At 38.3% G+C, this 144,179-nt stretch overlaps 1 protein-coding gene across 1 annotated transcript; it reads right to left on the bottom strand.

Moving 5' to 3' along the window:
* Positions 1 to 27,596: 27,596 nt before the first annotated feature.
* hs3st4 (heparan sulfate (glucosamine) 3-O-sulfotransferase 4) lies at positions 27,597 to 142,178 on the bottom strand. Its single transcript, XM_046835510.1, has 2 exons — positions 140,873 to 142,178; positions 27,597 to 31,823 (listed from the first exon to the last, which is right to left on the bottom strand). Exons 1-2 carry the CDS (start codon positions 141,466 to 141,468, stop codon positions 31,169 to 31,171), a joined length of 1,251 nt encoding a protein of 416 aa, XP_046691466.1. The 5' UTR covers positions 141,469 to 142,178; the 3' UTR covers positions 27,597 to 31,168.
* Between the last annotated feature and the right edge of the window lie 2,001 nt (positions 142,179 to 144,179).

The raw sequence follows: 144,179 nt of genomic DNA, 5'->3' as shown, positions 1-144,179 counted from the left end.
ACTGTGACACTGCTGTGTTTTTCTTCCCGTGTAATTACTGCCGGAAACTTCTAAGGCATGAAAATTAAAATCCACAAAGCTTTCTGAAGCGTTGCAAAATCTCTCTGTTGTATGGGGGCCTTTGCATATCATTGGAACATCAAAGATTGTTTGTGCACCAAACACAGATTTTTTATTTATTTTTATTCCAGTCTTTGCGTATTAGTGTATTAGTGCTGTGTCCTCATAATAAATCTGATCAATAGCTTAATCCCTGCGAGCCATGCATCTGAATTATAATTGGGAGTAGCACACCTTCACTGCACATTCCTGAGCTATACTGAAGATTAACGAAGCCATGGGGTAATGGTATAGAAACACACAGATACATATGGAGAAACATGCTGCTATATAGTCATAAAACATTTAAATGCTTTCTTAACCAATAGCTGTTTTGACAAACCTGCATGTTTTCACAAGAACTGGACATTCTTATAGATTAAATGAACGGATTTCTCCAGTGAATTCCACTCCACTGACTGTTTTTACCTTCGTTTTTATGCAATTAAATGATAAGCGCAACTCCAGCCATCTAAACATTGTTGCATTGCAATTCTACAAGTTTATGAATAGAATAGGGTCAAACTCTCAGGCGTGCAGAATTGTTTTCCAGACCTCATATTTGTTCAGCCAATTTATCTCATATTCCTTTTGAATGAGATATGTTTGCTCACAACAAACATTCTTTGTGGAACATGTTCATCCCCAGTGGTCTTGCCCAAGGTCTGATTCATCCTAGAGAGTTATTGCTATTGAGAGATGCAGTGGATAACTTTAAGGGACCACAGATCTGAAGCCTCTATACAGTATGTCCTCCATATTCTATATTATGTTCAGCTGTATCCTCATTCCAGTACTTAATATGTACAGTATATTATTTTATTATTTGAATTATTTTTTAAAATATTTTTCTAGTATATAGCAAGTGGCACCGAATGTTGAAAAATTACATTATCCCCCAATCCTTTGTTGTTGTGTGTGAGAAATTTACACTTATAACCATAATGTTTTTGCCTTGTGCCCACTGTTCATATTCATGATTCTTCATTTCAGGTTTTTGTTTGCTTTGTTTGTATTTGATGCAGTAAATGATCTGCACTTGCATGCATACGCCTCCACTTCCACTTCCTGACACATTAATGTACATTATTAGGCTAATGGCAGCTCATTGGGCTAGAAATTATAGCAACAATATAGAGATTTGGATTCAGAATGGGGAGTTTTTACAGACTTTTCATTTTATTTGTCATGTAATGAGGAAGATGGTGCAAGTGCTAATAATTGTAATTAGTGAGCAGATATACAAAGCAAAGAAACAAAACACTACCATGAACAACATGGAACAACAGCAATCATGGAGGGACAAATAAAATACTAAGAGTGCAGAGAATGGGGAGGTATACAAAGAAATGCTCATTATCTGAATATGTGAATCAGGTGCAGAAACAAATGTGACAGTGGCTGATGAAAAGTGTAATTTCCTGGTATAATCCTTACAACAACGAAATTTCCAAATTAAATGACTATTTGTAATGAACAACTGGACAAAATACAGTGTTTTAATAAACAAACAAATTATAATATAAGATCAAAAATAAACAGTAGTATAAAGCAACTTAAAAATTAAGACATATCCAGTTCAGATTGTCATATTAAAACTATACACTGATCATTAATATTAAAGGTAAATTAATTGACAATACAGTGTATTGTATTATACATTGTACATAAGCATCAAGTATAATAGTTAAATAGACGTTTGGTGCATTTTTACTTTACGTGAATATTATGAAAAAGAAATTACTTGAAAATAATTCAAAATAAAAATAAAAATAGTAAACAAAAGATGAAATATTTTTAACCCTAAAAGCAATACTTGAAAAACATTTAATAACCAGAAACATGACCAACCTTACCCTGAGCATGCGCTTGAGCAAAAACATGAAGCCACAAATTTGAGACCATGGGTTTTGCGAAGAGTGTGTGTGTGTGTGTGTGTGTGTGTGTGTGTGTGTGTGTGTGTGTGTGTGTATATTGTGTATTATACACAAGAAAGTGTAGTGGTTGTTGAGTAATGTGGTCCCTAGGAATAATCCTGACACACTAGCTTTACCATATAGCTTAATTCATGCCAATGAAATTGTTCTGCTAGTTGTGTTTAAGCCTTGTGTACTACAGATTACTCATAACCATTTCAGGTTATATTGCTGATTGCGCAGTACCAGCTCAAGGTAGCGTCCAGTATTCCATGCCAACATTTCTTGCAGCATCATATTACACTGGAATCTGAACAGATGTGTCAACACTCTCACGATACAAAGCAGTCTGTTTTTTCCTTGGGAAAATGAAAGCATAACAAGAGCATATTTTCCATGACAAGCATGAATGACTGGGAGCTGTGAGGATCGTGACAGGCGTTGTATATTGTGGTGCCTTGTAAGACATCTCGTGGTTACTGCAGGTACTTTTCTCCAACAGCGGTGTTTAGCACAAAGGCAGGGTTGTTAGAAACCACTGGCTTTTGGGACAAGGTCAGTTTTCTGCTGCGCGAAACCAAAAGCTTCCAGTTGCTAGGCAGTAGCCTGAATCATAAAGGTATCTAACAAAAGGGGATGAATAACAGAATGAAAAAATGCTTCAAATTAACCATTCAAAAACATTGCATATGGTTGCATGCAGTTACCTATGGATACTGCAGACCTTCTTTTAATTATCCTTTTTTTATTTTTATATTAATGGCTTTAGCTACGAGTTGACATGGAATCATGACTAAAGAACAAAACAATGCAAATGCATCCTCATATTTCTCACATTTCCTCTACAGCTTTACTGCTTGTAACTCTCAATGTTTTCCTTTTCTACCTTTTATCCATCATAGCAATTTGTTCTAGCACAAATCCTGATAAAACCTACAATCTTGCTTGTCGCATTACCATATTGTTCGAATAGTGTTACGTCTAGGCGTAGCAGACTTAAACATAATCCTACAGAGGCTCGATTGAATAACACAAGCAGCTTCTAACAGCTTTTTTAAGTTTAGTTTGGATATTCGGGTCAGGATTCGGCAAATTGCAGCACACCAGTGTTTCTGTATTGTACAAGCAGAATTAGCGGGCTTCATTAACCCTTTAACATCCCGCCTTATTATTCAGTTATTCACCTAAAGCAGATTATTCAGTAACTGCTATGAATTATTTATGAACTAAAGTCAGACTAATGGAAAAGTGAAGTTATGAGAGTGGGGAATGTGCTGTAAGACCTGACCCTCTGAAGTGGTCCTGGGAGTTTAATGGGTCAACAGGCTCTTTGTTGCACTATGCTTTAGTAGAACATTGTGTTTTATTAACATGAGCTGGCTTTCTTAATATATGCTCAGACTGTTGGAATTATGCATCTTATCCTGTTTTAAGTGCAAGCATCTTGTATACAACAACTTAAAAAAAAAAGGTCTGGCATAGAAGGTCTGGATGTGAAAGCACAAATTGCCTCATGGTTGTTAAAAATGACATTTTAATAAAGTATTTGCATGAGCTTACTCTTTCTGTCTCTAACACACAAATCGCTTTTTTATTTCTCTAAAAAAGAAAAATACCCACTATGGAGTGTTCTTAGGCATCAAAAGTAAAAATAAATTGTTATCTATGAGAACTATATTTGAATAATTGAAGCAATTTAATGCTCCATTCTCCTGAAAATCATAGCTTTTTAAGAGAAGAGGTTTTTATAGTTAAAGACACACAGTGAGGAAGGGTGCGTTTATCCGAAATGTAGTTGGGTAAAAAAGTGCAATGTTATGCATTTAAATACAGTAAGGTAAAAGTTTCCCAAAATGAAAATACTCAGATAATACAGATAATTAAAAATGTACTTTATGAGTACTTTTGGAGAAAGTAACACTTTCCAGTCTTAGTTATTTGTCCTGGAAGGAGATTAATAGTATCAGATGGACTAGATGTAACAAAAAAGAAATAAAGAAGTCTTCCATTTATCTCCTTCTTTGCTTTGTTTTTATGGATTACATTCTTTATCTTATCTAAGTGACTTATCTATATATATCTAAATATCTAAATAACATTTTCTACTAAATATAGTGCATGTTTTGCTACAGAATAAAACAGATTCATGTTTATTTAATAGCGTACTTATGGAAGTTTTTCTCGTTTTCACTTTTTTCACAGTTTTAAAATTTCACTTCACCAAACAACACTGTTTTTAGAAACCAAAACAGTGTTCCAGCATGACAATGCCCCTGTGCACAAAGTGAGCTCAATGAAGACATATTATGTTAAAGTTGGAATGGAGGAACTCCTGAAGAGTGCCCTGACCACAACCCCCTGAACATTTTTAGGATGAAGTGGAATACCTATTGCAATCCAGTGCTCCTTATCCAACATCAGTGTCTTATCTGCACAGACACATTCCAAAATCTAATGGAAAGCCTTTCCAGAAGAGGCAAGCTAATTACAACAGCAAAGGGATGAGATGTTCTGTTCAATAAGGCACATGGAGTTATGGTCATGTTTCAACATGATTTTGCCATATAGTCTACATTTGATTTGTAAAATACACAGTTCCTTCAAGAATCCTCTAACCACTGTATGTATATATATATATATATATATATATATATATATATATATATATATATATATATATATATATATATATATATATATATATATATATATATATATATATATTTACTGTCCTCTGAAAATAACTCAACATACAGCCAATTGTGTCAAAATAACTGGCAACAAAAGTGAGTACACTTTAAGTTCCTACAACCACTGGATGTTCAACATGGCACCTCATGGCAAAGACTCTCTGAGGATTTGAGAATTAGAATTGTTGCTCTCCACAAAGATGCTGAGGGTATAAGAAGATCGGTAACATCCTGAAACTGAGTAACAGTACAGTGGCCAGGGTCATACAGAGGTTTTCAGACAGTTTCCACTCTGAACAGGCCTCACAAGGGTCCATCAAGAAACTGAGTCCACTGCTGCAGCATTGCTTTAGAGGTTGCAGAAGCGGAAGGGCTGCTTGTCAGTGCTCAGACCATACGCTGACACAGCAGCAAGTCGGTTTGCATTGCCGTCGTCCCAGAAGGAAGCCTCTTCTGAAGCTGGCTCACAAGAAAACCCACAACAGATTGCTAAAGCCGACCTGTCCAAGAGCATGAATTACTGGAACCATGTTCTGTAATCTGATGGAACTTAGATAAACTTGTTTGGCTCAGATGGTGTCCAGCATGTGTGACCATGCCCTGACGAGGACTACCAAGAAAATTGTGTCTTGCCTCCAGTCACGAACGGCAGTTTTACAACATAATAACGACTCCAAAAACACAGCCATGATGAAGCTGAGGAAGCTGAAGCTGATAGAGTGGCCAAGTATGTCTCCAGACATGAACCCTATTAAGCACCTGTGTGGTATCCTCAAGCGGAAGGTGGAGAATCGCCATGTGTCTAACATCCAGCAGCTCCGTGATTTAATTAGGGAGGAGTAGAAAAGGATCCCAGCAATAACCTGCATATACACACACACACACACACACACACACACACACACACAGTTGATGTGCAATTCCATTTGAACACTAACCGAGTCTTCTTCTTCTTCTTCATTATTATTATTATTATTATTATTATTATTATTATTATTATTATTATTATCATTATTATTATTATTATTATTATTATTATTATTTCCTTTACTGATGAATGCATTTTTCTCTTCCTTTTATTTCTCCCTAAGTCTGTTGTCCTCTTTAAATCCCTGGTCTGTCTGTTGCACAAGCATTTCATTTCTAACAAAGTTTGCTTGGAGAAAAACAAATAACTGACAAGTTATTTAGCCGGATTCTTCTCTGTTCTTTCAGCTAATAAACTCGCTCACTTGTCACTCAGTTCAGTCTCTCGTTTCATAATAAACTATCGAGTATTCTACCTGTGACCACAAGTACACGCAGGAATCAAATGTTTGCCACGTGTATGCTGTGCATCATTTATAGTCTATCACGATCGGCATGACAGGGATGCACAGCACGTTGCAGGACAGCTCGGCCATGGCTCCAGAAGCTGCTGCAGCTGTGGGCTTCCTGCCTATTTAATCAGGGTGAGATCGGTGCCTGGCACCAGAGGTGGAATACATTTGCATAAAGAAACTTTCAGCGTAACAGGTCGCTGTTGCAAATGGGCAGATTGTTGAAACCAAAATTAGCCGAACTTTTTATTTCAATTCTGGTCACTATTGACAAAATGTTATTGAGCAATTTAAAAACCCACCAACTGTATACTAGGTGCAGACTTCCATTCTGTTTGTTGTTACACTATATTTTTAGTATTTAGCGCTAATAATAATAGCACTAAAGATCACACTAGCAATGGTTATACATCATTAGGGTGTAAATCACATGCATACATGTAAAGTACAGATAGTTTCATCATCACCGTTATCATCATCCTTAAACCCACATGGAAACAGGAACCCGAGACACGAACAATTTCATTTGCTGGCAATAAAGACAGATCACACCTACAACATTCTGCTGTACGTTCCACAAATACACACACACCCACGAGAATAAACACTTTTCTCAGGCTGCGAACAAAATGTAACACTTTGAGTGCACTGTAGATCCATTCTCACTTTTTTTTGACAAGTAACTGTATCTTTCTCTCTTGAAACAGCAGGTGTCGAAATGCACATAATCAGGTGAATGCATTGATCGTGGACTACATCGCATAACGATATGGTCATGTGGAGAAGGTTTTAATAATGATGCAGAAATCATGTATCATGAACTGAAGCTTTTACAAAGACCAGGCCAGCCTGAATTAATTTGGACTGAGAGAGAGAGAGAGAGAGAGAGAGAGAGAGAGAGAAAAGACAAACTTTGTTCACAAACTTTTTGTTTATTTGGGCCTCAGTCTTAAAGATGAAGAATGTGTCTGAAACACAACAAATGTTGCTTACTGTTGTGCAGCATTCAGAAAGAAGGAAGGCTTCCAGCATGTGTGAATTGAATGTTGGCACAGAGTACTGTCCTCGAAGATCCATCCAAGTGGTAGATTTTTAATGGCAGTACATTCTTCCTTATCATTTCTACTTCAAATAGTATAAGGATGCCTTACTGTTGCGTTTGGCTATACATGAATGACAAACATGTACATACTTAGTATCACAGGTACACTATATGTAAAAAGTATGTGGACAGCTAAGATTTATGCCTTCCACATTTAGTACCTATTTGCTGTTATAAAAACTTCCACTCTTCTGTGAAGATGTTTGTGTTGTCATTGTAAATAGTATTCATTCAGCCACAAGGGTGTTGGTGAAGTTAGGTACTGGTGGGATGAAGATGCCCTGGGGTACAGTCAGTCTTCCAATTTATTCCAAAGGTGCTCAGTAGTGTTGAGGTTAGATCTCTATAGAGGGTCACTCAAGATCTTTAACCAAGATCTTTTACTGAGCTCGCTTTGTGCACAGTAACATTGTCATGCTAGAACAGACTTGGGTTTTAGATCAATAGACAGGAACGAGACGCTGAGTCAACAACGATTTGGGAACGCTTCTACATTGTCCACACTCTGAATCACATGTGTAATCTGTCCAATGGAAAGCGCAGCATCACCGGCGGGGTGACGTTATGACCAGGAAGCTATAAAAAGCACATTGAGTGAAGCAGGCACTTGCTTCTGTAAGAGAGAAGGTGCTGCAGGGATGCCAAAAGAGTGGCATATAAATGCAGCGTCTTCCCAGAGAACCAGGGTTACATACGTAACCTGGAGACGTTCCCTTTCTGGAACTTGAGCTGCGTCAACAATGCTTTGGGAACGAGAGTCCAATCCCACCAGACTGACCAATTCCTGCCTAGGCTGTGTGGGCACAGCTAGGACGAAGAACAGATGGGCCAAGAGTGGCACTGAGGTCAAGGTTATAGAACCTGACAAAGGTGGACCAGCCCGCAGTGTTGCAGATGTCATGGAGTGAGACTCCAGAGGAAAAAGCCTTAGAGCAGGGGTGGCCAACCAGTCAGAGACCGAGAGCGACATTTTTGACTGTGTTACCGCAAAGAGCCACATCATACACATGGGCACACATGAACATCACCCATCCCTTCCTCTTACACACACACACACACACACCTCTGCTCAGCCAGATTTATTGTAAATGTCACACACCAACATAATGACAGAAATTGACTCCTATAGTTCTAAGACCACAGGCCAGTCATTTTCAACAATGAACACTGCACTGTCTCACACACACACACTCTCAGTTTAAACAAGTCCACAAAAAAAATATAATAATTTACAATAGCGTTTTTCTTTTACTATTCTTGTTACTTAGTGGGACTTTTGGCATTCCTTGCCTTGAACAATCCCCTTCAAATCTGCCTCGTATTCCGTTGTTGCCACTCGAAGCAATTCTTTCACGTGTGTCAGTCAGAACAGATCGATGCTTTGATTTCACGTGTTTCAGGGTAGAAAACACAGACTTTGTTTGTGTTTTTTTATGTGCGTGTTCACTTCGCTTGAGTTCAATACGGTATTTTCGTCAAATGCGCATGTGCGTGAGATGAATATACCGCAGGGGGGGGCTAATTAATTTTTACAAGGGGCCACATGAGAAACCTGAATTGTGTCAGAGGGCCACACCAACGATAATAGTGATAAATTCAGGTGATAAATTAAACCTGACTTGGAGAAACTCTTTGCAGATACACCCCCTTGAAATTTCAGTATTGCATGTTTTGTAAATCGCTCTCCGCACACCGCAGACATGTTGCTCTTATCCAGATAACCGTGTGCTGCTGCACTTTTTTATTGCGTCATTACAATTGTGTTTCTGCCGTGTTGTTTAGGGTGATTTAGGTATTTCCGAAAACTCTCGGTGCATCCCTGTAATTTATGATTGGCCTCATGCCAAGGTCTGATATAAAAGTTTCCCAGTAGGGGCAAGCTCATTTAAGTCTTAAAAATACCGTATTGAACTTAAGCAAAGCGAACACGCACATTAAAAATCAAACACACACAAACTTCAAAAGGAACGTAAGAACCGCATGAAACCAGCCAAAGAGCCGCATGCTTCTCGCAAACCGCGGGTTGGCCACCCCTGTCTTAGAGGCTGCCACAGTCGAGTGTGCTCTGGGGCGACCAGAGGACTTGTAAGAGGATGCAATTGCATTAATAATCCACCTGCAAAGAATCTGCTTGTTAGCAAAAAGGCATCTCCTCATAGGGCCATAGCAGATGAACAACTGATTTGACTTCCTTCGTGGACTTGTCCTGTGGATGTTGGTGTCCAGCGCTCACACCAGACACAGCCGGTTGAGCTTTCCCTAGTCTGGGGTCTGTAAAGAAGGAGAATAGAATGCCTGGAGCCTGTTAGGAGAGTGTCTACTTCTTGTTTTATGACCAGAGCCTGCTCAGGTCCCACCAGGTCCAGCTTTAGAAACTAGGAAGGAGGCTGCGAGTTCTCCAAGTCTGCTACGATTCTGGGCAAAAACCTAAGAGTGTGCTCGCTGGTCCTGGCCATGCCCTGAAGCACTGAGTGTGGCACGGTTAACAGACCAGGTCCATGGGGTGCCGGGGCGGGGCGGGCACCGTGTAATCAGGTGCAACATGCCCTTTCCCAGCAGGGTCCCCAGAATGTCCTATGTCACTAGACTTTGTAGTGTGTTTGTGGAAACTAAGATGGCACAACTGCACAATGCCTGCCATCTATACCTGCGTTTAAGTTAGTTATTTTTTCATGTTGCTGCCTCTTGTACTTCTTTTTATTTTTAGTTATACAGTAGAGTCTCTACTAACGTATGATGGACATTAAATGGGACAATATATAGGAAGTGCTAGATCAGCAGCTTTCAACCATAACCCTATAAACCCAGGTCACTCAGGTTTCATTTTAGGGTCCTTGAGCTCAGCTATCTACCTCAGAGGTGTTTAAATTATTAATAATAAAACAAGTATTTAAGCAGTATTCTGAGGTTTTTAATCAACCACACAGACAGAAAAGAATAAGCAGTGACCGAGTAGGTCAAAACTACAGTGATAGGTATGATCTTCACTAGCAGATGAGAGATTTTTGTTTACAGCAATAAAATATAATACGAGTATAATAATGTCCAACAGTGTATATGTAATTGCAATGCAAGTCAGAAATATTTGAAGTTTTCTTCACCCAAAGATCTTGCTGTTGATAAAGATATATCTACATGAGGACTAGTATTCAGACTGAATTCTATAAATTCAATATTACCTTAGATTCTAATTCCTGTTAATACAATTCGCACACTATAGGACAAAGTTATAGAAGATAAATCACACTAAACCATACCCTTGTTCTACCCTTACCCTTATTCTACTCAAGGTTTTGTACTCCTCAGTCACGTTCCCGCTTTCTCAACTCAAGACCAATGAATTCTCAGGTAAAGTTGTTTTCTGGGATAGCTAAATCAAACAGTGTACTGTAAAAGCCATTTGTAGATTCTGCTTGAAGGTTAGCCCCGATATATATATATATATATATATATATATATATATATATATATATATATATATATATATATATATATATATATATATAAATGCTCCATAATTGATTTAACACTATGGCAAACATCAGAGCAGTGAGAGCAGACACCTGGTTAAACATTAAAGGCATGATTTGGGTTTAAGTGGCTTTAATTTGCATTCAGTTTTATTCTAAAATAAATCAGAATTTGAATTACCAGCCTTTATCATGGCATGTTACAATAACAGTGCATGAACACTGAATTAACATGTCTTTGAATAAAATAAATAAACTAATTATGAGTTCTAAAAGGCACATGCTCAGTTTCGGCGACAGAGAATACAGAACGAGAGGGCCTCATGTTTAACTGGGGGGCCTATCTCGTTCACATACTGTTACTATTATTATAATTATTATACTTCAATAACCATAAAATAAACGCGTCACTCACTATAAACCATAATTTATCATAACTCAACTGGCCGGGCCACGCCACCCAGGACCCACTTGTGGCGCTGACACTGCACTGTATGAGTCATGAGTCTTATAAATTCTTCAGTGACCAACAATCACCTTGTAGGTTCACGTTTGCTAGTAAATGTATGAATTAACACAGAAGTAAACTAAATCAATACCTTCTCCATAAGAAAAAATATAACAGTTTATATTAGAGATGACTAAACTAGCCGGCAGGCCAAAGTTTGGCCTGTGGTGTCCTTTGATAATTTTTTTTAGCTATGACATATATGAGAAGAGGGGAAAAAAGGGGAAAATGCCATTTGAAAGAACTTTGAATGATCATTTAATACTGTAGCTGTATTAGGCATAGATCGTTATTAGGTTACGTATGAAACCCTAGTTTCCTGAGGGAACGAAAGCTGCGTCAAAACGTTTTGGGAATGCCTCTGCTTTGTTCATGCTCTGAATCATGTGTAGAATCTGGCCAATAGGCAGTCGTGACATCACTGTTGAGTGATGTCGCACAAACCAGGAAGCTACAAAATTGGAGAACGATGAAAGTGACATCAGCTTCTGGAAAGGAAAAGGTAAGCGCTGCAGGGATGCAGGGAGTATGGCACGTTGACGCAGCCCCTCTCAGGAAACTAGGGTTACATACGTAACCTAGTGACGTTCCCTTTCAGGGACCAACCAGGCAGTTGACTAGATGCAGCTGGTGGTGCTCACACCACGTAGTGAACAGATGCCATTTAGCGGCATACAACCTCCTCGTGGAGGGAGCTATGAATAATGGTCAACTACCTCAGTAGAGAGCCCAGCCGCAAGGAAATGTGCCCCCTCAGGGGCGACAGCCACAGCTGTGAGAGAGAACCAGAGGGGACAGTGCGAAGTCTTCCGAGTCACAAACAGATCCACCTGGGCTCTGTAAAATCTCTGCCATACCTGCTCCACCACCTCAGGGTGGAGCCTCCATTCCCTGTGCCTCAGCCCTTGCTTTGAAAGGGCATCTGCTCCAGTTAACCACTCTCAATGAGAGGAGTCTTCCCTGGGACCACAGGAGTATCTGCCACGTCAGCCTGTACAGGGGGCAAGCCGGAAACCCCCCTGGTGGTTGATGTAGGAGACCACTGACATGTTGTCCGTACAGACCAACACGTGGCGACCTCCCAGGTCTCGGTGGAAGTGTTCCAGTGCCAAGAACATGGCCATCATCTCCAGGCAGTTTATGTGCCACGAAAGATGTGACTTATCCCACCGACCTTGGGCAGAGCGGCCACTTATGACCACTCCCCACCCCATGAGGGATGCATCTGTCATTAGTGTCAAGCGGCGACAAGGAGCTCCCAGGATGGGGCCTAGAGACAGGAAGGTAGGTTCTTTTCATACCTGTAATGTATGGGTAGGTCTCACCGCGAGACCTTGATGGTACGGAACAGATTGCCCTTTCGGGAGTACCCTCTGTCTCAGAGCCACCACTGGAGGGGTCTTAAATGGAGGAGGCCAAGTGGGCTCACACTGGCCACTGCTGCCATGAGACCAAGCAGCCTCTGGAACTGCCTCACGGTCAGTGACTGGCCTACTTTTACTCTCTTGACTGCAGTGCGGATGACAGGTGGCAGAGCTCGTGGCACATATGAGGTCACCCACAACCTAGACACCTCGGTGTGCAGGTCTGGGAAAAGAAGCGGAAGCTCGACACAGGACACAGGAAACGCTCATCCAGCTTGCTGGGAACGCGTTGCTTCCACTTTTTGTCTGGCCAAGCTATCTTTATCTTAGCGACGGCCTGTTTTACTACCTACAGGAGCTCCTCGAACAGCACATGCTTTGAGGAGTCCGTGGGCCCACCTCAGCGGAAGCTTTCTCTGGGGTACAGGAGACTGGAGAGGACTCATTTGTCTCCATGCCTTCTGCTAGGTCAGCCTGCGAGCCCCACGACCTTCGCGCCGTTTCGCCCCGGCGAGAGCGGGACCTGAGCCATGAGGGAGCCTACTGAGCATGTTCCATTCCCAAACAAACTACACACAGCTCATGCGTGTCTCCCCCGTAATGAAACTGGGGCAAGGAGGGACACACATGCGGAAGTTTGCCTTAGCCATGTTGCACAGAATCACACACAAAGCACTTACCTGAACAACAGAAGCTTATGTCGCTCCCATCGAGCTCCTATTTTGAAGCTTCCTGGTTTGCGCGACGTCGCCAGCCAATTACGTCACGACTGCCTATTGGCCAGATTTTACACATGATTCAAAGCATGAACAATGCGGAAACTCTATTGTGCAATAAATTGGGTTGTGTCTTATAATATAGGTTTCACTGAAAGGAAACTTTGAAAATAAAACTGCATTGGTTAATCAAGTAATGTTTATGTTTATATAATAATAATAATAATCATTTTTAATTATTATTATTATTATTATTATTATTATTATTATTATCATTAAAACATAAATGAGAGCACCTATGGCAATTATTTTAATAAAATAAACAAGTAATATGAAATAAATCACTTTTGATTTACATCCTTGCTTAGGGAGTAGGCTTGACTGAGTGTACCCCTATGTGTTCATTTCCACATTAACTACATTAGCACACCTGTATCGACATGTCGTTATTCATGTATGAATTCATAAGTCTTACATCATAGTTAAGTTTAGCTCTTCATTAGCTGGTGATCAGTACATGTCTTAATAAAATCAGCAGGAGTTCATTTTAAGTAAGGATTAATTCAGGTATAAGGAAATGATTATTCATGTACTGTTACACTGGGAAAGATTGCTTTGTGTTCTCTGAAGCAACTCACTCAACTAATTCTCTCCTTCCTCCCCTACAGACACATTGGTTTCCACTTGGATCTCTGCATGTCTGGCAGATCTCTCAGCGTGGATGGCAGCCCATCAGCTAAAGCTTAATCCAAGCAAATCTGAACTGCTATTCATCCCAGGTGATTTATTTCCATGTCAAGGTCATGTGATCTCTCTGATCTCACCTTGGGTCACTGCAATGTGAGCTTGGTGTTCTCTCACTGCTAATCTAAAGCGCTCAGACCTCTTTCTTCTTTACAACTTTAGAAGGATTTGTTTCTGTCCACACAGGCCATTTAGATGCTTGTTCAGTCCCTCATGAATTCATGACTGGACTACTGCAACTTGCTTCTAACAGGTCTGCATCTGAAGGACATTTGACCTCTGCAACTGATCCAGAATGCAGCAGCACGACTTGTTTTCAACCTTCCTACTCTTCCAACTCTTACCACACCTTACTGCTATGCTCTCTTTGCTGGCTTCCTTGCTGACAAAAACAAACCAGCACTCCTCTACTTCACAGTATTTATCTTCTGTGAATGCACCAAGCTCTCTCTGATCTTCAACCACTTCCACCACCATCTTTTAAAGTACAAAGAAAACATGCTTAAAGACTCTTTTCTATTCTAGCACCTAGGTCTCTAGCATCAAACAATGCCTGCGAAACACCCTTTCTAGGTTACGTATGTAACCCTAGTTCCCTTAGGGAACGGGACATTGTGTCAACAATGATTTGGGATTTCCATGTTTCCACTCTCTGAATCATATGTAATCTATCCAACAGAAAGGCACAACGTCACTGGCAGAGTGACATTACAACCAGGAAGCTATAAAAGCACATGCCGTGGAGACGGCGCTAGCTTCTGTTTGTTCAGGAAGCACTCTGTGTGTGTCTGTGTTGGCAAGAAAGCCAAGTTGGGAATTGCTAAGCGGTAAAAAGTTTTAAAAGTGAATGAAGTTCTGTAGAGATGCAGGGAGTGTGGACTGTAGATGCAGCATCTTGTTTACTCAGGGAACCAGGGTTACATATCAAACCAAGAGATGTTTCCTTTCAGAAACTCGAGCTGTGTCAACAATGCTTTCCGAACTGGTGTCCACAAATGCCAGACTAACCAATTCCTCCCTAGTGTGAATGAGCACAGCTAGGTCGAAGGACTGAGGGGCCTGGAGTGGCACTTAGGTCAAGGCTGTAGGATCTGACAAGGTAAGCAGGATGGGCCAGAGGGCAGTGTTGCAAATGTCTTGGAAAGATACCCCAGAGGACACAGAATTAAACACCGCCACACTCCGGGTGAAGTGAGGAGTGGATAGCATCCACAATCCACCTACTGGTCAGGGGCCTGAAAAGGAGAAGGATAGAATGCCTGGAGCATGACTGATTGTGGGACAGCCGGTCTGTGGTAGAGGAAGGCATGCTTGGGTAAACAGGAGGGGTTCACTGCCTCCAAACAGGAGGGTTTCACTGAAAGGGCATCAAGGTCCCCAACCCTTTTTAGAGACAAGATAGTCAATAGAAAAAGCGTATTGACTGTTAAAATTCTCAAGGGCACTTCAGGCAAGGGTTCAAAGGGAGGCTTAGGCAAGGCCTCCAGAACAATGGCCAGATCCCACACAGGCACTCTGGGTCACACCAACCAAGAACCAAGTGGAGCATGATAAGCCGCAATAGTGGATTTGTAAACTTTTAAGGTGGAAGGAGACAACCCTTTGGCAAACTGTTCTTGTTAAAATTCCAGCACTTGGCAGTTAACTGGGTCTAACTGGTGACCTCTGCACCATATAATGAACAGGCACCACTTTGCAGCATACAACCTCCTTGTGGAGGGAGCTCTGGATTGGAGAATGGTCTCTACGACCTTGGCCGAAAGACCTGTGGCTAAGAGCTGTGGCCCCTGAGGCCCCCACAGCTCGGGGCAGGGTTGAAGCAAAGAGCCCCCTGACTCATAAAGAAGCCCAGCATGGGGTTACCAGGAGGAGACAGACTCCACCAGAACTCCAAAGAGCAGTGATACAGGGGGGAAAAGCATACAGGCAGAGCCTCTGCCACGCTTGTAACATTTCGTCCAGCCCAAGAGAAGCTGGGTGAGTAAAGGAAGAACCAGAAAGGACAGTGCGACATCTCTTGAGTCGCAAACAGTCCGACTTGTGCTCTTTAAAATCTCCATAATCGCTCCACCACGAGGCCTCTGCCCTTGCCTTGAGAGTTTGTCTGCTTCTAGATTTAACCGCACTGGGAGGTATAGTGTGCTCAGTGAGAGCAGCTTTCCTTGGGCCCACAGGAGGATCTGTCGTGCCAGCTTGTAATAGAGGCAAGAGCGCAGACCCCTTGTTGGTTGGTGTAAGAGACCACTGATGTGTTGTCCATACGGACCAGCAGATGATTGTCCCTTAGGTCTGAGAGGAAATACTTCAATGCTAGGAGCATTGAATGACCGCCCTTCTCAACCCATGAGGAAGGCGTCCTTCTTTAACATTTCACAATGACAAAGAGCCCCCAACATGGGGCCCTGGAACAGGAAAGGGATCTCTCCACATGTCTAAGGCCTGTAAGGCTTGCCATGTTACCTTAATTGTGTGGAATGGGTTTTCTTTTTGGAGAACCCTCTGTCCCTGAGCCACCATTGTAGGGGTTGCATTTATAGGAGGCCAAGTGGCACTACATTCGATGCAGCTGCCATCAGACCCAGCAGTCTTTGAAACTGCTTCACAGTGAGTAGCTGGCCTTCTCTCACTCTCTTGATTGCATAAAGGTCGAATCCCACACTATGCCTAGATAGGTGAAGATGAAAGTATACTTTTCTTGGCATTCAAGCTTAACCCCAATTCCTTCATATGGGCGAGAAAGACATCTCTATGCCGGGTCACCAAGTGCTCTGATCAAACTAATATCAAACAATCGTCAATATTGTTTAGTATGCAGATGCCCCAAAATCTCAGCGGTGCCAGAGCCGCATCCACACACTTTGCAAAGACCTCTGTGAAGGTCACAGGTTAGAGTGCAATGCCGAATGGAAGGACCCAATATTAGTAAGCTTCGGCCCCAAAAACCAACCTTATGAACCTTCAGTGTAAAGGAAGGATAAATATATAAAAATACACGTCCTTCAATTCTATCATGACAAACCAGTCCTCGGACCTGATTTGGGACAGGACCTGTTTCAGGGTGAGCATCTTGAAAATCTCATTAGAGAGAGGTTCAGCTGACGTAGCTCAAAATGGGAGGCAGCCCCCCCATCCTTCTTGGGAACTATGAAGTACTGGCTATAGAACCTCGACTCTCTGACCGATGGAGGGACCACTTCAATGGCCTGCTTGCTCAAGAGAGTTTCTACTGCTTGTTCCATAACCAAAGCCTGCTCGGGCCCCACTGTAGTGGGACACACCCTATTAAACCAGGGCAAACGAGACCCAAACTGAATCATATAGCCTCTCTCTACAATGCGCAGGACCCACTAAGACACATCCAGCAGGCATTTCCAGGCTGCCAGGCACAGCTCTAGGGGCCTCCTGAGAGGCGGTAAGCCCCCATCTGCAAAATTCTTGGGCAGCGGATACTCGCTGAAGATCGCTGTGCCCTGAAACACTACATATCAGGATCTCTTAGTCGAAGCCTTCTTACTGAATATTACTGTCCTCAGATCTGTCAGTTCCTTGGGCCTTGGCCTGGAGCCTCGCCCAGGGTCCCTAGTTTCTGGGGGAGCATGTTTGGCGACACGCTATCTCTGAATTTCACAATGCCTTGCACTCGTGCTAGGCTGGGGCTGTGGTTGGGGCTGCGCCCACTGAGCCACCCCATGAGAGCAGCGAGGGAGGAACTGGAGTCCTTTGTAGTTAATAAAAGGAGGTTTGCTGCAGTTGGTTGTATAGGTAGACAAAAAAGAAGCATTCAGAGTAACATTTCTGTTATCATTACCTTTCTCAAAGTTATCCTTGCCAAGGTGGTTTTATTTCAAAAGAATGCATCTTGCCAGACGTTATTATGATCAACTGTGCTTTAAATGTATTGTGCATTCGGTGAAATGTAAGATAGTTCTCTTTGTTCGTTGTCGAGTGGAAAATTGAGGAAATAATTGCTTTCAAGGGTGCTCAAGTGCAAACGTGGACCCAGAAAAAAAAAATGTGTGAGAAGATATTGAGGGCAATATTAGATCAGTTGCAGAAATCCAAGCCCTATAAAACTACATAAAAGTAAGAAGTTATGTTACATCAGGTCATTCTACTGCTTCATCATAAAATGATTCCCTTTGCATTTAAGAAAACAAACATTTTATAATGATGCCATCTTAGCAGCAATAGAAAAAAGAACCATTCACTTCTATGACCCTCTGAGATGCTGTTAATAGTTTCAGGTACCTGTTTGAAATCAACACTCTATGCAGACTCATACATGGACACTTCATAAACAAAAGTTTGTGTACACCTGACCATAGAATTTGTATATTCTTGTTGAACATCTCATTCAACGGGTAATACATGTAAAACCTTCATGTTATTCCCCAAACTGTTACCACAAAGTGGGAGGCACACAACCTTTGGCATCATTAAATATTTCCTTCAATTTAACTCAAAGACCCAACACTGTTCAGCATGACAATGCCCCTATTTACAAAGCCAGCTCCATGAAGACGTTTGGATGGTTTGGAGTGGGAGACCTTGAGTGGCTTCACCTTAACATTATTGATCAGCTTTATTATTGAGAACCAAAGTAGGCTGGAAAATTCAGGTGTCCCAATACTTTTGACCTTTTAGAATATAGTATAAACTGATAAGTTTTTTCTAATAATATGACTATAATATATACATTGTGTGCTGTAATCTTTATGACAGATGTGTCAGAACATTTGGAATTCATTCAATGGAAATTAAGCTAATTAATTAGGCAAATATGTATGTTTATAAGCAGCTTTAAGCCTCTGGTCAGTCTTTTGCTTGGGAACTTTTCTTTAAAGCATTAGGGAATTAGGATGTTTGCATCTTCTGCGGTGGTATTTAGCACTTTAGCATTCAGCTCTCACAAAGATAATGGATGTATACTGGCAAAAGGTTAATATTCACTCAGCAGAAAATGGCTAAACAGTATATTAATGAGACCATTACCAACAATGATGGATTTAGAAATTAGGCTGCTTTAGAGAAAAGTTCATTTATGTGGTATTGATTAGTAGGATGGGACATTCTTTAGACATCCCTCTGCCTCTGTGGCCTTTTTTAGACCATATAGCGTATATCAAAGGCAGGGTGAACCGGTAAAAAGGTGGCGTGGGGGTGTGGTTTAATGAGACCCTGATGGAGGGGGGGTGTTTTGTTCGAGACATAGGGGTAATGAATAACGTGGCTCACATCTCATATATTACTAATGCGATCTCTATTTCTTCCACTCCTCCTGAGCAGTGAGCAGTGTGTGTGTGTGTGTGTGTGTGTGTGTGTGTGTGTGTGTGTGGGTGTGTGGGTGGCCATGAGCAGAGCAAATTTCAATTTAATGAGTGACCTGTAAACCTTCCACATTTCTTGTGTTGAAAAGTTGTTCATTCTTTCTTCGTGTCAGTAAACCAGCGTTATCAAAGTTGTAAATAGTATTTCAAATGTAAAACTTTGTAATACTTTTTCACGTTCATATTATTTTGCAAAACATTTGTAAGGCCTTGTAAACAGATGTATTGTTACTTATCATGGCTTTGGGACCTAAATAGTTTATTTGTTAGTATACTGTGCCTGTGAAAAATTTGGAAACACTCACTCTATTATGGTCTTTGAGAGACACATGTATGTTCCTTTTGTTTATATGCAATTTATTGGTATAAAGATTACATTTTGCCCAACATTTTTGAGCTTTACTAAGGACTATAGGAGAAAAAGAATTGCGAGGCAATTTACTGAACAAGCATCCAACTGAGCAATGCTTTGTGATTCCATCTCGACCATCCAATGAATTTGATGGATCACAGGATACATGAGTAAATAAATGATCTGTTTCTGTCCATTACATTTTGAGTGGAAGTGTAATAGTGAAATCTATGCAACCCGTAAAACATAATTTAAACTAAAAGAAATTGGAAGGTATAACATATTACCTATTACTGCATACAGCTGAATATTTTCTGTTCCTTCTCTGTTTCCCTATAACCATCCAGTTCTCCTTCTACCTCACTGATAATCGATGGAATACCTAATAAAATAAATGATTAGCCCTAGTTTATAGCTCTTCAAAGACTCATAAAAAAGATGATGTGGTCCAGGCAGATCTTAATTTTTGTACTCATTCACTTGCAGTAACTGCTTTATCCTGCTCAGGGTCATGGTGGATCCAAAGCTTATCCTGGGGAACATCGGTTTTGATTACTAATGAATCACTAAGCTTGTGCAGAATTTTCAATAGCACTTAAAGCACATATGTTTGAGAAAAAAAGAACAAAAAAAATATAGCTGCAAGCAGCGATGGCGGGCCCTCGCACGTTTGTGTATCGCTATACGGTGCCTCCCAGAAAACAATGCACGGTGGGCAAGTGCATCAAGTGGGTAAATATCAGTGGACTATTTTATGTTGTTACTGACCCATTTGGGGACTGTAGGTAAAAGAAACCCCACATTTTAGACAAACGGGGGCGCTAGTGAGCCACTTAAGAGACACACCGTTGTCCGAACTTTTTGTCCACACTTGTGATGTATGTGACTTGTCAAATGTGATGTATGTGTCAAATTTCAAGTTAATCTAAGCACGCCAAAAGCCTTAAATATGCCTAAAATAAAAGTAAAGTTTGACGCGTTGCCATGGGAACAGCGTTCGAGATATCAAAAATTCCTTTGCAATTTATTATCTACAATGTCTCGGCATCATGTTGATTACGTTTGGTGTCAATTGGATGAATACCCTAGGACGAGTATTTAAAAGTTCTCCACATGCAACTGTCAAAAAATCCACCTTTTGTGACTGACACACTTCCTGGCGCCTGTTGGTGGCGCTATGTCCGAGATTCACAATAGACACATCGTTGCGATCGGGATCCTTGGCCGAACATAGACACCGCGTGTCGTCGGAATAAAACATTTTTTGCTTTAGATATTAAACACTTCCTGTTCTCCGAATTCGGCATAAATTTGTCGCCTCGCCATGGCAGCAGCGTTCAAAATATCAAAAATCCCTTCGCAATTTAGCAAGTGCAATGTCTCGGCATCATGTTCCCCACGTTTGATGTCAATCGCATGAATTCTCTAGGAGGAGTATTTAAAAGTTCACCACATGCACTTTTGAAACCATCCAGAATAGCCGACTTCCTGTTGGGCAGAGCTAAAAGGTTTGATTGGAAAAGTTGTTCGGGTCGATGAGATCTATATGCCTACCAACTCTCGTACATGTGCGTACATGTTTGCCCGATCTGTGCCCCAATATTTGTTTTTAAATTACAGGGGGCGCTACAGAGCCCTATTGCCATGCCTATGTTCCAGCCTTTGACTGGTCCTAATGGCAGACGACTTTGACGTCTGTACCAAATTTCTGGTGTTTTCGAGCATGTTGAGGCACACAAAGTGCATGCCAAGAGCTTAAATATGCCTGAAATAAAAGTAAAGTTTGACGCGTTGCCATGGGAACAGCGTTCGAGATATGAAAAATTCCTTTGCAATTTATTATCTACAATGTCTCAGCATCATGTTGACCACGTTTGGTGTCAATCGCATAAATATCCTGGGGATGTCCGAGATTCACAATAGACACATCGTTGCGATCGGGATCCTTAGCCGAACATAGACACCGCGTGTCGTCCGAATAAAACATTTTTTGCTTTAGATATTAAACACTTCCTGTTCTCCGAATTTGCCATAAATTTGTCGCCTCGCCATGGCAGCAGCGTTTGAGATATCAAAAATCCCTTCGCAATTTAGCAAGTCCAATGTCTCGGCATCATGTTCGCCACGTTTGATGTCAATCGCATGAATTCCCTAGGAGGAGTATTTGAAATGTTCACCTGTTGGGCGTAGCTCATAGTTTAGAGGGCGAACGTTGTTCGGGTCGATGAGAACTATATGCGTACCAACTCTCGTACATGTGCGTACATAATTGCCGGATCTGTGCACAAATGTTTGTTTTTGAATTACAGGGGGCGCTACAGAGCCCCGCTGCCACGCCCGTATTCCGCCCTTTGTCCGGCCCTAGTGACAAAGGACTCTGACGTGTGTGCCAAATTTCAAGAGTTTTCGACCATGTTAAGGGACCTCAAATGGCCAATGTGTGTAAAAAAAATAAATAAATAAAAATAAAATAAATTCTAAGGAAAACAATAGGGCTTCGCACCTCTGGTGCAGGCCATTCTGGCCTGCTCCTCGGTGCTCGGGCCCTAATTAAATAAAGACTAGTTCAGGACTGTTTCAGGATTTCAGGATGGTCAGGATTTTCAGCAAGAGACAAACATTTATTTACCCCTGGTCAAGCAATGTACTGTATATTGAGAAAAATGTGTGGGTTATTTTATTTAATTACACTGTGGTTACAGTCAGTTTGATAATTTAAGCTCTGGAGTTTAAGAAATGCAATAAAGCACAAACATCATTATGTATTTGAAACACAAATATCTAGTTGCATACATATTTTATATTTCTTTTGTAAATTTTAAATATTTTTTTTAATTATACTTTTCTTTCAATTTGAACAGAAATACAGTATATAGATATGCACTTCAATATGCTCCTGAGATACCTGTGACCAATGTTCCTGTCCCCTTTTTCTCTTCAGATCTGCTTGAGTTTTCTTCAATTGGAGATACTCTGTGCAGCTGAAGATTGTTCCACATGAACAGCCTAAAGTTCTATAAAGTTATTGAGCAACACAAAAACTTTGAGGATGGATTTGGACTGTAATTATCAACAGTCTGCTACAGTGGCTCAGGAACACAGATTGCATTTAATCGCCCATCTCTGCACACCTTAACAATGATGAATTGTAATGAATAGATTTTCAGTGCCACCTAGATGAGGATGGGATTCCTTTGTTTGGTTCCTCTCAGGGTTTCTTCCTCATGCCATCTCAGGGAGTTTTTCTTTGCTTATTAGTGATCATTATTTTATTACCATTTTATCTCTGTTAAGCTGCTTTGAGACAAAGTCCATTGTTAAGAGCACTATACAAATAACATTTTATCGATTTGAACTTGCGTTCATTGAGTCCCACCGCTTTAAAGCAATCCTTTACTATCACCATTATGACATAGGACACTGTAAGAAAAGGCGAAAACTTGTTTTCTGCATGTTCCCGCCGCATGAATAATAAAAGTTTTTTGCTTTATTAAGATCAAGAGAGTTTGCAATGAAATCTGACACAAACAAATTTACTTTTTTTTTTTTTTTGCTAATTATGCACATATGGTTAAACTAAACCTCAGAGTGTAAATCATGTGGTAGAAAACAGACCAAACTAACAAAAAACAAGTAATGCCTTATTGTGTTTAGGTTGTAGGATGATATATTGTTTTATTAGGGAGAGTATGTAAATATAGAGAGGAAACGAGAGTGAATAGTAGCTTTAATATTATTTGCTTAAGCTATGGAAGCAGCATGGAGGAAGAAATGATTGTCAGTTGTGTGGATGTTTTGTCTGCACCTAATAAGCTACATACTGTACAGCTGGCAAAAAAACATTATTAATTATGAATGAGAAGGGAATATACTGTATGAATAATATTTTTCTCATAAAATAGGTTAAAGGAACTGTGCTTCATATGAGTTTGCATTTTCAGAAAATGTAACTGACAAGAAAAAAAAAAGAAAGAAAGCAACAAATGGTACCCAAGAGCATGTTTTATGCTACACTGAGAAGCATACATTTCAGACGGCACTCTATCTTTACGTCCCTCCAAGTGTGTGCTTGGTATTAAGATTACGATTGATTTGGAGTTTACATGATACGCCATCACGTCTTTTAAACATCTCGGGATGTATAAATCTAAATATTTCTCTTAGATCTTCAACATGCAATGTAAGGCTTCATCTTCACCAAAGGCCAAAAGAAGGGATACAAAAACAGAAAGAAAAAGAAAACAACAACAGTACACTGGATGCTGTGAGGCAATAAATAAGTCATGGACTTTTTTTCTTTAGCTTTCTTGTAAAATATTTTTTTTGAAGAAGGCTGCTGAAAAAGAGCTAGTCAAAAAGGCTGAAGTCTGCTAAATAAATCAATTCAAAACAAATCAATATAAATATTGCAATTTGTGAGCTGGAGCAGTTGAGGGTTAACCAGAATTCCACGAATTACTCACAATAAGAAGAAGCTGTGGTTCCTTGAGTCCAGCTGGTTGTATTCTCTGTATTACTTAATTTTGTAATCTGTATGGTTGCTGAATTTTTTTGATAGCACTTTATTAGACAGTGTCGTAGCCACCACTTCAAACAACCGGCTCGGTCTAAATGCCTATTCTTACTCCTGACTCAGTATAAAGTGACATACATTGATTTGTAGCACTTTGGAGGGAAAAAAAACGATGCAGCTTTGATACAGTGGTCCTGATGAGAAAGAAAGAAGCAGCCTCCAAGAGAGAGCTCAATGTCTTCAAGTCACACACTGCCAGACCGCCCACAGGGACACACACGTGGAGGACAGCTTTGCATGTCTTTCATGCAATAGATCTCTTGTAAGCCATTATTCCTCTGAATTCAGGCTGTGCATACCTGAGAAGGGATTACAGAACTAAATTAAGGAGTGAAGGCGCTTTTTAAATTGCAAAGCAGGCTTTCTAATGAAAGATTGAAATGACTTTACGCAGGCCTTTGCACTTTGGAGACTTTGGTTGATGTTCCTGTTTCACAGTATGGAAAAGTTTGTACCAGTAACTAAAAAAAAAAAAAACCAGTACTTAAGGGTCAGTAATGGTACCCTTTAGTGTATGTTGCATTTGAATATAGTGAACCTTTAATAAGGTATTATCTTTCTGCTAAAAAAGCAAACAATAGAAACCATTGCAGAAACCATATATCCTATTATCCATTACCAAATGGTTTCTATTATGTACTTTGTTGGCTTGCATCATTAAATCTTTATTATCAAACCAAAGAAACCATTGGAAAAATTTACTGGAATCTGAATGCTCACTAATGTCCTAATGGTCCCAAAAGGCATCCAGTAGATAACAATGTGATCTACAAGTCACCAAAGGTGTTTAATTGGTCCTTAATGATACCAGGAACAATATGAAATCAATAGAAGGCAAAGACATAACCAATAAAGACCCAGATTTACACCAAGGTTACAGTTTTCATTAATAAAACAACATATTTATAAAACAATTACAATCATTACAAGTTCTATTAGGACTTTTTTTGCGTTAGATTGTAAAGATAAACTATAAGAAGCACCTAACCTGCACTTTTTTCTAGATAAATGACTAAATAACATCTGTGTAATTAAATGAAAAGCATCACGCTCACACAGTTTCTGTGGTGGATTTCTCTATTAAAATCTACCCTCAACTCTACACTCACCATATTAACAACGTTGGTATGAACTGTACATGTTAGAGCGACATCCGATTTAATTTTTGTCGCAAGAGTAGATCATCTGTGACCTAGATATATATTTTTATTTCTAAAGTGTAGCTAGCTGTCTACTTTACGTAGCTTTCAAAACAAAATGGAAAGCCCCAATGATTAGCTAATCAAGTTTGTTTGATATTTTTATGGTCGTTGAATGTAAAGTTTTTATGGACATCATTATGGGACAATTAACTATAGTAAAACAATAACATATAAAGTATATCATCGTTAAATCTGCTGTATGTGTGTTTATAATATAGCATATGTGAGGATTTGAAACTGATGTGAAAATATTTTCATATAAAAAACCCGTAGAAACCATGTTACAGTTTGGTACATTTCTTTTCACTTCTCACTTTGCACACACAGACCGTCCAAATCTGTACATTGAGATCATAATGAGGGCTTTGAAACATGGCCTGAAAAGTCAGCGATCCTCTTTTGGCGCGTTTATCAGAAGGCAGATAAGAGCTGATCCGACTCACCATTGTGCGCTCCTGCTCCACGCACTTAAGCATCCTATCCTAATTTCAATCTAAAGCCTGTGATTTAACTCAGAACTAAGCACAAGCTTGGATTTACATTATCCTCCTGCTTACACTTTTATTACCATAAAAAGATACCAAACAAAGGGCTTTCGAACAGACGAGAAGAGATGGCTTGAACGTGTATAATGTGTTTTCTAAAAAAAAAATGAATTTCTTTTCAAGTTTGTCTTACTGTTCCTTTCTTCACACCACATCCCCTCTGCTTCCCTCCCACACTTTTCCCCACCTCCTTTTCCCATAAACTAAAAAAAACACAAAATGATACCTTTCAAAGGGCTCTCAAAGAGAAGGAAGGCAATGGCATATACGATTATAATGGGTTTAAAAAATAAGACCCTTTTCAAATTGCTATTACCTGCTGTTTTCCACGCCCCCTTTCCCCTCTTTCCCACCTCCCCAACTCATATTAATGCAGCAGCAGTTCAACATTTTAGGCTCAGAGTTCATTCACATCATCTCTCTTTCTTTTCTTTTCTTTTTTTATTGTCTCCATTTAAAAAGACTGGCCTCATATACTGTACATATATACATTATATACCTTAATTATATACACTGCAGCAAAAAAACAAACAAAAAAAACCTTTTATATTCGATGTGTACGTCAAAGTGCAAATATACACATCATCCCCGGATCATAAAGCTGTATCTTTTTTTTTTTTTTTAAATACTTGTTTCCTTAGTAACACTTCAATTATGACAAACATAATGTCACATCTTCTACATATACACACACACACACGCACACACACTCCTTCCCACACAAGCATCACCCCTCCCATCACACAGTGTTTTGATTGTAGTCTCACAACAATCTTGGTTCTGAAAAAACAAGACAATAAGTGAATAAGTGAATAAATGAATAAATGAATAAATGAATAAATATAAAGATCACATAATGTATGTGTGTAGAATGAGCTCGAGCAGAGCTTTCAATGAAGCACCTTAGATATCACCTTTCTCTCTTACTTCCCTAGTGCTGTTGTCAGAAAAAAGCTGCTTGCAGCAGGAAACAGAAAAATATGAAATGAGATCGTATGTACAGGATGGCAACAAGGGGATCACCTTGTATCTGAGCCTTTAAACCATGTGAGGGTACAGCAGCTCAGAGACGAGTGATCGGGTGTGAGATTGTAAAGGGCAGCACGGCAGTTACTCATTGAACCAATTGCTCTGTGTAACTATCCTGCGGCCATAGAAATCCCTCAGGCAATAAGCACACCGGCCCACCAAGCCCACAGCATACACCCACCAAACACTGCCTGGCTGCATGGAGGATTTTTTTTTCTATTTTCCTCAAAATGCTTCAACACAATCAAAGAGCTTCAGCACTTACATAGTGATCCAGGGGCAGAAATTACCTACCGTATGCTTCCACTGGGCACATAAGACAGCGTAATTGCTTTTAGACCCCACTCTAATACAGCACTAATGCAGAAATGCAATATTCTCAGCATTTGTGCCATTATTTGCAGCTTACAGTAAAAAAAACGCACATAATCTTATAACTCGCTCTCTGTGCTCATTTGAATGTCGTTGTGATGCTGCTGTAGACTTGCTGATCTTCCGATCATTATTTCCCCGAAGTGCACTGTGCATGTAATTTTTTGATCACAGCATAAACACAGCACATCTGTAAGTCAGATTCTTGCGAACAAGCCCTACATCATGCTTCCTCCCTCCCCTGGCTACAACAGGGTGTTGATGTTAGATGTGAATACAATCAGAATAATGGTTCCAAAGATGTTTACTAGATAAAAACGCAATGCTAAAAAAATTAATACATACATTAGAATATGCATTCGTCCACTATTCACCCTATTACAGTTTTTTCTTTTTTAGATACTTGTCTTCATAAGAGGCAGCATGTAACCCAAATTTGATCCAGGCCTGTGTCCTTGTGAAGGCCTATGAAAGATAATTATTGTACTGTTTCTTTAAAAGAGAAGATAAATAACAAAATAGCAAATTAAAATACTGTTTTTTTCTTTTTTTTTTAACGCAGTGAGGCGGTATCTCAGCCAATGGCGGCTGAAGATGTGGATCAGGGCTGCGTTTATCGATTCGCAGTCTGTATTGGTTGACTAAGTTGTTGAAGTGGAAGAAAATTACAGCAATAACTATGATGGGGGAAAAAACCAAACAAACAATCGAGATGCAATTTAATTGCAGTTGAAGGTTAAAACAATGTTTATGAAAAAAGCAGGAGACGGTAATGACACCCTGTTATCATAATCACAGCTGTGTTGGCAAACGACAATCACTTGTGGTCCTGATTAATGAAAAAATAAAAAGGGGAAGAAAATCCTTCCTCAAACCCGAGTGAACTTTGGAGCAATACTGCAAACAAAGTGAATTGGATTTTTCTTCGTCTGGTATATTGTCGGGATAAGTAAGCTTCCGGGAGCAGTCGTCCACAATGCCTTGATGGATCGAGTGTCTGAAATAAATAATTGATGGAAATAAATGAACCGCAAGCCAAAGAGAACTGTTAATGCTTATCTCATTCTCCCAACCCTGAGGGCTCGATTTAAATGTCATAACACAAATGTAACTACAATATTTCTTGACTTATACAGGGCCGAGTTCAAAAACAGTATCAGCATATCTTGTTTTATATTTAATAGTATATAAAGAAATCCCTTTTTTTTTCATGTAAAATTTGGAGTCAGTGCTGAACCCATGCAACCCTGAGCTGAAGGCTCAATTCTGCTGCTTATGATGAGGTCGATTTCTACTTAATTAAAGGAAATGTATCACATCCGACCTTATCATAGGCAGTGTTATTAAAATACCAGAGTAAATGAATTTAATAACTTCTTTCAGTTATTCAGAAGCATAGTACTCAGTGTGTAGGGCTTCATTCATGATTCTAAGAAGGAGAAGGAGCCAATATTTGTGCAAGTAAAAATCTCTTCCAAAGGTCTTACTTTGCAAATGTGATCAAGTATCTTTATCAGCATTGCTTTAGGATAATTATGATGATGATCATAATAATAATAATAAACCAATCAATCCCAGTTCCACACTGTAGCTGTTAATTGAGATGAACTATGATATTTATGAACAGCATGAAAAGTGTAACCACCGGAGCGAGTACATTTGCATCCAACGTTACATGCATTTAAATCAAACCCCAGTAATTTCAACCCTGAAAGCCATTTTTGCTCCAGAACAGAACAGTTTACTCTGACACTAGTGAAAGTTTAAACACTGACATCGACAACATTGCCAAACCCTGTCCTGTACCCAATTTATCTTTAACATCAGAGCTTTTCATGCAGCAGATGTTTGGTAACACCCTACCGCCCAGTTTGTCTGTATCACTGATACACTCGATTGCGCTGCCTTGTGAATTTAAACCATGGACCAAATTGTTCGGAGAACTAATTTTGTTTTAAAAGCTTGGTTCTGAAGCATACATGTGCCTCTTTGACATTTTCCTGAATAATCCCATGCATGACAATGATAGGTCATTTAAAGTTGCTCAAGGCTTATTCTGTTGCTGTACTCATTCCGTAAAAATAAAATCAAAAATAGCCAGCTATAGAGGGCATCAAGGCAAAAGGAAGAAATTAAAGACATGATGTAGATCCCACAGTGACGTGTACTGCTTCACATTCAACTTTATGTCATTGTGGTAAAGTATGCTAATGCATGTTACAGAAATTAAAGCCATTCTAATTCCCAGTGCATCAGAGATTAAAGCTTTTATGGTCACTGTTTACTCTACAGTTGTTTCACTATTAGACTCACTCACTCAGTATAATACTGTTTTGATCAACACAAGGACACTTGCGTCATCTCTCAAACTAAAAAAAAAGGCAAACACATTTCCTGGCTGTGTAGACTGACTAAATTTGAGGTCCAAAAGTCTGAGAAAGAAAATGCTTTGCACATTCTATACAAAAGGTTTAATCACAAATGATATTATCAGCAATAACCTGAGTGAAAAGTGACATTTTATAGAATAGTTACATGAATAATAAAAAAAAAGTCTTCGTATTTGGTATATCTCCTGCACTAACTCCAAAAATCTGTGCAAAACCTGATGTACGTTTTAATCCATAGGAACTGAATACATTCTTCAATGAGAGCAATAATTCTGAAGTAATATCTTTTGTATCTTGTGTATAAGTAAATTGTAGATGTCATAATATCACAAATATGTTTATTTCAACAGTAATCATGCAGCATCTTGATTAATATTGAATGTTTTAACATTTTCAATTTGAAATTCAAGGCAACAACACTTCACTGGATTTTGGACCCCACTATATAAAGGAAATGTCCTTGTTAACTAAAATGACATTGTGCCAATTAATAACAGTTAAATATGGTAAGTTAAATAGTTTAGCACAATGAAGACAGGTCTAGCATTAAAAATAGAAATCACCAGAGAGTTGTCCTTTATTATGGACTGTGCTTTGTTCATTCTTTCACCTTTTGTGTAACAGACTTTTAAAGCACAAGGCTCATCCTCAAAGCCAGTACATGTGTTTGCCATTTTGTGCTGGAGAGATGAAGCAAATAGGCTTTAAATAGGATTATCGAGTGCGTCAAATTAGTCAAGCCAAAGGCGCCTTTTCGGCATGTGTGCAGTGACGCTACAGGCTTCTGCCCATGTTTCAGTATTTGCCACGTCGGGAGTAAGAATGTGTTGGGTAAAGTCCTAAATCCAATTAAAGGAAATACAAAAAAAATATGAGGGAAAGTCAGTGGAAAAATACAGACGCTTGTGCAGTTTTATGAAATAAATCTGAATCTTCCTCTGTCACAGATTTCCTGTTCTTTTGTTAATAACTTGCTTCGACTGGACACAATGAGTTGCTAGCTAGAGAGAGAGAGAGAGAGAGAGAGAGAGAGAGAGAGAGACCCTGGTCCAAGGTAGAACATATATGTGGTTTAAACAAACAAACAAACAAAAACAGGCCAGTAAATGTATATGGCTGAGAGGGTAAGGACACTTAACTCATTGCATGCATCATCATCATCATGTAGACATGATTTTAGAGCAACGCTGTGTTCAAAATCAAAAATGAATAAAAGCATCTTCTTTTCACAAATATAAATATATTTATGTACTGAATAATATATATACAACAAATTGACACCAGGCTTTTCAGGGAATGGAATTAAAGAGCAAACTGGTGAAATGTTTGCTCTAAATACAGACAGATAGTACTTGATTGGTTGTGCTGTAGCATGGCTTAAGGAAAATGAAGAACATTGGTGGTTTATGAGGGGGGGTTTAAGCTGGTAGAGCAGTGATACACCAGTCTGTCAGTCCCGTGGGCCAGGGGAGTCACCTCCATCCTCCATCTCCCACTGGAAATTCTGCCCTGTCATTTGGTAAAACATGTTATTAAAGGGCTTGTAGAACTTGTGCAGTCTGCGGATGACATCCGGCTCTATTTTGGGGTGTGTCCTGCCCTTGGACTTGCCAAGGCACCGTGGGGTGCTGCTGTCCTCCGGCTTCTTCAGACAGGGGAAGCCTTTGGTCTTGTTGAAGTAGAAGTGCTTGTCGGTGACGATGCGCTTGAGACCCAGGAAGTCCTGCACCTTGGTCATTTCCCCGGCCGGATCCGTGATGAGCTGCTCACCACTCACAAAGTGCATCTGTGATAGGGGAAAGTACTGTAGCCAGTTTTCCAAGTGGAGCGCATAGATTCCGATTCGCAGCGCGCTCCATGAGGCGTCAATTAATCCCAGCGTCCGGTTCTTGAAAGCAAGGATCTCGAAGGTGGGGATCTCAGGCCGTTTGGACAATGTCTGTGTGTAGTCTGAGATAGCTCGTGTCACTGGGTTGCGTACCACGATGATCAGCTTGATGTCCTTGGCCATTGTGTGGATGCGCTTCGGAGCACTGTTCGTCACAAAGTAGCTGGGCGTTTTCTCCATTGTGATCTGGCCCTCCAACGTTGATGGCATTAAGTCTCTGGAAAGCAAGCAGAAAAGTAAATGTAAATCAGGTTACATATGTACTGTATATTGTACTAAAGAACACCGACGATGATGGATAGTAGAGATAAAAATCAATACAAAGCAGTAGAAAGTAGTGAAAACTAATTGATTGTACATACAGCTGTACATGCACAGCTAATTACACTGCAACAAGCAAAGAAAAATGAAACACAAAACATGACGCACAAAGCAAAAACAATCATACATCCTCACTGTGTAATTAACTTGATCCAAATTAATAGCTGTTTTGGTGTTTAATTACAAAAAAGAGCAGCGGAGGCATAGCATTAATGATTTCTTGCCGAGGATATAGTTTCATTATCTATCTTTCCCCGTGAACTCAGCAATCAGCCCTGTTTTCTTTTGGACACACCTAAGTCTTCTCTGTCAAGTCTGTAGTCTACCCCGTGTCCTCTTCCCTTTAAGCTTAAAATGCGCTTTAGGGAGAGCACAGGGTGGAGCAGTGATTAATTATGACGTTACCTCGGATCATTTGTAGCAGAAGAGAAACGTTTCTGCCTACAGAGATTTATTGGGAGCGATAGTAGGGAGCAATTTGCCACTGCTGCAAATATTATGTTCAACTTTGTCCTCGGGACTCGGATGAAGATGAATCAACGAGCAGGCACGAGACGTTCGCGAGAAAGAACACCACAGTGTCTAAAGAAGTCTGCATTCCAGTAAACAAGACGTAATCTTTTTCCTCCCTCATTCTGCGTAGGCAAGTGAGCAAGGTGTGCAAGTGCGCTTTGAGGGTTTCATTTTACCAGCATGTCATTAAAACAAAATTGTGATAAAGGTTTTATAGGGTAATACACAACGTGTGTAGTTGTTGTACAGCTGAGCTTTCACTGTGTCTGTTGGATCAAAATCGATATTTGGGTTCAAGGGTCAGATATGATTCTTAGATAACAATACCTACACTTCCTGCTTGGGCTTGAGCTATATTGATTTTTCTCTGATTGTGATTTTCCCGGTATAAAATTTTGCCATAGATGATCGTCTGGTTAAAAATGGGCATTTCTACTATTTTTACTTTTGCAGGAGGGAAGAGCTGTCACATAATGTGTGTATAGCACACTGAAGAAAAGGATGCAAATACAGAGGATTGTATTACAGTATTTCTCAGTCGCTTTGGAGCGTTTCTCAGATCAGAAATGAAATTCGCAAAATTACTTGTTCAACCTCCACATCATGTAGTCATTTGTGCTCATCATAAAAGCATTTTCTCGTTGCTTTGAAAAAATTGTGAATGTTGGTACACGTGTTTAATTGACTGTGTACAATTGTCTGCTGTTTACTACATTATCTATTGTTTGTCATGTTAATCAAAATTCATTATACTGGTTCTCACCTGAACAGGCTTAACCCCCAAACCATGTAGGCATCAGTTAATTGCAAGTCACTGAATGTAAAATAGTTGGACCAGTTGTCATCATCGGTCAATCTTTATCTTCTTCACATTTCTATTAAACTTTTTTGAAAAATTGAAAATGAAAAATTAGTTAAAAGTAAAAATAGTTAAATTAGTCTAAAATAAGTCAAAGGTGAATCTCATGATCCTTCGACTGGCGAACGTATACAGACAGAGCAAAACACTACATTAATATCTGAAAATGGATGAACAACCAGGAAACAAACAATTAATATCCCACATACAGTAATGTGTACAGATGTGCTGTTGAAATTCATAGATGCCGTACAGAAGAAATTCAGCCTTGTGCATTTTCCATCATTGTAATCCGAACTGTAGTTTACATCAGGAAATACTGAAAAGGTGCACTGTCATTTTGACATGACTAAACCTTTTGAATATCTTGTTTGTGAACAATGACAAAAGGGCTTGTCATTCTTATTTCATTGATATTTTTATTGACACAATTGTTTTTGAGAGATGAACTTTTTTAGATTTTAAGAAATGTACAGCCTTTTGCAAGAAATGTGTGGTGCCGTTTGAACAAGACATGCACTTACTGGTTTGCAAATATTAAGGATGATTCAAAAAAATGCTCCAAAGCAACTGAGAAAAACTGTAAGCGTAAATTGAATTGACCATAAACCATAAACACCAAGAGCATAAATATAAACCATGGATACCAAACAAAACTATAAGAATACTTGGAAGCTGAAATACAAAAAAAAAAAACACAACAAAAGACAATCACATACAGGAATAGGTGGGATAATTAGGGGCAACAAGAATCAGGTGTTAATGATGTAACATGCGACTTTTTACTATCATGTGATGTGTTAGGGGCATTGATGGGTAATGCAGTCTAATGCAGATTTTGGCTAAATCCTGTCACTGGCATTATGTATTTTATTGAGTATACATGTGAAAGAGAGGAGGTTGTAAAGAGAAGAAGGAGAGGGTGTATGGTTGTGGTGAGAGAAGACCTACAGGTGGTTGGTGTGACAGAGGCAGATGTTAAGGACAGAGTGACATGGAGACGGATTATATGCTGTGGGGAGTAGAGAAGAAGAAGAGGAGGAAGATAAGTGTGCTCTGGTGTTTGTCAGAGTGACAATGCAAAAAAAGTGCCAGCTCTCAAAATATACTGTAATACAACTGTATAGTAGACAATATACCAAACTGGATATGGTGATAAAGTAAGAGGAAGTAAGGGAAGTGCATAGATGATAATACCTGACTAACCTTTTTCAAGTCAATAAAAGACCTTTAGATGCAAGAGCATGTGTTAAGCTTTCGCTCTCTATAATGTCTTTCCTTTTTTTTTATAAAAGCTACTGACTTGATTCTGATTTTTATTTTCTTATTTTATTGTCATTTTTAAAAACCTCAAATGCTTGAAAATTAACCCAGAATTATGAACCTAGAACATGTTATATAGCTATATTTATTTGCTAATCCTGCAGAATATATAGCACTTCTACCTGTCATGCTACATGGAAACTTTATGCTATTAGGTGCAGTCACAGATTTATGCATTTAAAAATATTACTATTGACATAAAGATGGAAAATATATAATACAGAATCAGTACCCTCGTTCTATAGGCCTTTTTTCTATTTTTGATTTTAACAGTTGCTTGAATGAAGCCAAAATGGCAATCAATTATTCGCATATGGCACACATTTTCAAATGGACCCCTAAATGGAACACATTAAATGTTGAAAACACACACACACACACACACACACACACACACACACACACACACACACACACACACACACACAGACAGAGACAGAGAGAGAGAGAGAGAGAGAGAGAGAGAAAGAGAGAGCCCTCCTGGCCTCTCAGCACATACAGACACTCACTTACAAGTGGCTTTGTAATTTCATTTCCGCACCAGCGTTGCACTCTTGGTGGGTTATTTCCCAACGGATTATTTCTGGCTGTACATGGTATTGAGCTTTGGCCGTTTGGGATATAATGAGATATAAAACATATCTCTGGCTTGCATGGCACCTAGGCACAGTATTAGTTTTCATTATGCACTATCCGTAAACCTATCTTACTCAGTATGCTTATGAACAGCTACAGATTTTTTCCCCTCTATCTTCTCTAGGCTTTCAAGTGTGACAGGCCAAGAACAAATGATACCTAGAACTAACTATATGCACCCACCAAGTGTGAGAAAAAACAATTTTGATGCCTAAAACAAAAAAATGCCATTGCAAATCTCCTTAGTGAATCATCTGGAAATATCTGGGAAACTTGGCCCACGCCATTTTGGGCCAAGTTGTCTTAATATTGCAGTCATGCTTCATGGCAGGACATGCGTCTTCTGCTCAAGGTAACCCTTTTCATTTAAGATGGGCCCATTACCAGCCTTTTGTCCTCATCAAGCCTCGGCGCAACTCATTATACATGTAATTGTGGAAATATGGAGATTACGGAAGGGGCCCGATACCTTCATTTGTGATTGAGGTCGAACTCATTTGGATTGTGAGAGAATCAGTCATGGATGATGTACATCGAAAATGTCAAGCGGGACGGGGAGGTGGAACGACAAACACAACGCTGATAAACAAGCTGATTTTACCTACGCCTCTGGCGGCCATGCACTCAGCCAGAACAGAAAGAAATAGTTAACCCTGAAACGTTAAAGCACCCAGGCATGGGTCGTTCAGGTGGGCAGATAAATAAAGCATGCGCCACTGGAAAAGGCACTTCTCACCATCTGCTGTTTACCTACTCAGACAAATCGCATAACATCCTGTGGCCTTTTGTTCTATAGACCTTGCCGTGCTTGTATAACACCTGCCTATGACACTTAAGCACAATAAACGATTGTGTTTCGCATGGCCTGATGTGTTATACAACACTTATTTTTGGTCCCTTATAACAAACACGAGTACACCGAGCAATTCTCACCTAAATTCCAGAGACAGTAAAAGCCATAAATTAGCAAGTTACTGAGAAAGTTTTAGATGTACTCACTATATTGCTATAAAACCTTTAGTAGAGTCATGCAATAGAATTGCAATAATCTGCATTTGCTTTAGAAGGACATTTGAACGTAGCTTTGCTCTTAGTGCTTTGAAGTTAAAAGCAATTTAATGGCCACTCACAGCGAGCTATGAACAGAACGATCTTCAGAATCACTTTACTCTGGTTTACTTGTTTCTTTAAATCCTGTTCCTTACTTACTATGATGAACTGCCTATTGAAATGTGGCAAAACATGTACCTTTAGATCCTGCCAAAAGAAAGCAAAATACATAAAACAGACACTTATTTGTTGTACAGAGATTGCAATCTAGCTTTTTTTGTTGTAAAACTCTGGATGTTTTCTATGAGCATTGCCCTGAAAGTTGGTTGATTAAGAAGAAAAGGACAGGCAATGTTTAAAACAGAGATGTTTTTACAACATTTAGATTTGCTATGCCTAGAGATGTATTGGTGTGAGACCAATACCTGTAAAAATATATGGTGGAAAAAATATATAGAATCCTGTAACAAATAGCAAGGGCTTGGGATTAGATTTAGATTTACACTGATTGGCTATAACATTAAAACCACTGAGCGGAGATGTGAGTAACATCGTGCCACAAAGGTACGGTAGAGAGGTGAGGAATATTAAATAGCAAGTGAAAAGTCACTTTTCGAAGTTGAGGTGATGTAAGAAGGAAAAAATAGTCAAGTGGGTCTGAGCTACTTTGACAAGAGTCAAATCGTGATGGCTAGGTCAGAGCATGTCCAAAATGGCAAATCCTATGAGGCTGACCCAGCTTAACTAGCAAAATGCTTCAGGAATCCAAATGTGCCTGATCAAGCACAGAGACAAATCCAATCCCTGAAGGCCTCACCTCACAACCCAAAGGTTTACTTAAAGGATCTGATGCTAACGTCTTGGTTAATGCCAGAAACCTCAGCACATCTGGAGTCCACGCCTCAGAAATTATAACTTTTTTGGTAGCACAAATGAAACGGAACTCCACAATATTAGGCAAATAAGTTCTAATATTATGACTGATCAGTGTATAGACTTGAATGTTTTTTTTTCTTTATACTTTATTTTAAATTATATGTTATATTTAAAGAGGACATGCTTTTTGTTTGAAAAGTTTCACAAAATGTCTGATCTAAAACCATATTGATATCAGCTGATACTTAAGGTTTCAGTATTATTATTATTGTAAATGAAAGTGTAATCATGTTATTGCTAGCTGAAATACTACAGATAAAACATGTTGGCATGTACTGTATCTGTCTTTAAACTGAGCCACATTGGAGGTCTGCAGATGGAGGTCTACATTGTGGTGCCTTTATTTACACATGCTAAGCTAAGAAATATGTTATCTATATCTGACGCAGAGAAGCTCGTCCATGCATTCATGACCTCCAGAATAGACTACTGTAATGCGTTACTAGGTGGATGTCCTGCATCATTAATAAACAAGCTACAGTTTGTCCAAAATGCAGCAGCCAAAGTTTATACAAGGTCAAGAAAATATGATCATATAACCCTAATCTTATCATCCCTACACTGGCTACCTGTTACGTTTCGAATCGACTACAAACTACTCCTACTTACTTACAAAACACTAAATGGTTTAGCTCTCCATTATATTTACAGTCTTCTAACACGCTATAATCTGCCACAGAAATCTCAAAACTCCGGACTTCTAGTAGTTCCTAGAATAGCAAAGTCCACTAAAGGTGGTAGAGAATTTTCAGATTTAGCTCCTAAACTTTGGAATGGTTTTCCTGACAGTGTTCGGGGCTCAGACACACTCTCCCAGTTTAAGTGCAAATTAAAAACTTATCTTTTTAGCAAAGCCTACACATAAAACACATCACATCATAACCTTGTGCTCCAGAACATCTGATCAAATGCACATTATCAACTTGTGCTTTTAACATCATGAACAACAGCTACGCTAATTCCTCTCCACTGCTTCTCTTTCTCTACCCATCCCGAGGCATCCTGAGGTTGCGCAGCTCCAGTCACGTCCCACCTCACGAAGATTGTGGACCTTTAAAGAAGTAGATGCCGACCCCGCAAACATCTAAACCATCTAGAGACGTACCAGTGCCAATTGGATCCCACTTCCTGTGTAGTTTGAACACTGGACCTCCTTGAGCGTTTAAAGGCTCTAGCATGGACAAGCCGGTGTTGTATCTGTGATGATCATAAATGTTGAGCTATTTTATGAGTTGCTCAGTAGCTCCTAGTTTTATAACCACAAATGACTGTAAAAGACTGTAGAAAGAACATTACTCATAATCTTACATTCCAGTGCTCATGTTAGTTCTCACTCTCCAGTGTTTTGTATTGTTTAAAGATTTATGATCACACTCTTGATGTCACCCAAATGAGGATGGGTTCCCCTTTTAAGTCTGGTTCCTCTCAAGGTTTCTTCCTCATGATATCTACTGGAGTTTTTCCTTGCCACAGTCGCCATGGCTGCTCATCAGGGATAAATATACATTGTTCACCTTGACTGTTAAATTCTGTAAAGCTGCTTTGAGACAATGTCTTATGAAAAGCGCTATAGAAATAAACTTGACTTGACTTGACTTGACTTTATATTATTATAATTAATCCTGTAAACACACTTTTTTCTTTATATAAGGGTATGTTCCAGTTCACTAATTTAATTGGTCAAGCAGAGTTTCAAGAGTTTCCTATAAATTTACTGGGATGTTTCACCATGTAAAATTCCACTTCCTAGTTCAAAACAGTTACTGCAATAGCATTAGCAACATTATCCATCATCACAAACAATATTTTTTGGGCTTAAAATATGAAAGATAATTTGAAGAAAGGTTAAAGCCAAATCTCAGCAGAAGCACCATTATTAGAAATGCACAAATTATTTTAAGCTAACTAGCTAACCGATGTGCTATAAAGCATGTGTCTTCAAGAAGTAAACTTCTTCAAAATCTCTTTTAGTCAGCAAACAAAAATTTTTTAGTTGCATTTTGTCTGTAATGTTACTTAATGTAAGTTTCTTATTCAATGAACTATTGTATATAAGAGATACTGCACTAGCAATAGTATGCTGAAAATAAATATTAGCACTCTGTGATTAGCTAGTTTATCATCACACCACATGTTTGCTCCTGCCCTTTGGCTTAGACAAAGAGGATTTCACACTCAGGTAGAAACCGTTTACAAAGCTAGAACTGTCAACTATCATCGAAGAGACCTATTTATATAAACCCTGTTAGGGTAAAATGGGTGGAAATAATTTGTGTGTCTGATGTTATAATAAATGTTAATGGATAGCAGAGGCAGATGCTATGTTTATGAGCAGATTAAATTATTTTGTGCTTTGTCCAGTTTATTGGGTTAAAAGCATCTAGAATCGTATATTCACTGGGTCAGGGTTAGAGTTTTTTAATTTAGAAGACTGTAAAACTATGAGAGATATTTATTTTTGACACTTGACATGGAACAAAAGTCATACACGCTCTGTAACCTCAGTCTTATTGGAGTGCTAGCGGTATTTTGAATATGGTTATGGAGAAAGATAGATAGAAAGAGAGAGACGTGAGTGTAGTTAAAACTTCGCCACTTCCTTTCAGCATCAAATAAGCCCATTATGTTGCTGCTGAACACTTTTCTTCAGTAAGACGATAAAGAGAAAGAACTGACAGCTGGTCTTGATCAAACCCCTCTTTTCTCCACTGCTCTCTTGTGATTCTCCCAGAAGACCGTTCAACATCCAACAGTGCAGCCGCCTGACACTTTCTCGAATGCTGCCACTGGGCTGCAACACTCAAATTAAATATTTATTTGCCTCTCGTACGTGAAAGATGATGAAACAAAACCGAGGGGAGAAACTTTATGGATCTTTGGATGATCATCATAAACCTTATTATTGCTCTATGAAAGCACCTTCTAAATAAACTTGTAAATGAGCTCTTTTTTTCCCCAGCATGTAAAAATGGCAGCACTGAGATGCAACTCTAGCTACCATAGAGCAAAACACAAAAAAATAAACAAAAAGAAAAAACAACAACAGATCTTTTTGGCTTGTTTTATCACTCATGCAGACCGGACAACAGCAAACACCCACTCATTTGAATATTTATACATTTACTTTGCAGTGTTTCACCCTTATGTTGTTTACATCCCCCTGGATGAGCTGCTGAGAGTGCTTGAGGCTACACACATACAAATTTGCACAACAGCCCTCGATAGCCTATGATTACGGACGCAAGTACATGTGTCAGTGCGACTGCTGAGTACAGCAACTAAATGATCAGCTTTTCTTTTTTTTTTGTGTGTGTGTGTGTTTTCAATGTCACAGCCGAGACATTTCCTGGCAGTACGAAATGCTAAGAAAGAAAAAAACAAACACAAACTGTAATTGGCAGTCAAACCTGGGAACATCTGAGGCTAAGGCTTTACGATTTATATCCAGAAAATTGAGCACACCTGGTCCACTTAAGCAGAACTGATTCATTTGACATATTGGATGTGATCGGTTTTAGACAGAGAGAGAAAAAAATGGACGAGTTTTCATCCTCTTGCTCAGGGAGGGTTGACTGGTGGCCATGCACATTAACTCTCTGGCTTCTTTATGCAGGCCTCAGTGTGAGTAACAGCAACAAAGGGGTGTCCATTAGCACGGAGGAAAGTGTGTAGGCACAGGCGCTAAATCCTGCTCAATCATAGAGCATATGGCATGCATCGGCTTGAAAAATGCTTCAAAACCGACTGAGATGCATCATCCACGCTCAGACACCAGTGCACATAGCATGAAACAGATCTATAGCAAGAACATACAAGACCATGCAAATTATAGAATAGAGCAATTATGCCTTTAAATCAAGTGTGGCGTGTTTGGAACGTATATGGAGTATGCACTGTAAAGCAAAAGCCCATGGGCTTTTTATCGCTTCTCAAACTCAACTTTAATATTCTGCAATATCTGCAATACAGTGAACCACCGGAATTGCACATTCAAGCGAATTACATGTAAGTAACAACACACAAGTCGTCCCAAAAGTGTTTAGTTACCACAGAATAATACCACACTGCCCATTTTTTCCTGTTCTGCTTGATGAGCTGAGATCCTCCAGAGCCCCACAGTGTTCTCAGACCCACATCCTCTCCACTCGGCCATGAGACTTGCTTGAGTCAGCATCACAAGACACCATTTGTCCACGGCACTTTCTTATAATAGCTCTCAGCAAACTAGTGATTCATTTAATCACTTAAACTCACTGGCTTTTTTGATGATTGATCTGCTACTAAATCTCGCACACCAATCACACATTTAAAAAAAAAATAGTTTTTGGTTTTTTAGTCAAAAAGATATATAACCTACATGGACAAAAGTACAGGGACAACTGGCTTTACCAGTCCTATGTGGTTCTTTGGAAATTGGAGGCATACAAGTGAATTAGGATTGGAGAGGAAGATCTTGAGTGGCCTGCTATAAAGCTCAGATCTCAACCCCAGTGAACACATATGGGATGAAATGGAATGCTAACTTGCACCCAAGGCCTCTTCACCCTACATCAATACACCCTTGTGTCTGAATGAACCCAAATCTCCATAAACACCCTCGAAAATCCAGTGCAACATCTTCCCAAAAGCGTGAAGGTGATTATAACTGCAAAAGGGGACTATACGTGGAATGTGATGTTCAAAAAGCTCATACAAATCTTATGGTCAGGGGTCCACAATATTTTGTTTATAACCTGTACAAGTCAATCAATTTCTCCATCAGTAAGTGATGCAGTGGCTAGAAGAGACCTCCTAGGGTTTTGTGCTGCTTTATTCCCTGTGTATAGATCACGTCCAGAAACTTATAGAAGAGTTGTAACATTTCTATTTTAAAACAGGATTTAGCAGGGGATATCAACCCAATTGATTTTTTTTTTAATTCAGGTCTTCTTAGAGTCAGGCCACTGGAGCAGACTTGGCATCTGAAATGACACAGCTGTAGAAATGGCTGCTAGCCGTTGCCTCCTCCTCCCCTCTTTCTGTTCATTGATTACTCCCTTGTGTGGAGTCGCAGAGAATCATACAACTTCACTCCACCCCAGAGCGAACAGTGTCAAAAGCTCACCTCTATCACTGACTCATATGCAAGGGAATGTAAATGCAGAATCTAAAATAGTTAACCATTGTAGTGGCGATCAGTGTTGTGCTAGTTACTAAAAAATAGTAACTAGTTACAGTTACTTGTTACTTCATATAAAAAGTAACTTAGTTACTTTGTTGATTACTTACACCAAATGCGTTACTGTTACTTTTTTCTTACCGTAACTTTTCAGTTACTTTTTTATAGAATGTTCTTTAATGTTCCCATTAATGCCCTTTTATGTGTTATGGTCTATACAAACACAAAACTAACTTAAACACAAAGTAATTTTTAAACACTTTTATTAAAGTCAGACCAGCACAAACTGAATATATCACAAGGATTTCTGAAAAAAATAACAAAACAAGCTGAATAATATATTCACAATCAAAAACTAAAGTGGCTTCTGCTGTTGTGCTGAGCTCTTAAAAATGTTCCTTTCACAGCTGAAGTATAAAAACTATCAACAATGTAGAACAGAACACCAGGTTAGCTTCTAGCTTCTAGCATGGGGTTCCTGGAGGAACTTCAACAGATTGGAGTTGCTGTTTATCGCAGTAGATATGACCTTCAAACCAGAAAGACACAGCTTACATTTGACTTAAAAGTCTTTATACTCAACTAAAGTGAAATAATAAGCATATTTACACTTTGAGAAACAACGTAATGCACCATACGGTAACTGAGTTATTTTATTTTTAATAGTAACGCGTTACAGTATTAGTTACTGTCAAAAGTAACGCGTTACCAGTGTGTTACTGGTAACGCGTTACTGCCCAACACTGGTGGCGATATTAATCATACACCACCTTAGCGGTCTATTTGCCCACATGAGGACACATTCCAAATAATCTGATAATCTGATTTAACGATTACTATGAAAGTATCATTTTAAAAGGTACTGAGTCAGCATAATTACACGTAAGAAATATGCAAGTGACCCTAAAGTCAAACTGATCTACAACCTGTACTGATTTCATACTGTAGAATTACTGTGAAATAAATGATAAATATAACATGCTTAAGCCTAGTTCTATAATGTATTCCATACATTTACTACAATCTGTTTTTTTTTTCCAGAAATACAATAAAAAGGTATAAAATTGGCATAAAAAAACATTTGTGCTAATCAAAGAAGACTATTTCAAGCTTGAAATTAGTAAAACATATCCAGAAATTGGTTTTGTAATCTAATATTTGGTTTACTGTAATCTTAAATAGGAAATACAAGATCAATTTGACTATTATTATTGCACCAGGTTTAATCAACCACACTTGTTTTCTTTTTCAGGCACTCACTTTTTTTGTGTCATCCTCCCTTGAATGCTTATGTATGAGGTGCAGACAGCACACAAAGGGCAGGCTTGCGTGCATGGTGTTACATATGGAATACAGATTAAGTATACTCAAAAAGAAATGCAAAACATTTGAAAATATACTACAGGGACAAAAGTTTTCGGGACAAACCCTTTTTCCAGCCATATGTGGCTCTTCCATGATTGGAAGCACATGATTGTATAGAATGTCTTTGGATGCAGTAGCTTTCGATTTTCCCTTGATTAGAACTAGGAGACCCAAACACTATTCCAGCATGATACTGCCGCTGTGCACAAAGCCAGCTCAATGAAGATAGAATTTACTTGGTTTGGAGTGGACCATCTTGAGTGGCCTGAGGTCAGACCTCACCCTTACTAAAAAGCTTTGAGATTAACTGCACCAGAGATCTCCTCACCCTGCATTAGTGTCTGATCTCACTAATGCTCATGCTGTTCAACGATCGCAAATAGCCACACTTTAAAATTTAGTGGAAAGTCTTCCCAGAAAAGTGGAGCTTATTATAACAGCGAATAGCAGAAGGAATAATGAAATTCAACAAGCAATGATATTTAGGTTTCTGTATATTGCATATGCATGTAAACCATATGGATATATGGTATAAGAAACATACAAAATGGAAAGTTTGTTTGAACAAGTAAATTAGCATTTTTTTTGTACATAATTAAAGATGATTAATTGACTATGCAAACACTAATAAGCAGAATGTCAGTGAAGATGAAAAATGCTTACAGACTAATCCATCAAATGCAACACACCAGTCACACCTTCTCAATGTGCTGACCTGTGATACTCATTGTTTTAACAGGGAAATAAGAACATTAAGACATGAGAAATGGAGTCGGCACTCAGGAATCAATCAGATTCAATCACACACTAATACAAAGATCTCCAGAAGCCAGTATCGGAGAAATACATAAGGAGAAGTGGCATGTTGCAGTAAAGTAAAGTGATAGCTTTCTATCCAAAAAATAACCTGTTTTCCTCATAGTGGGAAATATATATATACAGTGGAACCCGGTTATGTCGATGTCCTAGGGGGTTGCCAAAAACATCGAGATAACCGATGTTCGAGATAAACGAAAATCAATATGGCGGCAATATATTAACGTGCTTGAAATTTCTTTATGTACATGATGTGCGTTAATAAATGAAAATGTGCATGCATGTGTTTTTGGAGGGTTTTTTACACAACAGCGTTGCCGCGATTTGTTTGATGAAGGCATGTTATAAAAATACATACAGTACATGTTTGTTAACTGTCAGGAATCCACCTGCCACGCCCCCTTCGGCGCTTTCTCGGCCGCTTTCTCTGAAGCTCCTGGCTTCAATCGCGCACATATGGTGCTCGTTTAGCATCATCACCAGCTCTTATTTAAACTTCCACACTCTCACTGTCCGTTATTGTTGGTATATGTTGGTTCACGGCGGTCGTTGTTATCGCTCATGCGTATCCCGGTACGTGCCTTCCCACCGGCACTCTCTCAACGGCTGCGCTTTTCTTCCCAAAGCGCATCGCGGATTCCCCCGATCCTGCCGGTGTTCATTCTATGCTTTTGCTGCTCATCCCACGTTCTCCCGTGTGCTGTTCAGCGCCGTGCTTCTACTTTCGCCTCCGTTCATCGCATAACATTTAACAACAAAAGGCATATGTGCACTAACTAACAGCAGAGATTCACCAGTATACAATACAACACCTGTAGCATCTGTAAGGCTTGATTTTTCCACCACTTCCGCGAGTTCTTCTGCGGCTGCACCAAGATAACCGACGTTAAATGGCAAATTTCCCCCCCTTGTGCTCGAGATATTAGGGTTCGGCGACATAAAAAACGTAACATAACCGATAAAAAATGCTTAGAAAAAGCGAGAATTTGGCGGTTCCACTTCAAAAACGTCGACTTAATAGGGTTGTCGAGTTAACCGAGGTCGAGATAAGTGGGTTCCACTGTATATATATATATATATATATATATATATATATATATATATATATATATATATATATATATATACACACAAGTGCCAATTCACTGTCATTTTTTGATTTTCCAAAACTACTATCACAAAGGTCACTAAAAGCTTGATTATGACAGTGTTAGTCACCACTGAGATGCTGGTACTGTTCATTTCAGAACATCTGCCCTGATGGAAATAGACTGGTAAGAATGTTATAATCGTGTACCAAGGGGCCTAAGCTGCTCCATTAAGGTCTAATCCGACCTAATACTGGAAACCTCCGCTAATCCAAATTGTGTGTTTTACTGGCACAGATGAAACCCTGCGTGAAATGTATTATGGCAAAACTATGTACTGAGTAATCCGAGTGCTCATTGCACAGGACATTAAATTTAGTTTTTTATAAAGTTTATTGCAAAGTTTTAAAAATTGGAGTCTTAATAGTCTGGATTTGATAAATAAATGCCATTTATGAGTTGCATTAAAAGGAATGTGGTTAGTTTTCAGATGCACTGGCAAGCAACAGTTTCAAAAGCACCCAACAGCCAGTGTTATAATCCTGGCACATGTTCATCCCCCACTGGATGTTTGTCCCTCACATATTCACCGGCAAAGCTATTAAAAAAGAAAGAAAAATAAAAGACAATTATAAAATTGCTATTGGTTAGTTTAACATTTCCGAGCTTGGAGCTTTGAAGAGGGAAGCTTCAATTAAACTCTTGCAATCAAATTTTCCCACATGATTTGAAGTTTCTTCCATAAAGGACAGTGTGGTTGCAATCTATATCGGGATATTAATTAGAAAAATGATCAAAAAAATTTAAATACTAAAAAGCAGCATATAACTAAGGGTGTGCTATGGATCATTATACTGTAAGCAAGTCATTTGTCAAAAATTCTACAGCAACATATGGAGAAGAAATACTGTTTACTTGATATGACACCTTTTTCAAATGTGCATCATTAATCTCTGCTCCCTGTAAGAATTATTATTTTTCTCCTGAAAATTCTTATGGAGTATTTTATACATACTGAGAGAGCAACACTAAGTGTTGATGTATTCCTAATAGTAGAGCATCATAGTACAATACAACGTTGTCCTGACCAGCAATCGAGCTTACAAAAGTGAAGTTTTGAGACCTGACGCTAGTGTTTCAGGAGTAGAGAAACAGGAATAACAGCAATGTCGCTGCAAAAGCCTTTAAGCTAACAGACCTAAGCAAAAGGTGGCTACTTTGAAGAACCTACAATATGACATATTTTCAGTTGTTTCACACTTTTTTGTTATGTATATAATTCCACGTGTTAATTTATAGTTTTGATGCCTTCAGTGTGACTCTACAATTTTCATAGTCATGAAAATAAAGAAAACTCTTTGAATGAGAAGGTGTGTCCAAACTTTTGGTCTGTACTGTACATTTTACTGCAAATGGTATTATGTATATAACTTTGTTTGTGACAAATTAAATCTTGAATCTTAAAATCGTATCTAAAATAATTTTTTTCATAAAAAAACAGGCAGCGTGACCTATTATTGATCATCATATGTCAATATACAAAGATCATATTTATACAGAGAGATTGAGCTAATAGAGCTGGTGAGATCTAGCAATTTGGTTGGCATATTGTTAAGATTTTATACACTTTGGCTACTTAGTATTTTGTCTACACACACAACACACCCACCCACCCAGACATAGACACTCACACACAAAGGTGCAACATTAGCTGCTCAAATCAACACCTTCCAAAAGCCATCAATTGGGGGAAGGTTACTGTAACATCCCTTACTCTCATAACTACTCCCTATGTATTCCTAAGACACTTTCATTATAGTTACTCGAAAACGCATTAGGATGAATACCTTGCATTTGAACAATAAAGCAACTAAATATAAGCAACAGTGGTCCAGCTGTTTAGTAGCTCCAGCACCTTTTGACTGCTCATAGGGAAAGCCAGAGACAGCCACACTGTGCTGAAGAGCAACTGAATAAGCATTTAAGGTTTGCAGCAAGACCTGATAAATTTGCTGTTTATTAGCAGGCAGAAGGTTAACTCTATCCCGGATGGTATAATTCAACCATTCCAACGAGTGGAGAGGGAGAGCAGATATCGAACAGTTGTCTGTCCTGGCAGCAGAGTGGCTTGACTCCAAAGCGTTTGGCTCAGGGTACTGTGGGTATGTGCAAGTCATTTCTGGCCACTCTTCTGAGCTGAAAATGGGCTCTTACTGAATGAAGGCTGCTGACGGCTAGGAATGACTTCCTGCTAATTACTTGCACAAGCCAGTGCACACTTTGTGCTGGTTCAAGCACGGATAAACAGAGGGTTGTGTTGGGAAGGGCATCTAGTGCAAAACATTCCAATCAAATATGTGGATCGCAAACCTAAATTTCATACCAGAACTAAATTCTATACCAGATGCCACAGGTATTTTTAGCCAGCGGGGTACCGGTGGAAATTGGGGTACTGTTGGCCAAAGGTGGGGAAGGAGAGAAGGAAGATGTCTACAGACACAATAGGGAAAGGAGAAGTGGAGGAGAGTGGAGGTTAGGGTTGGTCATTTTAATGTTGGTACTATACTGGTCAGGGGAGAGGTAGCTATTATGATGGAGAGGTGAAAGGTAGACATGTGTGTTCAGGAGACCTGGTGGAAAGGTAGTAAGGCCTGGCAAACTGTTTTACCATGGTGTGGATGGAACGAGAAATGGTGTAGGGGTGATCCTGAAGGAAGAGTACAATAAGAGTGTAGTGCAGGTGAAGAGAGTTTCTGAAGCTGAATGTTGAAGGGGTGATAATAAATGTCATCAGTGGGTTGTAAGATGGAGGAGAAAGAAAAGTTCTGGAAAGTGTACCTAGGAAATAAAGATTGGAGATTGGCAGACTTCAATGGGAATGTTGGAGAAGGGAAAAAAGGTGATGAGGAGGTGATGGGTAGGTATGGTCTTGAGTAGAGAAATGTGGAAGGGCAGATGGTGGTAGAAATTGCTAAAAGGGTTTACATGGCAGTGGTGAATAGTTATTTTAAGAATAAGGAGAAGCATAGGCTGACATAAGAGTGGAGGAAAATGCACACAGGTGGACTATGTACTATGCTGGAGATGCAACCTGAAGAACATTGAAGACTGTAAGGTCTTGGCAGGGGACAGTGTAGCTGAACAGCATCATGGTGGTCTGTATGATGGCTTTGGAGTTGAAGAAGAAGAGGAGGAGAGTGAGGACTAAAAGAAGAATAAGATGGTGGAAACTGAAGGAGGAAGACTGTAGTATGAGGTTCAGGGAAGCGGTTAGACAGGGGCTCGGTGGTGGTGAAGAGGTGCTGGATTAATGGGCAACTACTGGAGAAGGGAAACAGCTAAAAAGCTACTTAACATGACATCTGGAGAGAGAAAGGAAGACAAAGACATGGTGGTGGAATGAAGAGGTGCAGGAAAGTATAGGGAGCAAGAGGTTGGCGAAACAGAATTGGGATCAGCAGAGAGATGAGAAAAGTAGGCAGAAGTACAAGGAGATGCAACAGCAGGTGAGGAGGGATGTGGCAAAAGACAAGTAAAACACATATGAGAAGCTGTATGAGAAGTTGCACACTAAGGAATGAGAAAAGGATTTTTACTGATTGGCCAGGCAGAAAGACTGAGCTGGGAAGGAGGTGCTACAACTAAGAGCAATGAATAATGCAGATTTAAATGTGTTGACTAGTCAGGAAAGTGTATTAGGAAGTTGGAGGGAGTATTTTGAATACTCATAATAGAAGATGATGAATGAGGAAAATAAGAGAGAGAGGAGGGTGGATGCAGTGCTATTAGGCTACTAGCCTCAAAAGAGGGTTTCTTTCTTCTGAGCACCCCCGCATAACTGGGCCCATTAATAATGAAAGATTAGTAATTTATTTTGAATACTAAAACCCTGACATAAAGTAAATAAATATAGTAGAAAGACAGAACGTAAAAATGACCCCTCAACTGCATCAGGGATCGGTTCTGAGCCCTTTTCTGTTTGCAGTGGTGATGGACAGGTTGATGGACGAGGACAGACAGGAGTCTGCATGGACTATAGTGTTTGTGGATGATATTGTGATTTGTGGTGAGAGTAGGTAGTAGGTTGAGAAGAGCCTGGAGAGCTGGAAGTATGTGCTGAAGAGAAGGGGAATGAAAGTCAGTAGGAGTAAAACAGAGTACATGTATGTGAATGAGAGGGAGGGCAGTGGAGTGGTGTGGTTGCAGGGAGAAGAGGTGGTGAAGGTGGAGCAGTTTAGGTACCTATGGTCAACAGTGCAAAGTAAAGGAGAGTGTGTTAGAAAAGTGAAGAAAAGAGTGCAGGCAGGGTGGAGTAGGTGGAGAAGAGTGATAGCAGGAGGGATTTGTGATAGAAGAGTAGCTGCAAGAGTGAAGGGGAAAGTTTATAGGACTGTGGTGAGACCTGCGATGTTGTATGGTGTAGAGACAGTGGCATTGAGTAAAAGACAGGAGGTGGAGCTGGAGGTAGCAGAGTTGAAGATGTTGAGATTTTCATTGGGCGTGATGACAATGGAAAGGATTACAAATAAGTTTATTAGAGGGACAGCACATTTAGGATGTTTGGAGACAAGGTAAGATGTGCGATTGAAATTGTTTGGTCATGTGCAGAGGAGGCACATGGGGTATATATCGGAAGGAGAATGCTAAGGATGAAGCCTCCAGGAAGAAGGAAAAGAAGAAGGCTAATGAGGAGGTTTATGGATGTGGTGAGGGAAGACATGCAGGTAGTTGATTTGAAAGTAGGAGATGTAGAAGACAAGGTAGTATGAAGACAGATAATCCGCTGTGGCGACCCCTAACGGGAGAAGACAAAAAGAAGATTTTTCCAAAGCAATATTGCCATTGGCATATTGCCACATGGAAATATAAATTCTAAAAAAATCAAAAATTTTCTTCTTAAACTACAAAGAGTAGAGAACAGGTATCATGCTGTCTCCTGCCTCAAGTAACAATATGTCTTTTTGTCTGGTTTAGGTTACATGCTTGCGGTCCAAATTAAAAATAGCAAATAAGATCAGCAGTTTAAATCAGCAATCTTAAATCCCTTTCATTACAACACACCATGAATGAAAAAAGGCAAAAAGAAATAGAAAAGTTTCATGTTCCATTTTCTGGATTTAGGGCTATAAAAGAAAATACTCAAGTTACTGAATTGGAGGAGTGCATACATCCACTGAATGTTCCTACACTCCTACCGCTGGGTGCTTTTCTTGTCAAACTTCGGCATTATATCTTCCCTAGCACCATGCCGTGCCAGCTCAATAAAATGAGAGAAGGAAAAAAGAGAGAGAAAAAAAAAAAGAGTATCATTCTTTATCTTTAGAGAGAGCGACACAGAGCATGCCGACTGTGAAATGGCTGTCCCAAGTCATTGAACAGTTCACTGGCTCACAGTGAGGAGATGGATCTAGATATACAGCGTAATACTGGATAGATCTCAAAAACAGCCCTCAGATGGCCCTAGGCCAATGAGCAGCTTGTTTAAGTACAGCCAGTAAATCAGTGTACACATCTTTAATCTCCGGGGAAGAGGGACTCTGCTGCAGTGTGCCAATCTGCCAGGAACACCTGGCTCCAAGAAGAAATAAATAAATAAAAATTAATTATATAAAGCAGGATAATGGTTTGAAGATATACAGATTACCTTTTCATAATGTTTACAAGACTGATCTAAATGGGGGGCTATATTTATTATTCTTTCAATTTATTTTGTCACTTTAATTTGGATATATGGATTTTTGAACATCACTTGCATATTTTTATACATACTTTTTTATTTGTTATTCTAATAATCTCCACTCTTCTGAGAAGATGTTCCACTATATTTTGAAGTGGGCTTGTTGAGATTTGTGCTCATTTAAAGTGAGGTACTGATGTAGGGTAAAGAGGCCTGGCATGCAGACAGCATTTAAATTCAAGGTGTTCAACAGGGTTAAGGTCAGAGATCCACTCACAGCTTCCACCTGAGCCTATGTAAACTATGTCTTCATGGAGCTTGCTATGTGAACAGTAGCACAAGTTTTTGGTATAAATGTATACCTAATGATCAAGACAGGAAAATATATGAGGAAGAATCCTTTGGAACTGCATTAAACCATAAAACACAAAGAATTGCTGCTGCAGCCCTGGATAAACGTGAGCCAATGAGCGCTGTGAAGGGTGAGGCTATGTACAAGTGCTAATCAAGGTGACAAGTAACAGGTGTGTGTGATAAGAAATATGTGACCTAGCCATGTGAAAGTGCAGTGGCTGAAGGGAATCGTAGTCTAGGGCCAAAATCCGGACAATTTTTTCTCTTCTCTGGCATTATATACCTTTTAAACATCTGAAAATTGTGCATAGACTGAAATGTAAGAAGCTTTAGCCTGCATCATTATCATGAGGAGTTCAATTACATTTTGATCTCTTGAAAATTTCACAACTGCAAAATAACTTTGAAAATAACGTGATCTGAAGTTTGTACAATGTGACAATGTTTACTACAATACAACACAGTCCACATGTCCACTTTTTTGTTTGTTTTCAGAACATTGGGTCACATGGTCTTGTCACATGACAAAAAGACGTCATTGTTTTTACATATCTCAATTTTCTTTTCAAAAGTGATTTGCTTGGGAAAGTGTTTTTGTTTCTTTTGAAAAAGCTCAGTTTCGACTGGAAAAAATATTATACAGAAGGATTTACCTGATTTTCTTCTGAACAAAATGTGAATGTAGCCTCATTCTATTGCCATTTCTATTTTTTTTTGGTTTTGTTTTAACCAAGTCTGAACAAAAATGCTTTTAAGGAGCTGTACACAGAGGCTTGTTTGTGTCTGTAATAAAACACACTCCTCTCCTACAATAACCCCATTTCTAAAAAATCATAATCATTAAAAAAATCATTGTTTTTTAATAGCACTCAAATGGGTCTTTTATAGAATAGTTGGAAAACAAACAGCATAAATTGTGTATGCTCGATTTACTAAACCATCAATACTATTTTCCATGCCAGGAAGCTTTACGAAGCTGGATGAATTCACTGCATTGATTTAGTGTTGTACTAAAAAGTGCAGTAAATCTCAAATTTGTGATTATTATCAAAGCAGAGATGAGCACTGAGGAGCTCGGTGGCTCAAAGTTCAGCAGCCCCTAACTGCAAATAAGATACATTCAGAAATCACTGATGGAATATTCTGTGTGTCAAAATACAGCTTCAAATCTAAATACATACTTGATTAAGGTATTTAGCTAGAGGGATGAAAACCTTAAAATATTTTCATATTTTAAATATTTTATTTTAAAAAATTTCTATTTGGAAATAATAGTAATTTTTTTGATAGTGAAGACAGATGCATTATGCAGCTGATTTCTGTGGTTAAAAAATAAGACTGGCACAATATATTATTTACTTCATTTAGAATTAAGTGTAGAATGTATAAAAGAAAAATACAAAAAAAAGAAAGTCTAAAAAGGTCTAAAAAGCAACTGAAATCCAGTGAATGTTCATGGTAAACAACAGTAACCATCCCAAGTCATTTGAAGGTAATTTACATTTGCATTCTTTTACATTTTACATATAAAAAAGGAGAAAAATACAGTTAAGATCAGCTTTGCATTTGATCACGTCACTATACCGGTTTCCCACCAGCTTTACCAAAATGTCAGAAACCCTGATTTTCTTTGTGCTCGTGTACTCAGCTCATTAACATCGAGTGACGCCCACAAAACTCCATAAAAGATCAAGAGCACACACAGCTGGGAGCAAAAATAAATAAATATGAGCGATCAGGTTAAAGGCTAAAAAAATAGAAGTGAAAGATATTTTGACTCACTTCTATGACAATGAAAACATTTAATGATACTGTATATAAAATTATTTTAAAAACTATGCATTAAATCTTCCATTAGTTGAGGTGTTTGTTCATGATTTATGGTTTTGCAGACAAAATTTTATTTTTTTTCCATAATTGAATGATTCTTTGTATTTGTGTTCATTTATGAGCAATTTTATAACTGGTTTTCATAAAATGGTCTTAATGGTGCTCTAACCTAGTAGACTATAGCACAAAGATGTGCTTTGCGTGAATTTTCTATATTTATTGTGGACAAAAATGAATCCGTTTATATCCAGAATGATGTACAGTATACTGTATATATTTCTTTTCCATTAAATATTGGTGAATTTGTTTTCGATTACAAAACATTATTATTATTATTACATTCATTATACGAACAAAATTATTGGGGCACTTGACTTTTTCACTCATATGTGTTTTTCCCCCTAACTGTTACCACAAAATTGGAGACACAATTTTTAGGAAGACTTAAAATTATCCCTTCACTTGAACTAGAAAACCCAAATAGGTTCCCGCATAAAAGTGCCTCTTTGCACAAAGTTAGTTCCATGAAGATATGATTTACATGGGTTGGAATGGGAAATGTTGTGGTCTGCCATAGAGCACAACCCTATTGATCACCTTTGGCATGAAGTGAAATGCTGACTGCACCTCAGGCCTCCTCACCCTACATCACTGCCTGACTGATGTACCTAACACTCATGATGGCTGAAGGAGCACAAATCTCCACAAACACACTCTATAATTTAGTGGAACATCTTCTCAGAAGAGTGGAGATTTTTATAACAGCAAATGGGACTAAATATGGAATGAGATGTTCAAAAAGCACATATGAATCTCTTGATTGGGTGACCATATAGTGTTGGTGTTTAGGCTGAATATTTATAAACACACTGAATATGTTATAATATTTAGCAAGGAGTGCATTTTACTATAATATACTGTTATTTAATACTTTAAGTGCTAAATGATTTAACACTATTTAAAAAATGGAGATCAGATCAGGTCATTACACTTCCTTGTTACTTTTACATCTCTATACTTCTATTAGAGGAGAACACACTCTTCCAACTGAACAACTTCATCATGACCCACTTAAAAAAACTTTAGTGGCACCATTTTCCTTTTTATCTACAAATTTTCTAAAGTGCCACCGTGAAATTACCCTGAACAGTGGAATCCGAGGAGGAAATTCATATTACCCTTCAGTACTGGATGAGCTTTTTCTGTTCTTTTCCCCTCTGTCTCTACGTGGTCAAATCAAGTCTTTTGGAAAATTTATTTATATATATATATATATATATATATATATATATATATATATATATGTGTGTGTGTGTGTGTGTGTGTGTGTGTGTGTGTGTGTGTGTGTGTGTGTGTGTGTGTATATATATATATATATATATATATATATATATATATATATATATATATATATATATATATATATATATATATATACATATACATATATAACGGCACCCTTGCAATTCTCTCAGGAAATTGTTGCACTTGCAAATGTTGAGGTATTCACATATATTTATTTTTTTTGCATTGAAACAAAAGTCAAATCTAAAACAATTCCACACAGAACCCAAAATGCTCTTACTTTTGACTCATCTGTCCACCGTACATTCTTCCAAAAGGATTGTGGTTTTGTCATATAAGTTTTGGACTCCAGTCCTGCTTTTTTATGCCTTTGTGTCAGCAGTGGTGTCCTCCTAGGTCTCCTACCATAGCATCCCTTTTAATTCAGATGCCGGCAGATAGTGCGAGCTGACACTGCTGTACCCTGCAGATCAGCTTGAATTTGTTTGGAAGTTAATCGGGGTTCATTATCCACCATTCGAACAATCCTTCGTTATAATTTTTCATTAATTTTGCACTTCCGTCCAGGTCCACAATTTTGAATAATTTTTTTCAGTCCATTTTTGAGTTCTGTGTAAAATCTTATCAAGTTTGTCTTTTCTTCTCAGTTTTTTTGTGTGTTGTTGCAGTGCAAACAAAAACAATAAGCATGTGAATACCAAAACATTTGCAATTGCAACAATTTTCTGAGAAAAGGGTTGCATTTTCTGACAGAATTGCATGGGTGCCGATATTTTTGGCCATGACTGCACGGATACAACGTACAAATACACCATTCAGGCAGGTGCTTTTTTTTTCCATGGCTGTTCATAGCAGATAAACCTTTTTCAGGCATTTGGAAATTATGACATTAAGGCGGGGTCAGTGGGATATCTCCTTTGCACAGCGCCTCAAAGCTGCAAATAACCTGTGTCATCATACTAAAAGAGGACGGGCTCTCCATCGTCTGCTTTAATCACTGCTATAAACCCGAAGCATGCGACTCAAATGGATCAAATCCACCCAGCGGTGCTTTACCATGCATACGAGAGCGCTTGCAAATCTTCAGACCCTGCTTATTTGAGGGGATCATTTATGACTTTGCTTCCCTTTGCACAATCGAAAAGGTGCATTCCACAATGTGGTTCATATTACATCCCAAACACTCCTCAAACACAGACACCTGAGTCTCAGCAAACTCTTGCTCTGTCTGGAAAGCCGTGAGGTCAGTTGGAGGTCCGGAGCTTGATATCAGAGCTTGTGATTTATGAAGTCCCTCCGTTTGGTTTAATGAACTAAGACTAATTAATCCAATTTCCCTCCATTTTGAATCCTGAATATCGAGTGAGCAGAACGTTGATTATTTAGACTTAAAAAATGTATTCAGTTCACAACCTGAACAATTGCTTGACTCATCTGCTGGCTTTTTTTCATCCACATTAAAAACCGTGAAGGAATTAGGTAATATAAAAAACAATCTCTGTTAACGCTCTATGATGAGCCTGAAGACCAAAAAAATCACATCAATGGATGTCTACCTGAGAAAGCAGAAAATATGGGGCTGGTGTGAATGGGTTAAAATCTGAGCTTATTGATTTGACATTGATTAGACTTAAAGTAACACATCTCGTAACACATGCGTATTTGAGCGGGATTATACAAAGCCTGCGCACTGAGATTAAACTCACTCAGGATTCAAACACAACCTTTTCGCTTTACATCATCATACTGTAGCTTCTTTGTCGTCACTGGATGAAAGTCCATTTTGGCTTATTACTCACAACTTTTTTAAACCAGCCTTTTTGCTCTTATCAAATAAAAGTATTGCTCAAAGTGCAGTTCTACAAGGATAAGGAGGAGAGTCTCCACAATGTCATTCAGGCTGCTTTTTCATGCTGTGAATAGACAAACATGATTTTCCCCATAAAGCAAAACTGGGGAAGTGGAAGTTCAGTGGTTAAGGCTCTGGGCTACTGATCGGAAGGTCAGTTGTTCAAGTCCCACTATTGCAAAGCTGCCACTCTAGGGCCCTTAACTCTGTGTGCTCCAGGGATGCAGTATTAGGGCTGACCCTGTGCTCTGATCCCAGCTTCCTAAAATTGCTGGCATATGTGAAGAAAGAATTTCAATGTGCTGTGATGCATATGTCACAAGTAAAAAACCTTTTTTTTTTTTTAAATCATAAATGGCACTAAAGCTAACAGTATTTTAAAAGCATTATATACTGTGTGTGGCAGCCTGGAAAAACATTTACCATGGTAATATTTTGACATTTTCTGCCATACAATTCTGTAAACTACACACATTGATATATCTTTCTCGTTTCCATGCATCTCAACCACAAGAAAACTTCTCTAAAATCAACTTAACTCCAAAAGTACTCAGGCTGCATCTGCTTGTAAGCTGAACTGATAAGGTTTTCGTCCAGTTTTTATGCTATGTAGACATGTACTGTAATTTGACAAAAAATAAAGGCCGCTTCACTTGCTTTTGTGTGTTTTGGCATTTGTCGATGCCCACGTCAAATTTAAGACACTGATACTTGCCTATAAAGATAAACATTGCTCTATATGAAGGCCCAGCTAGTAACACTCCCTTCAGGTATCTAGCAAAGCTAGTGATTAAGGAAGACCTTAAACCCCTTTTCTGTCCTGGCATGCAGGTGGTGACATGGTACTTATTTAACCTATTAAAAAAATGTTAGGCTGTACTAAGCTATCCCTAACAGCATTTTGGGTTAACTGATCTATTGAACTACTATGAGAAAGCTATAGCTCTGGAAAAGGGCACCAGCCAAATGTCAGAAATAAAAATGTAAGCGTTTTACAGAAGCCCTTATCCAGACCAACTTACATAAGTGCTTTAAAGTCTCTCATTAAATACTTTCTTAAACTGGTTCACTATGTCACAAGCTAAGAATACCATCAGTCTAAAAACTGTCGGGGAGGTAATGTGGTAAGAAAAGCACATATATTTTAAACAAACGTGATAATGTAAGTACTTTAGGTCTTTCAATGTTATTCTTAGACTCCAAGGTCTCAGCTGCTCAGACATCTCAAGACAGTTTATTCAAAACAGAGAAGAGTTTTAAGTTAGCCTTGTCTGTAATTTGAGAGCTGGTGGGAGCATTTAAGCATTGGTTGAGGACTGAATGGAACATTGTGTTGTGTAAGGTGAGATAAGCCTTTTGAAGTTGCTGCATTCTAGTCTGTTTTTAGCTTATTAGGCAAACATCAATGTCTTCGATTGATGCATGAAGCTGCATTTTGGATCAGTTGCAGAAGTCGAATGGCCATCAGAGGCAGACCTCCCTGAATGAGGTGAAGTAGCTCAGTCTTGAGATGAAAAGGGAATGAAGAAGCACCTGAGTAACCTGTGTGGATAATAATGGATGAATTCTGATGTTGTATAGGAGTGAATCAAATTTAAATGACAAACATGGGTGGAAAAGGAGAATTGATTGTTTATGGTAAAGATTATAAGATCCTAAAATTAGGGATGAATCATCTGAGTATTGCTGAAATTAAGTTTTAGCTGATGAGCTGCCATCTATGACGTGATATCTGCCAAACATGCTGAGATTTGAGAAACATGAGTGTTATCTGCATGACAATAGAATAAGAGCCCATGTGATTATATGACTTCACAGAGACATCAAGTATAGATTAAAAATGGGAAAGGACCAAGTACTAAGTCTTGTGGGACACCAGTATGGACTCTGCATGAAGTTGATTTTAAACTCCTCTACATCACCTGAAATGACCGAACTTTCAGGTAAGAAGCAAACCATTGGGATGTTATCAATTGCAAGAGTCATGAGAATGGACAAGTAGTTCTTGTCATTGACTGTAAGGTTGAGGACTGATGGCAGTTTTGCTGATTTAGCATCATGATCTAGCATCAAACCCTCATGCAGTCAAAGTAGTGGTCTCTATAAATTGTGCTGATTGGTAAGGATCTTAAAGTTTTTACTTTGAAAGATTAAGAGACAGTTGACTAAGCAGTGTGTTTTGGAAAGATTGTGTGAATGTAAATGTCTGAGAGTCATCAACTGACACAGTCTGTAAGCTCGTCTGGTATGCGAGCATGATAGCTGGACTTGAAAAGCCTATTACACAAAAATAAGTAGATAGAAAACAAGTAGGTGGTAAGAATGCACAAGCTACATGTATATTCAGCAGATAGTTCTCATTTCTCATTAGTCTCCAAAAGTAATCAAAAGTAATGCAATGCAAACAGATGTTTTGCTGATCTTTTCTCAATGCCTGTGCAAAGGAAAAGCCTTTTTAAGGCCACACCATGTTCAATGTCAGTCCATTCCTGGAAACGAGTGCTGAATTCCAGTTTTGCTCAAACCTTGAAAAACATTCTTATCTCTGTGCTGCACAGAATAAACTCTTCCAAGGTGAGAAAGTTTGTCAGTTTCTTCTTCCCTAGCTGAACTATTCATAATGACAGCTTCGATTTAAATGCACAAATTGCATTAATTGTCCTAGATTTTAATATTTCTCGATATAATCTCTAAGGTTGTTGTCTTTTGTTCCTTATTCAAGAAATTTCTAGCATTCATTAAAACTGCCAAAACCCTCACCAACACTTAAACAAGCCATTTTGAAGTCTTGGTCCTAATTGAATTAACGGTTCTGACATAATGTATGAAAAATCCTTTACTTTGACAGCTAGTGTTTGCTGATGATTGACACAACAATAAGCTATCTTAATCTTTGCAGCAAATCCTGACCATACCCATAGCATTGCTGGAGCTCCATCTGTTGTGAAATCCACCAGCTTCTCTGGGGGAAATTTTTTTCACTTCAACTAATTGAATACATTCTCACCATTCATCATCTTCTTTTTAAGGGATTGAGTCTGAGAAAATCTTCCTTTCCCTTGTTCTCAATTTTTAATGGTTTCAAGCTGTCCTAAAACATGCATCCACTGTTGGTGGATTGTTTGCATAAAAATTGTCCATAGGTTAAAAGTTAGTGTTCATTTGTGTGTGTAAGTAGTGAATTCTGATGGATTGGTGTCTCATCTAGAATGAATTCTCCTGATTGTCCCCAGGGTCACCCGGCTTGGTTAAAAAAAATATCCTTACCAGAATATAAATGAATGAAAATTATAGCTTGCTAAAAGTATCCTTAAATATTAAGCCAAAAAATTAGGCATTAGCTGTACAAAATTTACTGACGGACAATGTCTAGACCTAGGTCTATCAAAACCTGGGCAGAATTCTCCTCAACAAAATTGGACAGAGTTTTTTTTATGGCCATTTTGTTTAGAAAATTGGCATGTATACTTTTAACAAATCCAGGATCTATTTAAGTTTGGTAATCAGGTGTCTGACTGAAAACCATACAAGAAATAGTGATTGATGGACATTAAACTCAAACTTTAAGCTCACTCTTTGGTAAACACTGTGTATATTGGTATAATGGTAATCCAAATTGCCCAGGTCAGCTGAGGTAACAGATAGCTTACATATCTCAGGTATACTGTCTTATCTTTCACATGGGTGAAAGGAAATTCGATTTATCCAGCCCACATTAAAATGATGTGTCTTAGGATCTAGCTGGCTTTTCCTGTGCTCAGCAAAACTGAGGTTTGGAGGTTTACAACCCTGAAGCAAACTTACTGGTGGATGTGTACATTCTATAAGCAGTTACATTGCTTATGTATTGTGTTTTAAATGGACAAAATATTCCAGCATTTCTAAATATAATTCAACTAGGAATACTGTACTAATAAGTACATTAACATTTAACTTTATTTGTATCTTTATCTTCAACATTTCACTTTATATTTAGTTTATCTAAACTTTCTTCATTCTGCATCTGCACAATGCACTTTACAGTGCCAATCATTGCTACTGTTTTTGGTCCGTTATACCTCCATTACATGTACTTTGTACTTCCTTTGCACAGCCAATTATATTTGCACTATTCTTTTTTAATACCACCTTATCATTATATAATATTTTCTCATATCTTCTCTTACTTTTTTTCCTTTTCTCCTTATTCCTTTATATTTATAGACCTTTTACTTAGTGCACAATTTCTGAGTGGCCGATCTGGTTTTCATTTCACAGCAAGATGTATTCTGCATATAACTCTGTTTGAGACAAATACATTTAGAAAATCCTGAACCTTTAAATACCAATCACAAAAAAAGACACTGTTAAGCAATATCACACAGATTAATCATACCCGTGTTGATATTCAGCATAACCACACAAATGCAGGTGCAATATTGCTTCAATACTTCAGTTCTTTAAACCAAAAATGAATATTGAGAAACTGAACACATTGCACACAATATGGTCAAATGATCTGTTTATGTGCTAGTTTCTGCTAGCATACACAGATTGCAAAGAAGCAAATTATACGGAGATAGCTAGCTGGCTAAATAGCCTAAAATCTATCTTAGTGGTACTTTATTTAAAACCGCAATCCGTTTTTCTGACATGATTTCATATTTTAGATCAATAGTTTTATTCTAAAAAAAATATATATATTGTTTGCAAAGTCCACTGGGTCCACTGTAGTAACAGTTTTGAACTAGAAAGTAACATGTTTCCTCTCATTGCGCGGCTTTTTCAATCTACCACTGGTGTATCATTTCCTGTCTCTCACACACCACAGTTGTAGAAAGCAAAGCAAACAATGAGCAGGACAGAAGGCAACAAGAAATATAGGGCTAACATGGATGAGACAGAGGGAGTCGGCGATCTAAACATGACAGAGAAAGGCGTGTTGGTCCGCGAGTGTGCTCGGGCGGACATCGAGAAGGCGGCGTGCTGGTCCGCGAACAGGCTCGTGTGGGCACTAAAGCGTGAAAGCGTGCAGATCCGCGAGTGAGACAGGCAGACGCTGAGAGTGTGGGTGAGCCCCGGCGTGAGTATGGGAAAGGAAAGCGATGGGGCGAAAATTAAAGTAAATAAAGAACACTCTTGCTATTGCCTGTCTTTCATTCTTCCAGCGTGGAACCAGTGACATTTGTTACAGAATGTATCTAGGTTGAACAACCAGCATGTAGAACACTAGCAGAGTATCATGATGGTGATGAGCAGGAATGTCTCTGTTCTCTCGGCTTCCGCCCACGGTCAGTCACCGTTCGGCGACCCCTCTGCTCTCTTCTGCTTGGCGTCTTTCTCCCCTTTATTGACTGGAACAGTACACTGGTTAGTATTATCAGCTACAGGTGTAGTCTTACTGCTTGTTCCATACAGATCCGCTCTCCACTCTTGAAGCACATTCATTAGATACCAACATTTGAAATTCTTTTATATTAATATGATGTTAGGTCCAGTTCCCAGTGTGACACTAAAATAGCTAGTAATAGCTACTTTTTTTTTTTTACTAAAGTACATGTCAGAGCCCAAATTTCTTTACTTTATCTTGTACCAGAGTCTTTTAAAACATGAGTGTCTGTACTTTTGTTTGAGTGAAGGATGTGTGTACTTTTGACATCTCTGTGGAAATATAAGCATTATTGGAACACCTCTCATACAACCTAAAAGATTGACTCTGACTTACTGATCAGTATTAGATATATATACCATCTGCTTGACTCAGGATCATATCATCAGAAGACATTTATACCAAGCATTATTCTTTTTTTTCCCTTTTTTTGATACTTTAGTCTCCTTTTATTTACATCCATTTTAACTTGATTTTACTGTGCAGCATTCTTCTTCTGTGTCTTTGTCCCAATGCTGTCTACATTGGGACGACTTCACTAATTAAAACGAATCCATGAACAAAAGACCAAACATGTTATTTCAAAATGTGAGTATTGTTTTTAGGCTTGTGTTCTAGCTTTTGTTTAGTTCTGTTTTTGTTTATTTTTTGTTTTTTTGGCAAATGTTTGAATTGTAGCCATGACAGATAAAGGTCGGCTTTCCACTTTCCCTCGTCAATCAAAGTATTCGAGTACCCTATACAATTACACAAACAGCACTCTGAGACGATGCAACAGAGCACCGTCTTTTACCGATTCATAGATTTCCTTTGACAAGCAGGAGAAATTGCTAGGATTTTAATGAATGCTTTTTTCCCCAGGTCAATTTGTAGTTCACATTGCCAAAATATAAAATAAAAAAATAACCTTACTTTTGAAAAAACACCATGAATATAGTCACATATCTCTAATATTTCTTTGGTCACTTTTGATTAATTGTAAGCTTGAGATTATATTAACAAATATATTTATTACAAAGTTAAAAAAGTATTTACTGAAGTAAAAAAAAATCTAAATATTCTACAGGTAGAATGAAATATATCAAATGCTTGAAATTAGTAAAAAAAATATTTTAATACAAATTACTAGCTAAAAATGATTATCTTAATTTCCAGACTATAAAGCGCACCTGTATATAAGCCGTATATAAGTTAGAAATATTTTTATTTTGAACATAAATAAGCCGCACCTGTCTATAAGCCGCATTAGTCTACACTAATGAACTTTACACAGGCTTTAACGAAAGACACGTTACACACGGTGTAACGGGTGAAATATGTTGCGCTTCTATTAGGAGCATAGCGATATTTTGGGAATAGCCTGGCACTGCATTTTTCCGCTATTACTACGTGTGTTCAAGACGAGGATTATGTCCTTATTATTTTCTGATGCTCATTTCCAAGTTTCTTTGACTAACCCGTAACGCTGTTGCCAAGAATAATAAAAAAGCACGAGTTTTGGAAACCTGTCTGTGCTTATATGATTTCTGTTGCAACTGGAGTTAGCGAGCTCTCCCTTCACCCTGACTCAACGTGCTAAAATGGCTTGTATCTAAACAGTAGCCTACCAAGAAAGTCATTGTTCACTGTCTTCCTCCTTCCTTTTACAACTATTTCTCTCGGGAGATTATCTTTTGGCATCGTCGTGCTTTAAAAAAAAAAAACGTTTTTTTTCCCAATGCAGTGCAGCTCAGAACACAGGTGAGGTGCGTTTTTTTGTTTCCGTTCGGAAATTTAATTGGTCTAATGTTATGGGGTTCAGATTTTTGGCTTGAAGTTTGTGAAACCTGGAAAACCCAGGAAAAATTCATAAATAAGCCGCTTCGTTGTTTAAGCCGCGGGGTTCAAAACATGGGAAAAAAGTAGCGGCTTATAGCCCGAAAAATACGGTAATCCCTAATCAATTCTCACTTTTATAATTTGTTTTTTTTTATGTATCTTACTTGAGAAAATAGTAAATATGCTGGCATTCACTTAAACATTCAGCTAATAATTTGGCTGAAAAAAGGACTGTGAGATTTTATGGAAATGAACCCTTTCTTGAAGTACACTGATGTTCCAGGACATTAGGAAAATATAGGACAATTAAACTGATTATAGATATGGGAATTTTTGGATTAGTGCAAGATTAGTCAGTGTACCATTGGATTTCTGTATGTAGAGTACATTATATGTAAAAAAAAAAAAAAAAAAGGATCGTAAGACTTTTCCATCAATGTGTTTTTTCCCCCAAAATGTTAATAAAATGTCGGATGCACCCAATTGTATAGAATGGCTTCGGATGTGAGAGCACGCTGACTGCACACCATTCCTCCTTACCTCACCTACATCAGTACCCGACTAAAGTCATTGTGGTTTAATGTTGTTGATGTTCAAAAAGCTCTAAAGATGAATCTTACAGTTGGGTGTCCATGTTCTTCAAAAAATAAAATAAAATGTAAACTTAGTAGGCTAGGTAAGAATTATTTAAGGTTTAATATTGTCTAATTTTCTATCAGCTATTAGCACTCGTGTGGAGTGTGATATAGCCAATAAATGCAGTGCTGATCATGAGAACAAAAATAAGAAACTGACATTACCACACAAGTCACCACATGACTCTATTTCCAATCCTCTTCATCTACCATGTGACATTTACAAAACGACAATTAGCTGTGCAAATACACAGCGAAGGAGAACATTGAGCTGATCACAAGTAGGCCTGGATTTCTTACAGGCTTCGCATGCACCCTGACATTCACACTAAAAGATTAAGCGGTAGCATGTTTGCTGTTGTTATTATCAAGAACAATATGAACACTGTAGACAATTACTTAATTGCAGTTTATTTGCTGAAATGTCTCAGACTTTGCCGCTAGGTAGTGGAAGCTTAAGGTCTGGTGAATCAGTACTCCTATTTTGCTCCACAATACCTTTGAATAATTGTAGCGTTTGCGCAATTTGTCTAAAAACATGCATGTACTGTAAGTGGAATGTTTACATAAAAATTCTAAAAAGTCTATAGATCTCAATGACTGTGTGTTTGTGCATTTCAATGGTTTAGCATTCTGATGGACCGAGGTCCCATCTGAGGTGATTTTTCCTGCTTGTGTCCAGGGTCACTAGGATTGGCTCTAAAGCCCTTGTGACCACATTCTCACCAGAATATGAATGATTAAATAAACAAAAAATGTTCAATGCTAAAAGTATCCTTAAATAAACTTTCTTTCGGCTTCTCCCATTAGGGGTCGCCACAGCAGATCATCCGCATGTGTGATTTGGCACGTTTTACTCTGAATGCCCTTCCTAACGCAACCCTCCCCATTTATCTAGGCTTGGGACCGGCACTAAGAGTGGCTAGGGTCGGTTCCCTGACCAGGGCTCGAACCCGGACTGCAGCGGTGAGAGTGCCGCATCCTAATCACTAGACCCCCAGGGAAAAAGTATCCTTAAATATCAGATAAAAGAATTTGTTTTGTACTAAATCCACTGATTGATCATGTCTAGACATAGGTCTTTCAAAACCTGGTTAGAATTCTCCTCCACACAGCAGATGGACAGAGTTCCTTAATTTTTTATCATGATTTTTTTTTTCTTTTTAGCCATTTTGTTGTAAAAATCAGCAGGCATTCAGGCTCGTTGCAGCTTCGACAAACTCAGGATCTACAAAAGTTTGGTGATCAGGTGTCTGACTGAAAACCATGCAAAAAACAGTGATTGACGGATGTTAAATTCTTAAACGTGCATTTAGCCAAATTTGTTGGCAAATCTTATGCATACTGTTTAATATTTCACATGGGTGAAACAAAATTTGCTTTTGATACTTGCTTTTGTGTTTGCTGCTTGGTAGCATCTGGTGAGTCAGAATTCCTGAGTCATGTCAATACCTTGTACCTTGTGTGGTATTTGTGTTCTTTTTGTGGGTTTTTTTTAATTTGTGGATTCTTACTCAAGTCCCATGGCAAATATTAAAAAGCAAAATGTTTTTTGACTGATCAGAATCAGAATGAATTTTATTGCCATGTGCTCAAACACAAGGAATTTATCTTGGTGGCAGAAGCTTCTAGATCAAACAATACCTAAACAAAAAAGAAATAAGTCTTTGTATAGGAGGTACAGTCTTATTTATATATATATATATATATATATATATATATATATATATATATATATATATATATATGTGTGTGCAAGTAAGAAGTGACTAGAAATTGTGTCATTGTATGCAATATAATAAATAATAAACCGGGAAATATATATTGCATATATTTACATATGGGACATATTTATGTTCATATATTTTGCACATGAACTGTGCAGACCAAGTAAACAATGATCAAGACAATTATCTTTTTGTTTTTCTGTTGTTGTTGGTTTTTTACATTAACAGGCTTGTTCATAGAGAGCTTGTCCCCACCTAAACAGACTGTCTGACTCAGCAATTTTACATGAAAGTGCTTTAGGAAAGTCTGCAGGAAAACTTCAGGGACAAAAAGCACACCTGCACACCAGCTGCAAATCTTTCCCACTACCCTTAAATTTTTTATTTCACAAACAAAAAAAAATCATTTAAGCTTTTTAAAAAAGGCACATTCGGTCCAATCAGGACTATAGTTGTGCTTTTAACGTTAACAGACTTATCTATGGGAACACACCAGGAACGAACAAGCATCTACACACAATGTATTGGCAAATGAGAAGTTTCTAAACAGAAACAATACCAATATCGCTTCACACCACCATGTTTGACAGATCTCACTCTTTACGACTTATTTTTGTAATCATATACCTAAATTATTATTATACATTATTAAAATTTTTTTTTTTCATAGTTAATATTACCCTGATTACTCATTTCATGCATCCAGTTGTCTGTGTACATTAACTTTTATAAAGCATTGTGTGTATCACTACATGCAAATGAGCTGTGTATAAGTAAAGAAAACAAAAGCTTCTGAAACTGAGTTTCTTCCTAAAGGTCCACTGAAGGAATATGAGTCTAATTTATTATGCTACTTCAATATATCACCCTCATGAAAAATAAATTAATAAATTAATGAATAAAAATGGCACAAATACCCAATGCAATCTTAAAGAATGCCTCTTGGGAGACTAAGTCACCAGACTGTAAGCTCTTACTACCTAGTGATAAAATCTGCAACGATGTAGAGTGCATTTAACATTAGAACCCCCGCACCCCATCCCCCCACTCACACTAATGTGTTGGCTTGTGGATTTGGCTTTAGCTTGTTTAATTTACAACCAAGTAAGCACTTTTATTTTTTTGCTATACCCTAGCAGTCTTTTGTAAATGTTTTACAAGATGCATTCTATCATGTGATTAGAAAATTAAAAAGTTTTAAAGATTTGGGCATTAATGCACAAATAGACTGGCATTTTCCATGCAATATACAGTAAAAAGCAGGCAATATCTTGTATTTAAGATTTCAAACCAGATTTATCCTTTTAATCCTTTCTCAAGACACACAATCTATTATGGATCCATTATCCTGGAACTATTTGGAGTGACACAGTCAGGCTTTAAAAATCCAACAGCTAGGCAGACAGCTCATAATCCACCATCTTTCGTTTGTTTGTTTGTTCCTTATATAATAAGGTGAAGCATATGAGCCATAAGGAATAAATTGGATGCCATGTGCTGAATAGCGAGCACAGCGTACACATTTGAAATGGATTGCTAGCTGATGAAGACAAATTGCGAATGATTCTTCCTGCTCTCAGTGTTTGCCATGGGCACACAACTAATCTGCTGTGATTATGGCTCCTTAATAGGTTCATGTATTTTTTGACTGAATAATGATGACACCTTGCACAATCCCTTCTGTGAATTAACAGCCTCCTACAAAACAGTTGGTTTAAGTAAACCTAAAATAGACGTGCCAACTGTTGCCTACACAGACATCCCATTTGGGAAAACATAAAATGCAGAAAAAAACATACAAAGACATACGAATGAGGATGCAAATGATAGCTAGATCAGATATCATTTATTATTTCAAGAAACCTTTTTGCTAGTCAATATGTGAAAAAAAACAAACAAACAAACAAAAAACAACCAAGAAAAATAGAGTTTAATAATAAAAAACCTGTATAGTATTGGAGGAAACATATTAATGAGCTGTATTCTAATATAAGGCGAGATTTCAGACACATGAGCGAAAAGCAATATTGTAATATGTAATGCATGTAATACGTGATCATGTCAAAAAGGTCCTAGTTGCTCCAGTGCCAAATGAAAAGACAATAAGTAGATAGCTAGTTGGGCAAGACAAAAATAAATAAATAAAATGCACAGGTGACATAATCTGTTCATCTAAAAATGCAAATCTGAAAACAACAAAATATACTTAAAAGCATTAGCATTGGCACAAATTTAGCATTTAAATTTAGAGTATGGAACAGTAACAAATGATTTACACATAGACCTTTTCCCAAATTATATTGTATCCATTTATCTATGTATTACATAAACTTTTTATTCACTGTAAATTCCATGCTAGGTGTGTGACTAATGGCAGCCATGTTTGTTTCTGGCATTTGCCGTTTCTTAACCACATTCCCACTAACTTCTACTTATGGCAAGTTTAGATATCACACCAGAAATGCTTATATTTAAAAAAGTACTTTTTGAAGCTACATTGCCCTTTTAGCCGACTGTATTTTAGTGGAGCTGCATGAAAAGCTGCACAAAGAGAAGTAGAGTAATGCATAGTAAGAGAATATGATAACACACATAGTTTTACCATAGCGTTGCCAATTAATAACAAGGCTATGTTGATAGGTCAGAAGACAGTGCAGAGAGCCTACAGACCATGCTAGCTAGGTAATGCTAGCTTACTAACTAAGAGTTTTGCTAGAACTGAGAGGTTTTGTTCACACAGCAAGTCACTGCATGTTGACAGTTTACAGGACAAATTTCTGCATTGTGGTGTAAAGTATGTGGTTTAAGACACAGCTTTAAATTCTCTATAATGTGTACTGACCAGACCAGGGGTCACCAACATGGTAGCCCACAAGGACCACATGAGTCACCTTTTCTAAAAATAGCTGTTTCCTACTTTGTTAAATCATCAGTGTCATGATCAGTGTCTTTAAATACAGTGGGGCAAAAAAGTATTTAGTCATCCACCAATTGTGCAAGTTCTCCCACTTATAAAGATGAGAGAGGCCTGTAATTTTAATCATAGGTGCACTTCAACTATGGGAGACAAAATAAGAAAAGAAAATCCAGAAAATCACATTGTCTGATTTTTGAAGAATTTATTTGCAAATAATGGTGGAAAATAAGTGTTTGGTCACCTACAATAAAGCAAGATTTCTGGCTCTCACAGAAAAGTAACTTCTTCTTTAAGAGGCTCCTCTGTCCTCTACTTGTTACCTGTATTAATGGCACCTGTTTGAACTTGTTATCAGTATAAAAGACACCTGTCCACAACCTCAAACAGTCAGACTCCAAACTTCACTATGGCCAAGACCAAAGAGCTGTCAAAGTACACCAGAAACATAATTGTAATCCTGCACCTGGCTGGGAAGACTGAAGACTGGTGTGAAGAAATCAACTGTGGGAGCAATTATTAGAAAATGGAAGACATACAAGACCACTGATAATCTCCCTCGATCTGGGGCTCCATGCAAGATCTCACCCCGTGAGGTCAAAATGATCACAAGAACGGTGAGCAAAAATCCCAAAACCACACGGGGGGACCTAGTAAATGACCTGGAGAGAGCTGAGACCAAAGTAACAAAGGCTACCATCAGTAACACACTACACCGCCAGGGACTCAAATCCTGCAGTGCCAGACGTGTCCCCCTGCTTAAGTCAGAAGTTTGCTAGAGAGCGTTTGGATGACCCAGAAGAGGATTGGGAATATGTCATATGGTCAGATGAAACCAAAATAGAACTTCTTGGTAAAAACTCAACTTGTTGTGTTTGGAGGAGAAAGAATGCTGAGTTGTATCCAAAGAACACCATACCTACTGTGAAGCATGGGGGTGGAAACATCATGCTTTGGGGCTGTTTTTCTGCAAAGGGACCAGGACGACTGATCCGTGTAAAGGAAAGAATGAATGGGGCCATGTATAGTGGGATTTTGTGTGAAAACCTCCTTCCATCAGCAAGGGCATTGAAGATTAAACGTGGCTGGGTCTTTCAGCATGACAAACACACCGCCTAGGCAACGAAGGAGTGGCTTCTTAAAAAGCATTTCAAGGTACTGGAGTGGCCTAGCCAGTCTCCAGATCCCAACCCCATAGAAAATCTTTGGAGGGAGTTGAAAATCCGTGTTGCCCAGCAACAGCCCCAAAACATCACTGCTCTAGAGGAGATCTGCATGGAGGAATGGGCCAAACTACCGGCAACAGTGTGTAAAAACCTTGTGGAGAAAACGTTTGATCTCTGTCATTGCCAACAAAGGCTATATAACAAAGTATTGAGATGAACTTTTGTTATTGACCAAATACTTATTTTCCACCATAATTTGCAAATAAATTCTTAAAAAATCAGACAATGTGATTTTCTGGATTTTTCTTCTCATTTTGTCATAGTTGAAGTGTGCCTATAATGAAAATTACAGGCCTCTCTAATCTTTTTAAGTGGAAGAACTTAAACACAATTGATGGCTGACTAAATACTTTTTTGCCCCACTGTAGATGAAAATCAATAAATTATTATTAATAACATAATAAAAGGTAAATTGAGCAAATTTGTTATTTAAGATCAAAATGAAAACTGTGTGTATTAAACTGGTAGCCCTTCACATTAATTGGTACCCAAGAAGTAGCTCTCAGTTTCAAAAAGGTTGGTGACCCCTGGACTAGACCTTAACATGGTCTGGAAGAACGCAGCAGACATTATGCTAGAAAATAACCAACTTGTATTCAACGACATTAAGGAAACGTGAATGTCAAAGTATATTTGATTTATTCATTTATTTTGAGAATCACCAAACATGACTTTCATGGGACGATTATTGCAAAAACTATTAAAGTTACACTGCTGGACAAATGACATGAATGGTGTAAGGAATAACACCCTTTAAACTGTCAGAAAAACAGTTTATTACAGCAATCAATGAAATTCTTACTCTGTAAATACTCTCCAAAGACAATGATGTAAATAATTCTTATGGTCATAAGAATTTCAAAAGTAAAATGTTATTGTATGGTGTATCAGACTGTTTCCTGTACGTATGGAAATAAACTCTAAAAACTTAATTTTTTCCTTCTACTCACAATGTAAAAGAAAGTTCTTAAAGCATCAATTAAGCTATTTTTTATATATATACTACAGAAATCGTGGACTCCTTCCACTACTGGGAATAAACATTGGCAAAAAGAACAAATGTACTTGCTTTTTTAAATGTACATATGAATCAAAATTTAAAGTACTGATCTATGAGAAAAGTATTTGAGCCATAATGACCATCTGAATAAAAAACACAAGAGTATTCATGGAAATGTAGTGTAGATAGATTTTGTTTTAGGTACACTAGATCTATTATAGTCAGTGTGTCATGTCAAGCATGTTCACACATGGAGAACCATGCTGCTGCTGTTGCAAAGGGTGTAATGACCCCATAGCAGATCTACAGGATACAGGTTATACTGGAGAGTTGGAGGCTGGAACAGAAAAATGTGTAGTGCACACAGATATGGCACCCAGCTAGTTTAGTCAGAATATGAATATGTATTATAGTTATGTATAATAATATGTATTATATGGCAAAGCATGTATCAAAAGATGATTGTAATATATTCCACATTAAAATATAACAAAGAAAGATTCCCAAAATGAAAATACCCTATTAAAGTAAAGACACTTAAACATTGTGCTTAACCTAGGAAATTATACATTGAAAAACTTTTGGCCTGTAACTTTTACAAAGTGCTGAGACTCCCTTAATGAATGGTAAATAACTACCATAATATCCGGACTATAAAGCGCATTTTGGGAACAGCCTGCCACCACATTTTTTCCAGTATTACTGCATGTGTGCAAGACCGAGGAATATGTCCTTATTATTTTTTGATGCTCATTTTTAAGTTTCTTTGACTAACCCGTAACGCTGTTGCCAAGAAAAATAAAAAAGCACGAGTTTTGGAAACCTGTCTGTGCTTATATGATTTCTGTTGCAACTGGAGTTAGCGAGCTCTCCCTTCACCCAGACTCAACGCGTTACTATGGCTTGTATCTAAACAGTAGCCTACCAAGAAAGTCAATGTTCACTGTCTTCCTCCTTCCTTTCACAACTATTTCTCTCGGGAGTTTTTCTTTTGGCATCGTCGTGCGTTTAAAAAAAGGTTTTTCTCCCGATGCGTTTTCACGTTTTTTTCGTTTCCGTTCGAAATTTCATTGGTCTAATGATATGGGGTTTAGTTTTTTGGCTTGAAGTTTGTGAAACCGGGAAAAACCCAGGAAAAATGTGGGAAAAAAGTAGCGGCTTATAGTCCCGAAAAATACGGTATTTCTAAACATCAACCATTATTCGTGTGACCATTTTTTTTATAATCTGGTTTATTATTAGTCTCAGATTATGTGTGGTGTCTGCCATACAAGTTTTTTGTATGAGCTGTTAGTATTGAAACAGTACCATATTAGGATGAGCACACATCACAGCCAGAAATGCTGCCCAAACCACACTGTTATACAAAAATCCTGCAATACAAACCTTTTGCCTAATCAAAATTAGGAATTAAATTTAGCTGTGAAAAGCCTTGTACATTTCTGCAATGCAAAACTGGTTCTATGGAAAAAAGGCATCAGGATTACAATGTTGGATTATAATGTTTAAATAAAATTCACTCAGCTTTCCAGCAGAGCCTTATGATAAAACCCCCGTCTGATTCTCTTCGATACAATAACGTTACCCGTCTTTAGCCGAGACACAGACATCTATAATGCATCACTTTTCGATTTGTGTTATCATCTAAGTCTTCCCACCAAGATATCTGGCATTGCTAGGTGATAAACAATTGACATAATTGATCAACATATGTATGGCTGCTCTAGATCATCTGATTTTGCAGTGTTCATATGGCAAGTGTGTAATGGATGCAGAAGGCATGGCTGCTGGTGGAGACATTTGTAATGCCATGGAGATGCAGTCCTAGTATGGCTAGAAGAGGCTCAGAGGGTGTCTTTTCATTATTGATAAAAATGTGACAACAGTTTCAGCCTGATGGCCCTGAACCCCTGTAAAACCTGTAATATAAAGCTGGCGATGGGCGCCAACACTCTGCGAATTATGCTGTTGTCACGAATACGCATGCACACGTATTATCCGACTGCACCGTATAATTACTCACAGTGCTAAGAGTGCTCTCAGGCTGATATCAGGATCACATTTGTTAGGTGAGACTAGCTTTACAAAGAGGGGGAAAAAGATGGGTTTTAACGAGAGAAGGGGGAAAAGCTCAGCATAGTGCTGTTAGAGTGCTGGCCTTAAGTGATTTCAAATTACTAGTTGAGAAGCCAAACAGATAATCAAATGGAGGGAAAATGCTCATTTTTCGCTCCTTTTTAAAACATTTTTTAAAAAGCATGTCACTCCTTAACACACCAATGGAAGTGTTACTTCTCTGTCTTATTATAGGCTCTAATTCAACATCAAACCCTACACGATCTCACTTTGTTCTAACTGATTTCGAAAAAACTCGCAAGCAGTTAGCATGCAGCATTGCATCCATCTTTAATCTCTGTTTTTCTTGAAGACTTGAAAGTCTATACCTGCTTTAATACACCACCATTATTCTACTCTTAAAGGGAAAAAAAAAAAGTGACCTCTCTCAACAACTAGCGTCCTGTGGCACTCACCACCGCCACAATGAAATGCTTTGAGAGGCTGGTAATGGGCTGTATTAATGCTGCTATCTCTCTCAGAAAGTCTGTTCCCTGTCCAGTTTGGTCAAAGCTGTATACACATGGGCTACTTATAGAGTGAACATGATTTTTTTTTTTTATGAGGTTTTCTTGTCACCATTGGCTCTCGCTCATTAGGAATCAAACTGTATATGTTTTAAATATATATCCAGAATTCAAACTTCTTTTTCTTTTAATGTCCCTCATTAAATTTGTTTTACATATCAAATTAAATGGAACTGATTTGAATCAGATAGAGTCACTCATTTCTGGGAACAGGAAGTGCTTACAATACTTATTTTCTTTGTTCCAGGAACAACTTATTAACAAATTGTCCTCTAATATGTAACTCTTATACACATCCCATTCCTAAAGAATGTGAAAACAATGATAGACCAAAATGACAAAAACAGAGCTTTTAATAGTCTTAAATACAAATACAAAATACAAAAATATTTAATTAATATAAATATTCTTTATATACAAAATGTATTAAACAATACAAAAAAGTGCTAGGGAACTAAGAACATATTGCACATAATATTGCATGATGTAATATTACACATGGTATCGTATTGCACATGGATTGATGGTATAATATTGCACATATTTATTATATTAAGATACTATTGTGGAATTTTTATAATGTGTATAATGGCACAGTGATACTGCCAGTGTTTATTGTGTCAGCTCTTTTCCCTACTGAAAGGGGAGGTGTTACAGAGTCTTATAGCGATTGGTAGATAAAATCTCCTGTGGTGTTCTGTGGTTGTCTTCAGTGTCTTCTGTACTGTTGGTAAACTCCAGATAGATTTTTACAATAAGAAGAGTCAGAGCTCTTTCATTCAATGTTGATGGCTTCAAATATTCAAATGTGTGGACCCAAAACGTGTTGGATTTTCCATCATACATTTTCCATTATCATGATTTTACCGTTATTAGGAAGAAGACTGTATAAGTGAATTTCCCAGTTTCTACTTCCAAACACTTTAAAATTACATTGTGTATAAAATTCTTTGTATATTATTTGCATTTATCATCATTACTATTATTATTATTATTATTATTATTATTATTATTATTATTATTATTATTATACAATACGTAATATGTGTGAATGTGGATGGCAATTCCAATGTAAACAAGTAATTGACAAACTCTCTACATCTTTCAAACTATCCAAACCCAAAACACAGATCAATAACAAGCCAAAAACACAGAATTTTACCTAACATGAATAATAATTCATTCAATTCTGCCTGAAGCAGAGTAATTTTTACTGAATAAGTCACTGATTACACTGAAGAGTATTGATTCTTTAGCTAGGGATTCAGCCTAACTGTGCTGCTGCTGTGTTTAACGTTAATCCTTTTGGCAGCCATGTTGATTTGACATCACTTGCCTGAGTTAGGGGGTGACGTGAGAATGACTAGACATGACCTCTAGTCATAATGATTGTATCCTAATATACACTGGAACCATGATCAGGAATCTTTAATTTCCTGATGCCACCAAATGGGGTGGCTATAAAAAAAAGAGGCAATTTGAGAAGATAATTTGGATTAAAAAAAAAAACTATTTACACATGGGCATTAGGGATGTATGAGGTATGATGTGTGATGTAGTTCATCAAGAGGCCCTACTGGTCATATGAGGTAAGATATTTCTAAGGGCTTTTCTATGTCTCTAGTTTTGTGTGAGAGGCTGAGTCAGAGGAAGCCTGCACCTGTCATGCTGTCAACCTTACTGATGATGACAGAGAGGTATTGCTTCAGGCTTGTCACACACACACACACACACACACACACACACACACACACACACACACACACACACACACAGACACACACTCTCTCTCTCTCTCTCTCTCTCTCTCTCTCTCTCTCTCTCAGCGCCTGATCTACCTCGATGTGTTTTAAGACAGGAGGAAGAGCATGTGGGAGGGGGAAAAATACTTCAGCCAGGCATCCGTTCCATTTCAGCCGTCAAACAGTGACACGTGGCATCTCGCACAGGGATTTGCTGTGTTTGAAAGCCCTCAGACTACCTCATGGCTCGCTCAAAATGCCTCCGACTTCTGCATAACTGTCAGTGCAGACCCCGGCAGGTGAGCTGACAATTTTTCCATGCTGATGAATGAAACTCAATGGAGTTTGTCACAAATATGAGCATACACACACACACACACACACACACACACACACACACACACACACACACACACACACACACACACTTTGGGTAAGTGCTACAAATTCACACCGCCACACACACACACACACACACACAGCATAGCTGTATGCATCCCCACACCTTATTTGACATGAAAAATGATCCCTGGGATATGACAAATCCATGGACACCTCCTGCTAACATGCTTAGTGAAGTCATTACGTATTCCATAATGATGTGTAGTCTGTTCTCTCTATCCTCAATTCATTTTATTTCCTGTAACGCTAATATGTCACTTGGATGGATCTTTGCCTCGAGCGCAGTAAGGATGCACTGATATTTGATAAGACTTCGCTTCACTCAATGACTCCCAAATCAGATGATTATTCGCTGTCTTAGCCACTCAGAAGAGGAGGAGGAGTTGGGACAGGATGGCTTGACTCGCCGTGAGGAAAAGCACATCTTTAACAAACTCAGCAGTACCATTTTTTTTTTTAAGAAAAAAAGAAAAAAACCTTAAGCAGACAATGAGTAGGTAACGACATTATTGGCACAGTTCCTCGTCCCTTTCTGATCTCTTAAAGAGCTACTGTTTTTTTCCCCAAGCCAACCCAATGCCAGTTATCCTCGTACTGTGCTTCTGTTTTACAAAAATAACAGCAGCAAACTGCAAAGGGTTTTTCACAGGTTCATTATATACTTTAGAATTTTCTTAAAGCATAGGTTAAACAGTATTATGGATAGAATAGAAAGCATTCACAAGTTGAAAACCTCAAATTTTGCAATATTTAACCTTCTTTATTTTTTTGAGGCATTCAAATAATAATGTTAAGCCAGTCTCTCTCTCACACACACATACATACACATACACATGCACAAAAAAGCCTGAATTTAATTCCATACGTTGAATAAAAGCATTCTGGTGCAAGCATGCGATAAGTAGCAACGTATCAAACTTTCACTAGCATGCTGAGGGTCACAGAATTGGAAGTCGCATCCAAGCAAAATAGTGTATTTACAAGCTAAATGTAACCAAACCGGAACAGGCACAAAACTTGGAGTCTTATCCATGAGCAATGGAATATACGAGATAAAAACTACTATATGAAAACATTTTAACTTACAAACAGCGGTGGTTCAGTTGTTTATTATTCCAACTTTCTGGATTTTTGATCAGAAGGTCAGGGGGTTTAAGAACTGCCAAGCCGCCACTGTTGAGATCTTGAGCAAGGCCCTTAAGCTTTGCAGCTCCAAGCAGTGCCACATCCTGGCAGACCCTGCACCATGAACTTCCTAACAAGCTGATTTAAGGACAAAAAATCCCACTGTACTGAAATGTAGATGTATGCTATTAATGGCTGTTTCTGGACAGTACAAGACTAAGGATCAAAAAACATACAAAAATCATTTTAAATATCATCTTATGCGTCCGAGATGATATCCAAGATTAAAATTTCTGTAAAATTTGGATTTTGATTTTAAAATGCAGGTAGATTTTGAATATAGAATTCTGCATGTTGAAAATCATCTGCAAGTCTGTTTGCTCTTAAATTTAATTGGACATCTGGAAGAAAAAATATTGAACAAATACTAATACACTATATGGACAAAAGTTTGTGGACACATGACTGTAAAATGTATATGTTTTTATTTAACATCCCATTCCACTTTTAGTCCCTATTTGCTGTTATAATAACCTTCACTTTATTAGGAAGATGTTCCACTATATTTTGGGGTGTGCTTGTGGAGACAACACAGTGCAGGGCAGTAGTAAAAATCAGGTAATGATGTAGCATTATGAGGCCTGAGGAGGTGCAGTCAGCGTTCCAATTAATCCAAAGAGGGTTGAGTTCAGGTCTCTATAGCAGGACACTCAAGATCTTTCACTCCAACCCATGTAAACCATATCCTAATGGAGGCATTGGCACAGGAGCATTGACATGCAGGAAAGGGTTTGGGTTTCTTCATTCATTGAAGGTAAAATGTAATTCTTTCGCAGACAAAGACATCCTATACAATTTTGTGCTTCCAATTTTGTGGTAATTGTTTAGGCAAGATGCACACATGACTGGAAAAGTCAGGTGTCATAATACTGTTTTATTTATAGAGGTTGAATTATTTCCTGTATGTTTATTCTATTTGAATAGAATAATGTTAGAGGTGCGTGTGAGGTGAAATTTTGATACATTGATATACTGTTTTGTTCATGACAAAACATTGCCATTCAGTATAGAGAAGGTGCTGCACCACCGAACTGACCGCATATAAACTCCCAGAAGTAAACTTCTTTATGCCCACTAGCAAGCTATCTTAGTGCAATGTGTGCAACAAATGACAGTCATTTCCTCGCGAATGCAGGCATTTCAAAAAGGTTGCACAGCAAAGAGCGATGTGGGAAAGGCTATTACCTGCATAGGTAGAAACGTTATGATAGGTGTTGTGTTATAAAGTGAAGTTGTAGACTTTATACTCAAGTAAAAGTGAAGAGAATGCAAGGTAATGGGAAGACAGTAAAATGTCAGCCAGAAAAAAATTGGGTAGATCAGAAGCACCAAAAAAAAAAAAATGATCATGGCATCCAACTTGTAAACGATATCATATGCTGAGGATTCACAAGAAAGGCATCAGGTCATCAGAGCGCTTCCATTTTCGAGCAATTAGTCGACAGGCAGGCAAAAAGAAAGTGCAGAGTAGATAAACGTAAGGCAGAGCAGCAGAGTCGTTTTGATTGCTGCCTGGAAGATTGCAGGAAGTATTTATTTATTAGTTTGTTTGATTCTTTCTTTCTTTATGTATTTGCTGTAGAAATATAGTTAGCATTAAGAACATGAATTGGCTGACCTTCAGGATGAGGTGCCAAGCATGACCTCTAAACCCTGTAAGCCTGCTCATGCCCTTTTCTGGCCAATAAAAAAATGCTTTAGGTGAAGACAGATAAACTGACCTCAAAGTGCAGCTCTGTTTACATTTTCTATTCACTTCACATCATATATTGGCTCTACTAGCATATAGGCCTGGGTCTTGGATTGCTTTAAAATAAATAAAAATAAAAAGAACGGCACAAAAAAAAGGCACCATTCAAAGATGAATTAGAACGACGTCAATTTCTCGATGAGAAACATCCTAGCCAGTGCTAAAAGTGAAGCCAGACAGACTGGCACTCTGAAGAACAAAAGCAAAAACAAACAGCATCATAAAATATGGATGATTGTTTTACTCCCTAAACGCTGCTTGACCAAGTGAATGCTTTTGTTTTTGCCATCCAGTGAGACCACAATGGGGGAAAAACTCTGACAGTCCAGACTTCTACAGTCCTCAGAAACATTAATAGGAATCATTTAAAATATTACAGCCAGAGGTGTCAAAAGTACACCATCCTTTCACTTAAGTAGAAGTACTGACACTCATGTTTTAAAAGACTCCGGTAAACGTTTGGGCTCTGACATGCACTTTAGTAAAAAATCACTATTACCATTAATACTACCTGTTTTAGTGGCATGCTGGTAACTGGACCTCATATCATATAATATATTAATTTTAAAGAATTAAAAATTTTGTTATCTACTTAATGTATCTAGGCTGAACAACAACTTTATAGAGCACAAGCAAAGAAAAGCTGATGATGATCAGGATTGTCTCTGTTCTCAGTCATGTTTACAACAATGACTCCCTCTGTCTCATCCACGTTAGCCTTATTTCTTGTTGGCTTCTACCTTGCTCATTGTTAGCTCCGTAAGCTAGCATACGTTAGCGAACCCGCGGAACCAGACACAAACAAGTGCGGTGCAGGACAAGATTTGATTGGTGAATGCGGGTGCAGGTGGTAAAATACTTCCGCAAATTAGTCTTAAAAAAAAATACAAAATTACTAAAAACAAATAAACTGTTATTTATTTACTGCACAAAAGCGACACTGGCCACTAAAATAAAACCTAATTATTAAAGAAAGGAACATACAACACAACAAAATATCAAGTCGAATTGTTCAATGTATTATAAAACTTTAAATACATCAACTGTGTTTTGAAACATTAATAATTATACTGCTATCAAAATACTGTCCATGTATTGCATCACATGCTGTGTGTACTGTACTACCTGTGTCTCACTGTGTGTGTGTGGGTGTGTGGGTGTGTTCCTTAGCATACTAGTTGTTTATAATCTATCTATCTATCTATCTATCTATCTATCTATCTATCTATCTATCTATCTATCTATCTATCTATCTATCTATCTATCTATCTATCTATCTACATTGTATTGATTAATCTTAGCATATTAGTTAATTGCAGCACTGAAGGGTGCGCTGCTTCTTTGAAGTTGGGGTTTAAATGTACATTTCTGACCAATGAAACACTATGTTTATGCACTATGGTAATATAATATTGGGGACACAGATACAGGAATGTTTGAGCACCACATTTTTTAAAGCATATATTGTTTGCAGATGATTGATGACATCAATCCTGATATCAGCATTTAGTCAATATCAGCAAAAAATGTTATTGCAACCTCTGCCTTTTGCTTGATTCTAACCATAACTGTTTTTCCAACTTAGTCACAAATTTGTGTCACAATTAGGGCTTATTTGGTTTGAATGTTCTTTAGACATTCCCTGATTAGTTATTAGTTATTTTGATAAATGTTTCTATGGGGTGCCATAGACACATTAGACATAAAAAAAAAAAGAAAAGAAGAATTAATAGGATTTTACACACCTTGGCCCTTAATAATAATAATAATAATAATAATAATAATTATTATTATTATTAATTATTATTATTATAAGTAAACAGACAAACAAATAAATAAATATCTAACAATTATAACATTTTAAAACTTAGTCGATAAACCCCACAATAGGAAATAATTCTAGGTATCGGCTGATATTCAGACTTTTAGGGTCAGTATGGTACAAGAATAAAGTGGTCTCATGCAGCAACCCATTAGCCTGCAAACTATAGCTGTGCAGATTTAAAGCAAATGTTTGAGTTGAGAGATGCAGCCCAAGTTTAATCCACAGGAGAGATTAAAATCTCAAAGTCTCCACTGAGCCATTTGCTGCCTGCCAATTTTCCAAACAAGCTGAGAGGATTCGGAGGAGTTTCAGAGTTTCTATGACGTGTCTGCAAAACTCAAGTCTGTTCCTTTAATCTCGAGAGAAGCCACATCCGTTCCACAGTTCTACTTTCAGGATCCCATCCCTAATTTGAAACTCTTCTCTTTATCAGCGCTGAGCACTCGTGATGAAGGTAGCAGAAATGATCATCGCATTTATAAAACCTATTAGACTTCTATTTTTTCTACCCCAGATGTTTAAAAAACAATAACAGATGTATAAAATAGATTTTGGTTATTATTATTTTTCATGCATCATTTGGAGCCAGAGCCACAAAACCTATGTGGGAGACATGTTTGCAGCGAAACTTTCATCCACTCCAAATGGTTTCCATGGCAACCATGAGGGAGGCTTACATGAAAGGTTTCTCTGTAATGGTTAAGGAAAAAAAGAGTCAGGGTGGTATATCGGAGTAACCTAGTAAATTAGACTCGCATGTAGTCAATGGACCCGTGGGAATATCCACTGAGGCATTCGAGAAATCAATGGATACATGTCCAAGGTGCAGGACTAGTCACATGACACAACCTTAACATCGTCTGTGAAGGAGGCTTATATAAGTGACTGAGGTGCGAGTGCTTGCTTTTATTGTTTTTCAATGTCAACACGGCTATATACTGATTTATAGGCCCACGGATACAATCCTCTGATACAGTCAGAATAAACAGGTTGTGCTTGTTTGCACACACATACATATCCACTATATGAACAGAAGTTTTCAAAACACCTGGCATAAGATTCGTGTGTGCTTTTTAAACATTACATTCCAGTCCCTGTTTGCTGTTATAATAACCTCCATTCTTCTAGGAAGATGCTCCACTAGTCCTTGGAGTGTCCTCATGGAGATTTGTGCTTATTTAGCCACAAGGGTGTTATTAATTTAAGGTACTGATGTAGAGTGAGGAGGCCTGGGGCGCAGTCAGCGTTCCAATTAATCCCAAAGGTGTTCAACAGGGTTTAGTTTAGGGGTTTGGACCTCCAAAAGGTTTGAGCCTTCTAGTTCAAGTGAGAGAAAAATTTTATCGTACCCCATCCAAAGACATCCTACAATGGTGTGTCTTCAACATTGTGGTAAAGGTTTGGGGGAAAACCACATGCAGCTAGAAAAGTCCAGTCAGATGTCCCAATGCTTTTGTCCATTTAGTCAGATATACCTTTATTCATCCCACAGTGGGGAAATTTCTCAATAGTGTACATTTTTATAGATATATGTGTGTGTGTGTGTGTGTGTGTGTGTGTGTGTGTGTGTGTGTGTGTGTGTGTGTGTTTTGGGAGTGTTAAGGCATTGGACTCTGAATCAGAAGGTTATCAATTTAAATCCCAGCACCACCAAGTATCCACTTCTGGGCCCTTGAGCAAGACCCTTAACTCCCAACTGTTCAGTTGTAAATCGCTCTACACACACTCACTTACACACCGTTCCTGTGACTCCCCAGAAATGGAAGAACTGGGAGCTAAACGGAAAACCCAAAGCAAACCAACATCGACATAAGGAATACAGTAACAGTAACACTCAACTAAAATACAATGCACTATGTAGCAGTACCCAGTGGTAAGCAGTACTGAAGCATTCTGTACCTTGAAGTATTTGCACTCTAACTTTTACTTCACTGCATTTTCATACTTTTTGCTCCACTGTTTCATTTCACATGCCATTCCTTTATTCTTTAAAACAAATACATAGACTAAGTTTATGCGCTAAATGTCATGAGGCCACAAGCGTAACCTCAAAAGAAAAAGTATGATGCGCAGTCGTTCATTCAAGAGCCACTCCTTTTTTACTTTTACTCAAGTGGAAATGTTAAAGAAGAACTACTATAGGTGTATTATTTAAGCAGCAGATTTGTACTTTTACTCAACAGGAAAGGTGTACGTCAAACACCGCTGCAAGCCCCTGAGGTTTTAACTCAGCTAAAAATAAAGTTCTAAAAAGCACCATAATTTGCAGAGGTGCAGAGCAGGTGTCGTTTGAAAGCTACTGAAGAGTTCTTTTTAATGGTTATAATGTGGTCGTGTAACCGTGTTACATATAATGCGTTGGTCGTGGCGGTCTGGAGCTATCAGACTGTTGCTCACATCACAAATGTGGGTGATTTGGATTTTGCTAATGGTGCAGGCTTTCGACGAAGGAATGCATTTCACACATTTGCATCATCAGTGAATTGTGTCTTGGTGGATTGTTAGAACCTGGCCTAATAGTATTACTTGCAATTTGTAATAAAAAAAAAAAAAAACTAATTAATGTGCTTAAAAGAATCCTTGCACATTTCAGTCTTTGATGCTAGGTTTATTTTTAGCCATCTCAGTAATAACAATTGCATTGGTTGTTTGGTTAAAGTTAAAACAGTTACCTACTTCCGATTGTTTATTTACTTCTCACATGCATGTATTTTACAAATCAATGTGGTAGAACCCACCACAATTACATTACATTCATGTTATTGGACCATTACTGAAAGTGGTAGCTCATTGTTGATATTGGCTTTCTGTTCAGAAGGTCATGAGTTCAAATCTCACCAATACTAAGCTGCCACTGTGCAGTATTTGAGGTAGGCTCTTAACCTTTAACTGCTCTGTTTTGTAAAAAATTAGGTAATTATAAGTTGCTCTGGATAATTCTTAGGTGTTTTTACCTGACAAAAAGACATCCTAAACAATTAAATTGATGTATGGTATGGAGACTTCACTGTGTGTGAATGCAAAGCCCTGCAAAGTCTGGCACACCAGATGCTTGCATTATCAGGGACTTCTCACATCCCAGTCATATATATATATATTGCGAACATAATGGATGAACTGGATCAAACAAGTGGATTAAGGAATGTAATATCATGATTTTACGGAAACGTGGCTCAACAACAACATTCCCAGCAGCGCCATTGAGCTCGGGGGTCGCGGACAGGACGGCAGTAGACTCTGGTAAGCGCAGAGTCAAGTCAAGAAGCTTTTAGTGGTGGAGGTCTGTGCATTTCTGTTAACAAATCATAGTGCACGGACTCTGTTACTGAAAGTCATTGCTCTGTTCATTTAGAGTATTTGCAGACCCTTTTATTTACCGAGAGAATTCTTAGCCATTGTTGTGACTGCAGTGTACATTCCTCTGGATGTGTTCTCTAGGACAACTGGCACAGGTTTTCACTGACATTTTCAACCTGTCACTGGCCCAAGCCACGGATCCTACATGCCTGAAGACCACAACCATCATGCCAGTGCCTAAGCACTCAGCTGCCGAATTCCTGAATGACTTTCGCCCAATGACACCACCGTGGTCGGCCAGATCAGCAACAACGATGAAACGGCCTACAGGGAAGAGATCCGAAGCCTGACAGCATGGTGTGCCGCCAACAACCTGACTCTCAATGCCTCGAAAACTAAAAAGCTCATCATGGACTTTCGGAAATCCAACAGCAGGAGACATTTCCCAGTCAACATCAATGAAACTAATGTAGATGTCTCCAGCTTTAAGTTCCTGGGAGTTCACATCTCTGAGGATCTGTCCTGGCACCAGAGCACTTCAGCGCTGGTTAGGAAAGCACAACAACGCCTTTACTTCTTGAGGAAAAAGCTGGAAAAAGCTCATCTGTCTGAGTTTCTACCGCTGCATCATCGAAAGCATCCTGGCCAACTCCATCACTGTATGGTATGGAGGCTCCACTGTGTGTGATTGCAAAGCCCTGCAAGAGGTGGTCAAAACCGCCCGACGCATCACTGGCACCCAACTACCTGCCATTGAACACCTTCACCACAGCAGACGTCTGCGCAGAGCTCACAACATTATCAAGGACTCTTCACATCCCAGTCACAAACTGTTTAACCTCCTTCCATTAAGAAGCACCAGAACCAGCAGGTTCAGGGACAGCTTTTTTTCAAGCCACCATCATGCTACTGAACTCCACACAACACCATTAGATCACTGTATAGACACTGTATATAACTTCTGTACAATTATACATACAATGTACATATTACATATTATATCTTGTATACACCTCATTCTCCACACATATTGGGCTTTACGTACATCTGCACTATTTTATCTGTGTATCTTTATATCCTTACTGTACATTCTGTCCAACATTTCACATTCATGAATATATGTGTATATAGTGTGTGTGTGTGTGTGTGTGTGTGTGTGTGTGTGTGTGTGTGTGTGTGTGTGTGTGTGTCTACACTTCTGGTAGATGCCAAACTATATGCAATGACAATAAAGTTTTCATTCAACTTGTTCAATCCATTCTGGAAAATACAGAATACAAGTAAGTATTCATTCACAAGTAATGAAGTGTGGAAACTTGTAGGTCAGATGACTTTGTAGCCAATTTATTCTATTACACTTTGAATATAGGTTATTTAATGTGGGTAATAGAAGTGCAGCTGCAAATGGAAATGTCTATCGGCTCAAACACGGCAAAGAAGCACAAAGATTAGATTCCTTTATAAAGGAAGTATGAAAGAGGCGGGCCACAGTGGTTAGGGGTGGAGTCTGGCGTGTTAGCTCACCTCACTTGATGCGTGGCAGGTGAATTTTATCGTCTCTGTGAGCTCCGTAAATAAATAAAGCGAGTCAGCGGCCTAATTAAAGCCCAGCATGTAACGCCGGCTTGTTTTTGCTTATGTTGCAGAAGCAGCACGCTGACTGAGAGCCACTGTACCAGATAACTGCACAAGACCTTCATCAAAGGGCAGAAAGGCTGCAACAATTGGCACAGCATTAGGAAGGTCTTCAAATTTGTAATATTTTTGTTTATTTTGGTGATAAATATCTCAGCTCAGTGTGTGTTTTTTTTCCGTTTTTGGTCTCGTGGTAAACACGACATGGTAACACAGTTATGGAGAAATGAAAAATTAAGATATAAAATAACAGTCATTTGCTGGAAATGGAAAGTCATTTGCTAGAAATGGCAGACTAATCTGCTATGTAGATTTGTTATCTCCACTAGATTTCTCTCTCTCTCTCTCTCTCTCTCTCTCTCTCTCTCTCTCTCTCACACACACACTTTTTTTCATCTTTGCACACTCTGCTTTCTAGGGGCTCTCAGCGGTTTTTATTTATTTTTTTGATTACAGCAAATGGAATGTAGAGGATTAGAAATGTGTAATCCTTTAGTAGCTGTGTGGCCAGGGATTTGCAATAAATGACACATACAGCAGGACTTATGTCGCTTATGTTTTGGCTGTGCAGTCCTGCTGATGAAACAAATCTGTATCATTTTTTTTTTTTTTAAGTCTGAATTATAGCACACTGCTGAAAATCTTTGCCTTATTAAGGATTATTTGTGGATTAAGGAATGCTAAGTACATTCAAAGGAAAATCGAATACATATATATTTCCCACTCAAAAAAAAAAAAGGTGTCCACATTTGACATCTTTAGCTGTGCAGAAATTAGAAATTAAGTCCTACCCATGGATGACCATACCTTAATGCATATCACGTATTGGACTCATGGCATGTGTTTTTTCCTTAAAAGAACAGATCATACTTGTTTGAGAGAGATGATAAATAGTCGCTAAGGAATTCCTTGTGATTTGAACAAATCACAGTTTACTCTAAACTGTGTTCCAATGGAAAGTGGCACCACTTGTGTAGTGCTACATTTAAGGAAGTCTTTGGTTGCTATAAAATGAATTTCAGACTTATCAGATCAGAAAAGCAGTGAGTATTGACCAGCCTCTGGAATTTTATATAATAAATTAAAGAGTTTTTCCCTTTTCTTTTTTCAATGATAAGTTTTCAAAAATGTACACAGCCCAATACTCATGTATATTCTAGGGCCAGGCAAAAAAATCATAGACCTTAAGAGGATTTTTGTCACTTATCACTTCTTGCACATCACCGTTGAAGTTTTGTACTTGGCTCTTTTGCAAGAGATGCTAATCATTTAGTAGAGAATAAAGATTTCTTTCTTCTTTAACAGCAGGTGAGACATTTCATGCGTGATGGACATACCATTAATGACAAGAGGAAGCAAAGCTGTCATATTTTGACATTACATTAGCAAACTTTTCGAATGTCTACAAGCCTACAAATCAGTTTGTGTGCATGTACTTAAGTATATATTTGGTTGTATTTATATATTTCTATTTATGCAGAATTTTCTATTTCGCAGCAACTTTCTCGAGCAGCTCACAAACATGTAACACCAAAGTAAAGGCTTGAAGTAAAAATAAAAGCCGCCCACAGGCAAGCAGGGAGTTAACATCAATCACGGCAAGGAAAACATCTGGAGCTGGCGAAGAGCCGAGATGCCTTTTAATTCCCTCAAATTCCAGCAACATCCAAGCATCTGGGCAAACTGTTGGGTATCGTGACCATGATGATGTTTTAGTGCGTTTGTGCAGCTACACCAGGAGTTGCCTGCCAATAGTTGACACTTCTTCCATGTCTGCACCACGGATCAATCAAGAGCAGCAGGTAATGTTTGGGTAGAGACATTCAACTCCAGCTGAATACAGCCACAGGGGACAGCTTACAGGCAAACATGTTCAGTCGACGGGGGCCTAGACCCCATGCTGTAATTACTTTATTTGTCCATAAAAGGACAATAATTATTAAAAAAAGCAGACAAAGAAACAGACTAACTAATTGAACGTGACGAGTATCCTAAAAGCAAATGAGGTACGACTAAATGTCCCGCTTGCTAAAAAGAAAATGCTGAATTTACTTCAGGAAAGAAGAACATGTGAGCAAAGAGTTTCGTGCCAGCTACACAAACACACCAATCAGCGCAACTGACACAGTGAGCGGGGCAAGGCAGGGAGAAAATCCATGAGACCCTAGGACCAAAATGGGAATCCTAAATGAGGTGTGTCTTTCCTGCACACATGCACCTCATCAGAGCAAATTAAAGCTGCTATTCGATTTCAAACACCCCATTGCCAAACTGTGCTTAAATGTGCTTCCCAATGTAATTGTGTGTTATAAAAAATATATATTGCTATCAAGCTACATTTTTAGGGGTCTTGAAGAGCAGTTTTTCGAGCTTGGAATTTTTCTGATGCGGAAATCTCTGTGCTGCATTTGTTCCCTGAAACACTCATCTTTCTCGACAAGAAAGGACAGCAAAAGTAGACACGTGTGATCAAACATACATCTGAAATGAGTGATATAAAAAAAATCAGTCTGGTATTAAAAAAGAAGAAGGGAAAAAACAAGGGAGATATTGTGAGAAAAGAGGGATACTGTAGATGCTTTTCATCAGCTGGCGGTTGTGTTATCTGTAGCCCCTATCAGTGTTTAAAAGAGAAATGGAGGCCGATAAGAGGAATGAAGGTGAAACAAAAGACTAATAATTTAGACAAATAAAAAAAAAAGAATGGTGATTGGTTGCTGGTTATTTGAGACAAAATAGAAAGGCTGATCAATCGATAACTGAATCTGCCTGTAGGTTTTCAACTAGGTCATACGTTCTCCACATTTTGTGCTTGAGATATCTAACAAAATCCACTCACAGGCCATTTCCTTGGCAAAAGCACATTGGATGATGCAGCTATTAAAAATTAATGGACAATACAGTGCTCCCTGAATGCCAATTAAATCTTCAGAGGCCTGTCCTCACAGCCCTCTGAATACTGACGCAAACAATGAAATAAAACTGTCCAGAAAGAAAGCTTTCAATTACATTAGCAGTTTGCATAAATTGAACAGGCAAGTGCAAAAGCAAATATTCAATTACAGCCCATGGAAAAGTCTACATTCCTACCTTTCATTCTTCTGTTCCATTTCTTTCTATAGCTACTATTTTGTGAGGGGAAAAAAAATGTCACAGGGGGAGTTTTACAGAGAGCCTAAAAACCACTGCACACTAAAAGTGAGCACGCATTTGCCAACATTGAATGAACGAATGTAGTAATCCCAGCATGCAGTGCCCTACGAGAAAACCAGCACATCCAGTCCATGTCCCTGTTAATCAACTTTTTATTGTTCTTCATATCGATTGTCTGCTTCCACCTACATGAGAGTACAAGTTCACTCCATTTCACTCCAGCATAATTTGAGTGGGAAAAGTTGCAAAAACATAAATTTAGCAAAATATATACAGGAAATGTCTCAGTTCACACAATAAAATCTGAAAGAATGAAGTGTAAATGACAATTTATATGTGTGGATTGTTGAATCAATTTAAGTCACTTTTACTAGCGCTTTTACCAGAACAAGTAGCCACAAAGCAGATTAACGGGAATAAATCGATTACGAATATACATTAAATCAGAAATTAAACACTATATGAAAGTGTACCGGACCTCATTTAGGTCACACAGAACATTCATTCATTACAGGCCAATCACTTTTGAAGTTATTAACTGTTCACTGAGTGTAAAACTGTTTTGTGCCAATTGTAGCCTTTAGCCATTGCAGTGGTGTCTTTGACTTAAGTTTAGTAACAAAGTACATGAAGTCATTTTTTGGCTACTTTCTTGTTTTACTGAGTAGCAAAGATATTAGCAACTTTTGCTGTGTACTTAACTACATTTATTATTCAATATATGTACTTTTTATTCCACTATAATTTAATTGACAAAGACTGCTGGAACTATTTTCTGTCCGAATAGAGCTAAAATAAATCCCAAAAACTTTAAAAAACAGCTTTTGTTGAAGTAAAAAAAAAAGTACCATCCCTGGGAAGTGCATCAAAACACATTCAGCTCTAAATATTAGGTTTAACTTTATCTAAAATTATTAACTTTTAGTTTAATTTGCCCATAGAATACTGTTTATGTCTACTTTGGGACATGATACTGTCATTTTATTTGTTAATTTAATAATTTAATTTTTTTTAAAGATTCCAAATGCTGTGTTGAGGCGTATAACTTAATTTTTTTTTAATAAATAAAACCTCACAAATGAACCATTTTTAACTTTTCACTAACATGTGTCATGCTTTTGAAGACTAGTGCACCTTGAGGCTATGTTCTAAATGAAATACTTATGTGTTGGTAAAATCAGATATTCTATGACTTTTATTTGTCATATTGAAATCAGCTAAATTTAACTTGTACTGGTGTCATTATTGCAGTAAGGTACCTATATAACTACTCAAGTATGATTTTTGAATAATCTTTACAAATCTAAACCTTTGTAGCAAACTGTTTATATTAATAATAGTCCAAATCCACCTTCACGGTTCTTGAATGGAACTGTCCACAGTAATCTGATGTACAGTATCTATGGGCTGTTCATGTAGCTCCATCTTCAGCAGCTCCTCATGCAGAAACTACCATCATAAAGTGGTTTCCAAATAGGGCATCATGGTGGAATAACTGCATGATGTGAATATACTGCTTAATTGATTAACAACCAGACCCAAGTGGAACACAAAATATGTCTGCAGCACTAGAGCTATGGACCAGGAGTGGTATATCAGTTATCAGTTTCTCTGCTTTGGTGTACATTAATAAAAAATAAGTGAAACTGAATTGCCAGAATTTATCACACATGTGTACACACAGCTGCACTTAAAAAAAAAAAGCGGTTGCTAAATCCCACATATTCTACATTACACTACTTGTGCTTGGCTACACTCATTTACACAATGGCATGCTGCCAAATCACCATATATGGTAAACAAGTTTGTTTTCAAAAATCCCAGGATTTATGTTTTATGCAATTTATGCAAATTATGTAAAAGAATGGTATTATGTAAAATTGGGTAATGTACAGCTATCTATGGATTATTTCACTTATAACATAACCAATTGACAGCATTGACAAGTCAAAGCTGTCACTGATGTGATTGACTAAAATAACTGAAAGATAAAAAAAATACTACACATCTGTTGATTCAATACTACACATCTGTTGATTCAATAATGAAGCCTGTGATCCCAAACCATGCCTGTGTCTTCTTAATGGCAATTCAGGATTAACTGTTAATCACCATAGTCAGATTTATAGCCTCTAAAAAGATTCGCCAACAATATTGTACTCCTGCCATTTCTATGTGCAATTATTTTAAATATTGCTTATTTTGAGTGATTGATTGCTGTAATTCAATAAGGCACAAAAAAGAACAAGATCCAAAATAACTAAAAAGAAATCCGTATGTAATTTAAAAATCTTTAAATAAAAGGTCTGAAATGTGGGGAAAAACGTTTTTAAATATCAGTATACATGTAGACAAGGCCACAGCCTGCCAATTCAATTCAAAGAGGAAAAACCAACAATAATTAGCTTTAAAAAAAAATTATATCCTCATTACTCACTGTCATCAGCAGCATGATTCAACATTGTGTTGTCCATTAAATGCCTACTGTAATCATCGATATCCCACCTGATTTTCTATTCAACATTTACTGATAAAAAATGTTATCAACGTTTTCTTTTTTTTTTTAAATAGCTGTGCACGAAAAGACAAACATCGACTAATTGAATGGCAAAAGTACAAAAAGTATGCTTTCTTCCATCTGTATCATTGATGCTCCTTCCTAGACTCACTTGAAGTCAAGAGGTCAGATCTGAGTTGATCGAAACACCAAAAGTATGCCGTAAACAATAAATGAGCAGGCGTGGTAAACGACAGCTGTGCAATATGTCTTGCTGTCCTGTTCACCTTGCACTGACAGAACACAGGGTCTCCTGTAAATGTCATGACTAAAGCAATACAAAATGCAGCTCAGGCAAAAAGGGAGGGAAAATTTGCCAAAACGTACTGAGCAGGTGAACAATTTTAAGGCAATGAAGTAATTCTATTTCCATGTTAGCAAAGCTGATAATGAAATCTCACACTCCTCACAGCATCTCATGGCCTTCCGTCATAATTACTTGCGAAAATGTCAGGTGCAGTTTTCTCATCCTTTTTTTTTTTTTTTTGCTAGTCTTGTTGCCAGTCAAATTCATTTCTCCCTTTCATTTAAATGTGTATAATACATGCACTAAATAAAATAATATTCTAAGAACGTAATAATATAACATTTTATATATATTCTAATATTTACATATACTATAAACTATATTATGCACACATTTTATATAATATAGTAGGCAAATGTTGTAATACAATGCATACATGCATTATGACATAACATCAAATTCTAATTCTGTAATTCATTCACATGCTAAATTTATAGGCTAAATTCTATAACATACATATTCTATATACTCTAATAGTATAATACTCTAATACTATAGTACATACTGTACTATTTAAAATACTGTAATAATATAACAAATAAATCATATAATATTTTAATAAAAGTATAATGTATACTATATACTATAGTACTAGAGGACATGTATGAGGACAGTGTGACAGCAGTGAAGTGTGCAGTAGGAACGACAGACTGGTTTAAGGTGGAGGTTGGACTGCATCAAGGATCAGCTCTAAGCCCTTTACTGTTTGCAGTGGTGATGGACAGGTTGATGGACGAGGTCAGTCAGGAGTCTCCATGGACTATGATGTTTGCGGATGATATTGTTATTTGTGGTGAGAGTAGTGAGCAGGTTGAGAAGTGAGTGGAGAGGTAGAGGTACGTGCTGGAGAGAAGGGGAATGAAGTCAATAGGAGTAAGACAAAGTACATGTGTGTGAATGAGAGGGAGGACAGTGGAGTGGTGCGGTTGCAGGGAAAAGAGAAGCTAAACCAGCACAAAAAAGCATAGATGCTTAGCCTGTGTATAAAATATTACATGAAATGCATCACATGACCCTGAGTAAACCAACCACATTTACAAGCACTTATTTTAGGGAAAGTGGGTTGCAGTGCCCTTGTATGCATCAAATCACACTGATTCAAGATGGAGAGAACAGAATACCCTCTAAGCTGACTTTATTAAGCCACAAACAAACCCAGCTATGTCATGAGACGTGATAAGTGTGTAAAACACAACTGCAAACAGCCCTTCATATAGTATGCCTGTAAATATTATAGGCTATAGCTATTAAACTGATTGCCAATTCATGCTTGACAATTGAATGCAATAAATGTATGCATTGTGCACTTTTTTACAGTAACATGGTGGGATTGCATGAAATTTGTTCTCTGAAAATGAAATCGTAAGCAAAAGAAAAAGTCCCAATAATAAACTCAAACAAGAAATTATTGATTATAAAATTTGTATTATTATGGCATTCGATTCAAGTTTCCATCGACCACTTTTAAACCCATCACACACACAGGTTCCTTGCAAAATCCTATGTATCTGTACACTGTAATACTATAATTAGTAAAAGGAAATTATTTTAAACCCAATCTGGCCAATATTTTTATATTAATTATATTACCATTACTATATATGAAAAAATATAAACTGTCCCGTGCCATCAGAGAAGCGAAGCGTGCACACGCCAAGAGAATCCACAACCACTTCCAGGACAGCGGAGACACCCAGCGCATGTGGCAGGGCATCCAGGCGATCACGAACTACAAGACAACTTCACCTGCTTGTGACCGCAACGCCTCCCTCCCAGATGCGCTGAACGACTTCTACGCCCAGTTCAAGGTGCAAAACAACATGGTGGTGAGGAAGACCACTATCCTTCCAGTGACCAGGTGCTCTGTCTAACCACAGCTGAAGTGAGTTATACTCTATGCAGAGTTAACCCACGGAAGTCTGCTGGACCAGACAGCATTCCTGGCAGAGTGCTCAGGGAATGTGCAGAACAGCTAGTGGATCTTCACCGACATCTTCAACATCTTCCTGAGCGGCGCCGTTGTTCCTCAAGACGACGACCATCATTTCCGTGCTGAAGAAGTCTACTGTCTCCTGCCTAAATGACTATCGTTCCATCGAGCTCACACCGATCGTGATGAAGTGCTTTGAGGGGCTCATCATGAGGCATATCAAAACCCAGCTACCACCCTCACTGGACCTCATGCAGTTTGCATATCGTCCAAACTGCTCCACGGGTGATGCCATTTTCATGACCCTTTATCTGGCCCTTACCCACCTAGACAACAAGGACTCATATGTACGAATGCTGTTCATAGACTTCAGCTCAGCATTCAACACAATCAGCCCACAGCACCTGATTGAGAAGCTGAGCCTACTGGGCCTGAACACTTCCCTCTGTAACTGGATCCTGGACTTCCTGACTGGGAGACCTCAGTCAGTCCGGGTCGGAAACAGCATCTCCAGCACCACCACACTGAGCACTGGGGCACCTTTAGGACTGTGTGCTCAGTCCACTGCTGTTCACTTCGCTGACTTACGACTGTGTAGCAATGCACAGCTAGAATCACATCATCAAGTTCGCCAATGACACGACCGTGGTGGGTCTCATCAGCAAGAATGATGAGTCAGCATACAGAGAGGAGGTGCAACGGTTAACAGCCTGGTGTGGAGCCAACAACCTGTCTCTGAACATTGATAAAACAAAAGAGATGGTTGTTGACTTCAGGAGAGCACAGAATGACCATTCTCCACTGATCATCAATAGATCCTCCATGGAGATTGTCAAGAGCATCAAATTCCTTGGTGTTCATCTGGCAAAGAACCTCACTTGGTCACTTAACACCAGCTCCATCACCAAGAAAGCCTAGCAGCATCTCTACTTCCTGAGAAGGCTGATATCTAATGGTGGTGGAAACAGGCGACTTTTAAACCACTTTCCACTTTTTTTCTACAACCTTTTGTGTACATCACAGCTACATTCTTGCTCTTACTCCCTGAGATGAATGACTACGAAAATGTGTCCCATGTAATACTTCATATTTATACCTGTATGAAATGGGAAGTCACGGTTAAACAATTTCCTTTGCAGAGTCACCAAAGTGGATTAAATATGTAAAACACATCAATAGGAATAATTTTCAAATATAAGGGTGCTAATAATTCTGCCACACATATTATTAAACAACATTTTAATAATAAAACTGTACTGGGTAAACAATTGTTTGATGTTCATGAAAGCAAAGTATTTTTGAAAAGAAATCTCAAAACGTTAAAAAATACGCAATTCTACATTGCCCTCTACGTCCATAATTAACAAGGGTGCCAACATTAGTGCATATCATAAGAATTATAGCCTGTATATATATATATATATATATATATATATATATATATATATATATATATATATATATATATATATATATATATATATATATATATATATATATATATATATATATATATATATATATATATATATATATATATATATATATATATATATATATATTGTTGTTGTTTTTTTTTTCATCTGTGGGTAGATGTTTTATTATGTAAAGTATATTTGTTTTTTTCAGACAAGCCTCTACTTTGTGACATATTCTGAGCAGGTCACCAGCCTGTACACAAACACACACACACACACACACACACACACACACACACACACACACACATACTCTCTCACTATCTACTCCCTTCTCTGTCTGTCTGCGCCACTCTTTCTCATTTAGCCCTGCTTCAGATTCTAGCTAAACCATGCATGAACCTTGATTTTTTTTACTAATTTATAGAGTTGTTTTTGTTGTTAAAGGATGTGGGACATCCTCAGAGAGGGCACTTTATAACAGCTGCAACATACCCATGAAAGAACTCTGCTACTTTATGGCCATATTGTGTTCCATTGTGTAAGCAATACGCCCCGGGTGTAAAGGCGCTAAAAGCGACGGCCTGACCAAAGCTAATGCTTTTTGCTCTTGAATGAACCTAATGGAAGAAAAAGAAGTAAGCTAGTATGTGTGGGTGTTTGAGTTTGTGTATTTATGTACTGGTGTATGTGTTTGTGTGGTTATTGGAACACATCCATTTTATAAATGCAGAAATATTGCTGATGGTCGCTCTATCTATCAGTCAAGCCAGCCGCAAATTTGAGTCGTTGCCACGTTGCCAAGCAGGTGCTAACTTGATCTTTCTCAACAGTAGCACAAAAACAGATAGTTTTATCACACACATCGCCTGACTAACATCTGCATTTGTAGCTCTGGTGTTTTGCGCAAAAGTGGTAATGATGAATAGCACACTGCTGGGATCTTATTTGTCTCTATGATCAATGTTATCTGCCATCGCCTTTTTCTTTTCTTTTTTTCCCCTGTGACGCTGACGTTTCCCGCTACTTCAGGCCACTGTTCTTTTGTGTCTCACTTAAGATAATGTCACCGGAAGGGCACGAGGAGTGCTTTCGTCTCTTCGCTTTCTCCCTCTCTCGAAAAACTCCACTCCACTCCTGCGCTTTTTCATCAAGCACTCAAGAAGACATGGGAAAGTGTGTTAAAAGGTTATCAATGGCCTTAAATGATCACTATCAAAGACAAATACTCACTGCCTAACACACCACATGGCCTCAGATAAAAAAAAATACTCCTGATGTGGAAATGCACTGACAAAAGCGAATCAGAGTGAAATCAAAAGAAGAAGAAAAAAATATTTCCAAAGATATCAGAAATGTTCCAAAGCGTTGCTGTCAGCGTATAAACAATGTTCTTGTTGAAACCTTGACTGAACTGTGTGATCTCCTAAACCCTGAAAACAAAATGTCTCTTGGGAGAGATCAAGAAGTGAGGAAACATTTGGCTTATAGCTGAGGAATGCTGAAAGAGCAGCGAAGATGTGCATTTAAGTCATGACTGCATGAAGTAGGGTTTTCCCTAAACAATCTGAGAGAAGGAGGAGGAGATAGAGAGAGAGAGAGAGAGAGAGAGAAGAAGAAGAAGAAGAAGAGAGGGAAAATGAGAGCTTTAACAAAAGAGAAAGAGAGGGGGAGAGAGAGAGACGGACAGAGAGAGGGAGAGAGACAGACAGACAGACAGAAATATTGTACAGTAAGATAAAGTGAAGCAGAAGGAGAGAGGAGAGAGAGAGAGAGAGAGAGAGAGAAGAGAGAGAGAGAGAAGGAGAGGCAGAGAGAGACAGAGGGAGAAGACCAGGAGAGACAGACAGGTTGTGAGTTGAAAAGAAAGAGAGAAAGAGAAAGAGAACAGGAGGAAAAGACAGATATAGAGAAAAGCGATAGAGAACAAGAGAGAAAGTGGAAGAGAAATAGAAGAGGAGAGAAAGGCAAACATATGGAGGGAGAGCAGGAGGAAGAAATAAGAAAGAGAGAGAGAGAGAGAGAGAGAGAGAGTAATAAAAAATAGACCACAAAAGATGTTAAAAGGAAGAAAAGATAAAAGAAAAACATGACGTGAGTCTAAATGTTATGTCACTGATCCAAAATACACAAAAAAATAAAGCATATAGGTAGAGGGAAAAGTTTAATACTTTTCTTATTTATAACTATTTTATAGGAACAGAAAATACATAGTCTGAGGAAGTGTTTTATGTAGTAAAATGTAATTTTTTTATTTAACTGTCAGAAACTGGTGCATCAACTGTACAGCTGTAATCATCACATGAATAATTTGGTTTCATTTGCCAATATGGCTTTCACATTTCTACTACAAAAAAAAAAAATTGATATGCTAATAAAACATCTCCCAGGATGTAACGCTTTCTCCCACCTCTACCCATACACACAAACACATTACCATTAATTTATTATTTTGTGGCTTCAATAATTTGTTTGCACACCTAACTCTTTGTGCACAAAATATTATAGGATAAAATAGAGAAGATATATAAAATTTTCCTTGAGATATGCCTTTACTTTGGTTAAGACTCTGTCTCAACAAGTGAAAAACTTTCACTCCTTCCACTTGTAAGTTTGTAGTTCTTAAAAAAAAAAAAAAAAAAAATATATATATATATATATATATATATATATATATATATATATATATATATATATATATATATATACACACACATTTGTATGATACAGCTGCAAATAAGTATTTGAACACCTGTCTATCAGCTAGAATTCTGACCCTCAAAGACCTGTTAGTCTGCCTTTAAAATGTCCACCTCCACTACATTTATTATCCTAAATTAGATGCACCTGTTTGAGGTCGTTAGCTGCATAAAGACACCTGTCCACCCCATACAATCAGTAAGAATCCAACTACTAACATGGCTAAGACCAAAGAGCTGTCCAAAGACACTAGAGACAAAATTGTACACCTCCACAAGGCTGGAAAGGGCTACGGGAAATTGCCAAGCAGCTTGGTGAAAAAGGTCCACTGTTGGAGCAATCATTAGAAAATGGAAGAAGCTAAACATGACTGTCAATCTCCTCGGACTGGGGCTCCATGCAAGATCTCACCGTGGGGTCTCAATGATCCTAAGGAAGGTGAGAAATCAGCCCAGAACTACACGGGAGGAGCTGGTCAATGACCTGAAAAGAGCTGGGACCACCGCTTCCAAGGTTACTGTTGGTAATACACTAAGACGCCATGGTTTGAAATCATGCATGGCACGGAAGGTTCCCCTGCTTAAACCAGCACATGTCCAGGCACGTCTTAAGTTTGCCAATGACCATTTGGATGATCCAGAGGAGTCATGGGAGAAAGTCATGTGGTCAGATGAGACCAAAATAGAACTTTTGGGTCATAATTCCACTAAACGTGTTTGGAGGAAGATGAATGATGGGTACCATTCCAAGAACACCATCCCTACTGTGAAGCATGGGGGTGGTAGCATCATGCTTTGGGGTGTTTTTCTGTACATGGGACAGGGCGACTGCACTGTATTAAGGAGAGGATGACCGGGGCCATGTATTGCGAGATTTTGGGGAACAACCTTCTTCCCTCAGTTAGAGCATTGAAGATGGGTCGAGGCTGGGTCTTCCAACATGACAATGACCAAGCACACAGCCAGGATAACCAAGGAGTGGCTCTGTAAGAAGCATATCAAGGTTCTGGCGTGGCCTAGCCAGTCTCCAGACCTAAACCCAATAGAGAATCTTTGGAGGGAGCTCAAACTCCGTGTTTCTCAGCGACAGGCCAGAAACCTGACTGATCTAGAGAAGATCTGTGTGGAGGACTGGGCTAAAATCCTTCCTGCAGTGTGTGTAAACCTGGTGAAAAACTACAGGAAACGTTTGACCTCTGTAATTGCAAACAAAGGCTACTGTACCAAATATTAACATTGACTTTCTCAGGTGTTCAAATACTTATTTGCAGCTGTATCATACAAATAAATAGTTTAAAAATCATACATTGTAATTTTTGGATTTTTTTTTTAGATTATGTCTCTCACAGAGGACATGCACCTACGATGACAATTTCAGACCCCTCCATGATTTCTAAGTGGGAGAACTTGCAAAATAGCAGCGTGTTCAAATACTTATTTTCCTCACTGTATATATATATATATATATATATATATATATATATATATATATATATATATATATATATATATGTTTGAGGCTTTATGTGCTGATAGCAATTACAGATTCAACTGTTTAAAAAAAAAAACACTCCAGTGTATCAATCTGATTTTTTTTTTCTGTAGTAAATGTTCAGTCAAGCAATTAATGAGCTAACAAGCACACAATATACAAGTAAAATGAAATACGGATTATAATTAGCTATTCAATCTCACACACTTATATCTCGTAACGTGTTGAATCAATATCTATGTTAGGGTTCTAAGAAGATTTGTATTTTGGTATCAGAATGTAGAACCTCATAACCATGACAGTACTGATTAAAAAAACTAGTCTGTTCTTTTCACATGGTCATTCTAAAAAATTATTAAAAATGGATGAAAAAAACAAAAAAACTATATAAAAGATACAGAGCAAAAGCACTTCACTTCACACACACTTTAATAGCTACAAAATAAAATGTGCTTATGATGCTTAGGAAATGAATTGTGCATTAGATGATGCTGAGGTTCCATTTCTCACATGCTTCCTTCATTGACAGTATCCGATATACACGCTAAATTAAAAATGAAGACGTTTAGCAGAGTGTTTTATAATCAGAGTAAAATGGGTCAGTGATGAGGAGTAGTGAAAATAGTGCAAGGCATTGTGGGTATAGCAGCACCTCTGAAACACCTCAGTGCCTCTGTTTTTAATATTTCATCGGAGTTGCTTAAAGAATCAATGCAGGATGACAGGTGACCTGGCCGCACCGAAGCTCCTTTGAACGGCCTTCGGATGTCTCGTGAATATTTGAGGTGCAGGGACTTTTGTAGATAGGAACACAAATCCTCAGGTGTTCTTTCTCTCACTCTTGCCCCTATTTTGCAGGTCTTTGTAGGTTTATTTTTTAAGCAAACAATCAAAGAATGTATAGTATTAGAATGTAATGCTTGTACAAAATGGATTGTAATGGAGGCTGGATGGTACGGCGCATTGCAGAGCTGTAAAGGGTTAGTTTACATGTTTCATCTCCACGAGGCAGCGTTTTTAACTGCATATGATTATCAGCAAATTAAAATTACTACTTTATTAACCACAAACATCTGTGCCTCGAGGATATGAAACTTTTAAAAAAGAAATACATATAAGGTAGGAAAATTTTTCCATACACACACACACACACACACACACACACACACACACACACACACACACGAGTTTTGCTATATCTGTAAGAAGCAGAGAATATTGAGGACATTTGACACCTATTTCCACACCAAAGTGTACTTCTCCACTATATCACACAAACTCGTATGAACACTCAAGTTTTAATATCTTTGAAAGGACTCTGTGATTGAAAGAACATTTGTCCCTATTACATTATTATAAGGAATTTTCTAACCCGCAATTTCCACTAACTCACACACAGAGATAGAGAGAGAGAGAGAGAGAGAGAGAGAGAGAGAGAGAGAGTGTTTTGATTTCTCTGTGATTATGAGGACATTTCACCCTCAACTCCAGCCAAACTCCAGGTTTGAGTCTTCTACAGTAGTTCAAGTTGAGGGAAAAACTTAATGCTACCACACTTAAAGACATCCTATACATGTGCCTTTAACTTTGTGGTAACAAAGGAAGGATTTATATATCTGTAAGAACTAGGGGATTATAAGGACATTTTTTTCAACTCCCTCACCTCTATCTCCACCCCAAAACTTACTCCTTCACTATCTTACACAAGCTCAAATATGAACACTCAAGTTTTAATAACTCAGTAAGGGCCCAGTGACTGTGAGGACATTTGTCACTATCCCATTCTGTGGACATTTGTTTTCACCCCAAACTCCCAGTTCTTCACTAAATCTCTCTCCTCCCTCCCACTCTTGCGCTCTCTCTCTCTCTCTCTCTCTCTCACACACACACACACACACACACACACACACACACACACACGCAGAGCTTTACTATCCAAGTATGGACCAGGTGATCTGTGAGAACGTTTCACACCATCATATCATTATAAGGACATTTCCCCCTCAAACCCATTTCACCAAACCCTATTCTCAGAACTCGACTCAGAAATACATATAACACACACACACAAACACACACACGACTTTACAACATCTGACACCATCCTCTCACTATGAAGATATTTTTCTTCCCCCTAAATCCCAATTCCTCCACACAAACTCCCACACTCCCACACACACTGCAGCGTCTAAACATGCTCATATTCAAGTTAAAATAAAAACCCTGCAATCAAATTTTGAGGATCGCTAAAAACCCTCAGTAATAAACATTTTCATGGTACAAACAAATAAAAGGTAAATAGAGCAGTGCTAATTTGTGCTTCAGTCATGCTGTACGGCTCGTATGATTTAATGAGTGCCATGTGCATATAATTACTTTAATTGCTAACATCTTTCAGCAGGATTTAAATGTATTAACATTTGTGATACATATTCAAGGCAAGCGAGCTAAACACCGTGCTCAGTCACTTTTTTTTTTATTTATTAAACAAATTCAGTGCTCTGAAACAGGCCACAAACAAAACAAATCAAAATTGTATCATCTAAAATTTAGCCTAATCTCCCTTAAACTTCGAAACATAACTTGATTTAGCCTAAATTTAGCTTATGACTAAAATGTTATGCTGTATAGAGTACACTGCAGTGTACTATGTTTTGGTCATAACACAATTATGAAAATGTTAGACTAGTTGATTTTATTTTGCTCTGAGGAATAGTTTCTGCTGCTCTTCGGTACCCAGGCCAAAAGTCTGAAATACAGTATAGCCCAGGTGGCTTTTATAATCCTCAGAGCGTCTTATTTTATTTCCACTTACTCAGAAGCATATTGATTAATGGGCTGCTCTGTCACCAGAACATTTTACAGGTCGATTTTTTGTCTGCCACCAAGGAATGTGGTAATCCTCGATCCTGTAACAGATCTCCACAAAACAAAAATAATAATGACAAAGGATAAAGCCCCATTCATACAACTTTATAACTCTATTCATACATACATACATACATATATACATACTTACATATAGTACATACATACACATTTTCCGTAACTCCATATAGCACATACTTCATATTCTATTTATATAAATTTATTTGACTGCATTATTGTTATTTGCATTATATTACATTGTAAATCAAAGGCCAGGCATTAAAAGTGATTCCGTGTGTGTTAGACTGTGTCTGGTTATGCACACTATTACACTATATAAAAAAAATAATTGTGGACACGTGACCATAAGATTTGTGCTTTCTGAACATCCCATTCCCATTTGCTGTTATAATAACCTATAATAATTTTTTTTGCAGAGTGTGGTTGTTTAGATTTGTGCTTATTTACCACTGTTAGGAAAGTCAGGTACTGATGTAGGTTGAGAAGTCTTGGGGTACAGTCGGTGTTCAAATTCATCCCAAAGGTGTTCAGTAGGGGCCATTGTCATGCTGGAACAGGTTTTGGGTCTCCTAGTTCAAGTGAAGGGAAAATGTAATGCTTCCCCACTTAAAGACATCCTTGTGGTAATTGTTTAGAGAATAATATGGCTGAAAAAGTCATACTAGTCAGACACATATAATCTATGTGTCAAATAAAATGTAGAATTTGAATCAATTTGTACTCTTTTACTAAATGATCGCTGCTCCACCCTAGAAATTAGAGCTCTGTAGGTTGACAGATAAAAAAACACTTAAACACTGCTTGAAAGTAAAGTTTCCTAGTGACAAAAGAAAGATGTAAGAGAAGCTATGAAGGAGGAAGAGGAGGAGGAATGGAAGTCACGTTACAAGCATTCTCTCTTTGAGTAGGAAAGCTGTGAGTAACTCCAGGTAGAATCAGGAAGGCTGGGAATCAAATATAGCTAATCATCCTGTGACGCTGCAAGGCAATATATGAGATGGCCTATCGTCAGTGACTTAATTAATTGTCTTAGGATTTGGATTCATCTGGCTTTCTTGCAGAAATGAGAACAAAAGACAAAAAGATGAGACGGGAGGCAGAACGAGAGAGAGAGAGAGAGAGAGAGAGAGAGAGAGAGTGTGCAAGTGAACGTCAGTCTTTAATTTTGAATATTACACGTTCCGCCACAAGAATCTCTAATGAACTCCATCCAAATTCATTTGAATGGTTATCAGAGGCAGATTTGATTTTGCCATCCATTGTGTGTGATTATTGATTGTCCCAAGAAAGGTGGGGGTAAACAGCAGGTAATTAGTATTCATAGACCCTTTGCTGGATTACTCTCAATACTGCTTTTATTAGCCTCCAAGTGAATAGCAGCGGGTTGGGGGCTGGAGGGGGAACTGTCACGCGCTGTGCTGAATAAGTATTAAGCTCATGTCCTGCTTTCATACTCCTTTTATTCAAAAGTGATTATGCGATATAAAGGGAAAAACTCAAGTAAAGGACGGATGCCGAAAACAAAGTTGACAGAACGTCCTTAGCTGAGTGCTGGTTATAGATAGCGGTGTTACGTCAAGGCAGGCTGGTAATGTGGACCCAAGAAGAGTGCATGTGGCTAGTTCATGTTTTCTAAACAGGACAAACAAAGGTGACAAAAGGAGAAGCATGTGGCGGCGGCGATGTTATTGACGGAAAGGGATTACGATGAGCTCTCATGGTGCAGCAGCGGCAGAAGGATGAGCACAGTGGGGACCAGGGCAGCACGCGCTCTGTTTACTTGCGCTAATCACTGCCTTCTTCATTCCCACAAACACTGATTACCGCAGCCGCAGCGGGAGGCCATCGGAGTGTATGCTTTCTGCCTCTGCCACTTTAATTTGCTATTATGAAACTTGCAACGCCATTGGCACATTAGCAATGTCACTCGGAGGCTCGTTCCGAGGCAGTAAATGGTAATTGGCTCGCCAGAAGGTACTAAGTTGCTGTTGTTCCGCATTACACGTCTCAGCTTGTTTGCATCGGAGGCCAAAATGTCCCTTTTAACGTCATTGGCTATTGAGGTTAAAGTATTTTCAGTAGGGCAAGGTGATGCTTAACAGTTGGTGACCTCTTTTTACACGGATGTCTAAAGTACTCCTGATGGCAGTGCCAGGCATTTCGTTTAGCAGAATTGTGAGCTGGTAGATTTTTTTTTTTTAGGAAACTAATTTACAGAAAAGATGTTTCTGCTGCTGTTTCATCCTATTTACTACAAATGGCACCCCACGAAGCCACCACATTGTGCTTAGTGAACTTGTTCATAATGGCCTGATTTGCACAGATATCTCGACTGTTGTTTGGTTGTGGTTTAGAGTGGTTAAATGGCACAAAAAAACCCAAAAACGTTTTATGCCAAAAATTCATGAGTTCTGTGATAGAGGTGGAAATTCTTAGAGGACGAGACCCTAGAAATAATGTTTGTCCAACGGTTGCTTTTTACGGTGCATGCACGGAGACAGAAGGGAGTCTACCTTTTCTTTCACAACCGATGCATTATTTAAAAATCTCTTAATGGCACTTAGGAGAGAGCGAGTCAGCGAGTGTGTGAGAGTAAGAGAGAGAGAGAGATATCGAAGAAGCATCGCGAGCAGTGCACCTAATTAAAGCAACCCTTTTTATTTATGCACGTCTTCCTTGCACTTTAGGCTCGACCAGGTGGGCCCATTGGAGCTCTGATGGATGGCTGGCCCTCGGGCTCGGCTGTCTTGTGTCGACTCCGGATGGCCATATTGATTACACCTGCTGCCAGTCTTCCCCAGAGCTGCCAATAAGCCCTATCAAGCATTCGACAAGGAAGGGCCTTGCTAAATAAAGGCATCAATCTGGAATCAGCAAGCTGAGACTGCCTTAGCTGCAACAAGAACGAACAAAATAAGGCCCCTCTGGTATATGACAGAGTTTTCCAACTATGACTCTTTCAACTTCAAATGTACACCATGCTTCTAGCTGCTCAGTGGCGTTTTTTATATCAGATCATAAAAATGACCAGGAAGGACTCATATGTGGAACTGAGTGAAGGTGAAACCATTTCTTTCCAGTTCTGGCATAATTACTCACAACTATTTTTTCCTCATCCTCTTGTCTGAAGCTGACTCTGCTACAGGAACAATCTCAATGCCACTATATATCACAGAAGGAGAAACAGAGGTGGCAAAACAACACATTTCACACCAAGACAGCATTTTCTTCAAAGGATACACTGTCATGTGTGTCAGTGTGTGTCAGTATGTGTGTCTGTTTTACAGCAAAGCGCATTGCCACAAAAAAGAAAGCACTAATCCAGACAACAAACAGCCCAGGATTGTAATTAATTCAACAAAACTGTTCCCACAGAATCTACGATTACAGTGTGCAAACGGGCTGCATAATTATACGCTAAAAAGTTACACAATTACAGCCACACGCTCTCGTTCCGCCAAAACAGGTGCATAAATGTATGCAAATGAGGACAAAGCCTATAATCGGTTATCTGTTTCAATGGCGTTGGGAACACGGGGGAGCAATTTCTGTCTCACATCACTTGTTCCAGCATTATGAATGACAAAAGATCAGACACACCCCTTGTAAGACAAGGTAATTCTTTCCATACAATCATTGGGAAGAAAGAGAAAAGAAAAAGATGATAGGTTTTATACAGTAACGGTTTTGTGCATGATGGAAGAAGGGCGTCTCACTCATTTCCAGCTATTGTGTTATTAAAGTCTCTTTCAAAGATATTTACTAGCCCAGAATGCAGCCAGGATTACATTAAAGAAGAGAGATGAGACATTGTCCGACAGCCACCGCTTATCAGCAGGCAAATCAACATACTTTAGTCATTGACCCCCTTGCCCAGTGGCACTCATTAGGCCAAACTCTGACAGTGATGGAAGAGAAGTCTCTTCCTGCAGGTCAGGGATGAGAAGATTAGCCAGTGTCATTAAGAGCTTCCTTTCTCCAAAGCTTCACAGTCTGGGCAAACTCTTTCACCTCGCACAAGGAGCCCCCGTGTGCATGTGCGGCTCTCAGGGGACTATCCATCCCTTTGTTTCATCCAGCTCTCTTTCCCATACGGAGGGTAACGGAGTGAAAAAAAGAGGAGCGCATCCGCAAGAGGTAGGCTGGAGTGCAGCTTCTCCAAGCGCTCGAGGCTTTATGGGCACACAGAGCTGAGTGCTCAGGAATGAGAAGGGATCAACTGCAGCTTTACAGCACTTTCTAAAGGAGGTGAGGCTGAACGAGACAATTCGCTTTTCAGCACCAAGGCATATCAAGTTAAGCAAACAGTCGGGATGAAAAAATAAAGATATATGTACGCCAGTGACCTTTAACACTGCTTCCTTCGTATTAGGTTTCATAGTCAGTATTTGGCTGAAATATTCTATAGATCTGATCATATGTTTATAACATATGTGGATTATTATTTTCTTTTTTTAAGGTAAGATCAAAGTTGAGCTAGAAAGCATCAAGGTATTGTATTCCTGTCTCGAAAAATACATTCGCCTGCGTTAAAATAAACTTAGTAGCACATATTGGTAAGTATATCAACTCACCTGACAAAACCAATTAGTGTCGTCTGTGAACAAGCCAACTGTTTCTGACTGAGACCTCACCAGATGAGGTGCTGAAAACCTGCTCAGTCCCACAGTGAGCCAATTATTTTCAGTTTTGCAAATACGCCTCTCTCTCAGCAGCGAAGCGCACAGGACTAGAATCACAGGGCTGGTACTCAGTGCCGACACAGACACATTCAAAGGATCCAACTGCCGCCCCTCCACCTCTCCCTCGTCCCACCTCCACAAACACACTCATCGCTGTGCCTCCGCTAACTGCACTTCTAAAAATAATGCGACGTGTAATGTTAACACAAAAGCCTGATGCAATGAAGCTGATTGCTATGTGTAATAAATAGAAAAAAGGAAGAAGTAGAAGAAGGAAAAACACATGAGGAGGTAATAGAAAGTGAGAGTTTGGGTAGCTCACGGTGGCGTAGGGATACTTTCCCTGCAATATGTGGGAAGTGTGGCTAATTTCATTCTTTTCCAGGGGTGGGTGCAAACGAGAGAGAGAGAGTGGCATGTGCTTCACCCACGAGCTGTATTGTAGCAGACACAACGAGCTGCTCCATCAAAAGGGGTATTCATTCTCCCCGGGCCATTTCCCCAGCAGGGAAGAAGAACTGGTACTAAGATTTTTTGTTTTTCATTGCTATCATTAAACCTGCAATGTAGAGAAAAATCTTTTCCCGCTTGGGTACGAAGGAGTGAATGAAAGGAATGACTATTCGAGGGCAGGTGCATAAAAGAAAGCTAATTCCCCTTATCTAAACCTCCAACAGGGATTTTAATTGGCCATTCAACTATTCAATTACAGAGAGTTTGAATAGCACTTATTTTTAATTTTTTGACCTTCCGTTATAACGACGTGTGAAATCCATTATCCAAAACCTGTTTGCTATAATACCATCACACTGAGAAACACACATTCGTGGCCAGGAGTCACGCGGCTGTAAAGTCTACAGAAGCCTGCTTTACACCGGCTTTGAGTGTTTTCCTGAAACCAACAAGAATCTTTTCTAGGCAGATTATTTATAGTCACTGTCATTACATTTCATGTGGCATTACACTAAAACACAGCTGTCTATTAATAAATAGTTTGTTCTTATGCCGTTTTATTTCATTCGAATATGTACATGTTTAGAACACCAGATGTTAACATGAGTTATGACTCTGTCTGCTTCGTCCTGATGTTCTATTTCTGCTTGGAGCTTTCTGCACTTGTGAATGACTTGCTGCTACTGTGGTCCCGCAGGGACCCTCAAAAGCTTTTGGATTCAGTAGATTCTGATTATGCTAATTAACCTGAATGTATAGGGTGATTAAAAAGTAACTGTACATTATTTAATCAAATTGTACATGGACTTTATTACATGGGAAAATTAAAGCACATTTTTTTTAATTTCAACGTAGGCAATGGTGGCTTTAACCAGTTTCGTCAAATGACCAGTAATGGAATGCAAAGTCTTCTGAAGGATTCCAAAGGATTATTTGAGATACTGCTAAAAACCTGAATCTGGTCAGTGCCACCAAGTCCTCCAGTGTGCAAAGCTTTGTCCTGTACATCTCCTGCTTCACATAGCCCCACAGGACTTCTTGGAGGTCATTCATGAGGTCCGTGTCATCCCAGCCTACATCCTGGAACATGCTGGTCTAACCACACATGCACAGTAAGAGCAAAATAGGGTTGTGCATCATCCTGCATAAAAATAAGGTCACTAACTTCTATAGCCATTACATATTGCCTAGTTAATTTTCACCCACCCTGTAGATGACATCTATCCGGCTGTAAGGTTTTTCTTCAGTAGAAGCATTCATGAAAGGGTTTTACATGTAGACCACAGCTTTTTAACACAGGTATAGAATGAATGGAGAGGAATTTTTTATATGCTGTTAAATGGAATATGATGTAACATAAAAGCAAGAGACAATTTAAAATTGGAAAAAAGTGTAATACAGTATATTTAGTTTTTTTATGTAGCAACATTGCATCCACTATCAATATATAAATGTCCACTTACTGTCCATTTTATTAATGACACCAGGACATTCATGAAGTTTTCCAGCCAATCCATTTGAAGCACAATGTATAAAATCATGCAGATACTGATCAAGAGCTTTAGTCAATATTTAGAATCAGAAGGGGAACAAATGCTTTAACTTGATGTGATTGTTGGTGCCAGATGGACTGCTTGGAGTCTTTCAGAAACTTTTGAAATATCTGCTATGGTTTTCACACACAATGGTCTCTAGAGTTTACACAGAATGGTGCAAAAAACAAAAAACACTGAATGATTGCCAGGTCTTTTGTTGTGAATGCTTTGCTAATAAGAAAGGTCAGAGGAGAATAGTCAGATTGGTTTGAGCTGCCAGGATCGATATATGTAGTAAAACATAAGACTGTATAATTTGACTGTAATATTTCAACATGTGGTGCCACCCAGAAGAGGATGGGTTTTTTTAAGAGTTTGGTTCCTCTCAAGGTTTCTTCCACATGCCATTTCAGAGATTTTTCCCTTGCCACAGTCACCACTCATTAGGGACAAACATTCTTTTATAATCACTTTATTTTTGTAAAGCTGCTTTGAGACAATTTCCATTGTTAAAATTGCAATACAAATACATTTTATTGAATTGATCTGAAATAAAGACTGTGTTGAGCAGGAAAACAATTCTGGTGGATGGTCTCCAACTGCAGATTACTGAGACCACAAAATCAGTTTTATCATGAATTAAAATGCCAATTCTGTATTTTTAAATGAAAATATGTCGTATAATATGTTTAAGTTCATTCGGTTGCACTCCACTAGGAAGAAAATGTGTACACGGTTTGAAGGATAAGTAACTGTTAGATAAATCATATTATCCACAAAACATTTCACCCTTGAGATAAGCAATATGTGTAATTAAGATGTGATGTCCTTGGTGCAGAAAAAATTATAGTGTAATACTTACATATTTAAAACTAATCTCAAATCGCATTCCATCTTTTTTTTTTTTTCCCTCTTTCTCAGCACTAGTGAATGCTTGGAAGCCAATGTGACAGTCGTACAGAAGCCAACACTACAGGACTGCATTACTAGTGGAACTGTGAAAAAAGGAGGAAACCATGTGATTCACAAAGAGCAAGGCACGGTGGGGTGCTCGCTCATAACGCAGGCAGCTATTACAGATTAAACCCTTTTGAATTCAAATTCAGTGCCTATAGACTCTGTGGGATATCTTTAAAGTTTCTTTAACAAAGTGTGTCAACATCGGGCTATTATAATAATACCAGCATGTCAGCGCCTGCTCCAGACTCCCTGAATAAGAAGATGTGGAGTTCAGAATGATGATCCAATGGCTGTGAAAGCACTTAGCCCGCATTAAGTCAATTCTCTTGTTAAGCTGATCGCAGGCGAATATTAATTGCTGCCTTTGCATTCAGCGGTGGTTCTTCGTGGTCGCGAGACATCCAATTAGTCAAAGTCACTGTGCAGGTTAGCTGGGTCAGGGAAGTTTTCAAAAGCCTTACTCTGCATTGTGATATGAGTGTAATCTGCTCCCCCTGCCCTGCGCCATGAAAGACAAGCAGGGAGGCACCAATTAAGGTAAAAAACAGCCTGTGGGCTTAATTGTGCATTGCAAAACATGACAATGGATGAGGTCCACCTTATTAGAAACTATCATTGCAAGAATTTCTGCAACAGACTCAATGTTGAACATCAAACCATTCTAGAACTAGTCAGCACCAAAGCTTTTATTTTTGCCAAATCACAGTGGACAGATCGACGCATCATGGTATACCCTGGAGTATATTCCAATCTAAAGGTTGCATTTGTTATCTGCTTTTAACTCTTGTATCTCATACCAGATCCTCTCAAAGGAAAAGGCACAAAAGAAGATCTACTTGCGTTCCATAGTATGTAGGTCAGCTGCCTCCGAGCAAGGGTCAGGCACCACGGCGCATTCTCAGAGCAAGTCTGGAAAAGAATCAGAGAATTCCTCTGCACCCAGTGGACTGGCTTTGTGTGTTTAATGTACTGTGAAAAAATGCACCAAGGAGAGAAAAGAGAGGGAAACAAGTGCACAACTAATACAGTATACCCTTGCTAATTCCCATCGTGCTTCTGGACAGATATTGCAAATTTCACTAGAATGGCGAATTAAACTGGATTTACTTCATTTCCCGCAGTAGAAAAAAAGAGGAGCATGTACAGAAAAAACAAACATAATTTCACCTCATTTGGCTGGATAGCGTGTTTGTTTACTTCCTGCCTAGCCAAGCACCTGAACTTGTTCGATAGCACAGAAATGCAGCCAAATCTTCAGTGAAACATGACCAACACATAACAGGATCAGCTCTGTGGTAATGCAGCAACTGGAGCAATGAGAGCTATTACCACGCATTGCTCATTCATCGTATAAGATTGGCTCACCCCAGTTCATTTGACCATATGGCAAGGCACAACACTGGAAAGAGGAAAACTCGTTAGCGTATTCTTCCTAAGGAACAACACCTACTAATATAACCACTCATGTTTATTCTGGTAATTATGCGACTTATTTATAAACATGTCTTTTGGATGCAATGCCAGTTTTAGAGCTATTTGCATCAGTCACTGGTCTGCTAGACATCCTGTCAAAAACCGGGAGACTCTGGCTTTTCTTGCCAAGTTACGCAAAACTCCAGAGGCATGACGGCGACATGATTTAAGATGTTCGCAAAAAAGTGCAAGATCTACAGCAATCTTGTCCAATGTTCTGTATCCCGAGATCCAAATCATATCAACCTGGATCTGGCAATACCTCAGCGGCATAACGCAAAGCAAGTAATACTAATAATAAAACCTCTCAATGACAGTATTTTTGAAAGAAGTAAACAGCTATAATATGTAAGCAAAAGTGGCAAAAAGAGCTCCTAAAAAAAACAGAGAATCAAAGGAGGAGTGTGATCTGCAGGCCAAAAGAAACTCAGAACTAGGAACAATGTTGCTATTTCTAGTTTGGCAGTATCTTGCAGAATTATTCTTTATTGGGAAAGTACACTAGCGCATGCAAGGAATAGACTGTTCCCTTGTTTGTAAACAAAAAGAGACATATGTGCAACCTTTCTGCCAAAAGCTCTAACTAGCCAAGCAACCTGATACTTCTTGGTTATTATCTGACTGAGGAATCAACCAGGAAATTGATTTCCTGACATTAGCTTAAATGTCATCCAGTTCTTATTATGATGGATTAACACAAAAAAACAGGAAGTACTCTTCAGCTAAACGCTTTCAAATAGTGTAACTGTATGTTGTAAGCTGAAGAACGCGACGGGAGAACAGTCGATGACTGGACACGCATGTCAAAGAAACTCTATTACTCTATACATTTGACTTGCTGCTTACAACATTGTTGCATGTGGCACATTTAAACTTTGTTTTACTAAAAGCCAAAAGTCTGACTAAAGCCAGTCAAAAATTAACCATGAGAATGAGATCATTTGGCTAGCTGGTTTAGCAATGTAAATTCTATTGTTAGAAGAATGCTGAGAATAGAGCCACCATGAAGAAAGAAAAGAGAAAGGCTAAATAGAAGGTTTAGCAATGCAGATGTTAGGTGAGCTACATTATGTGTTACTACAGAGCAAGTCATTTCTTAGTTAGCCAAATTTCTCAGTATGGTGGATAGAGGTGGATGCCAAAGAAGGACCTCCTCTGACAAGTTAATTTTTCAAAATTTCTGCAATCACAACCACCTTCTGTTAGCTTGCAAATGTCTCTAATTTGATAATTATGTTTGAAGAAATATAAAAAAAAATAAACCCAGCATGATATTTTCGAAAAAACTTTAAAAAACGTTGACACTACAGATGGTCTTCAAGTTTCAATGGTTGGATTTTTCGATCTTATAATGACGAAAGCGATACTACAAAATTGTAAAAAATATTTTACATACACATATAGTGTATAGTTTATACATTACTGTACTGTAAATTGCTGTTTTGCTAAATATTTTACTGTAATTTCTTAAATTATTATGAATTACAGTATACTACCCCATACTGATCACCATTCTTTAAGACTCCTGGGTCGGCTAGGTCATGTCTCGACTCGATATTTTTTTACTTGCGATGGGCTCATCGGAACGCATCTCCATCGTAAGTCGTGGACTTCCTTTACTTAGAAATCTTGCTTTTTAAAATATGTATAACACATAAGTTACATACCACAAATATGCAGCTGTCTCCTTCAGTCCTCCTACAGCATGTCTGGACCATTGTGATTCTACATAACATTGCTTCTAGCCCTAGGTCTTGTGTATTATATAATGTATTTGAATCACCGTCGTTGGTTCAAAGATAATATGAACTCCAATCTGATACAAATCCTGTCTTTCCTGATCAGATCGCAACATCCCGGCTTATTCAGTTATATATTCGGATAGCTGGCGCGTATAAATCCGAGCTAGCACATCTGCACATATGGTGCGAGCACAGACAAATACGCATTAATGCTGTCAAACAAATCACTTCCCACGATACTTCCGCCTCAGCAAACCTGGCAGTCTTTCTTTTTTTTTTTCTTTTTTAATTAACGCATCTAGGGCAGATGAACTTATGACCCGTGATGTGAATCTTGCTCTGATCTCTAGAAGGGCAGGTTTATTTATAAATTTATTTGTTTTATGTAGACACGATGTATTTATTGTTGCCCCAAGCTACAATGTTGCCCCACCACCCTTGAACACACACAAGCACAAACAAACCCCTCCCAAACATGTTGTCATGGTTTTCCAGCTGTCACTTTGAGCAATGGCTTGTCATTGTCATGCCGATGAACAGGTCGAATTGAGAAGCACAGCTGGAGTTATGTTAAGCGTAAGGCAAAGTGACAGAAATGCTAATCAAGTATCTAAACTGACAGCGCACAGCTATTGACGCGTATCAGCCAATCAATGATTTATTAGATGCAGGGGAAAAGCATGAATCTTTGTTCAAGTGCATCTTTCTGGGTAAACAAGCCACATAGCACTTAGAGGACAGGGCTCTGTGTGTAACTGTGAGTGTGTGCGTGGGTGCGTGTTCTATATATCCCAACCACAGGCTATGTGCTTAAGCACTATTACAAGAATATAGAGTGTCTTCGACGGAGTGTACGCTCTTTAAAGTGTCTCCGTTTCTGAGTAAGCTCTCTCCCAAGTCTTGTATCCCTCAAGCTCCGGCAACACCCTAATTATCGCTGCATTGCTCCGTACCTCTCCCTCATCTTTCATTTCAGTGCGCAGCTTTCCAGAGGGGGCCTGGAAAGAACAGGACAGCAAAGTTAAACACCACCCACCTCAACACAATCTACCATTAGTACTGCAAAGAACACACGCCATAAAAGCCATTCTGTCTTTTGCATCTCAGCCTGAGTTTGAGAAAAGCTTTTTTTTTTTTTAGGTGTCTGCTTGGTGGATGCCAATTAAAGTTGAGCCTTTATTTTAGAGATGCTTCAGTACAGTAGCCAATTTTCCCACATCAACAATTTGGCAGTGCATAATTTAGTCGTGAGGGGGAAAAAAAACAACATAAAACGAGGCTGCCTGCTCTCGGAAGATTAAGGTAAAGATGTGAGCTAATTAATAATTTCGCACACTGCAGTAGAACAGAATTCTGCACGCCTCTACTTGCATCTCTAAATGCCCCTCATAGTTTTTTCTTCATGGCCTTCCTAGAATATGATTATAGTCTACGATGAAGAGACTATAGCCTCTTTATTTCCATTAAGAAAAAATTTGTACATCGGGCAAAGCACTGGCACAGCTGCTTTCTGCATAATTTATAAATCTTAACATCTGAGCAAGCAAAGCCGTTTCACCGGTCCCATTGCAAACCCTGTACCAAGTTCATGCCTGCCAAGACACGGCGCCTCGCAGGGGCTGTTCGTTTTTAATAGCGAGCGAAGTAGAATAGCATTTCGAATAATGTTGATTATTCTGCACACCATGGCCAACATGTTGCTTTTCTTTGCACAAAGGCGCGAATTTTCCAAGGATAACAGATTGAACTGAAAAATGTGCTTCTGATTGCAGTAACCTTCCCCACATTCAGACTCGAACAGACTAGCCACGACGCACAAACTGTACAGTACAAGATTCATATTAGATAACTTAATTAACGCTATGCACAGCTAATAGCTCTAACCGTAAGCTGGGAAAAAAAATTACATGGTCCATGCAAAATGTCAAGGTCAAAAGTGTTAGACATTCCTAGCCTTGAAGATATTGAAAACATAAATACACAGACACACACACATATACGGAGAGACAAATGAGTATTCTCTATGGATCCCATTTGAGTCCTCCATTAGCTTTGATGCTGATAGCTATTAAAAAGATTTCTTGCTTGATGTGTGTAATTAATGTTCACTCTTTGTTCTCACTTCAGTGTTTGAGAGCAAGAACATTCCCAATTCCACACTCGTTCGACTTCATATTCAAGCTTAGCATAATCAGATTTTCTTTTTTTGCTCAAAAATGTGAAGGAGGTCTTTTTTCTTTGATGACAGCATAACAACATCTCAGTCATCCCAGCATCCCAAGTTTTTTCTAGTTTATAAAAAGAACTGAAGTTTTGGGGGAATTTGCATGCAAAGTGAGTACTCCTATAAACGTGTAAACACTAAGGAAGGGTGGATAAGCAAGGATTGGAGTCATATGCACTTCTAGAGCAATTCTTGTCATTGGCGAAGCCATAAATCACTCAAGCCATTACAGAATCCTATGAAAGGTGCACCCCCCTGTCCAATGAGTGGGTGTCATGAGTGTATGCAACCTGCCTGCCTTGACTATATACAAATGTCTGACTGAGTGATTGAACATTATCTTCTCTTGCCTCATAAAGCACCGCTTGCTGAAGCAACCTACAGGTAAAACATGATTCATCTGCACTACAAGTCATACCTGAGTGCTTACAGCTGTGAAAGATCAGAGAAGACCCCAATGGGGCTCTGATCCTGTGGTGATGATTTAGTGTAAATTTATATGCATCACACACACACACACACACACACACACACACACATGCATACACACATATCATGTTGATATCCTATGATAAAAGACTTCATTTCCTCACAGGCGGACTGACTGCAACTGTGTGTGCCAGAAAAAAAATTTAATAAAAAATCCAGAGACCACAGACTCATTAAACACAATGAGGCGGTGATTCACACCGTTCTATTAAGTAGTCTAGTAGTCATGGAAACAGCATTAGGAGTTCGTTGTTGATGTGCAGAATTAGGTTCTAATGAACCTGTCGTGTAAATCTGTAAACTTTTCTGTTTGGATTACTATTACATCCCATAATACAACCTATACCCTAATTCACATAATGATCAGCACATTTTTTTATTCCAATTTCTCCTGCTGGATTATGTATTTCCCTTTAGTCTTTGTGTAAATTTACAACAAATGACTTCAACCACAATGCATGGTCCTCATTAGCAGCGAATGCAAGTGCAGGCCACAAAGCCACACAGCGAAAAGCTGTTGCACTTAAATCAAATGTGCTGCCTTTTTGTAAAGTGAGCTGCTTGTAACAAAGCGAACACTTCGTACACAACGGAGGCGACTGCATGAATGCAATCGCGGCCCGATTGTTCACATGAAATCGATTCTATTTCGGCTTAACAGTCCTTTCCCTGTATCACTTCTTCTTATTCAGCTAAAATCAGCTTATTTTGAAGCAATCTGACGGGTGTGACCTGACAGGAATAACATCTAACAGACAGGGAAACACTTTTTCCTCTTTGTCTTTTGTCACATTTTGTTTGATTACGAATATGATCTGTCATGTTTCCCAATACATCATTATGCTGCCACCTTCAAAGGCTGTAATGCTGAGAGACAGAGCATTAGGCAACAGCCGTGCTCCAGATTTACTGCAGATGCTACACTGGCCTAACAACAACCTCCCCACCACCACCTTTACCATCCCCATCACAGTTTCACTGCTTCATCTACACAAAGTAATTAGCACCAGCAGCAAGAAGTGCATTTCTCTCCATAGTTTGACCCAAACCAGTCATGCTTGACCTGGACCTGCTGCTCTACCACAAAAAAGGACATACAGTACTATTATGTTTTAATTGAAATGAGAATGAGACTCGTGTTATTTTAGGGTAGAATTATTTTGTGAAGCTAAGAGATTTTAGAAACGAAGTCTGCATGGGTTTTACAATTTATACTTGCTTAATCAACAAAATGATAATAATGATATTTATTGATCTCAATAGGAATCAAAACATTGGTGCATTAAGATGCATAGGGGCAAATGATGTTTAATAAATGTATTATTATTTTTTGAAAAGAAAGCTTGTTTGCTTATCACAAACCACTACAACGGATGATGCAAGATTCTCTAGACACTAATCTACCAAAAATATTCCCTCATTTTGTGTTTGATGATGATGAAAATGATGATGAAGGAGGTGGTGGTATTTATTCAGAATGGGGTATGGTAAGCGTGAATTGCATACACTTGTATCAAAATAAGTGGAAAGGGGTGGAGTTTACTGCTAAAAGGCCACTCTTATAAAGATTGCAATTTCATCATAGGGTAAAGGTGATCAGTCAGCAAAACAAGTGATGACTTGTGCCATTTATTCAGAGCAGAAGGGGATACAAACATTAATGAATACTAAGAAACAAAAACTAAAAGCTGGACAATGAAGAAAGGAAGCATTAAGCGTGGACAATAAACATGAAACTAAGAAGGTGGTGTAAGGGGAGCCGTTTGCTATTTAAGGGTAACAGTGAACAGGTGCAAGTGATCAGTGACATATGACTAAGTCATGTCACATGCAGGGGCAGATGGAAGATGTAGACCTGTTGCTCTAGGCATAATTTGTGAGCCAAAAGGTGACAAAATAATTCGGGAATGAACTGAAAACGTCAATAAACCCCACACAAAACCACAATAAACCGTATACATTAAAATATTGTTATAATATATATTCTGATGTGCATATAAAACACAACCAGCCAACAGATGTCCTAATGTCCTGGGGGAAACAATGCATCTGGAACAAATTAGGTTCTGCGGCATATGCTCTATGTATATACTAGATACGGTTTGAAGTAATATGTAGCACACAGCATACCAATGTATATGTAATACAACAGTATGCATTTTGGAGTATTAGAACTCACTCAAAGCAATGGGGACTACAACTGGAAATTCAGGCTAACAGGGTCTCCATGCAAATTACAGGTGAATATGAATAAAACACCGTCCCTGTCACGAGTTTCACTGGAATCACACATCTTTCTTGTGATAAATTGTCTGCATGTTCTTTCCAAGCAGCCCTAAAATGCCTGGAAGCATAATTTACTGTGCATCCCAGATTTGTTTGCTGTTATTAATGGGTCAAGGAGGAAGCACATTAAATCAAAGCATAAGCGCCGGTAGTAATAAAGACGATCGCTGAGGTGGAGGGCTTCAGCCAAAACAAACATGGACATAGACATAACAAGCCAAGAGACCTGGCTGCCATAAACACTGCACAGAAAATTAATATCTGGTCTTAATCTGTCATATCGAAGCCTAGCAATCTGGTGCAAGACCCGACATGTCCCTTGAAAAACTGAGATTCTCTCGAAGGAGCAGAAACCTAAAAAGGAGTTTTTCTTGCAGGATTTTTAAGGAATCTGCATTCCAGAACTGTTCTTAGGACTTGTGTGCTTAGACATGCACTTGTGTTTGGCAGCAAGCACAAAGTATGGAAATAATGTCCTTTATGATTTGTACCGTATTTTCTTTGAAGTACAGAACAGTGTCAGATCAACTTTGCTAAGTAGGTGGGTCTTTCATTTGCTGCATTTAAAATCATGGATGCCTACATCCATGTATATGTATTCATTTTAAGTATTCATTTTAAGCAATAAATGTGATGAGTGATTTAAAATGGCATGTGCATTTCCTTGCCCAAAACACCTGTACAGTCTGTGTTATAGATTTAACAAGCAAATATGTTTGTCATCTAAAGCTAAAACTTGTATATACCAAAAAACGTGTTCAAGGTAATAAGTGCTACTGTGTTTACATTTTATACGGATATTGATTTGATGTCAATTGAATTGCCAAGCACACAAGTAGGAATTCCCAAAATCGGAATTACGTGTTACAGTCTCCATTCGAATGAAGCATTACAAAGCAGTAGTTTACGATATGTCCATAGTAACAAGAGCCAATCTATGGGGTAGAACCACCCTTCCAAAATTGCTCAGAACACTAAAGAGACTAGGAAGAAAATATTCCTTGCCAGCATCAACTCTGACTTGATCACTTGGGATAAATTTGTAGCAATATTTTTTCACTTCAAATTTATACCCTGATCCTATGTATTTCCTTGTGACAATGCTTATTGTTGAAAGAACTATGCAAATAATCGTTAAACAAAAAAAATTAAATTAAAATGAACAAAATGTTTCATGACCAAATCTCAGCAGTAAACCTGCCAGATTCCTACAGAACATTGCTTTGTTAAAGTTTTTTAAACATATTTCAGAAGAGTGTATTGCAACATAAATTTTGCAATATGTTTTTTAATAGCCATATTACCTAGCCCTGGTACATATTTTTTTTATTTTGCAATGATTAAATTTAATATTTCATATATATTTAATATATCATAGGCTCTATATTTATTTGCTGTACTTTTATTTACATATTTATCCGCACTTGTAAATCTGCACAATTTTGATATTTGCACGTCTGGTAGTTGTCTATTTGTCTGAAGATAATAAAATAAATACAACATATACGTGCTTTACTCTGAAAAAGAATATGAAATAATATGCAGATGAAAGCAGTATGCAAATAATCTGCCTGTACTGAAACAAAAACCTTGTAATGTTGAGAAAAAGACAAATTCTCTACATATAGGAATCAGTTTTCCACACTGTAAAGCAAATGAGCAATATGAGGAGCTCAGCATGTAAAGAGACAGAGCTTACAACAATGCCGGTGTGAGAAAAAGTATTTTATAAAATGCTATAAATCTTTTTGTAGAACAACAAATTAAGTAGACTGTAGTGGGTATTGGAAACAATTTTGTCTTAAAGTCTGCTAAAATCTCTGCAAAAAAGTAAGAAAGAGAGAAGTAGCATCATTTCCAAAAACTGTCTAACATTTTTGAAAGAAAAGTGAAGTTATATTTGGTGTAATTTACAATGCACTGCAGTACACTGGCTCACTGCGGTTCCTATTACAGCTCTCGTGCCGTGGGAACGTCAGCGATTACATTCATTATCACAACAGGATTGCGCCACCACGTTTTCAGTAATTGACGGAACACGCGGCGAACTTTGGCTGCGTCTTTCACATAGGAATAATGTGGCAGAAGGAAGAAAAAAGTAAACTAGCAGAGAAAATGGGGAATGAGAGCTAAGAGCAGTACAGAAGCACGATGGGGCTTCATGTCTTTTAAGTGGGTGGTTTTTTTGGCCTTTCATTCTTACGTCAGTTGTCTGACATGCACGCTACTTTTTCTGTCAAGACCATCACAATGTCTACCAAGCTGCCAGAGCAAGCCTGAGCTTTCAGAGTTAAACGCATTTCTTAAATGTAATATTAGAGAACCTTCACACATTACCACAAAATGAAGGAATAAACAGATTTCACTTTAGGCAACAGGAACAATTTTGTGCAAACAAACAACAATCAAATGTCCATGATTCATCAAGAGAGTAGCCAGTACAATTAACCAATAGAAATATAAAAAAATTCAGTCATGTGATCTGCTAGCAGACAATCTGACAGTCTTCTGACAGTCTTATGAACATCCTTTAGCTGGAATTTAAAAAATAAAATCGGACCCTCAAATGTTTCTGTGATTTGAGGTGGAAAAAAAGTAAAAATCGGATCCATGTTCATAAGTCAGGGAGTGTTTTGAATAACATCTTTTAGAAAAATATAGAAATGTGTGCTATAAAACTGCATAAAATGCAGATCACCCTGAGGCAACAACACACCCTAATGGAATCACACTAGGAGAGTAAGTGGGTGTGAGGTATGATACAGGGCTAGGTGTGCATTACACAATCTTATGCATGACACTGAGGTAAAAAAAAAAACAACACATGATTTAAGAGTAAATTAAAATACTTTAACAAACACCTACCTAGCCCAATTATACCACTTATATTATAGCTATTATATTAGAACTACTACATTCTTTATTTTCAATATGAGTTGTGGGACCTATATATATATATATATATATATATATATATATATATATATATATATATATATATATATATATAGAAAGAAATTGGTTATGTGCTATAGCAGTTTGTTAACACAATCAATCATATAAAGTGCATTGACATCTTTATTTTCCCTTGTAGAATATAAGGAAACGGACATTACTGAAATACAAACAGCTGTAGAAGTGCACAACACCTTTGTCTGGCAGAGCACAAAGACCCATGAAATTGGCACCATGGTGCTATATATACTATCTCACAAAAGTGAGTACACCCCCTTGCATTTCAGCAACTATTTTAGTAGATCTTCCTAAAGTACAATACTATAGAAATGAAACTTGGATATGTTTTATAATAGTCAATGTGCAGCATGAATAGCAGTACAGATTTACTGTCCTCTGAAAATAACTTAACATACAGTCATTAAAGCATAAAGTAATTTTGACAGTCAGTCAAGCAATTTGACATGGCAACAAAAGTGAGTACACCCTGAGTATTAACAGCTGTACGTCGTGCGACCATGCAAAGCTACATGTTCTATTTTTCATGTTCATGTTTTTGTCTGCTTGACAGGACCATAGAAATGTGTGTATCTTTTATTAGAGCCGTTCATATTTGGTGCTTTGAGTACAATTCTCTCGTACTCTATGGCCTTTTAGTAATACACTGAAACTGAGTTACAGTACAGTAATCAGGGTCATACAGAGGGTTTTCCAAGATTCCACTCAGAATAGGCTTTGCAAAAGCTGATCAAAGAAATTGAGTCCTCGTGCCGTGCGTTAGGTTCAGAAGCTGCTTCAAAAAACAAACACACAAGTGCTGCAGCATTGCTTTACCGGTTGCAGAAGCGGAAGTGAGTGGCAGTGCTCAGACCGTACACCACACACTGCAACAAGTCGGTTTGCAGGCCGTCATCTCAGAAGGAGCCTCTTCTGAAGCTGCTCACAAGGAAGCCTGCAAACAGTTTGCTGAAGACAACCTGTCCAAGAGCATGAATTACCGGAACCATGTCCTGTGGTCTGAGACTAAGAAGACTTGTTTGGCTCAGATGGTGTCCAGCATGTGTGGTGAAGCCCTGGTGAGAGGAAGCAAGAAAAACGTGTCTTGCCTACAGTCATGGTGGTGGTAGCATCATGATCTGTGAATGCATGAATGCTGCTGGTACTGGGGAGCTGCGATTCATTGAGGGAAACATGGATTCCAACATGTAATGAGACATTGTGATGCAGAACATGATGCCCTCCCTTCAGAAACTGGGCCGAACAGCAGTTTTCCAACATAATAACAACCCCAAACACACTGCCAAGATGACAACTGCCTTGCTGAGGAGGCTGAAGGTGATGGAGTGGCCAAGTATGTCTCCATACCTGAACCCTATTGTGGGGCATCCTGAAGCAGAAGGTGGAGAAGTGCCAACATCCAGCAGCTCCATGATGTCATTATGGAGGAGTGGAAGAGGATCCCAACAACAACCTGTGCAGCTCTGGTGAATTCCATGCCCAGGAGAATTAAGGCAGTGGCAGATAACTAATATTTGAAACAGTTTTTACATGTTTACTTAGGGTTGCTCTAAAATACAGTGCAACCTTGATACTCGTGGGGGTTACATTCTATGGCAGGGGTGGCCAACCAGTCAGAGACCGAGAGCCACATTTTTTTACTGTGTTACCGCAAAGAGCCACATCATACACATAGGTACACATGAACATCACCCATCCCTTCCTCTAACACACACACACACCTCTGCTCAGCCAGATTTATTGTAAATGTCACACACCAACATAATGACAGAAATTGACTCCTACAGTTCTAAGACCACAGGCCAGTCATTTTCAACAATGAACATTGTGTGCACTGTCTCACACACACAAACTCTTAGTTTAACTAAGTCCACAAACAAAAATATAATAATTTACAATAGCGTTTTTCTTTTACTATGCATGTTACTTAGTGGGACTTTTGGCATTCCTTGCCTTGAACAATCCCCTTCAAATCTGCCTCGTATTCCGTTGTTGCCACTCGAAGCAATTCTTTTACATGGGTGTCAGTCAGAACAGATCGATGCTTTGATTTCACGTGTTTCAGGGTAGAAAACACAGACTTTGTGTGTTTTTTTATGTGCATGTTCACTTCGCTTGAGTTCAATATGGTATTTTCGTCAAATGCGCATGTGCGTGAGATGAATATACCGCAAAGTTTGATCATTTAAGTCTTAAAATACCGTATTGAACTCAAGTGAAGCGAACACGTACATTAAAAAAAACACAAACACAAACTTCGATATGAACGTAAGAGCCGCATGAAACCAGCCAAAGAGCCGCATGCGGCTCGCGAGCCGCGGGTTGGCCACCCCTGTTCTATGGCCTCTCGCGAATAGCAAAAAAGTAACAAAAAAAAGTTTTGACTCTCTCCTTTTGATGGTTACTTTTTCAAGGAGAATTAAACGTGTACTGTAAATGCAAAAATTGTCAATTACTTGTGATAAATGTTTTATTTACTACTTTTAATGAATAATACAATAGTTAAATTGTTTTTCAAACATGTTGATGTAATTTATTAGTACAAACTTTGTGGTTTGAAATTGTACTCTGAACTTTCCAGCCACTCGCGGCTTCTCGCGAACTATCAGATTTTTCACGAGGTATTCTTAGTCCGGTTCCAATTGAAAAGTCGCAAACTATCGAGTGTCAAGGAGTATCGAGGTTCCACTGTATATTCAACTACATTTATTATATCAATATAAATGCTTCTCCGCTGCCTCTCAGATTCTCCTAATCAAATAATTAAAAATCTGAAAAAAACTTGTCATCAGTGTAATGAACAGTGTTTTCACACTTTAGAGCTGAATTGTACTGTGCTTCGTAAATTCCTTGATGTGTTTTTAGCCTCAAGTTACAGTACAACAACCTAAATATTCACATCATGGAGAATTGAAAATGTATAATTTCCGTCTTATTTCCATATGTCCTTATAATTCATACTATATTCTGCCATAAAGATTCATAGACTAAGAATTTAATTGTATTGTGTAAATGACTAAACTCTGAAATAAATCTGGAATAACATGTTAAACATGTACATATGAGTGTGATGATCATAAAGTGATCATATACTGTATATCTAAATATTGTCTGTAGTATTTGTTTTGGTAATGAGAACCCACCTCCTTTAAATAAGGACTTAATTAAATCCATCAATATACTAATTCTGGACACATGAAACAAAAAAAATTATAGTATTAAATGTGAGGCATGGAACAGTCCTACTTCGGGTCGAAAACGAGTGTTTGCCTGCCGAAGCTTATGAAATTTGATTTCCCATAAGAGGTTAAATAGATCTTGTCCTTAGTTCTTAATGGAAGCCCTGTGGCCCATACTATAAAATAATCATATCAAGCAACAGCTCTGAGGCTGATGCATGTGAATGATGGATCCCAAAAGCATCCAGTGCATTATAAACCTCTGCACAGCAACCTCAGCTCAAGAGCTTATTGAAAGGCACCATGACCAACTGAGAGACATTCAACATCGTTGTGCGTCAGCCCTGCAGTCAGCCATCATCGATTTGTATACAGCACTCGTTGACTATTACAGCCAAAACTCGTGTCTCGAGCAGAGCACACCGAATGCATCTGCTTGTGGAAATTCATCTGAGGAGGATTGAACAGAAGGAGGTGTTCGAGTGAGACAGGGAATGAAGGAACGCAGCATGAAAGGATGTGCATGCATTATGAGCATGGCAAATTAAACTATCTGTTATTAAATACAAGGTATAACGTTCCCTCCTCTGGCAGTGCTCTGTTCATTAACAAATTATCACGGTACATTAATTCCTCCAAGCCCTGAAGCTTTTATTGGATTTACACGAGGTAAATGTGTGTGTTTAGTCTGGTAAAAAGAAGTAGGGTTTATTGCTAACAGATCGCAGCTTCAGGAAGAACCCTGGCGATGCAAAGCCAGAGGCTGCTGGGATTGCTTCATTTTACATTCCACAGATTACATCAGAAATTCAGAGACACTGTTCTTCCGTTCTCTCTCCCTCCTCTCGGTTGTTAATTGGGAATACTTTGTGGCAAAGAAACAGATATTCACTGACACGTGAGAGCAATAACAGTGTCAAACACAAATCCCTAATTAGGACGTGTTAACGAGGACAGCCCATGCTTGACCACGACTGTGATATTCTGCCAGCCTGTAAATACCAGATTTTGTTTTAACTTTGACAAACGATTAGGAAGTCCTCTGGTGCCTGCTGTGTGCATGTGCTATTTACTTTGTGGTTCGGTGTGGTGCAATGCTTTCTCTGTTTTTTTTTATCTAGAGGTGGTTGCTCGCAAATGTTCCTCTCCAGCCAAAGACATGTTTACAAAGCTTTCCATTTATGAGCAGCTCCCAAGCCCACTGAGCACAGCCCCAGTGTGACGTTGATTAGGAGGCTTGTCAGAAATAAGCGGGAGAGAGACCCCATTCCACCTGTTTTCATTTAGTTCTGCCGAATTTCCGCAGCGTGGTATCTCGGCCAGAAAATCCACCATGACATGAGAGTGAATTTTGCCCTTAAAAAAAAATACAAATAAAAACAAAGAGTGAGAGAGGGTTAATCTTGCTTTCTTGCCAAAAGCAACTTCGATCATCATGTGGCCAGCAGGCCTTCTGTGATCCTGAGTCGCAACCGTAAATTAAATTAAATAAACCTATTAGTCACAGAACCGCTGCCTTCTCACCTCTGCCACAGATGCGCTTTCACGGTTTGTTGGGCCTTTGAAGGAGCCGGAGGACTATGTGTCGCGTTTTACAAAGTGACCTTGCATCGAACAGAATGGAGGCCAGTTTTCATCGCTCATCATCCGGATTAATTCGAATAACGTGCAGGAAACACATCGGAAGCTTTGAGTTAAATATACAATTATATAAAAGTCAAATCATGTTTATGACTTTCTATCTGGGAAACTGATGACAAGAGACATGCAAGGACAAAGCAGTGCTTAATATAGGAGAAACAGACAGATCTGAGCAACTACGTATCTCTAACAAAACACCTACAGACTCAAACACAGGAACGATATTCCTTCGACTTTTTCCCTGTGCTATAATTTAACTCTCTCCATTAATATTGTAAATGAGAAAAAATGCGTGTTTACTTCGGAACGCCAAAACAAGAAAGAAAATAAGGGAAAAAAATAAAAAACATTTTCACATAAATACTAACATGGTAGAAATTCCCTCATTATACTCATGCTGTAAAGGTTATTAACAACTGTGTGAAGTTACTTTTCCAAAATCATTCGCAGTTAGCCCACAACAGCATACTAAGTAGACCCAACTGTAAATTATTTGCTTTGAAACAAAAAAAAAATACTTTTTTGTTTTTTATTAAATTGGTCGATACAGTATAATAAATTTAGTCGATACAGTAATGGATTTGATCTGAAAAATAAATCGTCAGGTTTTGGCACAAGTGTGAGATCTTGTGGATGTCTTACATTATCATGGATTCCAACTACAAACAAAAAAAAAGGCAAAAAGTTTAAAAGGACAACTCCTTGGTTAATGAGTGAGCTAGAAATAGTTAAAAGTGCATCATTTCAACATGTTTAACAAGGATGGAAACCCAACTGTCACTAATACTATACTGCAAAATTGTATTAAACACTCAAAGATATAATAAAGTGTTTAAAGATCCCATTTGACTCTAAATAAGAATCAACTTAAATGATCACAGCTTCCAGTTGCAGTATGTCCTCATTCTCAGCTGTGTGCTTGAGCTTGTGTTGCTGAACATTTTTGATTGTACTTGCGAAAGGTGTTTTCTCCGGTGTGAACAAGTTTTCAGTGATCACTAAGGGGCGTAAAATACTTGTAATGCACAGGAACTCATCATCCTTCATTATTCTGGGTTTAAAAACAACTCCTAGTCCTGAGACTTCAGTGTAGTTCAGAGGTCTCCTATATCACTGAGACAGAACCATAAACAATGGCAGTAACCCATCTAAACCGATTTAATGTGTTTGAAAGATTTAATGACGACTAGCCGTTAAAAGGTCTCGATTACGAGAGTTGCATCACCTTCCGTACTGATACGAAGCAAAGCAGCAAAGGAGATTAACACTGCACTACTTCAACCCCGTCGTACATCTCTTTAAAAAATAAAAATAAAAAGTAGTTAAGCAAGTTCATTCTTCTCATTTCATTTCAGTCGTAGGATCGAAATGTGACTGCAGCTTAAAAAAACTATAAATATTTCCCCAATGTGGTATTTTCACTTCACATTAAAAAAGCAGTTGCACATTTTATAGATGCAAAAACAACAAATAAACCAACTAATTCCAATGCAATAATAATCAATTTTAATGTTAAGTAATATGGGAGATAAAATAAACAACAAATAATAAAAAGGAAATTTGTACAAATATATTATATTGAAATATATTAGTTTCTGTGTTCTTATTTTTTATTTTTTATTTTTTTAGAAGTTGTTCCAAGACGTGTATTTGGTGCAATTTAGACACAAACTAGACCAGCGTGTGAATTGCAGGTTTGTTTTTTTTTATAAAAAAAAAAAAAAAAAAAAAGAAAACTGTAACAAGAAAACTGTAAGTAGGACCCCAATATACAGTAGTAACAGTAATGTGACAAATATTAGATGCACCAATTTTTCTAAATTAATGTTCTGAAATATTTTTTACTACAGAACAGACTTTGGAAAAACAAATAAGTTCATAAATAAACAAAGAAATAAATAATCCATCTTTAATAAGTTATTTACTGTGCACGTGATGTTTTTTAGCCAATTTTGAGATAATTCTGTCAATAAAAATACGATTATTAAAAAAGGAAAAAAATATATTAATTTGTGTGAGTGAAATAAATAGCATGCAAAACAACTCATAAAAAGTAAAAATAGAAATGTGCACAAGGATTATTCCATTTTTCACTGCACTTTCACAGGAATTTTTTAAAGGTCTTTCTTGTGTGACATTTTTGTGTGTACACAAGATATTTTGTTGCTTTCGCTAGATTTTTGGGGGTTTTTTTTTTTATCAGTACACTACCAGGTTCCAGTGGTTCTTGCTTCTACTCACTTTCCTATAGATGCCATGTTTATGAAGAGCTGATGATGAGCTCTGCTAGGATATAAATGTGCAGATCAAATTTACACTGTTGTCTCTATCCTATACTGTTAGTACACTGATGTTTCATTTCTGTCTTTACTGCTTGCAATTATCATGCAGGTCTGCGCCAGTCTGTCTATTCTATAGTATCTTTATGTAACAGTATAAAATTGTAGTTGTGTTTTATATAAAATATTATACTTAATAGCTACAAATATTTAAATTAAAAAATAAAGGAACAATAAATAAATGATTTCAGTACACTACCAGTTACAGTGGTTTGTTTACCCCATATTTTATTCTGTTGCAATTATTGTTTTTACTGTACTTTATAGAAGTGGGCCCCAACCCCCGGGCCGTGTACCGGCACCGGTCCATGGGTCAATTGGTACCGGGCCACACAGAAAGAATATATAACTTACATTATTTCCACTTTATTTATTATCTGATTCTAAAGGATGTTTTATTTTGGAAAATTACCAGATTCTCTTCACCACATGATGCATGTCATGATGCCTTGGTCACATGTCTTCCCTCCATCTGCTACCTTCTTAAAGAAGCTGCTCCGGCCACTAACACATAATACATTACCGCTAAATTCAAACCCCCAAGCGAGCAAAATGAACAAAAAACAACACAGTGGATTCGTGTTTATTTTGAGAAAACACCAGTTTTTATGCCGGTTGTATGATTTTATTTTATTGTATTTATCCGCTACACCTTAAAGGCCGGTCTGTGGAAATATTGTCTGACATTAATCTGGTCCGTGGCACAAAAAAAGACGGGGACCGCTGCTTTATAGCATGTATCACCTAATGTAGTGCAAACATTCATGATAAAATTAAATACACAGAAAAAAATCATAAGCTTTTCTACCCCACAAAGAAAAGAAAACTTCTATAACACTAAGAAATAGGAGAAGTCAAATTCTGATTAGTGCAATTCAATTACACATGATAACATTTTTAACACTTTCTGTCCTTTCACCAGGCGTAAGCTTTACATACAGGTTACTAAAAAAATCTCAATAATTCACGTACAACCTTGGGATTTGTGTATAATAAGATACTGGTGGACTAACATTGATAAAGTAATTCTTTTTCTTCAAACATCTACTTTTTTGTCACTTGAACTATTATTATTATTATTATTACTATTCGTTTTTTTTTTCATATAGATTTTTTTTTTTTAGAGCAATATTCATTATTTATAAAATTGCTAGGTACTTGATATCCAAATTGCCATCCACTTGGTTGTGAACTTCTGGAAAAATACTGCCAAAATAGTTTTCAGCTTGAGTGAGAAATCAATTCAGGGATTTTAAAACTCTTCACTGAATGTTACATATGTCAAAACAATGAAGAAATCAGTTTGTGGCTGTAGAGAGGGCACACAAAAAGATCTTTCTTGTACTGTTAGTTTTTGGTTTTATTCGAATTGGGTTCACATTATGGTTCTTTTTTTCCTCTCTTCTAAAGAAAAAGTGCCGACAGAGCTCTCAGGAAGCAATGTGCTGAACGACCGAAGCCATTATATCACATATCATGACTACCGTTACATTGTTACAATAAATGTTAGCTCTGGTTTTGTTAAATAACGGGGCGGTAACGCTACACTTTTTGTTTCATTGTTTTCTGTTCATACCCATGTTAACCACTGGAGACCAGAAGCGCAAACTCAGTGAGAAGAAGTTTTGTGTTTTGCTGCGTTCCAAAGTTCAAGTTTGGTGAACTTTTACCAGCTGAACACATATCACGTCGAGATGTGTGACAGATGAAGATCAACACATAACAGCATTGCCTCTTCAGAAAAATCCAAGATGGAGGAAGCACTTATACAACCATGTCACACTACCCTGTTCTATTCTAAACAACTTTATTAGAATGGAAAAATATACATAAAAATAAAAGCTGCCTGGTTTGTTATGTTTCTTCTTTTATATTAATTTATTAATATTTTTAATTAAAAAAAATGCTGCAATTATTATATTGCAATTATTTCATTATTTGTATTATTTTTCTTTATTATTTATCATTTTTAAAAGCTGCAATAATTGCGCATTAAAAAAATTAGGGATGTTAAAATTAATTTGAGTTAACACATTATTAACGTTTTGACAGCCCTAATATATGTACGTGTGTGTATTTGTATATACATACTTTTTAAAGTAGTTTTTAAAAATCTGTAAGGAAAATAAATAAAAATGCAAAATGCAATGGGAAAGAATTACGCATGAAACTACTGCACTGATTGAATGACAGGCAGAGAACAAACGCTAAACTCACAAGAAAGAAAGATGGAGACTACACAGACACGAAAGTGAAAGTGAAATGTTAAGGTCGAATTTTTATGAAACATACAACTGGCCATATGTTAGCAACCACTTTGCCTTCAAATTGTTGCAAGTAAGGTGACAGCTTTATTATACAGTGTAAGCTGTGTTTGCCCAAAGTGACTAAACTGGCAGCTTATAAAAACTCAACATAAACCCTGTGCAAGCGTGTTAAGGTAAGTTAACAATACTTACGTATTAGTTTACATAATTGTTGTAGTTGTGTTGCATGACCGAATAACATTGCTAATACTGGTTAGCACCAGGGTTGGAAATGAACAGGGACTTGTTGCAAAACTGTCAATGCATAATTAAGCTAGATCTATTACCAGTGTCATGATTTGTGTTATATGAAATGAATGACAAGTGTTGTATTTTAAAGATCTGCTGATGTAGCATTAGATTTTTTTTGTATTGCTGTATCACCAATCGCACACTTTGGTTGAGAATGCAGTGAAATGAGCGACAATTTACTTTTATGTGAGTAGATTTTAGACTGGTAACTTTATTTGTATTAAAGTAAAAATTCTTGAAGCAGCAGTACTCTTACTTGAGTCGAAACTTTTATTACTCTTTAAACCTAATATATATATATATATATATATATATATATATATATATATATATATATATATATATATATATATGTATATATCTGGAAGCACCATATATGGTATAGACAAACTAATATAATGATATATATATATATATATATATATATATATATATATATATATATATATATATCTCATTACTTATCATTAAAGTCACCACCCATGAATGGCAGTGTAATATTAAAACAGTATTATTTCGAATAAATGATCTTTATGCATTAAAGCACAGCAGTGAAGAAGTTGACTTTAAATAAAGAATCTTTATTAGAAATGGAGAGGTGAGCAATAGCCGTGTGACAGCAGATGACTCGCATGGTTGTATTATCCATTCAAATAAATCACAGGCAGGGTAAAAACCATAAGGAAAAAAATGGCCACTTTTATTAATCTGAGGTCTCCAAACACCTAATTGAGATCATTTATTAAGTATAATAAGTGTGTGCATACAGTCTGATTTCATGACCCAGATTTATTGCCTATTGGCCACAGGAAAGTAAATAATGTGCTTTCCAGGTCTCTGTAAAAAAGTAAAAAAGAAAAAAAAAAAGAAACAGAAAAATGTGTTTATTTGCTTCAGTACAGAATTCTTACTTCACCTTTCAAGTGTAATTATTTTTCTTGCTGTTGAATACAAGGTGATGATCTTCTACATCCTCTTTTTCTCTGACTTTTCAACCTCTTCGTCCACTCCCTCTCTCCAGCCTTGCTATCTTCTCTTTTTCTCCATCCTCTCCATCTCATCTCATTTTGTCATTTTCTTCTTCATCCTTTTCACCCCCTCTCTCCAACCTCTTCCTTCCTCTATTTTCTTCTCTTCTCTTCTCTTCTTCTCTTCTCTTCTCTTCTCTTGCCACCACCTTGCCATTCTCTATATCTTACCTTTCTCTCTTCATCTTTCCTATTTCCTTACTTTCTCTCACTTCATCTCTATTTTCTTTCTCTAGCTTCATCCTCTCCATCTACTCTCTCTCTCTCTCTCTCTCTCTCTCTCTCTCCATTCTCTCTATTTCCATTCTCTCTTTGTCCTCTATTTATCCTCTCTTTTCATCCTCTCCATTCGCCCTCTTTCTCTTCATCCACTCTCACTCTCTCTCTCTCACTCTCTCTCTCTCTCTTCATCCTCTCCACCTCCTCTCTGAAGAAGAAACTCAAGCACATTGTTTTCTCAGAATGGATAATTAACAAGACTACAGTCCCTGTGTGGAATATTGTAAATGATTCTTGCTGTTTTTATTTTTCCCAAATTTAATTGTTCATAATACCGAGGGTTACAAATTATCTGAATTCAATATTAAATCAATGTATTAAAAAAAAACTAGGCACCATACTGTACTTTTTTTATTGTAGTATAGGTAACTTAAATTCGAAATATGCTTTGATTTTATATATATATATATATATATATATATATATATATATATATATATATATATATATATATATATATATGTATATATATATATATATACACATACATACATACATACATGGAAAGTTATTTATATCAGACTTATGCTGCGTGGGGAGCTTAACTCGATTTTCTGTGCATACTGAAATGATCTTCATGCATTTCTTCGTGCCTCCAGGTTAGTTTTTTTTTTTTTTATGTGTACAGATTTAATAACAAATCTTCAGTCGTATCTAAGGCACGTGGTTCGTAATGAAGAAAAGAAACATAGAATAAATGAACAATTTAATGAATGAATATTTAATTTAAAAAATGCATTTTCAAGTGAATGCACTTAAACACACCAGGGAATGCTTAGAATCTTTTCTTTAGTCCGCTACAACAGAGGAACCACAACCACCAAGTCATGACCTCTACCGGCCAGTGGCTACCAGGTCGCAAGAACATTCTAAGGAAAATATGCTATATGTTTATATATTTATATAAATATTTTCCTTTAAGAGCCATTTTCCAAATTTACATGCAGCTACATTTTCATTTGATGTATGCAGGTGCTATGGAGACATAGTTTGATGATTTCATGTGTCATTAATAATTGTTCTAATGTAATGCAAAAATATATATATATATATATATATATATATATATATATATATATATATATATATATATATATATATATATACTCATACATACACAGAACCCCCTTCCCCATGGTCCAATGGTCCATGCTGTACAGAAGGTTGGAGACCCCTACCACAGTACAGTGTTTAGGAAACAAATGCAATTTAATTTAAGGAATGTATTTAAAGTATTGTAATTGATTTGAACGGTTTGATGACATGATTTGATTAATTGAAAGTATTCCATTAGCAAATGTTTTATTTATTAATTCTTTTTGTGAAAAGACATCAACCTAATACTCAAAAAGCACATAATACACATTTATATTCTCTAATATATATATTAATCTATATTCTCTAATAAATATATATATTTATCATTAATAAATATCAAAATGTTTATCGTAATTTTTTTTATTCTGCCTATGTACTTAATTAATTTACTTCCATCTGAATGATTAAATTATTTATTTAATGAGTGATCTAGTAAAGTTTTTTGCTGTTTGTTTTTTGCTGTCTGTAAAATTGTCCATAAACTTGCATTTCTTCATATTTTGAAATATCATAATGATGAAAAAGTTTGCACAGGCACATCTGGCTATGTTGTCATTTAGTTAAATAGGAATAATTGGACAAATGTCGACAGTATTTATATTTCTAAATAGAATTACTGTACACTGGTGAATAGATTTTCTGTTATAATAATAAAAAAATTTAAATGATGGAAACTGTATTTGCCCAAAATCGATATTTCAAGTTTTTATGCAAAAAACCAAGAATGACAGATGATGGTGTTACGTCTCTTTTTTTTTGTTGTTTTTTTTGGCAATTTTAATTCCTAACAGTTTTATTCACATTTTTTAATGTAGCTCATAATTCATAATAAATATATCACATGCATTACTTATCTATGGGTAAATTTTGAATATCTTACAAATAAAAGCTTCTTTTTGAGAAAATAATTAAATTCAATTAATAATACTAATAATAATCACAAAAACCAGGATATGATCACTCAGTACATGTGTGCACTCAAGTGTTAACAGCAATAATATGAGATTTATGAAAATCAGTCGCCTATGACGATTAACCTGTGTATAAAAAAACCCACAAACACAAATACTTTTTATTATAAAAATGCTACAAGCTCATCGTCACATGAGGCTTTATTAATTGTGCATGCACACGTTTGTTGCGCTTGCTTGCACTTTGGCAAAAAAAAAAAAAAAAGTAAAAAAAGGAAAGAATTTGATGCTTATTTGTCGAAAAAAATCTAAATCAAATGTTGGCACTTTTTTTAAGACTATGTAAACAGCAGTTTTGCACTTGCAGTGCTTGGTGGCTACATTGTCTCACACTGCGCTAAAATTATTCTAGCGGAATACCCCGTAGTGATTTGATGAACGAAGGAGCATGAATAAATAAAACGCATAAAGCAGTAAGAAACTTCAAAGGCACTGGGACACTCAGAGCAAACAAGCTTTACGGAGGCCAATGAATATGTGTCTGTCTGTGGTGTGTGTGTGTGTCTGTGTTCGTGGCAGTGACTCAGGAGTGTAAACACAGGAATTAGCTCACACCTCCAGAGACTGAGCACATCTCCCTGTAACTGAATTAAGCCTGTCACATCTCCTGGGCTGCATATGCTAGTCAGTGGTATGGATCAGTTCTACCGTAGCGTTTGTCCTGCCGACATCAACGGGCTTGCGTTTCGAGTCTCGCCTTTTATAAATCGCCTTGAAACACTGTTGGGACAGTATATTCCTTCCCAACTCCATCAAATGCTACGTTTGATTATAGCCCACCAGCCTAAACCCCATTATGTACAGTATGTTTCTTAGGTGTCCTAAATGTCAAATGCCATGAAAACAGTCATGTGTCTGGCACATAGCAGGAGGTCTGATTTCCTCGTTTCTTCATCCCCTCGGAGGAGTCGCAAAAAACCTGCTGAGGTAAATGTCAGGTCAGGGCGAGAACGCCTGCTACATGCTGCAAACAACCTGTCCGTCCTTGCTTCATGGTCACAGCATGTCAGACTTCCTGTCAAAGCTGTACAAGTTCACTTTAGGGTTCTGGTGTCTAGGACCAGAAAGTAAAATGGGAAAAAAATTGAATCTTGACAAGCATGACTGACATGGTTATTTCACTCCTGGTGCATTTAATGATGCAGTAAAGAAAACCGTTGTCCCAAATGGAATTTTTTTGTCTTCCTAACTTGAAGAATGACCAGGCATTTCTGTAGAAAATAACCAATCTGTGGGAAATAGGAATCCTTTTAAACCCAAACCAATTTCAGCTTGTGGTTTAAAAAAAAAAAAAAAAAAAGAATAATAATAACTGAACAAAAGTTCTTTACCTGTCTTTACGAGCAATCTAACCCACCGCCACGCAACGTGAAATACGCAAATGGCCTCCTGTGTTGACAGCCGAAGTGGAGAAAAAAATACGGTCAGGTTGTCTCCGTTTGAAGGATGCAAAAAAGCCCAAAAAGAAGCTGTGCATTAATGGCAGCCTGTGTACCAATGTCATTTTTTATGTCAGTAAATTAAATTGCCAAATTCAATTCTTGGCTTAAGTGAATTAAACTTTTGCAACTGAATGATGATCATCGCTTTAGAATCTTGGTAGCAGGATGAGTCTCAGCAGGAAGCGAAAGATGAATGTCAGAGTGGAGGAGATGGTGAGAAGGAAGCAAGTTAAGGCATAATTGTGTGAAGGAAAAAAAAAATCCGCCTAGCATTTTTTCTTACTTTCCTTCTTTTCAGACATCAAGGATACAGTGTTGTGACTCCTACTATAATTCCAGTGTCACAAAAGAAATGGACTCGAGTAACCCTGGAGGCTGACCCCTGAGTAAGTGGCATGATATGAACTTGCTTTATTCTTCGACTCTGGAGGCCACAGAGAACCTTTTTTCAGACTCGGTAGATGCCCTCTGTGAATGCTTTACGCCTTAAGGCGCCAGGGCTTTAAATCTGCGATGTAATTGAACTGTCAAGATACTGTCTGGGATTGTTTCCTAAGGTCCGAGTAAATGTGCACGCAATAAGATGCAGATTCGGGGATGTGTCTGGATGCCACCTGTATAAGGTCATCGCAAAAGAGCAATTACTTTCTTGATTCTCTCGGACCGCACCCAGGAACTCGCAGCAATGGAAAAAGGAGGAAAAGCAAAAAGCGAAAGGTGGTACAGTTGTGTTTCCAATCCTGGTATCTGGGAAATGGAGAAAGAACCAGGTGGTACAAACATACACTCGCACCTAGTCAAAAGATGACAGACAAAGATAAACATGCGAGGTGCCTGTTGAGGAAGCAGATAGAGAAGGTTTTTGCGGCAGAGCTGAATTTAATCAAGTGATACAGAAAACAACAAGACACACAACAGCTTGCCAAAGTTCAGGCTCTTGACGTGAGTCAGACTATGCTGCTAATTAAAAAAAAAGTTCAATTCTGCAACTATGCCACCGGTATCCAACCACCTAGAAGTGTGTCTTTGTATAATCTGGCAAGGGCTTATCACTGGCCGCCAGATTGGGGCATTCTAGAAAAAAGCAGACACCGCTGTGTAGAAACCAGGCAACAAGATGCCACCCAGTCAGGGCTTGGGAAAAAGCCCAAACGATTCCCTTTCCCTTCTTTCCCAGTCAGGAGACAAGGTGTCATGGGCTGGAGCATCGAGCAGACACACTGAAGCTAAATTCTGGATTTGAGACCCTACGCTGTTTTATCTGAGCTGTACAAATGCCTTGGCCACTGACTCAGAACTCGTGTCTCATTTCCTCAGAGAAACTGTCAAAACATTCGCAACATCAACCGGCTCCCTATCCCTTATACCTCACATGACATGCGCACATACCGCTACTGGCAATATAACAGGAATTTCATTCAGATGAAGTACACCGAGCTCGAATTGTTTGAGCAGCCGAGACTTAGCATGTAGCAAAGAAACAAAAGTGCTTCGGTGGTTAAATAGATAATGGAATAAGAGTACTTCACGGTGTAACCTTGGACAGGGTCGAATGCACTGCGTGGGCTACATTCGTACAGTTCTTGAATTCATCACAACGCGTTTTCTTGGCAACAAAAAAAAAAGGGAGAAAGAAAGAAAGAAAAAAGTCCTTGGTTCTGGCAGTGCTGATTTTCATTTGAAGTTGCTGAGAGGCCGCATCCTTTACTCACTCATGACCAAACGTGAAAATTGAGAAATTCTCCTGAGGTGATGCAGCCTCAGGATCTTCAGATCTAAACACTATGTGGTAATCAGTGAATGAAAGGCTGGTGGGTTGTCCATCATATTAGCTTTTATTTTGTGTTTGTAATAACCACAAGGGATCCGGTGAATATAGAGCGAAATAAAGCCTAACCTAATGAATGAAAGCCAAATATCACTGAAGTATCATATAGTAGCAGGGGCTAAATAACCAATTTTTTTTTTTTTTTCTTTTTCTCAACAGTGGAGTCCCTTTCACTAAACTCAAGGTATTTAACTGACACGAAGCTCTGCTGCAAATGAAGCATTAATTTGTCCCTCTTGTTCTCTAGCACATCTTTAAAACCATGGTGAAACCCCAGCGATTGTGTGACTCAGCTAATAACGGTGCAGCTATTATCACCTGACAGGGAATACGCATTTACTCACTTAATAAGGACTGGAACTACATTTGAAAGCAGTGTGGGTTGACTTCCTGACCAACCTGCTATCTGTCAGGTGGTGAGATATACTTAGTCACAAAGCTGGAGCATCAGACTATGATCTAAAATACCTCGGTGTAGGCATGAGGCATGAACACCTTTTACACTTCATATATTTCATGCCGCAAATCAAATCAACACACAAGAGCATTTCGGTACACCGATGTCCCACAAGATGCATCACTTGCCACGAAATGTGAGCAAACTATTAACAGACATGACATTTCCCTGGTAAACTCAAACTGCTAGACATGCCAACTCCCTTAGTGCTAATTGAGTTGTACACTTGGTAAATTTATTTTTTTTTTGCACTGGCTGCAGAAAAGCAAATGAAATCAGGTGGATGTTTGAACACACCAGATTGAATTTCTGTTATTTGTGATGTTAAATTATTTCCTGGGACAAAAATACATCACACTGATATGAGTATATGTTTTCAACTCATCACCGCAAATCTTTAATGAAGAAATGAATGATTATATACTACAATAAATACTATACTAGTAAAAAAAAATCATTTGTTTAGCATATGTAATGGATATACAGGCCAAAACTGAGCAATCATATATACATTTATAATATAAAAAAAATAAACCTTTAAACTTAAATACAAATTCAAACTCACATTGTTATTAGTCGAGTAAAAGCTCACCTTCCTGGGCTATAAGAACGTCAAGGCAAATTTGTGTCCACTTAAGGGATTTGCCTGGTCCAGGGACCCGAAAAAACACCTTGGTGTTGTTTGGTGTTATTTATGTAAGCCTGTCATCCTTCTGTCTAATGAGCCCCAAACCACGGGCATAATGAAACGGCTTGTGTTAACACGCAGTAAATGAACAGCCCAGGGTTAAGCTGCCCTCTGAAGAGAAATACAGCAGATGCATGTGTGTCTCCACAGTCCAGTGTTACAGTCTGCAGGAAAAAAGTGAACCTGTTCTACAATCACACGCTCACAATATTAAACCTTAATGCCTTCTCTCTTCATACAGACACTCACTTTAACTGATGCCTTTGACCTCTGGACCTTTATATGCATGCTATCTAAAAACATAGTATAGTTTCTATAAACTACTGTAGTATGGATCAAAACATTCCATAAATTAGGAAGGCGGGTGCCAGGTGTGTGTGAAGGTAAATAAGAAAATATGGGACGTACAAAGGGTTTGTGTGAACAGCTCTAACCTGAGTAAGCACTTCATGATCCGTCTACGCTTGGGAAAAGGTCAGAGCAGGGCAACAGTGCGTGTACTGCACCTGACTCACACACATACACACACACACACATGCTGTAATTCAATGGCCAGGGCACACAATCTGCTACTCATTAAATACAACAAACACTGTGTGCAATATTAACACAGCTAACGATGATACCTCACAGGAACGCTTCTTGCTAGCAAGGCCCAGGATCTGGATTTTTCAATGAATCTGCATTATCCGACAGATTTCGAGCAGCAGGCTATGCAGAGCTGGATAAATATGGCCGAGATAGATAAGTGTGGTGTTTACTCCGTATGTTTAGCAAAAACATGCTTTCAGCATTATGGTACTATAGTATCTTTTGGATTGTTTTTATTTTGTCTCACGGGAAAAATCGACACATTTTATGTCTATTTTAATTTGCAACTGAAAAAAAATTGCAATTCAATTACTGTTCAGATATTTGCACCCCCTAAACTCCTAATGTACTGCCTTCTTAAATCTCTGGAAATGTTTGCACCTTCTGTTATAACTGTAATAATACAAGTATGACTCTCAGATGTCCTACGTGAGAAAAATGGATGTAAAACTCTGTGGTAAAAAGGTTGGAAATAAATGGAAAACCAAATAGTTCCTGGAGAGTTTTTCTTGAGAAGCGTGGCCAGGATAAAACAAAGAAAACATCAAATCAGTTGTTGATCATCCATGTAGTGACACAGTATTAAAAAATAAATCGGATGTAAACTTTTGAACTGGTTTTCTTGTGTAAATGGAATTATTATATTGTGACCTGGACTAGATGTAAACATCTATAGAAAAAAGTGAACATTTTGCAGATTTTGCAAGGCGTACATGACTTTTATGACCTCAGTTAGTTGGATAGTTTGTTAGTAAGTAACAGAACTGCCTGAGAGAAATCTGTAGTGTAACAGTACTCAGGTGTAGTATTTTTACAGAGATGATTGGACCATCAACATGCCAGTCTAATCATGTAAATTGTTGCTGGGTGCAGTATTTCAACAGGTGTGCTGTAGTAAAATATGAATCCGTGAGCATCCTTTTCTACATTTCATTGCAGGTTTCTGACCACACAGACTCACAGAGAAATGCAAACTGTACACCTGCAGCCATTAAATGATCTCGACTTGTATACACAGTAGAGATTCTCATCCCTACTATTCACTACAAGTACTCATTTTACACTGCTTGAGAAATAGTCTGAGACAGAAGAATGCTTGTGAAAAGGCAGAGAAACTTATAATAATAATAAAAAGTAAAAGAGAAAAATAAGTACTTAGGCAAAGACTAAAATGTTAACGTGAGCCGAGCTGCTGTTTCTGGGGATTATTAAAGGGCTAAAGCATATCCGGTGCTGTGTGAGATGTCTGACCCAAACGCAGAGCAGATACACAGAGACGTTTGTGAATTGATGTAGATGGGGAAAGGTAATGATAACAGACACAAACTGGAAATCTAATTACAAATAACTAAACATAAGAATGTGGTAAAAATATTAAATGCCTATTTTATGTCGGATTTTTATTTGTTACTCTGTTGCTGGATGCAACAAAATATTTTATGAGACAAAATAAAGACGTCTTCAGACAATAGACGTCTATAAAAAAATAGATTTTTTTTTAATGACATTTGTTGTAAATGATCATTATTTAAAAGAAATAAGTCACGCACTTCTGCAAATCGGACAATCAGTCTTTTCTTTTTTTTTTTTCTTTTTTCTTTTTTTTTTAATAATATGTTTGCATGCGTGCATGCGGGAATAAAAAAAGAGCGCGCGCACCTGTACCAGTCCAGTCCTTTCTCGTAATTCCGGTCGAAGAAGTGCGGCTCGTTCCCGACCGCGCGCACGTCCGGGTGAACTCGGAGCGCCTCGAGAAGAGCCCTCGTGCCCCCTTTCTTCACCCCGATTATAATAGCCTGGGGTAGTTTCTTCTCCCCGTAATCCGAGGTGCAGTTTGCGGCTTTCTCCAGTCCCCTGTCCATGGTGCTGGTCTCCGGATGCTCCAGGTTCCCCGCGGCACTCTTGCTAACAGCCGACTCCGTCTCCGCCTCCGCCCGAGCTCGCTCCCATCCCGCCGTGATCTCCTCCACGCCGTGGGTCTCCGTGAACAGATCGGCCGCGGCGGTTGTAGCCTCGAGCTCGTGGACGAGGTGCGCGCGGGGAGGGCCCGAATAAAGTTTCTCCCGCAGCGTGGCCAAAGTTGTGACCTCCGGTGCCTGGTACGCGTAGTTCTCCAGCACGGGGAAGCGCAGCGAGTCGTAGCAGCTCATCAAACTGTAGAACAGGTAGGTTACGGACAGCGAGAGCGTGAACATGAACAGGATTTTGCGAGGCACTTTAGAAGCAAGGAGCGCCGTGCCGGGCAAAAATGCCATCTCTGATAGCAGGGATCCTCTCAGAGAAGTGGCCAGACATGTTTCCTCTCCTCTCTCACCCTCTCCGAGTCTTGCATGGACACTCAACAGCAGCCCTATCAGCCCCCTCGACTTGCAGCGGCGAGCAGGAGTCCAGGAGAAACACTTCGTATGGTTATAAAGACGCGCGCGCGCGCGCGAAACACAGAGGGAGAGATAGAGAGAAAGGGAGAAAGAAGGGGAAAAAAAACAGGGATCGTTAAAATTCCAGGAGAGCCGCGCGTCGCTTCCTCGAGCATCGATTTCTTATTCGGGCGCTGACAGCCCTTTGTCACAATTCATCGGAGTGAACTTGCAGATGAGAAAAGGCTGCGGTCGGGCGTCCTTCCAAACGTGCGGCCAGGCTTGACACGCGCACGCGGTGACGGGCCAAGACTTGTCATTTTACACACACACACACACACACACACGTACGTGCTCACACACACACGGTCCGGCGCGCCCACACAAATAAGGTATGAACTGGGAAGGAAAAAAAAAATATATATATATATATATATATATATATATATATATATATATAACAGGATGTGCACCAAAGTCACCGAAATGATGCGCGAGGTAGGCACGCACGCACGCAGGGGCGCGCGTGCGGTCTACGGTCAGTCCCCCCGTTCTCCGGTCCCCCTGCGCTCCCTGTGTAGCGCGAGCGCTGTCCTCCCGGCCCGACACGCCGCCAACTTTGTGCGCGCGGAAAGTGAACAGGCTGCGCATAAATAAGCGTCTCTGTCTCTCACTGGCTGGGAGCGCGCGCTCCCCCCGGTCCTGACGCCGCGCGCCCATTGGTGGAGGCGCGTTTAAGCCTCGTGAGCTCATCAAACCGGCGGAGTAGCCCTACTGGGAGAGGAAAAAAAACTTGCATATCCGAGCATAAGCCGTGTTCCACGTGTGGAAACGCAATGTGTTGTGACATGAAATCGTCCCCCCAAAAAAACTGCACTGTGACGTGACTTTTCTACATCCTGTTGTTTTGAATATTATATCAAAGCATGTCTGGTTCTAAAAATTCATTCAAACTCATTCATCATGATAGGACATGGCTACACAAAAAAACAGCATGCAGGCCTATGTAGCCTACAGCTACAGTATATCTTAACTGTATAACAGGACACCTCTACAATGATAGAAGTACTGTACATTTGGTGCCACCCAGATGAGGATGGGCTCTCGTTTGAGTCTGGTTCCTCTCAAAGTGTCTTACCATCTCCGGAAAATGAACGTATACATTCCAACTCAGAGCACTAACTATAGGCAGAGCAGACAATTGCCTATGACCATAGGCTTGGAGGCGGGACCTACATAACCCTAACAAACATATGTACTAGTTCACCAATCAAGCAGCGTAAGACAAGTCTCTTTGTCCATTGGAAATAAAATAACTGTCACTTACCCGAAATGAAACCATTTAATGTCACCGTTTAAATGTGGGTCCCCATCCTCTGCATGCATAAACAGTGGTGAACACAAACTTTTCTGCATTAATGACCATGATGGCGCCAAAACTAATGCATCCCTCGGGTGCATTACACTCTTGATGTTACCCAAATGAGAATGGGTTCCCCTTTTGAGTCTGGTTTCCCTAAAGAGTTCTTCCTCAAAACATCTAAGGGAGTTTTTCCTTGCCACAGTCACAATGGCTGCTCATCAGGGATAAATACACACCGTTCACCTTAACTCCCAAAATTCTGTAAAGCTGCTTTGAGACAATGTCTTTTGTGAAAAGCGCTAAAGAAATAAACTTGACTTGACGTGACTCGTCGGTGCTTAGCAAAAAACTAAACTGCCACTCAAAGAAAGCACAGCTCGTGATGCAGCTTTGTGAGCTTTCATCATGTACTTTTGATTATAATGTATTATTAAAACAGACAGAGACGGATCTTGCCGATCCGCATCAGCGTCATTTGAAGATGGATCAATTTTTTGCAGTTGGTTTACTCCGAGTTCAAAACAGTGCAGGTGCTGTGATGCGTTAAGACTTTAAATTCAGGTATGTATGACTGTACAGTGACATTACATCAGGAGCTGACTTTCAAAACACTAAAGTAAAAGTAAAAAAAAAAAAACGCAATCGCAACTAGGGGCCTCCAATATAAATTTTGCCTAAGGCCTCCAAACTGGCCCTGTTTCAACCTCATAACCTTTTGATCTCTCTTAAGCTGCTTTGGAACAATGTCCATTGTTAAAAGCGCAATACAAATAAAAAGGAATTTAATTGAATTAAACGTTTGTGCTGAATGCATATATTCCACTTTACTGTTATAATAAGCTCCACGCTTCTGGGAAGACTTTCCACCACATGTGGAATGTGGCTTTAGGGATTCATAATTTGGTGTCCCACAAGGTGCAATTTTGGGTCCATTGCTTTTTAGTATGTACCTATTTCTTCTTGGTCAGCTTTTGAGATCTCTTGGTCTTAAATTTTACTTTTATGCAGATGACACCCAGATATATATTTATATGAAAACATGGATGTCTAAGAATTTTCTCTGTCTAAATATTGCTCACACCATCAAATAAATAAAGCTGGTTTTCAAACCTTAAAATTAGAAGACTCTGTTTTGGAGTTTCAATAAAAGCAAAAAAAGAAAAAAAAACTTTTTGCATCTCAGGAACATTGCAAGACTCATAAACAAATTACAAAAAACAAATTACAGGTTGTCCAAAATTCAGCT

Source organism: Silurus meridionalis, chromosome 22, assembly GCF_014805685.1.
Source record: "Silurus meridionalis isolate SWU-2019-XX chromosome 22, ASM1480568v1, whole genome shotgun sequence".
Classification (NCBI taxonomy): domain Eukaryota; kingdom Metazoa; phylum Chordata; class Actinopteri; order Siluriformes; family Siluridae; genus Silurus; species Silurus meridionalis.
Note: the sequence above shows the minus strand (reverse complement) of the source record. Positions and strands in the feature narration are given on the sequence as shown.

Bases quoted from the DNA above. Each gene is read 5' to 3' on its own strand.
- hs3st4 (XM_046835510.1), bottom strand. From the start codon at position 141,468: ATGGCATTTTTGCCCGGCACGGCGCTCCTTGCTTCTAAAGTGCCTCGC. The intron at 31,824-140,872 runs GTGCGCGCGCTC...CTTGCTTTCCAG, and splicing joins AAAGGACTGGACTGGTACAG to AGACTTAATGCCATCAACGT.